We start from the raw sequence: 143251 nt of genomic DNA on the forward strand, positions 1-143251 counted from the left end.
GCTGATAAAAAAAAAAGGTTCTAAGGGATTTGAATTCGCTTACATAGAAATGGTATTTTTTTAATTGTTTTTTTGTGAGTATTTTTTAATTCTTAAACCGTGTTAACTTTTAAATTACTATTTCAAGACAATCTGTACAAAAAAAAACTATTTCAACACAATAAATTTCAATCCGCAAGATTGAAATTCAATGTATCTAGGATGCAAAAATAAAATAACTTTATTTAGCATAAAGAATGGCTTGTTTACTTCTTAAGTCATCATTAATTTATTTAAGTGGGTGGGGCTAACACAGTGACCATTAATCATATATCATTTAACTAATAAATCATTATTTAAATTTCTGGAATATTATGGTGCTTATTTGACAAAATAAAAAAGAAAAGGAAAGGAAGCATGGGTCTTTTAAAATTTAGCGACCATTTCATTTATTATGTTGGTGTTTTAAAATTATTTGAAATTAAAAAGATCTAAATAGATTATATATATATATATATATATATATACCTTTTTTTTTAAAAGAGGTACTCCTAAAATTACACGGAGATGATTTTGCTAGCATATTACTTCTAAAATAAATAAATACACATTAACAAAACAAATGATTGTGGAAGCTGTTAAGCCTAACGTACATTCACTTATTTCTTAGATAGAATATGTTAACCAAATATAACTATGATTGACCTTAAAATACATTTGAGTGTAATTTGTTCACTCACTCTTTCTCAAAATAAGTAGGTGCATATTAGCAAATAATTATATATACATATATTTTTTAATGTTGACTTTTTATATAAAAATTTTAAAAATAAAGCCTACTTATATTTAAAAATGCATAAACAATGTATGTTAATAAGTTTTTTTAAAACTGAAAATGTCAATGAGTTATGCCATAAAAAATTTTCTTATTCAAAATATAAAAAAATTTAAAATTCTAAACATATAATTATATTTATTTTTGGTATATATATATATATATATTCGACTCAATTAATTGGACGTTATTTGAACATTGAACATGATATCTCGATAGTAATTGTAGATAACAGTAGCAGTAGAAAAAATAGGTAGTTAAAATTGGAGTTTGCTGCTACATTATCACATTATGCCATTACGGTGCTTGTGTGTCAGCGTGTAAACAAGGTTTAGTTGGAATAACATCTTTGTGTATGTAATAATAGCATTACATTCTTACTCTTACCTAATTTTAATCATTTCAATTCCAATCTAGTCAAAAACTTGGACCGCTTTATACTACGCCCTCCTCCCTACTTATCCTGCGCATATTTCGCCGTTTTCTCGCCGAGATCTTCAACTACCTCTCCCGCATTCTCGCTTCCTCAACTGCACAACATTCCTATTCAATTCCAGGTACTCTTCAATGTCTCTTACCTTTTTTTTTTTTTTATATTCTTAATTTCACTATTATTTTCTAATTTTGAGGTCTTTTTTAGTGTATGAACATTTTTTTTTTTTTTTTGCAAAACGTGATATGGACATGTAATAGTTTGTTTTGTTTTAGACTGATCCGTAACTGTTGGCTTCGACATCAGTAGCAATTTTACTTTGATTGACGGAAATTCATTCGTTCCGATTGATTTGCCAATTAAATTCTGTGTGTGAGGGAAAGTTGATGCTGTGTTGTAAAATTTTCATGCACTAATCGTAGAAATGAAATGGAGGAGGTTCAATTACTGGTTCAAGATCAAATTATGGTGAATTAATAATATGAATCAATGTAATTGGACAAAAATTTCACAAATACACTATTTCCTTCATTCTTTATTTCTTTTGAATTGTTCAATTTTGCGATTGCATGCTGCCATGATGTATCTTCTTTTTAGCAACGAAAATCTACATGAAGGTAGATTTTTTTTTCTTTTTTAATTTTAAATTTAGACTTTATATTTGAGTTTAGTATGTTAGCTATTAACTAGTATGAACTGATGGAGTGGTGAATCATTATCAGAGGAAAGAATCATGAGTTGTTTCAGCTGTTGTGAAGAAGATGACTACCAGAAGGCTTCTGAAAGTGGAGGACAGCATGTAGTAAAAAACTCAACAGGTAATTGGGTTTATATTAGCTTGAGGAATTCCCCAGGGATAATATACAGTAGTCATAACTCATAACTAACAAGACAACACCAGATCAATCATGCATCTTTTAGTGACATTACCATCTGAGTTGATTGAATCATTAGTATGGGATTTAGTTGTCTAGATGCTCTGTTATGATACTTCATTTTGTTAATTTGTATGTTATATTACCTGAAATCAAATTTGATTTAATTAACGTGATAAATTGTATCATGCAGGAAATCATGGAAATGGTCGTGCATCCGAAACTGCAAAGCAGGGCACTCAAGCTGTGAAAATTCAGCCCATTGAAGTTCCTGAATTACCAGTGGATGAACTCAAAGAAATTACGGATGGCTTTGGAGAAAGTTCTTTGATTGGAGAGGGATCCTATGGAAGAGTATATTATGGTGTTCTGAAAAGTAGGCAGGCTGCGGCAATCAAGAAATTAGATGCCAGTAAACAGCCTGATGATGAATTTTTAGCCCAGGTATGTGTCAACCTATGCATACTGTCTAGTCATGGAGGTTGTTCAGATCCAATAGACAATAAATCACTTGGTTTATGAACTTTCAGGTTTCAATGGTTTCACGGCTGAAGCATGACAATTTTGTTCAATTGCTTGGTTATTGCATTGATGGAAACTCCCGAGTTCTTGCTTATGAGTTTGCATCTAATGGGTCTCTTCATGATATTTTACATGGTATGTGTGGTTTTGCTTCACGAAACTATTCACACCTATGAACATTTGTTGAATTCTTTTCCTATGTTAGAGGAATTGAGAATATTTTGGATTTTGATGTTAGTTTTATTTTTTGATGCTGTGACTAGCAATAGTACCACTTGACGGATATATTTCTTTTATTCATTTTTTTTATTATATATTGTTATGATTTTATCATTGTCATTTACATGCAGGCAGAAAAGGTGTTAAAGGAGCACAGCCTGGTCCTGTTCTAACATGGACTCAGAGAGTTAAAATTGCTGTAGGGGCTGCCAAAGGGCTTGAGTACCTGCACGAGAGGGCTGATCCCCACATTATCCACCGGGACATCAAGTCAAGCAATGTACTAATCTTTGATGACGATGTTGCTAAAATTGCAGATTTTGATTTGTCAAATCAGGCTCCTGACATGGCAGCACGTCTCCATTCCACCCGTGTCCTTGGAACCTTTGGTTATCATGCACCAGAGTAAGATGTGGATATCAGATTCTCAAGAGATATTGTATGACATGCCCTATTTTAGCCATATTGGTTAACTTATCATAGACTTCTTGATTTTGAGCATAATAGGTGAAGATTTATTGAAAAAGTAATAGGAAGTTTTCCTTCTTCCCTAGTTGACTAGAAGGCATTACCAATTCCCATAAATTCTTTTTTGCGTGTGTTTCTTTATTAGTTTTAACTAATGATCAATTTGGAAAAATAAAACTATTCTTGTATATTTAGTTAGTGTCCTGGCAAATACCTTTTTTATATAAGTAAAGATTTATTGAGATAAAGAAGGCAGAACAAGTACAAGATGTACAACTTCTGTAAACAGTAAAGATATGTTACAGACTTTGTTACAAACCTTCTAAACAGCACATGGATGTCAAAGATACAAACAACCAAAAAGCCCCTTAAATGTCAAAGATAAACTACAAATTTGACTAATATCCAATGACCTGTCTAATCTCGTGGATGCAGATATGCAATGACTGGCCAATTGAATGCTAAGAGTGATGTATACAGCTTTGGTGTTGTCCTTCTAGAACTTTTGACTGGAAGGAAGCCTGTTGATCATACACTACCACGTGGGCAGCAGAGCCTGGTTACTTGGGTAAATACAAGCCTCATTATTGCAAAATAATTTGTTGTTGTAAAAAAGGAGAAAATTTAAAATGTAGGCCAGCTAGCTTATCCCGGTAACTGATGTGTTATAGGCTACACCAAGACTCAGTGAGGATAAAGTCAGACAGTGTGTAGATGCAAGACTAGGAGGAGAGTACCTGCCCAAAGCTGTTGCTAAGGTATTCACTATGTTTTGGTATATTTTCTAACTTTATTTTTTTGTTATTAAGCCATTTGCCTTGCCGAGGTGTTTTGTGTGGACTCGTTTGAAACAGGGCCTATGAATTAACAAACTAATCAAAATTACCTTACATTAGATACCTGCAGAATTCTTATATCTTGTGTAGTTAGTAAATGCTATGCATGAGATCAAAACTTGAATCTAAAACTTTGTTATATCATTTCCTTTGGGAGAAATTTTATTGAGTAATTTAATTAGTTGGACAATTGGAAGGCAATGGCTTTCTCTGTAGTTTTGCTCTCAGTTTTTGAACTTGAGAGCCATTAACAGATATCATAACATGAGAGCAGAAAAATACTTAAATATAGTAGTAGTATTCACTTTTTAGTCCCAGGATAACTGCCCTTGGAAAAATTGATTAATTACTTAACTAAGAACAATATTAATGTATAACAGCAAGATATTTCTTATTTATTACAGATGGCCGCTGTTGCTGCCCTGTGCGTGCAATACGAAGCTGATTTCAGACCAAACATGAGCATCGTAGTTAAAGCTCTTCAACCTTTGTTGAACGCAAGACACGGGCCTGCTGGTGAAACTCCAAACTAATCTCTGTCTATATGTATCAACGAGTATGTGCATAAGTCTAAGTCTGCACGCGAGATATAAGAAAGTGACTGCTTCAGAAGCGGATGGAAAATTGCTTGAACATGTTTATATTATTGTTGTGTAATTACAAACTTGTGTAGGACCTATTAGCAATTAAGAAGACTTTGTGTATCAGTTTTGTGAACGGTTAAAATTCATTTAACTGTAATTAGGCAATGGTATTTTTCACGCTTTACCATAGTTTAGTTTTGATTAAGTGTTATAAATACACATTCTAATAAGTCAATTCATATATGTGCAAATACGTGCGAAATTCTTTCCCTATTTTGCATTCAATCTCTCTAAAAAGCATAACTATCAAATTCACAAAATCTATTGTTATTCGCTTTCTTTCCTCTCTCAAGATCTCACGTTCAAGTGATCAATTGAATTCCAACATATATATCCCATTGTTTACATTGCATTCATTTTGTTCATAATCCATAAGTTGAGATTTTCTTGCTTTTATTTTTCTTTCGTTATTTGTATGCTTTATTATTTTCCTTCTTTCTATGTTCCTTCTGTTGATATTGTTGTTATCTTACGTGATTTTTTTGGGGAAAACGGCAAAAAAAAAGAATGAGAAAATGTTAGGAACATACTACTCTTGTAAATAAGGATTATAAGGTTGATTTAATGATAAAGAAAGAATGAAGGAAAAGAGAGATTGTGGATTTGAATTTTCCACAAGCAAAAAAAAAAAAACCTAACAATTAGTAACTAGCCTTTGCCCCCCAAAAAAATATTACTCTTATAAATACACTCATTATTTTTAGTTGGAATGTTATTGAAAATCATGAAATTTTGTTGTCTCACTCCTCTTTTAACAAGTTCCATTCATGATTATAAATTGTTATTTTGACTAATAATGTGAGATACTACAAGTAAGGTCCTCTCACTTTTTCCTTGCCAATCCAGTAACACCTGTTTCATCAATGAAAATGATACAGGGGATTTGCTTTTCTCACCCCAAAAATTCTATTCACACCCCTACCTTTTCAGATTCCATAAAAAAGGTATTATCAGAAATAAAAAATTCAGCACGTGGGGGTGAAAATAGCAATTGATGGATGAGACTAGCAACTCCTAAGGATACTACAAGCAGTCAAGTAGTCCACATAAAACAATAAAAGCCGAAAGACCATTCACGATCAGAAATAAATAGAGGAATAGTAATTATTGAAATTTTAAAACGAGGTATAGGATGGCCAAGAGACAAAAACCAGTGTCGAATATAATAAATAAATAAAATACATATATCAGTATTATGCATTAAGCGTGCATGAATTGGGACACCTCACATAGTCTTATATAGCAAAACCTCGTGTGTAAATATGCACATCTGTGATCTGTTGTCATTGCAAAAATTGGAGCAAGTGGAAGCCTCCTTATTCACATAATACCTTTTTAATAAAGGTGTGAGAAAAAAGAGTGAGAATGATAAGTATTTAAGTCAGTCCTCACGAAGTTCTTTAGTGGATTGTAGGAAGATTCATTTCCAAAAATTTGAAACTTTGTTTTAATTTTTGTTTTTTAAAATTAGTATATTTATTGATTAACATTAATATATTTACTTTTATACTATAAATTAGAATACATGTTCTAAAGAGTGAAATTCATTTGTTTTATCTTTTTTAAAAATGCATTCTGCACGCTATTTCAAAATTGGTCAAAATTTCTATCTTAATTACCAATTATCACAAACTAGCACCCTTTTAATCCTTTTCCTTTTATTTTTATTTCAAATTAAAATTCTAATATTTTTTAAATAAATTTAAATAATTAAAAAATAATTTTATATTACACTTTAAATTAGTTCTTTTTTAATCTATAGCCCAACATATTTCTTTATTATAAATCTTAATAATATGAAAATATTCTTGTAAATATTTGATATAAATAAATACTATTTATCTTAAAGGAATTTTCTGAGAGAAACAAATATCACATTGTTCTACCCTCTTAGGTTAAAAATATACAGTTTGATTTATTTACTTTAACAATTTTATTGTTGCAAAAAAAAAAAATCATGTTAAACTAAATTATTTTCCCCTCCCCTAATGGATGTGTCTTACACTGACCTCTCTTATGTTCTCACATAAAATAAATTATACTTTTTTTAAGAGATACGAGTATAACATTGATACTCTCCTTCTTATATTAAAATGTATAATTTACTCTATTTAATTTACTTTCATCAATAAGTATTCTTTATAAACTTCAAGAATACATTTTTTAATTAAAATATATAATAAATTATGTAAATTTTACTTTTTTAATGATATATTTTTAATATATATATATATATATATATCGATTTATTGAAAAAATTATATATATATATATATACATATATTATCCTCAAGTTTATCAATTTAAATAATTATATTATATTTAATAATGTATAAAAAATATTATATTAATATGATAATTAATACTATATAAAAAATCTGTTAATTTATATATTTATACATAAAGTTAAATGTAATATGCACCGGGAAAGAGTGTACATTTTAACACGAGGAAATAAAGAATATTAAACTAGAGAGTGTAAAGGATATTTTAATAATAATTTTATTAATGAAAAGTTAACAAAATGTTAATGAAAGATTCAAAAATATAGTAAAGTGTCATGCACTCTAATTTGTCAGGAAAGCAAAGTATAAATTTTAACATAAAAGAGAAGAATACGGTAAAATAAACGATAGAAAAAAAATAATTTAATATTTGAGAGGGATGAAAAAAAAAACATTTTACAAAGACATAACTCAAATTTTATAGTGATTTTAAATTAAAAATACATAAATAATTGTAGGAATTAAAATAAAATTATTAAACAAGTATTTAAACCTTGAAACATTTTTTATGGAAGTCTTTCCTTTTAAAGTGAAGGACAAAATCTCGGATTTATCGCTTCTAGCTCCCTGTGTTGCAATTTCGGTCGCTTTGCTCTGATTCTGATTTCATGTGTTCCAATGTCTCTCTGGCTTGCATACGCCATTCTTATTTTCAGATCAGCATAGCCTAGCCGGTAAAATCTCTCTCTCCCTCTCTCTCTAATTAATGTTTCGTTTTACGATTTTTTTTCGATTTCTTCTTGACATTCCCAACTATGAATCTCAGGGAATTTAGTATTCTCCGAGTTATTCTTAAATTTTTTAACAATGACTCTGTGTCGTGTGAATTCAGTATTACACCGTTGAATCAAAACTGCGTCGGAAGATTCTTAACTTTCCACGCACACAACGAATCCAACAGTACTCTCGTTCTATTTCTACAATGTGTATATAGGTCGTGTGAATGTTGGTCGGTGCAACAACCACTTGGATGCTTTGCTCTCAAGCACACGTTAGCTCCAAATATATATTAATATTAAGAATCTATGCGGAGTGTATTTTTTCTGATTTTAGTAAAGCACTTTAGTGCTTGTTTTGTTCTTTCTTAATCAATTTCATTTTTAACTAAGAAATTGTGTTTATTGATAGTGAGCTGCCTATAAGTAATTTTCATATTTAATTTGAAAGGGAAAGCTCTAATTGAGATCTGAGTTGATTATTCTTGGGAATACTTGTTAATCGTTTCAAGTGTGCATGACAACGAGAGAATTTTTCTTTATAGTGTCCTTTCTTTCTCATTTCAATCCATTACTTTTATTTCATTTCCTGTTATACTAATCTGGGTCTTTGAAGAGCAATGACTGTGCCAATGAAGTTAATTGCTCAACAATAATAATGAACAGAGATAACTAGCTATATTATGCTTATGTCTAAAAATCTTTCGTATGCTGGATTGCATTGAGTTTTGCAGGTTAGATATGGCAGTCACTATGGCACTAATGACCAGGCAGCATCTGCTGACCTACATCTACCTTCTAGTTTACATTTCACTTTCATCAGGGGTTATTCTGTACAACAAGGCAAGGCACAGATATGCCAACAAATTCTATAGTATCTGTTTTGTGATTAGCCTTAAACTGTAATATATTTTGCTCAATCTCTTTCCTTTTATTGGCTTTGGTTTATTGCAGTGGGTCCTCTCCACATTGTATTTTAATTTTCCATTTCCGATAACACTCACTATGATCCATATGGCTTTTTCTGGTGGGGTGGCCTTTTTCCTTATCCGTGTTTTGAAGGTACGAGTTTGTTGGAGTTCCTAATGTCATTAGTTTTAGACTAGCTTTTTCTTTATCTTTTTCTTTGCCTTCTCTAATCAATTTATTATTCTGTTCACTTCTTACTGCTATTCTCTTTAATAATATACATTAGATTTTTCTTGAAAATATCACTTAATTAATCAGATGATATCTTTTCCCCATTTTCAATTGATGCAGGTTGTGTCGCCGATTAAAATGACCCTCCATATGTAAGAATTCTACATAGACATCCTGTTTCGCATTTCATTCAATATTTCTGGCTTCACACAAAGTGTCTTATTTGCAGATATGCAACTTGTGTGGTCCCTATAAGTGCCTTCTTTGCAGCTAGTCTGTGGTAAGCAACTGAGTTCATTGATGTAAAGTTGTAATTTGAGCAAAGCCATTAGTTAGTTCACTAAATTGTAATGCATGTGACTATGCCTTAAATACTCACCCATATTCAATTTCTATGATTGTAAAATTAAACTGGTGTCAGTTCTAAATTTCCCTGTCATTTTAGCACAGTTGATGATTGACTGTTTCTGTCTCTGTCCCCGTCTCTCTCAATTGCCTGATCAGGGTTTGGGTGATCATATATTTCCTCCTACCCTTACTGGAAGCCTTTTTTCAACTCTATGGGATGCTGATGTTGATTTTGACCTGTATGTTTATAATGCCACTGAAGATTTAACTATCCTTTTATGAGAGATGTATGATGCTATGATATATATGTTATTCATTATGTAGACAACCTGACAATATCATGCATTTAGTAGGAGATTAGCTGACACAACTCATGATTTCACAACATTTTCTGAGCTTAACAAATTGTTTTAAAAGCATTGATTCTATATATCATTTAGATTTGGTTTTAATGCAATGGATGTCTTTCATATTGGTATCATAGTTGATTTATATAAAATCAAATATTGAGGTAAAGTTGTATTAATAAAGATTACTCTATTACATAGCCTTTAAATAAAAGTTCTATTTGTTACTTTAAAAACTATCAAACTGCTTCTCAGTCTCATTACATGACTGTATTGTATATATTCGTTAAATTACTCTATTGTCTATTTAGGTTTGGGAATACTGCTTATTTGTACATTTCTGTGGCCTTCATCCAGATGCTTAAAGCCCTGAGTAAGTTAACTTTTGTGTATCATCTTTCCATCTGACATTTTTTTTTGCAAAAGGACTTCCTTAATGAATGGTTGTCCCTTTCCTTTAATTTACAGTGCCAGTGGCAACATTTCTTGTGGCTGTTACTTGTGGAACTGAGAAATTAAGGTGTGATGTATTCTGGAACATGGTGCTGGTCAGTGTTGGAGTTGTCATTTCCTCCTATGGGGAAATTCATTTTAATGTGCTCGGTACAGTTTATCAGGTCACAGGAATAGTTGCTGAAGCTTTGAGACTGGTTTTAACTCAAGTTCTTCTTCAAAAGAAGGGCCTGACACTAAACCCTATTACTAGCTTGTATTACATAGCACCCTGCAGGTAGATCTGTTCTTTAGTATTTGAAAACCCATATAGTTCTGATTATACTGGTGGGAGGGTAAAAAGCACTTGAAACCTTTGTTCATCTCTCTGGGATGCTGATGTTGATTTTGACCTGTATGTTTATAATGCCACTGAGTACTGTGGGTTTTGCATCCCTCACTGTATATGATTGACTTTTTGCTATTGTTTGAATTAGCTTATTTTGTGTTCAGAAAAGCTTATAGTCAAAATGTCACATGTATACATCAGGCATGCCCTTCTAAAAGATTTTACTATGTCTGCATATTTTTCATCATGCATGTTAGGCCCTGGGTAACAGAATACACATGGTATAATAGGCGAGACAAAGGATCGTGGATAAAATGTTTTAGCTGCACCTGTAACAGAATACACATGGTACAGAATACTTTTTTTTGGCTCTCTTTGATTAATTTGGTGCTTAATCTTATGAATCAATGGAAGGCCTGTGTTTAGCATTGTGATTCACCTGTAAATGATTGCTCTGCTGCTTTCTGCTTGGGTCTTTTTGGTGTATACTGCCCTCACTTCGACTCAAGTAGGGGAATGGGGCTGTGGGTGGCACATTTTTGGGATATCTGTGTATTGAAAAAGTCGCAGTTCATTAAAGTTCAAGTTTACATTTTTGTTTTATCTGCTTTAATATTGACCATTTACACACTACTGTATGCAGCTTTGCATTTCTTTTTATCCCATGGTATATCCTTGAGAAGCCTGAGATGGAAGATCCACATATGCAGTTTAACTTCTGGGTATTTTTCTCGAATGCTCTTTGTGCTTTCGCGTTGAATCTTTCCACCTTCCTAGTGATTGGCAGAACTGGGGCAGTAACTATTCGCGTGGCTGGAGTTTTGAAAGACTGGTTACTTATCACTCTTTCAACCATCATATTTCCTGAATCAAAGATTACAGGGCTTAATATTATTGGCTATGCTATTGGTATATGTTTCTTCGTTGAAAAGACATTATAGCATTTCAATTCCATTCTCATGGACTTATTCTAAATGTCTCTTAATTTGAATATTTTTGAATGGGCAGCTTTAGGCGGTGTTGTTATTTACAACTACCTTAAGGTCAGGGATGTTTGCACATCTCAGCTTCAAAGTATCCGAGATGAATCCGCAAAGGTCAGCCTTTTAAGTAATTTTTGCTGTTTTGTAGTTTGATCAGTATTCTTGCATTGTTTGTCGTTGGCCTATTCTAGAGTTAGATTCGTTGAATTGTGATTCCATTTTATACTTTATTTCACGAATAAGCATTCCCATCTTTGTTAGCAGCAAAAAGCGTAGAATGGTGATTCCATTCCATGACCATTTCTTCCCAGGGAAGTGGAATTGGTGATTCCATGCTCCATGAAATGATATTTATTTATTTTATTTAATATACCTTCATTTTTTTTATAGAACGATAACTATTATCCGTTTTATTTAATTTCTACATTTTAATTTTATCTCCAACCTATCCTTCGTGTCCTATAAATAATTTTGAATACTTATCTCATGTAAAATTTTATTGAATAGTAATTATGTAAATATGTAAAAGAGTTTATACTTATAGAACATAAAAAAACATTGTGAAACTCGATTATCATTCGAAGTATCATAAAAAAGTATTTGCAGTATTTTATCCAAACATTGTACACGTGTTAATTTTTTCCTAAAAAATAAAGCAGTATTTGTTCTTTTTTAACATCAATTTGATATTAAGCTTTACAAAAGTTGATAACAGACATTTTGCGTGAGAAAAAGTTGCTTCGTACTTTTTATCATGAAGGGATTTATATAATTCAGATCAAGTTTGATTTCATTACGCATTAGTTTTAAGGAGGCATATTTATTGGTTCAACTTTTGTTCTTTTGCCTTTTTCAATAAATATAGGAGCTGCAGACGGAGAAAAAAGCAGATGATGCCATGGACAACAAAGAGGAGACTTCATGGAATGATTCAGTTTCTGAAACTCATTTAGATGAAGAAGCACCTTTAATCTCTTCGCGGATATCTCATTTTGGAGTTGGAAGAAAGCCAGCTTAGTGGCAATCTAGCTTAGAGTCTATAAAGAACATCTCATATTGGAAGAAAGCCAGCTTAGCAGCAGCCTAGCTTTTAGAGACAAAGAGCTTGCAGGAACCAAATCAAAGTATCTGTCTTGACCTTTCTTCCCAAAAGGAACACACAAACGCCTCCTTCCAAAAGAAGAGGGATAAAGCAAGGAGAAAAAAAAAACAGAGCGGAGGAAACATGCATATTCTTTTGGTAGAGTTGATTAGTTTCATGTTTAAAGTATATCCAGTAGTAAATCGATTCATTTTTTAGTTGCCATTTACTAGTGTAGTGTAGCCAAAATGGAAACGCAGATTGACTACTGTTAATTGAAGTTTAGTTACAATTTGAAAATGATATGGTTCAACAACTGCTGCTGTGCCTCCTCATTTTCCCCGTGCCCTGCCTGCATGTTAAAATGAAAACTTTTTTCCATTTCATCCAATTTTAGGGAGATTGGTTATTCTTAAAATTAATGTGGTCATTAAATTGGGAGAATGATTATTCCTTGTAATTCATATAGGAGGAAATAATTTCTTGACGTATTCTTTCATTTAACCAATTTGTAGTAAGGAAAGTTTAAAAAGAAAAATAGGAAAAAGACGCCAAAATCAGAAAAGCATGGCACACCCCAAAGATTAAAATCCATGTGGTTTTTGTTTTCTTTTATTCTTGGGAAGAGACCCTTACTGATCAAACAGTCAAACAGCGTTTGACTTTTTATTGTTATGTTTGCTCGATCTCAATTTAAAATCATTAATGCAATATTTATTTTTAAAAGAACTTTTAGGAAATGCTGATGTATTTTTATCCTGGACATTCTCAACTAGCACAAGCATGAGTTTGTCTTGCAAGCTGCTATAAGTTTGAATTAATTAATAAAAGAAAGAAAAAAAGAAAGGAAAAACTAAGCAAGGATCCAAATGTCGAGTGCTAACTAATGCTTTATAAAAACTCATTAAAAAAAAGAAAAGAAAAGAAAAATTGTGATTCTTAAAATTACTAAATGAACATGCTTTTTGCAATTTTTTTACCTAACCAATCAAAATAATATAATCCAGCTAATTCTTAAAGAGAGATTAATTATTCAAATCATCTTAAATAATTTAATTAATGCTCTCGTTGACTATTTGAAAGTCATTAAATGCATTCTTCTATAAAATTAACTCCAAGTTAATATTCTTATTATTTTTTTGGGAAAAAAATTTAACTAATGGTTCAAGAAGATTCAATTTCTCATACTAATACCATGATTTTGGACTAACACTCATTGGTCAGTGATATTGAGTTTGATTCTCTTGCATTCAAGTTTTATAAATTAAAAAATATATGATTAAAAGAAAAAAAATTATTAAAGATTTTGTGACAAATATTATTCATCAACAAAGTTTATAGATATTTTATACCAATGCTTTAATAAAAAAAATATATTCCAATTTTAAGGTGTGCAACTATAAATATTTATCATTTAAGATTTATCTATGTATTAGATGTATAATAAATAACATATGTATTTTCATCTAATCACGTAATTTTGTAACAAATATCTTAAAAAATGAAAACTAACGGATGTATTTTTTTAAAAAAATAAAAAGTAAATTCTCATATACATATATATAGTTTTTTACATTAAATTAGAGTAATTTTCTTTAGAATATTTCTCAGCATTGACGAAATTATTAGTTATTTTTTATTTTTTAAAATTAGAAAATTTCTATATGGACATATACTGTAAGTTGTAACCGATTGGATTCCATAAGGAAGAGGTTCGTAAAGTGGTAGTGAGTCTGCTTGGTTCTCCAAGAAAATAAAGGCAATGGTGAGGTGATGGGTGGCCATGCAGCCACAACTTACTCGGCGGCCAAGATTTCGGTGTGGTGGGACATTGACAACTGTCGTGTTCCCAAAGGCCACAACGCCAATTCCATCGCTCAGAACATAACCTCCGCCCTCGTCGGCATCAACTACGCCGGCCCCCTCTCCATCTCCGCCTATGGTGACACCAACCGCATCCCTCCCCCCGTCCAACACGCCCTCTCCAGCACCGGCGTTTCCCTCAACCACATCCCCACCGGTAACATACACATTTTCACACTCTCTCTCCAAAATACCACTATTCATTTCTTTTTCTGTTTCTTTCAGGTGCGAATGATGCTAGCGACATGAAGATTCTTGTGGACATGCTGCTATGGGCCGTAGACAATCCCGCCCCCGCTAACTACTTGCTCATATCCGGCGACACCAACTTCTCCAACGCCCTTCACCAACTCAGTTTGCGAAAGTACAACATTCTCCTCGCCCACCCGCCGCACGTTTCTCCCTCCCTCGCCGCCGCCGCCAAAGTCGTCTGGCTCTGGACAACCCTCTCCGCCGGCGGCCCGCCCCTCTCCGACTCCACCTCCAACTCCTGTAAACCCCCCACTCCCGCCCCTCTCCTTCAACCTTTTCAATTCAAACCCAAACCTAAATACATTAGAAAAATTACCACAATAACCCCAATCGAGACCAAGAACAATGATGCAGAACCACTACCGCCACCACCACAACCGCTAAGAAAGTTCTTTATCGGAGCACCTCATGAATTCTTTACTAGTAAATGTAACGAACCCGTAAACCTAATCCCAACCCCGACTAGTTCTAAGGAGATTAATCAAATTTTAATTCCTCGTCGTGATTCACACCAAAAAAAGCTAAATGAAATTCCTCGTGTTATGAATGCTACTACTCATCAAGATAATTCTGAGTACAATGTGGAGAATCTAATTGATGTTATTATGAGAACCCTAAACTTGCTCAAGGTTGAAATGATTCTGCCCTCTGAAGCAAATATAACTGATTGCATTCGTTATGGGGACCCCAAGTATCAGACAATTGATGTCAGGATGGTCTTGGATGCTGCCATACAGCAAGGTAGGCTAGCCAAACGAGTCTGTGGGCCCATGCATTTGTATCTTGCTAGAAATGACACGCTCTGGAACTGTGTCAACCATATGGGTGGTCATCCTTGTGATTTTCCGCAAGAAACATGGGATAGAGTCAAGCAGTTCCTCACTTCATCATCTGGGAGATCGTTGATGTTGACATCTCGTTGCAGGTATACATATGTCTTTGTTAGTTTGGTGGTTCTTAAGGGTTAGTTTGTTTAATTTGAGAAAATGTTGTATGTTTTCGATCTGTTTACTGTTTTTGAAGATTTGTGGACGGAAACAGAGAAAACAAAAGAATTGTTGCTTTCACGGATTGAAAAGATTTTGTAATTAAATAAAAGTGTTTTCTCAAACTAAACGCCCCGACTTCTTGAAGCCTTATTACTGATGTATTGACCTTTTCTTTTTAACTAGATTTGAAGCATCTGTGACTCTAAAGAAATCATGTCTTCGAGAGGTTGTATTAGGGGATGTGCTTAAAATTCTAGAGATGATGATCACAGTCAAGAAATGGATTATACATCATCATAGTGGGTGGCAGCCAATTACCATTAGGCTTAAGGAGAGTATATTAAGTAGCTCAGTTGACATAGCTAAATCATGAACGGTGTCAAGCTGTATTCTCTCTGCAATCTCTGTTGCTCACGGTTTTGCGGAGTCTGTTGTCTTATGCTTTTCATGAATCTGATAAATGAGGTGCTTGCATTTGGTCAGTGGTGGGAAAGTAGCAGCCTCTCTTTTGGCAAGTAAGATCAAAATGAGGTGCTTTTTGGGAAAAACCCTAAGACACAGACAGCTTTTAAACTTGTACTGATTGTAAGTATGCAACCAGTTGGGTCGAATTATACTTTTTTTTTGTTGGGGTAGACAGACATAGAGTTTGTCTTAGATTTGTGTAGAATTGATTTTGAAAGAATTGAGAATGAAAAAATTGATTTCCTTTTGGGACATTATACTTTACATAGAAAAATTTATATTGTTTGGATGATTGTGTGTTTGGGTGAACCTTTGCAAGCTTGATATTGTTTAAAATTGAGTTTGAAGAGAAGTGATTTATATTTTTAAAAAATATTTCAAAAACAAGTTTGTGGTTGAACTTGGTATAAAATTTTAACCTGCAAAAATTACATGTTTTTCAATTTCAATCAAGCATGCTTTTGGGAGTAGGAAAATACGTGTTGATGCAAGGTGGTGGCAAAATATATGGTGTGAAAAAAGTTATTTGGAGGAAAAGCAACTTTACCCACTCCCCAAATTTTCACTTCTCTCAATCGGAGTTTTAAATCTCTTCCAAATAGGAGTTGAATCAGATATACAGTGTTATGTTAATATTTCATTTCTTTTGTTTTGTAGTATGAAGATGGTCACTTTTAAAATAAGTATATAATTTGGTTTTTGAAAAATATTACTTATATTGCTTTGTTTGAAAATTTGTGTATACAAATTGATCTCGATAGAAATGTACTTGTGAATAGGGGTGGGAATAGGTTAGGCCAGTCTACAGGGGTCTACGACTTGACCTATATAAAGTCGTCTGGTCTGAACTGACCTATTTAATAAGAAGATTAGGCTCGGATTTTTTTAAAAACCTATTAAATTAAATAGATCAGATTTAATCTTATTAAGAAGCCTTATAAATCTGATAGGTCGGCCTATATATATATATATATACTTATATTATTTTTGTGGGTAACTTCAAACTTTAAGCTCCATAACAAAAATCGTATCATTTTCACTTCAAGCTTTGATAGAGGTAAAACTTCAAAACCTTGTCATTTTTTCTTTCATCTTCTTATTTCTTCAACAATTTTCATTATGATTCTCGATTTAGGCATGTTCATGTTGGTTTTTTGTTACTTGGTGGTATATGATTTCTATTAATACTTTTTTGCATGTCATTATAACTATTATATTTAGTTTTTTCATAAGAGAGGCAATGTAGTTTTGGGACATCAACATGCAAACCCTGATGTTGAGGATTCTATTTGGATGTGTGCCTTCCAATATGCAAATCTTGATTTTCATAAGGTTACTCGTAGGGTTACAATGACTCATGCGTTCATGGGTGAGGTTCTCTTTTGTTTTGAATTATTTTACTAAATGAACATACTTTTTGCAATTTTTTTACCTAACCAATCAAAATAATATAATCCAGCTAATTCTTAAAGAGAGATTAATTATTCAAATCATCTTAAATAATTTAATTAATGCTCTCATTGACTATTTGAAAGTCATTAAATGCATTCTTCTATAAAATTAACTCCAAGTTAATATTCTTATAATTTTTTTGGGAAAAAATTTAATTAATGGTTCAAGAAGATTCAATTTCTCATACTAATACCATGATTTTGGACTAACACTCATTGGTCAGTGATATTGAATTTGATTCTCTTGAGTTCAAGTTTTATAAATTAAAAAATATATGATTAAGAGAAAAAAAATTATTAAAGATTTTGTGACAAATATTATTCATCAACAAAGCTTATAGATATTTTATACCAATGCTTTAATGGAAAAAATATATTCCAATTTTAAGGTGTGCAACTATAAATATTTATCATTTAAGATTTATCTATGTATTAGATGTATAATAAATAACATATGTATTTTCATCTAATCACGTAATTTTGTAACAAATATCTTAAAAAATTAAAACTAACGGATGTTTTTTTAAAAATAAAAAGTAAATTCTCATATACATATATTTAGTTTTTTACATTAAATTAGAGTAATTTTCTTTAGAATATTTCTCAGCATTGACGAAATTATTAGTTATTTTTTATTTTTTAAAATTAGAAAATTTCTATATCGATATATACACATGTATTAATTTTATACAAATTTAAATAAAGAATATTTACATTTTAAAAAACCCGTAAGTTGTAACCCGATTGGATTCTATAAGGAGGAGGTGAGATGACAGTAATCGTAAACTGGTAGTCAGTTTGCGTGGTTCTCCAAGAAAATAAAGGCAATGGTGAGGTGATGGGTGGTCATGCAACCGCAACTTACCCGGCGGCCAAGATTTCGGTGTGGAGGTACATTGACAACTGTCGTGTTCCCAAAGTCCACAACGCCAATTTCATCGCTCAGAACATAACCTAATATAAAAGAACAAGCAAAATAATTAAATGAAATAAGGCAAATTTTGAATTTATTTATGCGAAAAGAAGACACCAATTCTATAAATTTAACTCAGCACTCTCTCTTTCCTTCGTATGATATTTTAGCAAAAAAATTATTCCAAATTAGTTATAATTTTACAAAATCGATAAAACATTAAATATTTTTTTTCATGAAATACCCTTAATGTGGGAGTAGTTATTACTAGGTAATTAATTAAAGAGATTTAAAATGTATTAAAAATTACATAATATTTTTAAAAAAATTCAAGATATTAATATATTTTTTAATACATGTGTGAAAACCTCAAATGTCATAATATAATATGGAACTGAGAAAGTATTAAAATTGTGATATTGTAAATGTTTGAAAACAAAGGAAAAAAATGTTTATTAAGTGTTATTAGATTCTGTGAACAAAAAAAAAAAAGTGCGACTAGATATATGGTATAAAAGTATCTATCTATCTATTCAACGATAGGAGAAAAGAAACAAACTAGATATATGGTATAAAAGTATCTATCTATCTATTCAAGCTGCAAGCTGCAAGCTGCATGGCATCCCTTCAAAGAATTAGCTTGTATTGAAATCGAGATGGAATAAGTTTACAGTCTATGATAATCACATGACTTTTATTGGTTCCATTTCACTTACCTTTCTATGCATGACATAACATTCTTCACCATATCACTTATCTTTCTATATATGGTATAACATTCTTCACAAATTACAACAAAGATATCACTTTAAGGAAACAAATATCAATTTACTGGATAGCTCGAGGATAAATCAAGGAAGAAATGGATTGTGTGAAGGGTATTCATCCTTTTGCTTTTTGTAAGCCCTGCGAGACAGTAGTAGAAAGGATGTCGTTAACTCATTATGTGAACGAACAAATACTTATTTATTCGTAATATACGAAAAATGAAAAGAATCAGCCACAAGATTGACTGTTAGCCACCTAGAAGCATTAAATCCTCCAAGCGCAAGTGTTCCCAGAATGATTAGAAGGAATGGGACTTTAATCATAGCATGATTTTTTCTTCCTCCATGAGCCCTTGGGAATCCAGTTCTCACAACGTGTGAATATTGATCAACTGAACAAGAATTATGCCAAGTTTAGTTAAGGAAAAGGAAAACAGAAGGGTTGGTTTTAAATGACACAAGGAAGATACGGAATACAAATTTACCTGAACTTGAAGCTCCTCCTCTCCCACCTGTGTAAAACGAAATTTATTGAGTACAAGGGGGTGGCAATCTAACATTTTTTCTCCACCAAAAATCATATAATATGGCAATCTAAAACAGATTAAATGGCCATCATCTTCATTCACGACACAGTTTTACTGTAATAGTCTAACACCATGTGATGTCTAGTCAGCTACCAATATCATCACCATTCACAACTAGACTAGAGTTGTAAAATTGCTCCTATCATCCGAATTCTTGTGATGATACAGTCGAGGAAATAAAAAAAAATTAAATGAACAGCTCACCAGTTTAAACTTAGACTCAGCGAGAGGCTTTTCATGAGAAGGAAATAGATCAGGGTGAGATTCCCACACCTTCTTTTTGTAAGCTGATTTTACCTAAACAAAAAGTAAAAATCAGAATAGGCACAAGCAGAAAACGACAAAGTGTGAGAGTTTAATTCTGTTTTATAAGTGTCTAGCCCAAGTGTAAAGGGTTGTTGCTTTGTTTTGCTTGTATAAAAGGACATACATACATCTTAATAAAGTGAATTATTTTCATTCTATAGGTGTGCAATTCTGTGCTTAAAACAGTGAGTGATATTGTTAGCGGTAACAAACTTAAGCCTGAATGTTCTACAATAATCGTAATCTCACTATAATAACCGCACTCCCACTACGATAATCGCTACAATAACCACCACAATAACTACCTCTAGAATAACAACTACCCCTACGGCAACTACTTCTAGAATAACAACTACCCCTATGGCAAGTTTACATGGCAGAGCATCTTCTTCCTAACAGATACACGAGTGAATATGAGAGAGAGTGAATTGCATCTCTTACAATTGAGTGACGAACAGTGTGTATTCCAACACAAAGTACCAGTTCATCGTCTAAGTTCAGTACTTTAGAATAAAAACTTTTTTTTTAATATTATTAATGTTAAGTAATCAACTTAAAGAAAACCCAGTAGGAATTGAGGAAATAAAGCTAAGTGGTAATAATAAAAAATGGGTGAGGCTCAAAAACTGAAATTGAGTTTGTTAAGGGAGTGAATTTTGATTTGGCAATCGCGATAGAAAGAATTAAAAACCCTAGACATTAGGAATGAGAAAATGAAAAGACCTGGGATGGAGTTGGACGAGAATTGGGAGGGAAACCGAGCAAGATTTTGGCTTCATCGGCATCCATTTGTGAAGAGTTGGGAGTGACAGAGCAACATTTAGCCTCAAGTTTTGAATTTGATTGCAGAGTGCAGAGGCAATCAGAGTAACTTCGAGCACATCTCGTAATAATCGTTTTGTTCCCGCTACCCAAAAACTTTTCCGAGTAATACAATAATAATTTAACGGATTGAATGAAAAATAATTATTTTTTTTATAAATTTTTTAATTTTTTTATAAATGTTAACCAGTGTTTTAAAAGATAAAAGTAGAAATATTTTTTTAAAATGTATAAAATATATAAAATTATATTGTTCATATTTTTTTTTAATTTTTTTTAATTTTTTAACTAATATTGTTAAGGCATCAATTAACAGGACCCTATTTGTAACAATTTTGTGTGCGAGAGATATGAATTGAATTTGTGCAACATCGATAAAATAAAAAAGTTATGTAGTTATTTGACATTGTTGTTCTAAAAAGAAATTAACATGTAAATTCAGTCTACAGTAAATTTAGTGACAAAGTACGTAGTATAAATTAACTTTGAATCTTGTTAAAAAAAACTTTGAATAATCATGTTTAATTAAGCATATGTTAGTGCAAAATGGTTACAGTATACTAAGGCGTGCTCTAGTCTCATTGTATGTTCCTTTCAGTACAACACAAAAGTCATTCTGCGTGAAAATTCAAGAATCTGTGAAAGTCAAGTTCCTGAATCCGTTACCTTATATTTCCTTTTTTTTCCTTTTACCCTATACTGCATGAGGAGATGAAAAGATCAGAACATTATATAGCAATTATTAAAGGGTCATAAGTACATATTTTATTATCCAGAGAGTTGTTGGCATTCTATAATTAAGTTCCTTAATCAAGATTTGGAGTTTATTCCCAATTCAAAAGCTGAGTCTTATTCGGAAATTCTATTTTACTTTAAAATGAACTGATTTGATGTAAAGGAGATTAGTTGAATGGTAAATAAAAAGCTATAGATATCTCGTGGTTAGGAAAAAAACACATATTTCATTACCTTTTTGGTCTTTTATTTTGATGCAATATCAATATTGGCATGTATATATGTACAGCTTGGTTCTCAAATAATTTTAGTAACATGTTGATCATTGTTCTTATCCTTTTCTCTGTGACAAATTTCGAGTTATTAATTGAATAATGTATTATTAATTTGACCTTATTGATAAAAATTCATAAGATAATTAATATGCAACTAATTTTACTTTATTATTTTATATTATTGGACAACAATATTAAAAAATTATATTAAAGTATATTAATAAAGATGGTATTCGTAGCATCTCAATTTTCCTAAACTAATTTAAAAAAGATTGTTATTTGTAAATAAATAGAGTTTTAGAAAAAAATGATGAGGTTTTATAATTAAATAAATAGGGGAAAATAAATTTATTAATTAAAATAATGGTTTGAGAGAAAATAAAAATGATATTTTATTATTCATGGGACAGAGAATAAAATAGTTTCTTTTTTTATAAAATAATAAAAATAAATAAATAGAATAAATAATAGATCGTGAACACCCCTAACTATAAATAGAAAAATGCTAGGTCGTGACTCCTCAGCCACCTCTTCCAATTCTCAATTTCTTTTTCCCTTCTCAACCTATCTTTTTTTGCAGACCTCAGAAAAATGATGATCTCAGACTCATTCACCGTTAGATTGCCGTAAAATTTAAGCACCAGGTTCGCAACCCAATTTTGAGCATTCTAACCGTTGGGAATTTCAAAATCATGTCTGAGATTAGAGGAATACCCTTCGCATTGTAGCATTTTATTTTTTCACAGAAACCCAAAACCGTCTCGGTAAAACTACGATTTCAGATTCTTTAACCATTGAATTGTAGTAAAATTTGGATATGTTGTTTGAAATTCAATTGCGCAGACTTTCACCATGGGATTTGTGAGATAATATTCGTGGAGGGATACAAAGGAATCGCATGAAGATAGTGCAAATGGAGGCTTCAATCCCTTCTCATTCTCTCTAACGTTTGGGAACCCTATCAGAGCAACCAGAGGAATCTCAGGAACTTGTTAGAGATGTCTCTATCGCTTTCGGAAGACACGTGAGTCTGCTTAGAGGCAAGGTATGAGTTATTCACAATTGGGGGTTAGTGAGAACATGTGTAGGGATCTTTAGAGGATTAAATTGAGGTTTTATTTTGGGATATTTATTAAATTAAAATTTTTCCTTTATGATTATAAATAAAATATTAATGTTCTGATGAGAATTGCTTGATAAATTATGCTCTTGATATTTGTATATTTTGACCTATGATTTTGAAATACTTGTGTAATATTAATTGAGGAGTTTTAGTCCTCAGGTTGTGATAATTTTTTGTATAAATTGTTATATTGAGGATATGAAATGATGATTCAAATTGTGAGTATGTGGTGAATTGAACATGTGATGAATGGTGAAATACATGTATATTGAGATGTGTATTGTGTTGTGAGCTATGAATGATACAATCACACAACTGCAAGACCCTTTAAGGGCGATGAATTTTACGCAACGAGTATTGTGATGGGATCCATTGTGGGAATCCGACGAGTTTAATCACAAGCGCGACGAGTTAAAATGATTTTGAAAATAATTGAGTAGTTGTGTGTATTGCATAGTTCATAGGTAAAGTCAATATGATTCATGAGGTGTGATAACATGCTATTTTGAGATTATACCATTGTAATTGAGATCGAGTGTATGTGATAAACTGAGTATGCACGTGATTGAGATGTTGTGTGCATTGAGTTGTAAACTGTGAATTGCACAATCACACGACTATAAGACTCTTTAAGGGCGACGAATTAATGCTAATATTCTTTAAGGGCGATGAGTTAATGCTAAGATCCTTAAAGGGCGACGAGTTAAAAATATTTGAGAATAATTGAGGAGTCGTGTGTTTTGTACAGTTTATAGATAGAGTTTGTGTGCTAAAATGTTTTCTGGATTGAACCTGAATCAGGAGGGAGAGACCCTGCCAGACTCTTCGGAGTGTAGGCCTTGGGGGTCACCCGGTTTGAGTGCTCCTTTAAGCCTATGTTGATCCCATATGGTTGAAGCATTCTCGCAAAATACTGTGACCCTGACTGGTCTCCCTATGATATTACCTAGTGAGAGTGACTTGACTTGCTAGTGTGTGGTTTGTCTTGTCATGTACTTCTAGGCGCCCGACGAGATTTTTCACTGACATGGTACCACATTGCATATAGCATTGAGTCTTAGTGTATCTGCTGCATAACGCTTGTGTATTGTTCTATATTGATTGATTTGATATTGTGTTTTGACTATTGAGTATGCAAATGTTGTAAAAATGAATGAGACGTGTGATAAAATAACGTGAATTATGCTCAAGTGAATTGTATTTTGTTATATAATATTTATACCTATATGTTGTCTTATTTTTTCTCTATTAGTTAGGAATGTGACAACTCACTCTCTCTGTTGTTTGTGTTTAGATCCTGTGATGATCTTGAACTTTGTGTTCGGGGGAGCAGATGACTAGGTGAGTTATCTTAAGGAACCTTGTGCTGAATGACGTCGAGACACAATATGTGACATTAGGGTATAAGTTGCTATATTAATTGTTTGAAGTCTTGGATAACCTTGTTTTGAGTCGAAATAATTTATTAATTATTTGAACAAGTTTTATTATGATGTTAGAAAGGTGAATGTGAACCTTCTATCCTCTTGAAAGACTTGTATTTAAATGTGTTTTAATTTTTTTTTAATTAAGTTTGATTTCTTATTTCTTTTATTAGTAGTACATATATGTATGGGGTAGAGGCTGTCACAGTACCCAGACTAAAAAAAATTCTAACCAACTTGTTATTGTAAAGGAAAATGTTTCTTCTACATCCATATGCTAATATACACCGATAGAAAGAAAATATATATAATAGAGAAAAGTGATAAATGTAATAGAAAATTGATTTAACAAGAAGGGTGAGAAAATAAATTACGAGTGTCAATAAGAATTTTAAAATTGAGGTGTCTAAATATTACTACTCTATCTAAAATACCTTCAGAATAAATAAGCAAGAAATTAAATTAAGTTAATTTTACTACAAGATATTTCAATACATACATAATTATCTCTTAAAACATCTTCCCACTTAAATTAGAATGGTCAAATCTGTGATAAGGAAGCTTGAATACAATTTTCTCATTCAATTTGTTAGGTTACTTTCTCATATTTACTACATCAGTATTCCGATGATATATGAAACATTGAAACCTCACAAAATTTACCATTCCCACAAGTGTTACTGGTCATAATGATTACACTTTTTTTTTTCATTTTGCATTACTAGTCATAATTTAACATTAAAACCATGCTGTAAAAAAATGATAAAACCCTCCTAAACAACTAAAATATGATACAATTGTGTTTAAATTTTCTCGTGTATATATAGTATATCAAACTGTAACTGTGCTTACAAAAAAAAAAAAAAAACCGAATGGCACAAAGTGTAAATTAAACACACGTATAAATGATATAAAAAAAAAAAAAGAACACATGCACGTATAAATTATTTTGCTAGCAAATATAGTATCAAGGTAAACCGTTCTCAGAATAAAAGGCAGATATAGCAAGAGCAAACATGAAGAGAAGTATCCATAATAATCCAACATTGTATTGCATATATAGCATAACATAATAATACAAATAAGATATTATCGATTATGATCCAGTAACCACAAGCTAATTAAGTGATCCAACGGTTACGAAGCCACGCCAGAATCCTCTGAATGGTTTACCTAGAAAATATATAGCACGAGAGTTGAGGATGATCGAAGAAATGTTCTCCTTCAACTAGTATTTTCATAGGCACCACAGAAGCAGTGATTAAAATAGAAATACCGTTCCAACGCATTACTAAAGTTGAGAAGGCAAAGACACCTAAGAATTGGCAAAAATAAAGACTTTGATGAATTGATTGGTGGAGAAACCTCGAAGAAGCACTATATAAAGCCAGCTGAGGCCATGGACACTTCACCGGCATCTCCAAAGCATCCCCCCCAAGCTACAAGCACCCAAAGGGGAGGAATAATAATAAGCCTAACTTCTAAGGCCAAAAAAAAAAAAAAAATAGCAAATATGTCAGGAAAGATCATTATCTCGGCTGTTTCTCTCATCCTGGTGGTGGGTGTGGCAATCGGCGTGGTGGTCGCCGTGAACAAGAAGGGCGAGGATCCTGCAGTTGAATCCCACCAAAAATACGTAGGGGTCATATGCCAAAACACCGATGAGAAAAAGCTCTGCCATGACACCCTGAGCTCCGTGAAGGGCATGGACAGCGCTGACCCCAAGGCCTACATCGCCACCGCTGTGAAAGCCACCATGGACAGCGTGACCAGGGCCTTCAACATGAGCGACAGGCTCACCACAGAGTACGGTGGCAGCGATAACGGAACCAAGATGGCCCTTGACGACTGCAAGGACCTCTTGCAATCAGCCATCGAGAGCCTCCAGCTCAGCACTGACATGGTTCACAACAACAACGTCCAGGCCGTGCATAACCAACAGGCTGATTTCAAGAACTGGCTCAGCGCTGTCATCTCTTACCAACAGGCCTGCACGGAGGGTTTTGACGATGCCAAAGACGGTGAGAAGAAGATCAAGGAGCAGTTGCAGACCCAGACCTTGGACAATGTTCAGAAACTCACTGGCATCACCCTTGACATTGTGAGTTCTTTGTCCCACATCCTCGAGCAGTTCGGCTTAAAGTTTAATCTTAAACCCGCATCTCGTCGTCTTCTCAGCGAGGATGGGTTCCCCACTTGGTTCTCTGCTGGTGATCGCAAGCTCTTGGCTCGTGGATGGAGAGCACGTATCAAGCCCAATGTTGTGGTTGCCAAGGATGGCTCTGGTCAGTTCAATACCGTTGCTCAGGCTATTGCTTCATACCCTAAGAATAACCAGGGTAGGTACATTATCTACGTTAAGGCCGGTGTCTATGACGAGTACATCACCGTTCCCAAGACTGCAGTCAACATTCTCATGTACGGTGATGGCCCTGCTAAGACCATCATCACCGGTCGCAAGAACTACGTCGAAGGTGTCAAGACCATGCAAACTGCCACTTTCGGTAATTTATTTAATTCATTCCACGTACCCTTATCTCATATATATGAATGAATGAATTGATTTATTTTGCATGCATGCTGCAGCCAACACTGCCGAAGGCTTCATTGCCAAGGCAATGACATTCCAGAACACAGCCGGTGCTGAGGGCCACCAAGCCGTTGCATTCAGGAACCAAGGAGACAGATCAGCTCTGGTTGGTTGCCACATTTTGGGGTACCAAGACACCTTGTACGTCCAGACCAACAGGCAATTCTACCGCAACTGCGTGATCTCTGGCACAGTGGACTTCATCTTTGGCACCTCCCCCACCGTGATCCAGCACTCAGTGATCATCGTGAGGAAGCCCTTGGACAACCAGTTCAACACGATCACCGCCGACGGAACATCCATGAAGAACATGGATACAGGAATCGTGATCCAGGGTTGCAACATCATCCCAGAAGCCGAACTCTTCCCTACAAGATTCCAGGTGAAGTCATACCTTGGAAGGCCATGGAAGCAATTCTCAAGGACAATTGTGATGGAATCCACCGTGGGTGACTTCCTTCACCCGGAAGGATGGTGCCCATGGGCCGGTGAACACTTCGAAGACACCCTGTACTATGCTGAATACAACAACGATGGACCTGGTGCCAACGTTAACGGAAGGATCAAGTGGAAGGGTTACCGCGGTCTCATTAGCCAGCAAGAAGCTGCTCAGTTCACCCCTGCCCAATTCCTCCAGGCTGGTTCCAACGGTGGAACTGACTGGTTGAAGGCTCTCCATGTTCCTCATGCACTTAACTTCTTGAAAGCTTGAAATTAAACCAAATATCTATCAATGCTCACATTATTAATTGAGTGTTAGCGTTTGTCATGTTGAGGGTCATAGTCCGTGTGACAATTTGTTATTCTTTGCATTTATCTTTGGAGGTCTCCGGATAATATTTTTAATAAAAATTAGATAATTTATTTCGATTAACTAACATATTCTTTCATTTCCTATCATCACACAATTTTGGTGCCTGCCCAAGAAAATTTATTATTATTATTATTATAGACTTGGCTTTAATGCTAATCATAATTGCTTCTCAACACTACTTAATTAATTGGTTATTCCTAAATAAATAATTCTTCAAACGATAATATATTAGTTCATTTTCATCGAATTAAAAGTGTAACTAATATTGATTTAATTATTTAAAATATTGAAATAGAAAGTAATTATCTGGGAGAAACTCTTAGGTAAGCTCAAATCTAACATATCATTCTTAATAACAACAAATAAAAATTTTACAACTAATAAATAAAAATTAGAATATCAAGTACAATAAAATTAAATTTAATATTAGTTCTTTTTTTCTATAATCTTCTTCCTAATTTTTGTTAATTTGAATAGAGTTGAAATATATACAAGATTGTAATTCGAATATAGAAAATATAATTTTAATTTAAAAATAATATATTTTAGTGGTGTAAAAAACTATAATATTTTATTTTAAATAATAAATTTTTAATGCAAATAAAACAGGTTGGTTTTAAGTAATTGTAAAACTTTGTTGCTGTTGAGTTTATAATTTTAATTAAGATTGATAATAAATATCACTGTAATATTGATATTCAGTATATTTTAAAAAAGAAATACATATTGAGTTTGATTCAATATATAATAGTTTAAAATTAAAATCAAACTCTAATTATAATTATAATAATGAATAATTTTTATAAGGAAAAATTACATTAAAATATTTAAAAATTTAAAAATTTATTATATCATTTCAAATCTTATAAATCCATTAAAATAAAAACTATAAAATCATAATAATAATTTTTTTAAAAGAATCTCAAAATTCATTATATTGTCTTTCAAAATTCACAAGAATTTTTTATACATGATAATCTTTTAAAATCAAAATACAATACATTTTCTTATGAGATTTTTTGTAGGGTCAAAAAAAGCGGAAAGTGCCCCCAGTATAATACAAATAAACCATAGGAGTAGTCATTATAATTTACTAAAAAAATGGTACACTCTTAATAAGACTTTCCTATACTTTTTATTTATATTTACTACATAGTAATATTACTTAAATTTCGAATCCTCTTATACCTCCTGGTTTTTTATTTTATTTTTTGATAAATTATACCTCCTGGAATAAAAAAAGGAAAATATGATGAATGAAATAATAATTGCCCCGTCTTTTTTTATTGTGAATGAAATAAAATGATGAAATTAGACAATTTTATCCATTAGTAAACAAGAACTAAGGCATAACCCTTCAAAGGGGCCCAAAGGCCATGCCCGGTGGAAGGAAGAGCAGGAAGCTGGGCCCAATGGGCTTTTGTAGCGGGTCGACTACTGACGATCACGAATCACCACAGTTTTCAGTTTCACGACCTCACTGTCTCTGCTGAAACGTGAAAGCAAAACAGAGAAGAGGAGCTGCGGAACTCTTCACTTCATCTCAGCGAGACAGATAGAAAAAGCATTAACGATGAGATTTCACGGTAACTTTATTATTTGCCGTTATCTTTCTCGGTTGCGAAATCAATTCAATTCAAACTTCGAATTCCCACTCCCGAATTTCCGGCATCGAGCTCCATTCTTCCTCCGTTCTTACTCTGCCGGTAATTCTTCGTTCAATCTGTTTGTATATTCATATTTCATCATTCATTTAATTATTTTAATTTCAACGTTATATTCGTTGATTAATATGGATTGTTCAGCGCAAACGTTATTATTGGTTTGATACGACGTTGTTTTGCTCTGAATGCCACTTTAAGTAGTGTAACTATTGTTGTTAACAGAAGTGCCAGCTCAACTGTCTCCGGAGCTCTTAAACATAATGGAGCAAAGACTCTCCGCTATTGAGTACAGGACTTCTTGTCTTAACAATTTTCTAAATCAGGTAATGTAGTTTCTATTTTTTTTTTCTTCAAAATTTCTCTCTCATTCTCTTAAATGTTTTGTTCATTGGTTTTAATGGAACTTCTTATTTGTTTGAGAATTCATTGCATTTTGGTCCTATATTATGGTTAATGTGCAACTGCAATTGTAGTCATCCAATAATATTTTTCTTAAAATTAGTCTCCTTTATTTTTTATTTTTTTTACTACAATCTAGTCTTTTGAAGAGGAAGAAATTTTTTTGATGGTTTGATTGATGGTTTTAAGGTAGAGAAAAACCATTAGAAGGATTTGATTATATAACAATTAAAGGATTAAATCTGAGCAGAAATTTGTTTAGGGATCATAATCATGCATTAGCCTTAATAGGACCAAAATAAACCTAAGCTTAATCTTATAATTTAATTGTGATTGAGTTGATTATCTTATGATTAATTTCTGTTGCTGATTGAAGACAGCCAGAAGCATCACCATCAGAGTATGCAAGAGCTAACAAGGAGCTGCGGAAGCTAAGTGGCTCTGTGGACCTTATTAAGGAATTGAGGGCCAAACAGAAGGTAATGAGTTGGTGCAAGTTTACCTTAGAAAACAACTTTCCTAAAATTGCAAGTGGTGTTACAGGCTTTTGTTTCGTTGTTCCTTCTGTGATAATATTTTACCACATAGCCTTTAGGCAGCATACTATCTATCTATTTGCATTACTCGAGTGTTTTATTTACCATGCTTTTCTGGTTTAAAGAAATAAGGAAAAGGGGGAGGATAAGTTAGTATTTTTTTTTTTTTTTTTTGGGGGGGGGGGGGTGTGGGATTATATTATCTAATGTTACCTTTTTACTATCTGCAGGAAATTGATGGCTTGAAGTCACTAATGGCTGAATGTTCTGAGGATAAAGACATGCTTAATATGGCTACTGAGGAAATGGGTCAGGCAGTGGAAGAAGAAAGAAAACTGCAAAATTTGCTGCTGAAGTCATTACTTCCTAAGGATGATGCTGATGAAAGGGATTGCATTTTAGAGGTGCGAGCAGGTAAAATGTTACTGATGATAATGGATATCTATTACTAATGTTCATCAAACAAAATGCTTCAATGAATGTTTGCTAAATTGTCTTAGGTCTTGTCCATCACTTTACTATTATACCTGCTTGCTTTTGTCTCTACGCTTTTCTTTCATCCCCATTTTCATTTTGTTATACCATTTTTGACCAGGCACTGGTGGGGAGGAGGCTTCCTTGTTTGCAATGGATATCTTTAGAATGTAAGGTTACATTTATGTCACTGTAATTTGATCAGAGTCAGGAACTCTTGTTAGTTTTCTAAAAGGGATCTTGTCTGACATGATGTAGGTATGAGAAGTATGCTCTCGAGAAAGGCTGGAAGTTTGAAGTAGTAGATATAGCTCAATCTGATCATAAAGGATACAAGGTACATATTTCATATATTAATGCGCACTAAATATGACCTGATTTTCAGTGCTTTACCACTTTAAGTGTTTTGAAATATTGATTGCGGTCCACCATGCATTGGAACCTTCTGTTAGCAAGAATTGAATTTCATCTTGCAACTGATGTACTTTGGACTATTCTTTCTCAGGAGGCTAGTGCTGCAATTGCAGGAGACGGTGTTTTCAGGAAACTAAAATTTGAGAGTGGAATTCATAGGGTCCAGGTTTTAGTCACCACCTCTCAGATATATATGTCTACAACTAAATCTACTTTTGGTAATCACTAACATTCTTTTTTAACAGCGAGTTCCTGTGACAGAAAAGTCAGGACGGATTCATACCAGTGCTGTTTCTGTTGCAATCCTTCCTCAGGCTGATGAGGTAATTAGCAATCACCCCTTATGAATCAATGGCCTGTGATCAGAATCTTGAATGCTTGTTGTTTTTAAGAATATAAAAAAGTGTGTTCAACTGTTGGTTACTCTAAAATAATTATAAAGGAAGTCTAACAGACAGATGTGTTCCTACTTTTTCTCTTGCTGGTGTCTCATAAATATTATGCATGTGCCCATATGCAGGTGGATGTTCAATTGAAGAATGAAGACTTAAGAATCGATACCTATAGATCTGGTGGTTCAGGTGGTCAGCATGCAAATACAACCAACAGTGCTGTTAGAGTAACCCACATTCCAACAGGGATTATGATTACTATACAAGATGAGCGTTCTCAACATATGGTTAGTGATCCAAAATTTTGGCATGATTCACATTTAATATATTTTTTTTGGAAATGTGCATTTTTGTTTTATTTAGTACACACTCTCCTTTTTTTTGTATTTATAAAGTGATTCAATTAACTCGAAAATGCTCTCTGTGAGCTGAAGTTAATAATTGTGCTACAATTCCTCTTATTGACGTGTAATTTAACTGTTCCTGAATAAATTTTATTACCTATACTTAAGAAATTAATTTTTGAGGCAATATGTTTTGGTGTGTAAAAACTTGGTAATTTCTTGTCGTAGTTGTGCTTTTCATCTGAGATGGATGAAGCCATCAGCATATTTCCAATTAATTGAATTGCATGCTACATTTGTTTTCTCAGTTGAGGCAGGCAGCTTAAATTTGGAGTACGCTTTGTGTTTGTTGTTAATGTGTTCATTTAGAAAAGCATGCCTGTGGTAGAGTCGCATTTTGGTCTGAAAACTTTCTGTCTGAGTACGTGGATTTGTGAACTTGTAGAAGAAGCAGAAGAAATCATTATGAAAGTTCTTCCCCCCCCATATTAGGTTTCTTTCCTTTAAACGTTTTTTGTTTCAGTGATTAATATATTTATTGTAAGGGCCACTCTTAGGTATTTGATGAGGGAGGCTTGGTTGATTATGATCTGCGATAAATTCACTGTTTTATTTCCTCTGTTCTACATTTTTCTTTTTACATTCTATCTCTGCCTTCTCATTTCTGCTTAGAACAAGGCCAAAGCTCTCAAGGTACTGTGTGCAAAACTATATGAAATGGAAAGGCTCAGACTTCGGAGTAGCCGATCAAAGCTTCGATTAGAGCAGGTAGAAGAGATTTCTTAGTAAACTCCTTTGAATTGCCATACCTTTTTTCTTTCTGCATTGACTTGGTATTTGTCAAACTGTACAGATTGGTAGTGGGGATAGATCTGAACGCATCAGAACATACAATTTTCCTCAGGGCCGTGTAACTGATCATAGAGTTGGTATCACTTATCACTCGGTAGATGATGTGATGCAAGGTGAAAATCTTGATGTCTTCATTGATGCTCTTCTATTGCAAGAAGAAATGGATGCAATGGCAACTTTTAGTTCGTCTCAGTAAAACCAGTGGATTCAATTCAGCTTTTCCTGATTATTAATAATGTCTTATTGGTGTAATTTACTTCTGAAAAGATTAAAAGTTTCATATTTTGCTTCTGGTGCAAGGCAGAGGAAGAAGTCGAGATAACATATCACCGAGTGATGTGTGTATGATTAAGTTATGATTAGCATGTTTACTTGTATTTCAATATTATGGCAAAAGCCTGTCCTTGATATTACTTGCACATAAATCGATAAAAGAAGTCTTTAACTTATTGTATCAATAACGTTGGTTTGATATTAATGTGTCTGCGTACATTACTCAAACTTCAACAGTTAAACTTCCTGCAGCAGTAAATGAGAAATCAATTTCCCTCCTTAAAAAAGTTACTTCAAAGGCTAAAATTTGGACTAATAGAAGACGTTAAAACGGTTTGGTTTATTATGATTAGAATTAATTAATTGTCACCACTGCAATAGGGAAATTTCAAATACATTTCCGGATTTCAGTCTACAAGATGTTGATAATAATAGATTTAATTACTCATTTAGTTTATATAATTTTTAAATTTATTTCTTTTAGTCTTTATAGGAATCTGTTAGAAATTAAAATATAAATTTTAGGGACTAAAAAATTATTTATTAATTATAGAGACTAAAATAGATAAATTTAAAAATTATAATGACTAAAAAAGTAATTAAACTGTGAGCACATATATAACCTAAAAAAATCTGAAAAAAAGCAAAAAATTAAAATAAATGGTTAGATTAAATTTACACATATCTCTAAAAATATAATAATGGAATAGGCCACAGGACCTATAGTAGGGTTCAGCACTGTAAATAATAGTATTCAAAAGAAAATATCCCTTTTAACCATTAAATAAAAAGAAAAGTAGAATTAGCTTTAGGATCAAAAAGAAAATTTATTATTTAGAAGGATTATATCAATACTAGTAAAATTATGTTTGGAGGGTTATTTCTTAGTTAAATTTTTTTTTTCTAAATATTTCTTAGTTAAGCTTTTTCATCTAATAGTTACAATCACTAAACTTCAATATAACTTTATTATTGAAAATTGAATACAACAAATTTGATTCTAAATTTTTGCCTTCCAGATCTCAGTCCTTCTACTCACAACAACACTTGAAAGTGACCCAATTATATTTGGCGAGGCATCCAATCGCGTCGAATCTTTCATAAAGACAAAGCATTATTCAATCGTAATTCCTTTTCTTGCAAGGTAGACTATTGAAATTTGCATGAAAAAAATAAATTAATAAATGATTGATAGATAGCTTGCGATTATTCCCTGCCGTTCATCTTCCATGTTGCACCCATAAAATATAAAAATAAAATGCATGTACGTTTCAAAATGACATGCTCTAGCTCCACATGACATCGATTGGGTAGATATTTTGGTACAATTAATTGCTAGATTTGGGACCCTATAAAAAAATAGAGATCCCAACTTGGGCAAGAAATGGATAACGAGTTACTTTATTTAATCCATTGTTTATCATATGTTTCCTGTTTCGGTGCCATAGGATCCACTTTTCATTATCACAAGTATACATCATAAATCTGCCGAAAACGTAGATCGACAATATTTGTATAATGCAAAGACTTTTTTGTTTGGGTACAGAAAGGCCCTTTTAAATACACGAATGATAACTATTTGGCACAACATTGCAAACATCTAACTCTCCATAAACATCATAAGGGGGTGTTAGATTTTGTCTAGAGTACATATACCATGAAATCACCTAATGTGAATGAATTACCAGGAAATCCTCAATTTCCTCAAAGTACCCTGAAGGGATCCATGGAAGATTTTGCTAAGAGTTTGAGTGGATGGAGTTGGGAGGAGAACAAATTGTTTGAGCTAGCTTTGGCAGTGGTGGATGAGCAACACCCTGAACGATGGGAAGTGGTTGCAGCCATGGTTGGAGGAGAAAAAAGTGCTGGAGATGTTCAAGAACATTATGTGATCCTTCTGGAGGATTTACTCGTTATAGAATCTGGAAAATTGGACCATACACTTGGAGAAGTTGTGCCTTTTGTCCTTGTTGAGTGTAAAGATTCCATATGCTTGTCCGACAATGATACAAGCATGTAACTTTCTTTTATTTGGTGGAACATAATATTTTTAGAATGGAAGCAAGAGATATCTATTATGAACTTGCTTGGTCTCATGTTTCTGTTAATCAAGCTGTTTGCTGTATTATGTTCATTCCAGCTTGGTCATTCAATTGGAGCAACTTGGCTCATGGTAATTCATTTATATGCTTCTCTTTTTTCCCTCTCTTGTTCTTTTTTCTGTTTGGTTGAGAAGTTTCACACCAACACCTTGGGCTTTCTGTGGACTGTGGGGGCAGGTTTCGTTTTGTAGCTGTTGTTTTGGTTCTTCATTATTTTTATGGGGCAACCAGGTTGATTCTTGGTGATTTTCTTTTTTTTTTTTTTTCCATTTCATTGTTGGATTCAATTGATTAAAGTCCCTTGCTGTTAGCTACTGTCTTTTGATGCTTGAATTATGCCAAAGCACAAAGGTTCTGCTAGAGAATCATATCCATTTTAAGTTGCAATCACATGGCCACTCGGTGATGATTAGGAATTCAAACAACAAGGATAAGGCAATCGTTAGAAGGAGTCACCAGGCCAGCTTTAAATTGAGACAAAATTAGAAAAAAAAATTAATTAGTTCATCTCATACCACATCAAATCGTGAATTCAAACGAGCTGATTAAATGTTTGATAAATACATTATTACAATTTGTCACCCTTTTACTATTTCTAACATTTTAAGTTTTCAACAAATGATGGCCAGCAACATACTACTAGTATACAGTACAAAGGACTAAATGAAATGCCTGATTTGATTTCAGTGTCCATCTTTATATACATAAATTTTATGTGCATTGGAATCTAAAATGTCACATAGCTTGCAGGAACCTTGGTTGATAATTCTTGCTTCACACACCGTTGTCAGAAGGCTTCTGAACCGCATATTGAAGTGTGGCAAAATCTGTATCCTGTCCATCATAAAAGTTATATTGTGACTAGAATCGTGCTTGTGGAATGAGTTTCACATGACAGAAGCAATTATTAACCTTAAATTAAACAGACATAAAATAGTGACACAACTGCGGAGACAATTGTGCATGGTCAAGCAGAGCTGAAGCAATCAGAGCCAATCTAATAGGGCTGTTGTAAGATTTAAAAAAACATTGCGTCAAATAGAGCAGTAACACCTAGAGCAAATCTAATTGCGTAGCAGATAAAATGTTCATTTGAACCCTTTAACACATTTGGATAACAGATTAGAGAAGCACATTCCATAAATAACAAATAAATAAATAAATAGAGAGGGAAATGGAGTTGGAATAGGAAAGAGACAGAGCCAGGGAAGAGGCAGTGCATGAGCGTAGCCACAACAGATCTCTCTCTCTCTCTCTCCTTTCATTCTCACTTTACCATTTTCTGTTGATAGCTCCATTCGTGCCCTGCCTGTTCCCAGCCTTTGTCCTGTCTCTTCCTGTTAACTCCCTCACCCTTTGGATGGATTAACTTACCTCAATCCTTATCAACATTATTAACCACCTTTGCCCAGAAAATGTCCCTTCTAAGTTCTAACAAGGTTCCCTCAATTCTCAAATATTACCCTCTCAAAACTGGGCTTTCAGATCACTCTTGAGCATAGGTTTCATTCAGTCCCTCTCTATATATAATAATAATAATTGTACCACAAGGAGGAATGAATGGTTTGTAGTACAAGCATGTACTAACAAATTTCAGTTCAACGCTCCTCTGTACTACTTCATATTATTGGTAGTACACTAATACTAATACCATTGCTAAGTGAAAAAGAACCTTCTGGGTATGTGTCCTAGTACCTTTCACCAAGTGGTACTGAAAGATACAAGATGTCTCCACTCTTCCACTATGCTTTTCTTCTCGTAGGAGGCGCTGAAATTCAAATTAAAAAAACTAATAATTTAACTTTTATATGTATTGCAATGTAATTTTTTTTACAATATTAATTAATCAAAAATCACAATAGATATAACTTTTTTAAGTAACTATTATAAAAGTGATTATCATACATGATAGTGACAGTGGCATTATCATTACATATACTGTTTTCTCTTAAAAATATATGTATGAAAATCTTTTGTGTTTATGGAAATAGATGAAAACCTAATTTGGTTGTGATGGAAAACAGGTTAAGGTAAAATTTGAGGCGCAAAAAGTCAAATGGATGAATGAATATAATGACAATTGATCTAATAATCATGTGACGCTGAAAGCAACGGTTATTCTTTCAGAAGAAGTGCAACTAGCACCATCAAAATCCAAATTTTACTGCAATTTCACCAAAGAAATTAAACTACCGAACATGATCCGTCTTGCTCGAGTTTTTGGTGTGATTGCCCGTGACGTGAAGGAGCCGCAACTATAGAAATATTCCTAGTCAGGATAATATAAGGAGAGAACAGGTAATTGCTATTTATCCATGTAATAATGTACATGTCCCACGAAAAGAACTCCTAATTCAATTTTCATGGTTATGGTCATAATCAATATCATTACCTTATTCATAGAAAATATCATTAACTTTGGATAGTGATATATAACCATACATACAAAAAGAGAAGCTGGTATATATGCCAAGCTAAAATGGAGCGAGTATGGTCTATTTGCCTCATTGCGAGCAAACCAACAAAGGATCATGCCAGATCCCATGTAGTGTTGAGGATTACATTCACATGAGTAAGGTGAGAAACACATGGTGGGTCCTTCCAACTTCTGAAATTTTGCATCTCGACACAATCCAAAAAGGATTCTGATGTGCTCAAGGATTGCTTAACAGGGAGTCCTTCGCGGGCCGTGAGGAGTGGAACCAGTGAACCTCAACATGCATGTTTCAGTTCATAGAGAAGGGACTAACCAATGAGATATTTACAAATTATTCAGATTTAAATTTGTATTTGTTCACGTAATATATTGCTTTTTTAGTATTAGTCTTTATAATTTTTTTTTTAGTTTAAAAAACACTTTTAATACTTTATATTTTCATTTAAATTCAATTTAATCCTTTATTTTTTTAAAAAAAAATAATTTGATCATTTATCTTTTAAATTTGATTTAATTTAGTCATTCCAAAACAATGAATGTTTTTAATTTTAAATCGTTTTTGGATTGATTTAAGAGGTAAAATTTAGAACCCAACAAACAAAAAAGGAGCATAAGTATGGTGAAAGTGCCTTGAAATTGAATCCATGAGCAATAAAAAAAATAATATTAAATTCTTATTTAATTGTTCATCAATCAAACTCATTTTTCACAAGAGTTTGCATCATGTCCAAAAAATTTGGGTTTTATAGTTTTTATGTAAATAAATTCAATGTGACAAGTTTTACATATGAAACAATAAAAAAAGATTTAAAATCGTATCCCAAAATTAAAAATGATCATTGTTTTGAAGGATCAAATTGAAAAGATAAATGATCAAATCAAAATTTTTAACATAAAGGGACTAAAAATCATTATTCTCATACATGAAATATTTCAAAGACAAAGAATAATTTTCCTGATTTTAATTTTCTTGCATTGTATGCTCATCAAACTAGTATTTGTATGTTATTTTTCTATCTATCTCAAGCTATAGACACCTCTTGTGTGTTCAAATATCTTTTTCCTTAATATATATTTCAAGTCCTCACAAATGGGTGACATTCTAACAGGTTGAAACAGATGAAGCATACCGAAATTTGAACAGAGTTAAGCATAAAATTTAAGGTTCTATGGATAATAATATCAGTTGTCCCCGTTCCCAAACTCTGAATTATGTTGTCTTAGGCTAGTGTTATGGTCGTTCGTTCTATTATGTACTGTGTGGCTGATGCAGAATTGTATAGTCCGTAGTACCCAACTGTCAAGTGTATTTTCTTAGAACAGTACAAGTATAATTGGTTGCATTTCAAATTCTTTGGCATTTTGAAGATATGGCGTTTCAAGCGGGTAAAGTAATTATACAGGGTATCTCAATTATTGTTCAACGAAATGTTCCGTTTGGATACTTAAAGTAACAATTTAAGAATTCTTTAGAATTTTAATCTTTGTTAAAATTGGGAATTTGAAATTTCACACTTCGTTTAATCTAAAATTTATTGTTTAGATGTCTTTTATATAAAGAATTTAAAATTTTGAAATTTTAAAACAAAATTTTAAACATCGAAAGACGTGGAATTTTAATTTCCTTTTCTAAAATGTAAGAAATTAAAATTCTCGAACCTTTCAAAAAGTTTGTGTATTTTTTATATATAACCTGCATCCTCTTTTTCACCTGAAAAGTTCCGAAAATCTCGTTCACTCGTAACTCTTCCCTTATGCCCATGATCCTCTTCTTCAAAAAATACCGTCTGAGCTTGTGGAGCGTCGATCGAATGTGGATGTAGGGGGACACGTAGAACTGCACCCGCAGGGAGCATCCGTCGCTTCCTATCACACGGTGAAAGTGTTTGTCGGCACGGAGGGCCTGGATCATACCTTGCGTCATTGACTAAATGTTGTGGTCAGGTATAGTGGTGTACACCCTTCATGTCTCAGTTTCCCTATGACTTCCCATGCCGCATCAATATTCTTCTCTTTGAAAGCACATTAATCATATTTTATCTTCTCTTTGCATTTATTTTTTTTCACCCTTACAATTTTAATTTTTTTTATCTAAACATAAAATTTTAAAAATAAAAAAATTTCAATTAAAGTATTTGAAATTCTTAGAATTTTAAATTCCTGCGTCCAAACACGCTTTAAAAAACATGAAATTTCTAAAATTTCTCATTTGTGAACAGAAGAGTGTGTCTGGAACTCATTGATACCTATCTGTGTATTTTATTTTCTATCCCTTCCAATCCCTCATTCGTTGTTGTTTTACTCCGGTGAACCTTACTCATCGAAATCCCAACCCACTAACAATCATCTCTGTTGCAGCCCAAACCAGTCGACAATCATTTGCACACTCTCCTCCATGGAATCCAAATCACTAGTAGAAAGAGTTGAACCAAATCACTGACAAAGAGAGAAGATTACCAGCGAACCTTAAAACAAATGAATGAATATTTGAAATATGGAAAATAGGCTACTAGAACCCAATATGTGATTTTATGGTGAATTGAACTAAGAAATACAGAAGAAACATGGTTTTATACATGACTGGTAGTGCTAAAAATAAGGAAGCAAACTCCTAGACTTTGGCTAAATTTAAATGACAAATGATTCTCCTAGTATGTTTGCAACAACAATTTGAATTGCATAAATCAAGGGATACTAACAAAATTAAAGATTGAACCATAGACACATCAAATGCTTAACCTTCGCTATTGTGGCATGCATTATTTGTCACACCCCCTTTAATGCATGCTCCTTTTTCATAATTTCAAGTTGTTCTTAGAACTTCTCAAACAATGGTTTCACCAATGCCTTTGTAAAAATATCAGCCAGATGCTTCTTTGTATGAATCTTCTTCAAATCAATCTCCTTATTCAACACCTTTTCTCTAACAAAGTGGTGATGCACTTCTATATGTTTGGTGCATCTGTGAAATACTGGATTTGATGATAATTTAATAGCATTTTTTCATTATCACAAAAGAGCTCCATTGTGTAATCCACTTTTTGTAAAACTAAGCTCTTTATCCAAATGATTTCCTGTGCTGCAAGAGTGGTTGCCACGTATTCTACTTTCGTGCTTGAAAGAGAAATAATAGCTTGTTTTTCTCTTGGAGAAGAGTTTTTCAAGCGTCTCCCATACCTTTGGTGTGTCAAGATCTCTATGTGATCAATTAATTCCTTGCTAACAGTCGTTCTCAGAGCAAACAACGCTTTCCCGCATTTTACCTTCCACTTTCGTTGAGCCTCCGTCCTATTCGGTGTATCTGGTGGCATTTCAGTATCATTTCCCACCATGAGATCCCATAAATCTTGCCCCGGGAGAAAAGCTTCCATGCACAATCACCAGCAGTTGTAGTTCGATCCTACAAGTTTCTCAACACCAAACTGCATATTTGATTTGTTTCCTCCAGCTTGCGAATCCATGAAAACCAGTTCAGTTTGCCTTCAATTCTTAGAGCCAAAAACTGAAAAAGAAAAAAGCCCAGATCAGAGTCCAAGCTCTAGATACCATAAAACAAACTCTTTTGGCATTCTGAAATTCTCTATCCAAACACATATAAAGCAACGGGAATTCATTCATTTTCATTGTCAATAAAACAAGAGATGCGTTGCGTGAATAGATTGTTGTTGCGGACGCCATGTTCCCGCCCCCGCAACATGTGTACGGTTACATCAGCAAAGCTTAATTTCATGATCAACGCTTGCATACAAGACAACAACATAAACAATGCTCGCAAACTGTTTGACGAAAACCCCTCGTCCCGCAACCTCGTATCCTGGAACATGATGATGACCGGTTACGTTAAACACCATCAAATTGAATATGCCCAGCACCTGTTCGATCAAATGTCCTTCAAAGACACGGTTTCCTGGAATATCATGCTCTCTGGTTTTCACAGAATCACAAACTCTGATGGGTTGTATCATTGTTTCTTGCAGATGGAAGAGCTGGTGTGGCCCCCGATGACTATACCGTCTCCACGGTACTCAGAGCGGTTATAAGCACTGAGTTGGATGTTTTGGTCCCCCCCAGCTTCACACTCGAGCGCTGCATTTGGCACTTAACTTGAGTGTGTTTGTTGGGTCTTCGTTGATCAGAGCTTATGCCAGCTTAAGAGACGAGGAGGCTTTTAAGCGAGCGTTTGATGATATATTGGCGAAAGATGTCACGTCTTGGAATGCTTTGGTTTCTGGTTATATGGAAGTGGGAAGTATGGATGATGCTCAAACAACCTTTGATATGATGCCTGAGAGAAACATAATTTCCTGGACTACTTTGGTGAATGGTTATATCAGGAACAAGAGGATAAACAAAGCAAGGTCTGTTTTTAACAAAATGAGTGAGAGGAATGTGGTGTCTTGGACGGCAATGATTAGTGGGTATGTGCAAAATAAGAGATTTACGGATGCGCTGAAGCTTTTTCTTCTGATGTTTAATTCGGGAACTCGTCCCAATCATTTCACATTTTCAAGTGTGTTAGATGCATGTGCTGGTTATTCCTCTCTTTTGATGGGAATGCAGGTGCACCTGTATTTTATCAAGTCTGGCATACCAGAGGATGTCATCTCATTAACCTCGCTTGTGGATATGTATGCAAAATGTGGGGATATGGATGCAGCATTTTGTGTTTTTGAGTCCATTCCGAATAAGAATTTGGTGTCATGGAATTCAATATTTGGTGGCTGTGCAAGGCACGGGCTAGCTACCCGAGTGCTGGAGGAGTTTGATAGGATGAAAAAAGCAGGTGTTATACCAGATGAAGTTACTTTTGTAAATGTGTTGTCAGCGTGTGTGCATGCTGGTCTTGTTGAAGAAGGTGAAAAGCACTTTACTTCTATGTTGACCAAGTATGGAATCCAAGCAGAGATGGAGCACTATACTTGCATGGTGGACCTCTATGGAAGAGCAGGGCGATTTGATGAAGCTTTAAAATCAATCAGGAATATGCCATTTGAGCCTGCGTGGTGTTGTGGGGTGCGTTGCTTGCAGCTTGTGACCTGCATTCAAATTTAGAAATTGGAGAGTATGCTGCAGAGAGGATCCCCAAACTGGAGAGCAATCGTCCTGTTTCTTACTCAATTCTTTCAAAGATCCAAGTTGAGAAAGGAATATGGAGCGGTATAAATGAATTGAGGGACATGATGAAGTACGGTGGAATAATTAAATTATAAATTTATTTATTCACTCTTTTATTTATTTATTATTCTTTTAGAAATATATAAAAGTCATTAAACATGAATATAATATTGCTCTTTTTATTTCTCCCATTTAATCAGCTTCATCATCACCCTAGAAGTTAAATGATATATAAAAGACTAAAATAAAATTTGGACCAATTCTACGATCTATATGATGGATGTCTCACCATTAGTTTTCATAGTTGCTGCAGTATCCATCCTTTATATGACAATTTTTGGTTAGATTCATTAATCAGTTGTGACACTAAAATCAAATTGTAATTTAAGCACTTCAAATATTGTATGAAAGAATACTTTTCTTGGTATTATTCAAGAGACTTGGCAGCGTTTGTCAACTACTCACCATTGAGCCCACTTAGTCAACATTTGAAACCACGACATTCGCTAATCGCTGCTACTGCTTCCGATGTCAAGGCTTGTGCATGCTGCATTTGCTTTGATTGCTTAATATATTGCCATGTTCAGTTCCTCGTCTTGTTCCACGAGGACGACCACATCTCCACCACTCAGAATAACTAGTACTAGTATTGTCTTTCCTGTTTTTCAGCCATGAAAATGATAGAACGACGGTCAAATTAAATAGGTCATTAAAAACAGTTATTTAAGATGGGAAAACCTTGTGTGTCTGTTAATTTTCCAGGAGACAAAGATATATATATATATATATATATATACACACACGTAAGATTAAAGCATCATTACAACTACTTAATTTAAGCTTGTTTGCATAGTTACAACTAATTACATAATAAATACAGACTTCAATTCTTATTGTGTTCCTAAAAAAAATTCAACTGCTTTCTAATTTCCTGAAATATCCTAATAAATATAGATGAAGTTTTACGTAAAAACTGGATTTAGATCAAATTTTATCATCCCCAGGCCAGTATGTTTTAGATAAAACATTGAACTGATTTTGGGTCCAGCAAACCTAAAATATATAAATTATACCAAACATTTTGTCTTTGCAAAGTACTGCAGAGGCATTAGCACCAAAAAATTGAACGAGCACTGCAAAACACACAATTGCACAAATGTCAAATAAGAAAATAAATCATTTGACCTATTTAGTTGTTGTTTTTCACGTGCATGCACGTTCACTTTTATTCACTGACACAACAAAAAGCCAAAACCAGTTTGTCGTTTGGTGAATTTACAAATTCCCAATGTGTACAACTGATTAGAGTGGGCCTTCACTCTTCAACCTTGGGCTATGCAAGCTAGTACCTCAGGAGCAGGGTGCAGTGATACATTTTAATCATCTCACCAATTTTATTTTTTTTATTACTATTTTTATAATATCATAAATTTTATTATATTTATATATATATTTTTTAAGTTGAGTTTGATTATGAAAAATAAAATTAAAAAAAAATTATTAAAAAATATTTAAATTAAAATAGTACATAAAAATGTGAAACGCATAATTTTTTTTGAAAATTTCCTCTTTTCTTTTAGTGTATAACTACGAGACAATAAAAATTGAACCTAAATTTTTTGTGCAAGTCAACTCTAGTGGATGAAAAACCAATAGCTTGATTCTATTTACTACTCATCTTTCGGTATAACTAATTGACCAATTATGTTTGAATAGAAACATGAGTTCCGATTAACGGGAGCCAATGATGACGAAACGCAAATAAGAATTTAAATTTTAACACAAAAAGAAATCTGATAGTAATTATCATTATGCCAAAATCAATTAAAAAATAAAAAAGAGATATATTTGAGCTCATTATAGAGGTTAAAAGTTCCTCAAGGTTAAGTCGAAAGAGACTGCACATAAATACACGTAACATGACTATTCACGTGGTGATAAAATGGGTGGCCAGCACCAAAGCAAGCTTCGTCTCAGCTGTTTTCTCATGACGATCTTTTTCTTGTGTCCCCGGGCATACTAACTTGTAGAGTTCATGATGTTTAATTTACACGTCAACTTAGAAACAAATAATTCTAGAATTTCACGTTTTCCACTATGATCCACGTGAATTTCTCCTTTTAAATTTCATATAATTCAAACTGATTAATTTTAAAGTGTTTATCATTTATTTTAAATTTATATAAACTTCAATTGTAAAGATTAAACTTAATAACTTATACGGTTCCTCTCAAAAAAAAAAAAAACTTATACTGGAATCAACCAACCAACCACATTATAAGAGACTATTTCAATATATTATGTTTTATATAATTAAAAATTCCAAGTTATTGTGAGCCAAATTCTTTTAACTATAAATCAATACATAAACAAATAGTAGGTTAAAATGTTTTAATTACTGCAGCACAATACCGAATTTTTCCCATGTATGTAACCAGTTGAACGGCGAGACAAAATGAAATAATGCCTCTATCCTCCTCTATAATCGATGTAATTTCTGTACAAAATATTGCTCCAAATAATTCAATTACTATCACCCCTAAGAAAAAAAAATAGTATTTATCAACAATTTTTGCAGGGGAGGATTATCTTCCCTGGTTCTTCCTTTTGCAAAAAAAAAAAAAATGCTTTGCCACTTGCAAGCTTCTGTACTGAAACAATTATGTATCCTACTCTGTCATAAACTCCCCCCCAATAGATTAGGTAGTGTTATCTTCCCACAGTTAGAGGGGTCTAGCTTCCTGAATTGATCACAAATTTGCAAAACATCTTTTTCCTGTATTTTACCCATCTCTTTCAGCTTGAAGATTACATACTCTGACTTGCTGAAAACAAAAGCAAGTAGGGATGAAGAGTAATGGCAGATGGAAATTGCTAGTAAGAACAGTATCTAACAAAATTATCCTTTAAAATAATCAAATAATTCATTGATGACTCGCACTCTCTGCCCCTACCTGTACACTCCGCATGGTGCATGAAACATCCAGACACGGTTAATATTATCTTTATGTAGAAAGTGACATTTTCCACAAGAGATGACAGTCCACCAAAGTAAACAAGTATAGAAAAAATAAATAAATCCCCTCCAATCTATAATGCTGAATCAAACAACTTATAATTGTGTCCGCACATTACCACTATTTTTTAATTAACAATATTTTAATGCACCTCCAGATTTCAGGAATCATAACATATGCACTCCATAACCAACACATGATGTAAGCTATTGTAATTGAGGGGCATGGTATTTTATTAGAATATCCTAATTATGGAATCCAAGGTATTAGGAGCTATTTTCCTACTGATTAGATACCCAGAATTGCAATCAGGCCCCAATTGGTTACTTCGCCTAATACTCAACAATCAGGCCCCAGATGCAGACACACAATTGTGGTTGTGAAGCGGCGACAGTGAGTAAAAAAATCTTGATATTGTGGCCGCAATTTTGGTTGCTGACTGCTGCTTCTTTTTTTTAAAATTGGTAACAAGGTTTTAAAAATTGATCCATAATGGCAATTTCAGTTGCAATATCAAAGTTTTTAGACTTTTTTGTAAGTGCATAGTAACTCCAATTGTTGGCCGCATTTATATGTAATTTCTTACAATGTTAAAGATGGTGATGAAACTGCAATCTCAACCACAACCGCAATTTAAAACATAACAAAAGCAATAAAACATTGGAGCTAAAGTGATGATGCTATTGATACCTGATGAAACCAGTGTTGTTGATATCAGCAGCAAGCAAATCCTCAACTGTAATTTCCCTATGCAAAACCTTCTTAGCCATTCTCCGATGCCTTCTATCGATTCTAGCCTCAGCCAAATAGAGAAAAGCCCGAGCCACCATGAGAGTAGAAAATAGCAACCAAATAGCTGCAAATAACCGACCAGGAAGAGTCTTAAAAGCTCGGTCCCCATACCCAACCGTTGTGACAGACATAACCGACAAGTAAATAGAATCAACCCAATCCAACCCTTCAACAAAGTACAAAACCAAACCCCCAATCCCAATACACAGCACCACAACCCCAAGCGCCAAACCAACCTTCAACCTGATCCTCATCCTCCCCTTCGCCACGTCAACGATGTAATTCCTAGCAGAAAAACCTTCCCTTTGATCACTCGCACCCATTTGTAGCCCCGTGAGGATCATGTTCTCTTGCAAATCCAGAACGAAGTTAACAAGCCCGCTGAGGAGTATGTCTATGAACCCAAACCCCACCAAGACAAAAGCGCAAGCAAAGATTTTGGTGAATGGGGTTAACGGCGCTATGTCTCCGTAACCTATGGTGCACATGGTGACTATGCAAAAGTAAAGGGCGTCGACGACGGGGTGTGTTTCGATGCCGGAAAAACGGTCCCTGTTGAAGGAGTATATGGCGACTCCTATGGAGAGGTACATGGCGAGTAACCAAATGCCTTGTCGTATAATGGAACTGGTTTGAGGTTTGGGGAGTTGGGGTGTCTTAGGTTTGAGGTCTCGCATGGTCACCATCGCAGGTGCTGTCTTGCAGCGACTCAGTTTTTTCTTCTTGGGAGGTTGTTGTTGTTCGGATTGAATCTCCTGGGCGGCGACGTCACGCGCGCGTGTGGTGGTGGTGACGTCGTTGAAGGACTTGGAAGAAGGAAGAAGAAAATCGGTGATGGGTTGGGAAGTGGTAGTAGTGAGAAGAAATGGCTCGTCTTCCATAGCAGAAAACAAAAGAAGTTAAGACAACATAAAGAAGAAGGGATGAGTTTTCATAATTGTATCGTTCAGCCACCAAACACAGTCATCACTTGGACGGGGGCCCATGCCACGTCGCCTGGTGGTTGGCTTATTTCAAGCATGAGACCAGACTGTCCTTTTTTATATTCCTTTCGGGATTAATACTAACAAGTCATTTACTCATTCTATAAAAGTTAACAACTAAATTAATTTATTACTGTATTCCATTTCCAAACTTTAGTACTATTTTCATTTTTAAGGCTTTTTTTTTCAAATAAACGTTGATTATTGTATTTTATCTAAGGGGGTTAAGTGTGTGTCTATGTGACAATTGAGTTTACTAGGGTAGATTATCTCTAAAAACTAATTTGATAAATGAATCTGATGGTGAAAATCTAATTCAACTTATTTTAAAAATAAAATATCTAATTGAACTTAAATAAGATTAGATACTTCGGTTGATTGATTTAACTTGTAAGTTAATCGGATTTTATGAGTTTGTAAGTCAACTCACAAATTATTTATTGTTAGTTTTTTTATCAATAAATGAAAACTTTTTATTGAAATTAAGAAATAATTTTTTTATTGATAAATATTGGTTATTAGTTTTGTTAATTGAAGAGATTTAATTCACATAATCTTGTTTGAAAAATGTTAGTTATCCTTGTAGCTCTTAGAATTTAAATATTTGAATAATTCATGCATCTTTGTTATAATTATGTTGGATGTACAGCAATTTGCATGGTATAACAACACCCTTAATTTGACAAGTTAATCTAGTTCGATCTATTCTATGTATATTATTATTGTAGATCAGACTAAATGGATCATATTGACTCGTATAAATACCTACAAATTAATACTTGCACTTTCCAACCAAAGTATACTTGCACCTTCCAACCAAAAAGAAACACATGTTTTAATATAAGACTAGTGCTATTCAGTATCCTAAAAATACTTGATTAAAAAGGAAAAAAATGAGAAATTTTCATTTAAGATTATCATTAATATATTCTTACAGTAATTTTTAATGCATTTTCAACGTAAGTTTTAGTTAAAAAAATTATCCTTAATTTAGGGATAATGCTCCTTTTATTGTTTTTTTTATTTGATCTAAGGGGTGGAAGTTGGAGCGGTGATATTTTAGATATGTAATTAAGAATCAAACTCTGCTGCCTGTGAGTGCATGACCATGGCTTATATGGATTTAGAAGGGACATGTTTTATTTTACCCCTGCATTTTTTATTTATCGTTTTTTTTATTTATTTATGAGGGGTACAAAGATTGAAGAACTACAAAATACTCTTCTTCTTTTTTTAAATGAAGCCATAATATGGCCCAATCAGCAATATCATAAAGCCCCGGAAAAAAGACGAAAAGAACCAGTTTCAACTGGGATTGTCTTTATATTTTTGTCATTCGGCCTTCTTTGATTTTGGTTTCTGGGCCAAGTTTTTTCGTCGAATGTTTTCCTTTAAAAAATTTGTCCAGCTGCTCCGGCATAAGAAAAAAGTAACTAAAAATGTGTTAATTCACCGCAAAAATAAAAAGGTAACAACAAATACATTTGTAATTAATATTTTTTATAACTAAAAATGTGTTAATTCAACAAGTTTTTCCACACCAGATCGAGAGTATAAAGAAGTATAAAAATGAGTGGTATATATCAAATGAATATTTTCCTCGTAAGATCCACCAAAAACCAAACTCAAGGGAAAGATAGAAAAAAGAGTAAATAAAAAAATTTAAAAAACTCCATCTATCAACTTATTACATTTTTACTTCTTTTCATTTTTTTTTCTTTTTCAACGCACTTATAAGATTAAAATTTCTCATATATCCAAAATAATGATCAGTTAGGATTTTTCAATCTCCTGATTTTTTTTACAATCACCATACTAAAGTTTAACATTAAAATTATTGTGATAGTTAACGAACATGATAAGTGTTTGTATAATTTGATAGATAATCTCTTATGAATCGATTTTTAAAGGAATTTTTTGGATATCTGATGAAACTTTTACGTTGCTGGTAATATTTAGAATATTTAACTCTATGCTGAGATCTTGAAGTATCTCTGAGTGTTTTAATTCTTTTAATTAATTATAAAATTAATATTTAGTTTGAGATTTATTTGACATATTTAAATTTCTTTCATCCATTATTAATGATATTTTTTTCGTAAAGAATTAAACCCAGATTCTCTTTATAAATGAAACGTGTGTCTTGCCATACCAAAAGTTTTGTTATATTATTATTTTTCGGTTAAATTAATTAAATCAAGCTATTATTTTTGTTTTCATCCTTAAGCATTTTTCACCGCCTAAACAAGGGAAGGAGTTTGCAACGGGTCATTGCGGACACTGAATATTCAAACATTACACCTTTTAAAGTTACAAATTAATTACATTTGTTTAAAAAAAAAAAGTTACAACTTACAACTATTGATTAAATGGTAACTAGCAAAAATCATTTCACTACCTCGGGAGAGTTGCATGGCTGCAGCGCCGGATGAAAGCAACGTAATTTTATTCTTACATATTAAGTTATAATATTTAATTGTATTACTTTGCTATATTTTCATTGTTTTGTATTGTTTATAAAAGGCCACGACCGTAACAGTTTGCTGTGTGAATTTAAGTGAATGAAATTAAGCAATTGAGGTTCAAGTCCTTCCTCCAAGTGTCTGCGTGAATGTGTCAAATTCTTCCTTCTCTCTCGTTATTTTTGTCTTCCGCTGCGTGCCTTTCGAGAGAGATACATAATTAAAAAATAAAAGCAACCCGAAGATTTCAATACATAAATATTGCCACTCTTCAAAATATAAAACGATAAATTATGACAGTTAGCGGAACATTTTTTTCTACACCAAACAAAGTTTAAACTTAAAGCCAGGCGCCAAGGAGATCAAAAGATAAAATATGAAAAGAATCATATTTATAAATAAATCCTATTCACAAATCACAATCCATCATCATATATATGCATGAGATATACAGATTCATAATTTCTTATACCAAGCCCTTTTTCTTGTGATTCAGTGTCATTATGGCAATGTCAGTGATAAGAACAAAACGAGGCCTAGTTAAGCCAGCAGAGGAGACTCCCTTGACCACAGTACTAGACCTATCAGCCATCGATAGATTACCCGTTTTAAGATGCAATGCGAGAACCTTGCACGTGTTCAAACACGGCCCTGAAGCAACAAGGGTCATAAGAGAGGCCTTGTCCAAAGCACTGGTTCCATATTACCCTCTTGCCGGAAGACTCAAAGAATCCAAACCAGTTGAGGCATCTTCTGATTGCACCCTTCGCTCTGTCAATTTCTTTGATGATGTTCACTCTATTCCATATGATCATCTTCTTCCTGATGCTATTCCCGAGAGCCAATGCATCCACCCCCTCGTGCAAATTCAGGTATCATGTTACAAATTTCATGAACATAAATAGCTGAAGTTTAAAAATTTTCCATTCCATAAACATAGTGCTTACAAGCATAACCGACCAATCAAATGTTTAAAAATAATCATACTTAACTATTTTAATACATTTTTTTCATTAGTAATTTAGTACTATATATTGTAGCCCCATTAGAAAAAATGATAAAATATAAAATAATTGAATATGAAGAAACATTGATGTAAACCCTGATTGAGAAAAAAATAATTACATTGAAAGAAAACCAATAAACACAATGAAAAGAGTAGATCATATAGTTTCTAATCCTCCTCTAACTAATAGGGAATAAGGGAGACCAAGAAGGAGCATGAGAGAAGTTGTTAAGAGAATTGTTAATGCAATTAGTATTGTTATCATCGAGTGTACATGTGAGTCAATTAAATATGGAATATTGATTTTCCTCTCAGGTGACAGAATTTGGTTGCGGGGGTTCTGTGATAGGCCTCATATTCTGCCACTGCATCTGCGATGGTCTTGGTGCCGCAGAGTTTCTAAATCCAATGGGGGAACAATCAAGGGGTCTGAGAGTCTTGGGTAATCAGCACTCTTTGAAACAAAATTATTTATATCCATAAAAGACATAAAAGACTATGAGAATAGAATAAAGATTACATAAAAAAAATAACAACTAATCCAGTGACTTGATACATCTTGTCTATGTCTAAAAAATCATCTCAAAAAGTATTTCATCATCATCAAAATAATTATAAAATTATAACAAGAATACCTTACTCAATAATTACAAAAAATGATAACATTTTTATAAAGATATTTTTTTCGAATAAAATACCTTTGTTTTACAATTTTTCTTTTCTCATACTCTCTCTTTATATGTGTCTTTTTCACTAATTATCTTCTTTATTTACAATAAAAATTATCATCAACAATAATAAATAACTTTTCTTGAAAGTTGAAACAAAAATAATATTCATTCAAATAAATTTTATTTAATAAAATATAATCTTTTACTTTTTATTTAACCTTAATGATAAAAATTCAATTTTTATTATATATTAAATATATCTTATCTTTTTATTTGAAACTCTACCTTAAGAAACCTAGCATTGAGCCAGTGTGACACAGAGACTTGTTTCCATCTCCTCAAACAATCACACCCCAAGAAACTGCATTATTGTCACCTCAAATGCCAAACTATAAACTAGAGCGTGCTAAAATAGACATGCCCATGGATCAAATCAACCGTGTGAAGCAAGAATTTGAATAAGCAACATTGGATTCATTTGCTCAGCCTTTGAGATTCTAGCCGCAACATGTTGGACAAGCCGAACAAAGGCCATTGATCAATTCGAGCCCAATACTGAATTGAAGTTAGTTTTCTTTGCAAGTCGTGATCTCTTGAACCCTCCTCTGCCGAATTGTTTCTTCCCAGTTGTGACACCCTCTACCCCTCACATATATATTAATAAAGGAATAAAAATTCAAATATTAATTAAAAGTATTTTTAAAACATTTTTAAATACAAGCTTTTCAAATGGGTAAAAGGCTCACATTCACTTCCTTCTACATCATATTCAAACTTGTCCAAATAAATAATAAAGTCATCTCGACTCAAAGAAAATCATATAAGTCTCATACAATTAATATAGAACCTATATCCTAATGTCACATCCTATCAGAGCGTGGTGTTCCCGTGTCCTCTAGCATGAGGTTCTTCATAGTCATCCACCTATTCATCTGCTTCCCCGAACACAAAGTTCAAGATCATCACAGGATCCAAACACAAACAGCAAACCGGGAGTGAGTTATCACATTGCTAACTACTAGAGAGAAACAACACAACATATAGTAGCCAAATACAATTTACTTAGCATATCTCACATTATTTTATCACTTTGTCATTCATCAATCACACCTTTCAATCATCAATCATTATACACAGGAATCACACACTCCAATCAAGACATAATAACACATCAATTTCATAATAAACAATTAGCAAGCGTATGTGACAGTTATGCTAAGACTCAAGCCTATATGCAATGTGGTACCATGTCAGTGAAAAACCATCCTGGGGCGCTTAAGAGTACATAACAAGACACACCACACAATGGATTTGTGAGGTCACTCTCACTAAGTAAGATCATAGGGAGACCAGTCAGGGTCACGATGTTTTGCGAGAATGCTCCAACCATATGAGATCAGCATAGGCTTAAAGGAGCACTCAAACCCGGTGACCCCCAAGGCCTACACTCCGAAGAGTCTGTCAGGGCTTCTCCCTCCTGATTCAGGTCCAACCCCTAAAATAAATTTTTTTTTTTACATGCAGACACTGCTCATGAATTATACAATACTCACGACCTTACACTCGTGTCTTAAACACGTTCAACACAATTGCGCTACGATTTAACACTGGTTCCTAAATAGGAAACCTACATTTTCTCTTTAACACTGCGCATCAACGCTTTTCTCAAGATAACACTGGTCGGGTTATTGTACAATTCATAGCTTACAACACAAGTAATTTCACATCAAGTGTTAACTACACACTTATCCACAACTAAAACTCATTCACAATTTCACTTCTCATAGTGTGACAATTCACCATCACATGTTTACACGTATCTCCCAAATTAGCACATGTTCAACTTTACACTTATACTCAATCTCAATAACAATATTATAATCTCAAAGCAACATGTTATTCTACAATTCATCACATACTCACAATTTGAATCATCATTTCATATCCTCAATATCACAATTTATATAAAAGACCATCACAACATGAGGACTAAAACCCCTCAAATAATATTACACAATTATATCAAAATCATAGGTCGAAACATACAAATATCAAGAGCACAATTTATCAAGAAATCTTCATTAGGACATCAATATTTTAGTTATAATCATAAAGGAAAAATTGTAATTTAACAAACATCCCAAAATAAAACCCCAATTTAATCCTCTAAGGATCCCTACACATGTTTTCACTAATCCCCAATTGTGAATAACCCATCCCTTACCTCTAAGCGGGCTCACGTGCCTTCAGCCAGCGATAGCAACATCTCTAGCGGTTCCCAGAAATTCTTTCAATTATTCATCTGACAGCTCCGATAGAATTCCCAAACGTCAGAGAGACGGAGAAGAGATTGAAACCTCCACTTGTATTGTCTTCATACGATTCCTTTTTCTCCCTCCACGAATACTATCTCGCAAATCCCAACGGTAGAAGCGTGCGGAATTGAATTTCGAACAACATATCCAAATTTCACAATAATCCAACGGTTAACGAAACCGGGATCGTAGTTTTACCAAGACAGCTCTGGGTTTCTGCGGGAAAGAAAAAGGTTACAATGCGAAGGGTGTTTCTCTCAGTTCAGACATGATATCAAAATTCCCAACGGTGAGAATGCTCGGAGTTGTGTTGCGAAAATGATACTCAAATTTCACGACGATCCAACGGTGAACAGGTTCGAGATCGTCGTTTTTCTAAAACTGGTTTGGTGGGCTGCGGAAAAAAGAAAGGGTTTTGAGAGGAGAATAGGAAAAACAAAAATGAGGCCAAAAAGAGGCAGCTGACTTAACATAACTATTTATACCTAGGGTACTCAGCCTATTATTTGCTCTATATTTATTTATTTATTTTTTACTAAAAAACTTTTTAAATTTATTTACGAAAAATTGGGATGTTACACCAGTGACAATCACAGCTTCGTGTGAGTCACTTAGAAATGCAACAATTGTTGGCGTGGTGAAGCTCATACAAGAAGCAAGCATTTGAAAAACAGGATATGATCCAGCATCATACCAGTGGCCTTCCGAATAAAGGGCTTCGTTTGATGACGTGGCGCGTGGAGGAGGCACATCGCCTTCCTTTCCTTCATCACAACCAGGAACTGATCATGTAATAAGCGGAAGAATGAAAGATTCTACTTTGCCCTCTTTTATGAACAACCTCAAATTGCTGTTTCCTGTTGCTTTTAATCTGTCATCTTATCATTTGAAATAAATTCTAAATTCTGCCAAGTTTGCTGGAATTTGGAAATTCTATCTATGCATTGCATTTGCTTTCACATTTAGCTTATGGGAATGGGAAGTGTTAGTAAAATACACTGTGATATTAAAGATTATAGGCTTAAATTATTTCAGATTTTTTTTTGGTAAATGATTAATTTTTATTTTGGCTTTTTAATAATAAAAAATTATTATATTAAATCTCTAATATATTAAATTTTGTTTTGAATGTTTATTGTCTCATTTGATGTTCAACAAATTATAGGAATCAATCATATCATATAGGAATCACCAAGTCACTTTAGTAGAAAACTAATTAGATTTCACATCATATAGGAATCACCAAGTCACTTTAGTAGAAAACTAATTAGATTATATCTTTATATTATTTTTCAAATGCATTTAGGATATACTAGCGTTAGCTAAGCTTTACTCAATTGAATTTCATGTTGGGGGCCGAAAGGTAGATTTTTCCTTATATTGAAACCCGAACGAAGTACATTTTTTTTTTCCGTGTATGAATAGCCTAAAACAAAAATTAAAATATATTAAGTGTAGGGATTTTTTTTTAATATATAGGAATCAAAAACAGTCTTAAGAACTTTATAATAATTCGAACACTCCTGTTCAATCAAATTGAACTGATCCCTTGACATTAAATTTTTTAATTTAACCTCACCAACTGAATAAAATTTAATACTATTATTTTTAGTCAGTAAATTATATATTTATACTATTATAATTTTGACAAATGATAAAAACTGATTTATAAACATTTCATTCTCTTGTAGAAATCAAAATATAAGATTTTTTTTTGTACAAGGAATAAAATAATAAATTATGTAAGGAATAAATTATCAATTAACTTTAATTATATTTTTTTGTTTTATTGAATAAATGATGAATATAATGATATAATAAGACTCATATTTACACAATAAAATATATATTTAAAAAGTGGGACAAAAATTTCACGTAATTTATATTTATTAAATAGTAGTAATTTTTTTAATAAATTTATCATAAAGTAATTGCACAGTGGAACATAATATTCCAATATTCGGGGACAAACCTTTTGTGATATGCACAGTTCATCAAAAAGCTCCTTTTTTGGCTCAAAAGAAAGAGCAATAACGAAATAATCAAGTGTCTTTCAGAAAAAGAAAAAAGCGAAATAATCAAGTGAATGAGATGTCGCTTTTCTGTAACATCGAATTGAAGGAGATTAAAAATAAAAATGTTATTTTACATGTTTTACGTGGGTAATGTTTAATGTTTATTACCAGTTTAATGTGTTTATGGTCATTGTTATTTAGTCAACTTTATATAATTATCCAAGTTGGTAACTTGAATGTGATTGAATATGAAGTCCATGATTTAAATGTGATTGAAAATAATTGAATATCTTAAAAAAAATAGATAATCTTATAATCTACATAATAGTTCTTGTATTTTGAGTCAATCATGAAAGTGAAACAATAGGCACTGTGCTATTTTCGTTATCTCTCTATCATTTTTTCATCTAACCTTGGCAATAATTGGAGTAGAACCCTGCTGGGGAGGCGCAAACGAATGTGAATTTTACGATCCACGTCTTTTTGTTAGTATGTCCTCTTCCAACAAAATTACTTCCAATGAAAAGTAATGGTCTCTCCAATCTTCACACATTGAAAGAATGAATTTATGAGTATGTACACATGATTTACGTGCTTTTTGGAGGGTAAACTGATTCACGTGGTTTCAAATTATTGAATACCATTGTTGAGAATGAAATTTAAATTGAAAAAAAAAATGAAAGAACATAATGTTTTAAATTGTTATTTCTAAAAGTCAATTGATCTTTTCTCTCTTTTAAATTTCTCTTCAATTAAACAAAAAGAAGATTGTTATCCGTAATTTTTCTCTTTTATATTGTTCAATCTTTTATAGGATCCACTTGGAATGATCGTAAGCTTTTAATCTTTGGTTTTCAAACTTAAATTTGGAAACAAAATTTGTTTGAAAAAAATATATATTGAAATGATTTTTAAATCTTTAATTCATTTTTAGAAGAGATTAAAGACTATGCATTAAAAATGTAATAAATTTTATACCGCCATTCAATCATAACTTATGGTATATGATAAATTCGTTGATTTTTAAAATAATTATCTTAAATTAATTCAAAAATGATGATTTGTGATTAAATGATGATATAAAATTATTTTATATCATTAATGCATAAATATAAATCTCTTTATAGAAACAAAAAAAAATTCCTACTTTAGTTTTATGTTTTCAGAAGTTATCTTGTGCATTTCCACATTTTCTCCCACATATTTCCACTTCTTAAATATAAAAAAGAAAACCTTTAAATTAGTCCTTAAATTTTACCAAATACATCAATTTTGGGGTAAAGTGCTGAATTAATATTTAATATTTTATAAATTACTTAAATAATTTTTATTTTAGACAACACTTACGAGAGAGAACAATAATTCAAGAACAAAATTTGAGGTTTATTCAAAATAAGTATTGCATTTACCTTGAATTTCGCCATATATACTTTCTTCTTCTTTTTAACTTTACATCTAACCAATACTGGTAGTATAATTTTTTTACACTATTATATAATAACTAATTTTCATATATTTAATAATTATTAATGTTTTTTCAGAACCCATTTGTATGTAAATTTTCTTAACAAATACTCTTCATATAAAATTTGTTTATCATAAAAAAAGAAGAAATATTATATTGATATAGAAAAAAACATGAAACATTTATTATTAGTAGTAGTATTTGGTAAAAGACAACAATTTTAAATGTCACGATATCTGTTATTTCTTGATGAAGGAGAAATTATGATTGGTCAAACTTGAAGTTAAAGATCATAAAATTCACGGATTGGATTAAATGTTTTATTCTTTTTTTCTTCGGCAGCACAAATGAATTGATACTAGAATAGCATAGCAATTAATTTCATCAGGAAGAGATATATATCCACGAATGAAAACTTTATTTTTATCAAGACCGCCAACTCAAGTGACGACGTTAATTATTTGTTATTATTAACTTTTTAATGTTAACTATTCCCTCACCGTCTTAGACTTCACTTCTAACAAAACAATATTTTGAAGAAGAAAAATGTAAAAAGGTTATAGAGAGTTAGGTCATTTTGAAACTGAACTGATTTTCTCTAATTTGAAAAGAAAATTTCATGACATTTGAGTATGTACGCAACTGAATAGAAAAGAATAATACAAATTAATTTAATAACTTTCTCAATATTTTTCTAAAATCGAACAAAAGTATATAAAAAGACAAACAAACTATCCTGAAAATTAGCAGCGTCCATGGAAAGTAGATGCTTGCACAACAAGCCATGACTATGAGCACAGTGATATCATATTCATATACTTTGTGCATATTTTTGTATCAATATAATTTCTTGTGTGCATGTATTTTATATGGGCTAGCTTCTAATCAGTATATACCCACGGTATAATACAGAACTGCAGGAACAATAGCATAGTTATTTACTTTCAGCATTTCATATTAGGGGTACCATTTTCAATCTTTTTCAATGAGAAAAGACAATTATCTTTTTTATATTTGTCTATTGTTTCCATTTTGCATTCTCCTAGGTTGACTGAATGAATAAATATCTCTCAACCACTTTTTTCTGGCTTCTAGTACACACAGGTTTGTTGTTGCTCATGTTAACAATCGTGTTGATGTCATGACATGCAATGTTGCTGGTATTTAAATTCTGTCACTAACAGATTATCTTTTTTCAAGTCTCTAACCTTTCAGGGTATCATTTTCTTCCTTCGGAATTAAGATTAATTACAGTTTAATTTTCATATATACTGATATTCTATATCATCAATTAATTAAAAATAATCTTACATATAATTTTTTGGTAATTATTTCAATAACCAATTATTATACATATATAACAGTTTATTAATATTAGATAATGGTATAAAAAAAATATACAGTGAGTGTATTCTATTTAAATTATTCTCCTTGTTATTATTTTAAGAATGATATTTATTACTGAGGTTTGATATGAAATGAAGAGAATGGCTCAACTAACTATCATTAAACAATGCTTAACCTGAGTTTTATCCGGTGATAACTGATAAGTCGTTTCTTTTTCTTTTGTATTCCTTTGTTTTCTTTATTACATGTGGTGGTTGGTCAGAAAATGATATTCTTTTCTTTGCCTGGATTATTCAATCTAGCGCATGTTCCTGTTTCTACGAAAAATCAGTACGTACCTTCAACGAGTAATGTAGTTGACTAGAGTTTAATATGATATTATGAACACACCACGTTTTTTTCTTTAAAAAAATTGACGTGTTTTAATATTCTATGGGATAAGCCCATTGCAATTTTTCACAGTGATGGTCGTGAACGAATCATCTATAGCTTCAGGGCACTTTCGGAAAACACTCGTTGCAATTTTTCTATTTGCTTTTAGTTGCTCTACGTTTCTAAGTGTTTATAGTTTCACATTAAATAAAAGTTCGCTAATTCTATTATTAAATATCAACTTGGTGATGGGTCCCGGAGCTTGATTTGTCAAGCTTTAAAAGGACTTATACCGCAAGAGAATTTGATCAAGGAAAATCTTTTCACTGAGCTTTAGCTCGAAGTCTCAAACCTCACTGTGTTTCTGCATCTTTTTATTACTAATTTCTGAGTTTATTGTTGCCCTTGGAGGTCTAATATAGGACCCTTTTGGGGTGGCTAAACTTTCTGAATTGTTGTTAATCTCGTGTAAGTGTATCACAACTTTGTTCCATAGGTGAAGAGTATAGAAGACACTGATGATGTCTGATATGATGAGGCATGAGAATGGCCTGCAAGATGAAGAGCTTAAACATGATGAGAGGACAGAACAAGAGAGCAGCACAAAGGTGGAAAAGAGAGAAAAGAGACAACAAAAAGAAAAGGTTGAAACAGTTCCTTATCATAAGCTGTTCTTATTTGCTGACTCCACTGACATCATTTTGATGGTTGTTGGCACCATTGGGGCCATTGGAAATGGTCTTGGGATGCCTCTCATGACATTGCTGTTCGGGGAACTGATTGATAGCTTTGGCAATAACCAATTTGGCTCCGACGTTGTCAAACAAGTTTCCAAGGTATAATAATAATCAGAGAATTAAGTAGTGTGATGTACATTGTACAACACTTCTTACTATTTTAAATGAGCTTAGTAAAGGTAAATAAACTTGGCTTTGTTTCATGAAATTTATGAGAAGTAAAAGAGTCCCGAAATAACATCAATTATTGCAATTTAAAGACATACATATGAAATAACTTTATTGTTCAGATGTCATGACTTGGTGGTTACTTGTCAAAATTGCAGGTCTGTCTGAAATTTGTATACTTAGGAATAGGCACCGGTTTAGCTGCTTTCCTCCGTAAGTATATTCTGCAATTAAGATAATTTCAGCTTTTCGTTACATAAATATCTTGCAAGAATTTTTTTGACACACGAAATAGACATTGATCTGGAAAAACAATTTTCACTTTTCAGAAGTGACTTGCTGGACGGTCACAGGAGAAAGACAGGCTGCAAGAATAAGGGGCTTGTATTTGAAAACTATACTAAGACAGGATATTGCTTTCTTTGATAAGGAAACTAACACCGGAGAAGTGATAGGGAGGATGTCAGGTGACACTCTTCTCATACAAGATGCCATGGGTGAGAAGGTACTAGTACTACTACTATATGTGGCCACAATTGCACTAAATATTTTATTACAAATTTTGTTGTTACAGTGTCCATTTACTCAACTCTTTCTTGCTTAAATAGGTTGGGAGATTTCTGCAGCTAGTAGCAACATTCTTTGGGGGCTTTGTGATAGCATTTATCAAAGGATGGCTTCTAACTGTTGTCATGTTATCCGTTGTTCCACTTGTTGCTGCTGCAGGGGCTACTATGGCCTTTATCATAGGAATGATGGCAACTCGAGGTCAAAGCGCATATGCAAAAGCTTCACATGTAGTTGAAGAGACAATAGGTTCAATAAGAACTGTACGTAGTTAAGTCTCAAGTTTTTCTATGAAATTCTGTAACTTGTCAGTATGTATGTCATGATGCTTCTCCCTGGCAGTGCTATGATATTTTCTTTCATTGTGTATTTTTCCAGGTTGCATCCTTTACGGGAGAAAAGCAAGCAGTGTCTAGTTACAAGAAATTTCTTGCAGATGCTTATCAATCAGGAGTTCATGAAGGTTTCGTTGGTGGAATGGGTCTTGGCGTAGTTATGTTAGTTATGTTCTGTGGATATGCTTTGTCTGTATGGTTTGGTGCAAAGATGATAATGGAAAAAGGATATAGTGCGGGTGCAGTGGTCAATGTGTTTGTTGCTGTGTTAAATGCTTCCATGTAAGTAGATTCAAGTTTATATATTATATCAGCTAATGAAATAGATTAAAAACAAAACACAACCACACACAGAAAGAGATATAATAAATGAATAATACTTCAACTCATACGGCTATATCTGTATTAGGTCTCTTGGCCAGGCATCTCCTTCCATTAGTGCTTTTGCTGCAGGTCAAGCAGCAGCTTATAAAATGTTTCAGACAATTGAGAGAAAGCCAGAGATAGATGCTTATGACCCAAACGGAAAAATATTAGAGGATATTCACGGTGAAATTCATTTAAGGGATGTTTATTTCAGTTATCCAGCCAGACCTGAGGAGTTGATATTCAATGGATTCTCTCTTCATATACCTAGTGGCACTACTGCAGCTTTAGTAGGACAAAGTGGAAGTGGGAAGTCAACAGTTATCAGTTTAATTGAAAGATTCTATGATCCACAGGCAGGTGAAGTTCTTATTGATGGAACTAATGTAAAAGAGTTTCAGCTAAGATGGATCAGAGGAAAAATTGGCCTTGTCAGCCAGGAGCCAGTGTTGTTTGCATCTAGCATTAAGGATAATATTGCTTATGGAAAAGAGGGAGCGATGGTTGAAGAGATAAGAGCTGCAGCAGAACTTGCAAATGCTGCTAAATTCATTGACAAACTGCCACAGGTTCTGGTGTCTAGTCATTTTCTACTATTTCAAAGTTATTTTTTATCTGTGATCTTGCAACTTGATAAGTAACCTCAACCTTTTAACCTTCTGCATTCAGGGATTGGACACAATGGTTGGTGAGCATGGAACTCAACTATCAGGTGGACAGAAGCAGCGCATTGCCATTGCAAGAGCAATACTGAAAGATCCAAGAATTCTACTTCTAGATGAAGCAACAAGTGCACTTGATGCAGAGTCAGAAAGAATAGTACAAGAAGCTCTAGACAGGATCATGGTCAACAGAACTACTGTTATTGTTGCACATCGTCTGAGCACAGTGAGAAATGCCGATATGATCGCGGTAATTCATAGAGGGAAAATGGTTGAGAAAGGTACGAAACACGTATAGCCAAGTCTTGGGTTCTTTCATTGAGATGTCAACCGTTGATCATAATATGTGTATTTTACACTTTCTCATGCTAAAATCATTGACCCCAACTTTCTGTCTTTCTGAAACTCTATTTTTTAATATATTTTATTATCACCATGAAACAATTTAGTAACTACTTGAGGGAAGCTTAACTATAATTATATAAGAAAAATAAGGCATCCTTTGTTATCAAGACGGATCCTAGAACATAACCAGGCTGCAGATAGAGACTGGAATTCAAAGTTATCACACTTTTTGTTTCTATATATCTCACTATAACTTGTGTTTATTAATCAGGAACACACGTAGAATTAACCAAGGATCCTGAGGGTGCTTACTCTCAACTTATACATCTGCAAGAGGGAAACAAGGAATCAGAAGAAACAAGAGACAATCAAAACAAGAGGGAACTTTCCTCAGAATCCTTTACAAAGTTGAGTCAAAGGCAGTCACTTCGAAGATCAGGATCATCTATGGGGAACAGTAGCCGCCACTCTTTTTCAGTTTCATTTGGTTTACCTATAGGAGTTAACATCCCTGATCCTGAACTTGAATACTCACAGCCTCAAGAAAAATCACCAGAAGTTCCACTCCGGCGCCTTGCTTCCCTCAACAAGCCAGAGATTCCGGTGCTTCTGATTGGATGTGTAGCTGCCATAGCAAATGGTACCATATTTCCAATATTTGGCGTGCTGCTCTCCAGTGTTATCAAAACATTTTTTAAACCATTTCCTGAGATGAAAAAGGATTCCAAGTTTTGGGCACTCATGTTTGTGACCCTTGGATTTGGATCTTTACTGGCAATTCCAGCCCGAAGTTACTTTTTCGCTATGGCTGGCAGTAAGTTAATCCGACGTATCAGGCTCATTTGTTTTGAGAAGGTGATCAACATGGAGGTTGGTTGGTTTGATGAGCCTGAACACTCGAGTGGTGCAATTGGTGCAAGGCTCTCAGCAGATGCTGCATCCGTGCGTGCCCTTGTTGGTGATGCTTTAGGTCTATTGGTTCAAAACATAGCAACAGCATTGGCAGGTTTGATTATTGCTTTCGTTGCGAGCTGGCAATTGGCATTTATTCTTCTTGTCTTGGTTCCCCTCATTGGAATAAATGGTTACATTCAAATGAAATTCATGAAGGGATCCAATGCAGATGCAAAGGTGAGCTTTTTCTTCATAGCTATACAATGCTACTTAGGTAACTGCATTATTTAGATTTTGCAACAGATTCTGAGTATTGTGATATAAATTGATGCAGATGATGTATGAGGAAGCAAGCCAAGTTGCTAATGATGCAGTTGGAAGCATAAGAACAGTAGCTTCTTTCTGTGCTGAGGAGAAAGTTATGGAACTATACAGGAAGAAATGCGAAGGTCCCATGCAAGCGGGGATACGACAAGGCTTGATAAGTGGAACAGGATTTGGAGTTTCATTTTTCTTGCTCTTCAGTGTCTATGCAACCAATTTCTATGCTGGAGCCAGATTTGTGGAAGCTGGCAAGGCATCATTCACAGATGTTTTTAGGGTACTAATAACTCTTTCATACTAGTCCAACATTAGTTCTCAACTTGTGTTTAAAGTGAGGAAGCATTACATTTTCTTCTAAAATGTTCTGCAGGTTTTCTTTGCTTTAACTATGGCATCTATTGGAATTTCCCAATCAAGCTCCCTTGCTCCTGATTCTAACAAAGCCAAGATAGCCACTGCTTCCATATTCAGTATAATTGATGGGAAATCGAAGATAGATCCAAGTGATGAGTTTGGTGACACGGTGGATAGTGTAAAAGGAGAAATACAGATTCGACATGTAAGTTTTAAGTATCCATCTAGACCAGATATACAAATTTTTCGAGACTTAAGCTTGACTATCCATTCAGGCAAGGTAAAGCTAAAAGGTTTTATTTATTTGTTGTCATTTTAAACTCAATTTTGCCTCACCAAGCATTTGAAGATGCATACTGCAGTTAATGGTTCCAACTTCCAATCATATTTTGATGTTCCAGACGGTGGCCCTTGTTGGTGAAAGTGGGAGTGGGAAATCCACAGTGATTGCCTTGTTACAGAGATTTTATGATCCTGATTCTGGTCAAATTACACTTGATGGGATAGAAATTCAGAATTTAAAACTCAAGTGGTTGAGGCAGCAGATGGGACTTGTAAGCCAAGAGCCAGTCTTGTTCAATGCCACCATTCGTGCCAATATTGCATATGGAAAGAAAGGTAATGAAACTGAAGCAGAAATCATAACTGCAGCAAAACTAGCCAATGCACATGGGTTTATTTGTGGTTTACAACAGGTAAAAACTAATACCAGTCAACCACTGCTATGCATTTTTTCAGCCGCATTATGTATTTGCGATAGTTTCATTTCAAGTACTGTCTTCTTCAGTGAACTGTTCACATAGACACATGTGAATAACATTTAACAAGTTTTGTCTTTTTCCTATTATAGGGTTATGATACAGTAGTGGGAGAAAGGGGAATCCAACTATCTGGTGGGCAGAAACAAAGGGTGGCCATTGCACGTGCAATAATTAAAAGTCCAAAGATATTGCTACTGGATGAGGCCACAAGTGCACTAGATGCTGAGTCAGAGAGAGTTGTTCAAGATGCCTTAGACAAAGTGATGGTGAGCAGGACCACTGTGGTTGTGGCTCATCGTTTATCTACAATAAAAAATGCAGATGTGATTGCAGTGGTAAAAAATGGAGTAATAGTCGAGAAAGGGAGGCATGAGACACTCATTAACATCAAGGATGGATTTTATGCTTCATTGGTCCAACTTCATACAAGTGCTACAACAGCATGATAATTCTCAAAAAGAAAAAAAAAATACAACAGCATTATAGTATCTCAGTGTATTTCTTTTCTTTTTTTTCCAGGAAAAGTTTTCCACTCTACTCTTGTGAAGTTCAATAAAAGGGAAATACTTCATCCTTGCTCCCATTTTCATAGAAGAAAATCATTCCTCTTTCTTTCTTAGTTGTGTAAATGAGCAAGAATCAATAGATGACCAAGGAGTGAAAACGACAAAATTGTACATAAACATAACATCTTGTGGGAGGTAATGCATGAAAAAGAAGTGTATTATCAATGTGGTAACTGGCCTACCAAATGTGTTTAAATTGCTTGATTATTAAATTTTAATTAACTATTTTTCAAATACAAAATTTGTCTAAGGTCTGAAAAATTCTAGACACAGTCCTGGAATAGAAACTGTTTCACCAGGAAAAAAATTAAAGAGAGAATAGAAACTGAAAATAACAAGATTAGCCTAATGACAAGTAACTGGTTTTTAAAAGCTTTCTTCGTTTTAGATTCTGAAGCTTCTTCCAAAATCAAGTTTGGACTGTATGAATCATTTTTAAGTACGTATCACGAGTATGCTTGACAGGTGAAATTTATTATATAAGCTTTTGTGGCAAACAAGCTTATTTCACATGTTTATAATTTATAACCTACTTTGGTTACTTGGTTAGTTTATAGCCTACATGACAGTTAAATAAATTCGGGCAGTTATGTTCGTATCTTAATTTAGCTTAACTCAAAACTATTTGACCCGTGAGTGAGTTAGCCTATAATGGGGTTTACCATCGGCAACCTTATGGGGCATTCCCAATCCTAGGATGGGAGATTTTAGATATGTCAATCTGGACGGAGAAGTCTGATCTCTTGAATTTCATGACTAAAAATAATTTCGAGTATATTTTTACTTAGGTTAAATTACTTATTTGATTTTTATAGTTTCATGACTTTTATTTTTTTAGTCTTATAGTTTGAAAGTGATCTTTTTAATCTTATAGTTTACATTTTAATTATAGGGATTAAAAAAACACTTTTAAACTATATGGATTAAAAAAGAATTAAAATGTAAATTATAGAAACTAAAAAGAGCACTTTCAAACTATAGGAACTAAAAGATAAAAATCATGAAATTATAGGAACTAAATGACTAATTTAATCTTCTTTATATAAGAACTTGTTAGGTTCTACTTTTACATTAGGCATAATTTATTTTTATTTTTTACGGTAAGGCATAACGTTGTTTTTCTTTTGTTCTTTGCCTTCAACTATAATTTTGTATATTACCCTAAAAAAAAACAATTTCGTATATCTGCTGCAGTTAAATATCATCGTTTCATTAAGTTTTGGATCTATCTACATTTTACCGCGTCCTTTCTGCAATCACAAATAAAATCCTTTTGAAATTGTTTCTTTCGACATATTTGCTACCCAGATGAATGCCTTTGCTTCGCTAAGATATGAAGGCACTTTCTATTTTATTCCATAGGTTTAGAAACATCCTACCCCCCCCCCCCCCCCCCCCCCCCCTCTCTTTTCTTCTTTATTATTAAAATACTCGATAAAAAAATATTCATTTCATTTTTTATTTAAGATAATTAATATTAAAAATACTATTATAATAAATTTCAAATTGTTTTATTTGTATTATCTATTGTATGGTAACTTTCGCATTTCACTTGTATTATACCTTAATGGCTTAATGTGTATATCAAACACACTCTTATAAGTTACTAATATTGAATGTTAGACAATACTGCAATAGACAAGAGTAACAATCATCCTAAGTTTTTTCCTAAATTTAACTCATTATGAATCAGGATAAACCATTATTTCTTCTCTTCTCTCATTTGCAAACTCTTTAGACGAATCTCACATGTGTGGAGATTCATTCTATTAGAATGTTTAATTTTCTAAGAAAAGTCCACGGGTTTTAAGCTTTTATGAATGTATAAGGCTATAATTTTTTATTTCAAAAGATATAATTTATACTATATTCTAATGATTGTTCAATTTTCCATGCCACGAAAAAAGGAACGCAGCAGATAAGTAATTCAGAGGTGATTACAATACCTTATGGCTTTTGGTGCTACCTAGACGTGGTGGTTACCGCCGTCCTGAATATATGCATGAGGGATATAAAAAGGAAAATAAAGGCCACATGCAAAAAATTAAAAAAAATCACGAAACCTCTTATATATATATATATATATATATATATATATATATATAAAATTACAAGTCATCGTCACTTTCGTCACTGTACGAAACAAGGCCAGTTAGGGCAACTTGGGACTTATCAGCTTCGCCATTCAATGCCTGTACTGGCTCCAAAGACTTACTCCTATCATTCACAGGAGTGTTTCCTGCTTTTGAAATTTCCTCAGCATTTCCTTGATTCACCTTGGTTTTTTTAGCTTGAGGCTTGACTTTTATAATCAAGCCTAATGGGCGAGAGGCTGGATTCTTCTTTCCAGCAGACTTTTGTTCCTGCACGAGAAAAACAGGGTGGTGAAAAAAGCATGAATTAGCAATAGCTGCAACACCCATGATGTCTTATTTAAAACTACATGCATTGTTAACACCCCTTCAAAGATTGCCAAATGAAGGATTACATATTATGGCTTCTGAAGATTTCAGATGATCCAAAACAGTAAAAGTAAAAAAATAAGAGTAAATTATAGTTATACCTGTTTTTCTCAACTTGTATTCGACACTCTTCTTTTTTTTACATTACTTTTACCCCATTCTTTTAACGTCAATTGAAATATACGAGCAGAGAAAATTATCCTAACATCTTTGTTAAACACTCAATAACAAATTAAGAAAGACAATAACAGTTTTTACTTTGATATTTGACTCATACTTCATTTTTGTTAAAATGTAAGAAGATGCAGCTTTTGATTGAGTCATTGAGACATTATATCAAACACCTAGTCATCAAAAATAAATATTTCAAAGAAAGCACTTAAAAACACAAATGCAGAAGCAAAACACTAAAATTTGAAGCAAATGAGCATATTCAATCAATAAGCATTATTGGGAACATGTTCAACAAAAACACAACAAACAAACGTTGGATTCACGTCCAACAAAAAGTTTTTTGAACTAAAAAAAAAAAGAAAGGGTATTAATACATGCGTACCAATAAGGTGGATTCACGTCCAACAAAAAGTTGGGTTAACATCCAATTAAAGAAAAAAGAAAAATAACGAAGAATGTTAAAATATTTTCAAGTTGAAAATGATGTCATGCCTTTATAAAGTTAAGAGGAAGAAGATGAACTATTTTAGATATAAATTTTCATTAAAAATCATGTGACTAGCATGTACTTATTTTTGTTAAATTATTAAATGATGTTTAGGAAAGAGGGGATGTGGGTATAATGTGAACTAAAGAATTAAGGGATTTTCTGTAGGGTAAAAAAAGAAGGATGTCGAATGCAATTTGAAAAAAACACGGGAAATGCGAGTATAATTTACTCAAAAAATAAACAAAGTCCTACTATAATTGTGTAGTTTTAGTCCACTGACAACTTTTTGAGCAAATACAACCGATCATATTTTTTTAATTGTTACAATTAAGTCCCTCCATCAATATCATTTTCTTTCTTTTTAAAACACTCATTAGTTTTTTTACACAAATGTTTCAGAAGTTGAATTAATTAAATTAAACTTTCGCTCAAAACTCATCAACCAAAATTCAGTTGGAAAAATAAAAGATCCTAAACTTACCTCCTCTTCAAACCCCAATCACACATTTTACTAATTTTTTTTTTAATTTTATCAAATTTCCAATAAATTTCTAACTATTAAGATTATTTCATATTATCCATTATAAGAAAGTTGAGGAGAATTAAATTTATTTAATTTTAAAAATAGAGGGGCTTGATTTGCTCACACAAATAAAAACTTAAGAAACCAAAATTGTACAAAGTCTAAATTAGAGGGACCACAAGTGAAATTAAACAAATAAGTAATATCATTGAGCAGTCTAGGGAGGATAAGAGGTTCTAATCTAGTTATATGAGCTATTATTTTTGAAAACCACCAAAAATAATAGCTCATATAAACTTTAAATTTCAGAAAACAGAACTACAGGAAGGACAATAAATATAGACACATGTTGGTATGAATGTCAAATAGATGACAGAGGCCATCCCCTTCTGAGTAGCCTACCATTCAAAGATCTGATTCATCATAAATAGACCCATTGGCCTATCATGTAAAGATCTTATTGTAGGAATCAAGAAATCAGCTGCAACATTATTGTGTGGAAATGTAAACATTATTAAGTCAAACCCTTGAAAAAATGGTAGCAACACATAAAAGTCACCAACCAACCTGGACGACAGGTAAAGGGGGGTTTTCCTTAACTTCATGCACGACATTGGACTGTGCTTCCACCGCTGCCTGAAATCAACATACAAGATCAATATAGTTAGAAAATTCGTTGACCAAATAATGGACACATAATGATAAATACACTTCAGCAGTGGCGAGTCCAACATACTCCAAGTGAAAATCAATTAAAAAGTACAAGGAACTTGCATTTTTTATTTAAATAAAACAATTTTCTCATACAGTAACTGTTATGACTTAACTTGAAAGCTTTGGATTTGTAGGGCTTCCTCATCTGCCACTTGTCGTTCATATTCCCTTCTTGTCTGAAAGGTGGATAAAAATAATACTAGAAAGAAGAGCAAGCACTTGAATAAACTTCGCATCAACAATTTGTTCAAGCATTTATTTTGTTCTCTATAATGTTAAATGTCAACTAATTGTTTCCAAATGATCTAAAATAGCTGTCTTGCCAGTAGTCCGTACAACCATTGAAGCAAAGGACACATCTAAAATCCTATGCTTTACACTTTCAGGATCCATCTATGAAAATTTCATGAAACAAGATGTTGTCAAAAGAGAACCAGAACTCACTGTTTCATAATTATCAAGAAACTCGGTCTCATCTTCATCTAAAGCTTTAGGTGGTCCTGTGAATGTGATAATTAGAGGGGTCAAAATTCAATGCAGAATAACAACAAAAGACAACCATGTAGAAAAGTGTGAGGAAAATAGCTGTCTGAACGTCAGTCAAACAACTAGCACAAACTATGCCTATCTCAAAAGGGCAAACACCAAGTAAACATGAAAGAATTAACAGGTTAAACCTTACAAGCTGCCTTGGCAGTTGCCATTGCCAAACACTATCACATTCAATTACTGTAAAACAAAAAAACTAAAAAAACAAGAAGTTTCACTGTACTCCTAAGTACTAAGGTGAAGGCAAAATGATGGTTGAATACTCACTGTGCTTGAATCTTTCATTAAATTCCGCATCTTTTTTGTCCTTATTCTCCTTTAGAATCTGCACTCGAAAGCTTCTTCAGTAAGTAATTCCCTTAAAATCAATTCGTGAGGATTACAATGCAAATTTTGCGATACAAGAAAATGAGAAAACAAACCTCGTAGAGAGGTCTATCCCTCTGGGCAGTGCCGTCTTCAACACGTTCACCTCTTGTTTTTTTAGCTTCTACCAACTACTCCAACAATAAATAAAACAATCACGCAAAGAAAAAAAAAACAATGAAATGGTAACGAAACCCTAATTTATTATGCACAATTGGGTGGATTCGAGAATGAAGTGCGAGTTTGAGACTGAGAGAGTTAGTTAGTTTACTTGGTCTTCGGAGACGAAGTTCATAATCCTGATAGGACGATCCGAATCTTCATCCATGGCTTCAAGTTTTGCGAAACTTCAATTCCGAAAAGAGAAAGTAGCAGAACAAGGATGGTGAAGAAGCTTTTTTTAACTATAAGTTATAAAAACTAAAAATAAATTAATAATCATAATATTATTTTTATAAAATTATTATTTATTTCATCTATTTATTATTTTTTTATTTATATAAAATAATACGATAATTATAATAATACGAAAGAATAAAAACTATTCCACTAAGGAAACGTTTGTTATAAGTTTTGAAAGAACAAAAAATATATATTTGTCAACATTTCTATTTACACGAAGAGAGGTGAAAAAATGATATTTTCATCGAATCTGAAATTTATTGTATGATAAACATGAAACTTCCTTTTTTGTTTATATTCATTTAAATTATTTCTAAAAGTATTAAAATATAATCAAACATAATTCTTTTAAAATATCCAAAAATGGTATTCTTATTTTATATTCTTGAAATAGAATTATTGGGAATATAAAAAAAATTATGAAAAAAAAACACTCTCTAGGATACTCCATGATAAAAAAAATATGTTTTATTGATTTTATAAAACGACGAATAATTTGAAAATTTTCTTTCTTTTAAAATACTAATATCATATAAAATGGAAGGAAGGCAGTATTTATTAAATTTAATGCATGTAATAAGTATAATACATTATTAAATGAAAGGAATTTATTACATAATTTAATGTATTCATTGCACATACTATATAATTAATTTTTGTAATATAATTAAATATTATATTTATGACATATAATATATTCAATAAATTTTATACATGTAATAAGTATAATATATTATTAAATGAAAAGCATTTATTACATAATTTAATATATTCATTGCACATAATATATATTTAAATATAATAATACTATTAAATATTATATATGTGAAATATAATATGTTTATTAAACTTAAAGCATGTAATAAATATAATATATTATTAATTGAAAGGTATTTAATACATAATTTAATATATTCATTTCAAATAGTATATAGTTAAATTTATTAATAATATTAAACATTATATTTATGAAATATAATGAATTTATTAAATTTAATACGTGTAGTAATATAATATATTATTGTACGAAAAGTGTTTATTAAATAATTTAGTACCTATATACAATAATACATATTTAAAAAAATACTTTTATTTTCATAAAAACATATCTTAAAATACTCCAAATTTATTATATATTTGAAAAATACTTACATTTAAATACTATTGTTCATATTATAATAATTGTCTTAAAAAATATTTTAACAATATTTTTTGTTTGACTGATAATGTGAAATTTGTATACTTACCATGCATAAACACTAATTTCAAATTAAAAATTATGATGTGAGTATTAAATTTTGAATCTCTTTTGAGGGTAATTCAAAATGTAGATGCTAAACATAGGGAAAAAAAGTAATATTCTTTCTTTTAATACTTATTCAATTGTGAAAAAAATCCCTTCAAATAAAAATTTTAATAAGGAAAATAATGAATACCTTTTATATTTTAATATATTAAATTTATTAATTTTTATTCAACAAAATTCCTATTAAAGTGTCAATTAAAAATAAAATAAAATCAACATGTTTGAAAAAGATGCATTACAGATCCAAAATTAACAATTTCGTTGACTAATAATGTATTATTTTTACACTTACCATACATAAACACTAATTTTAAATATTATTTTGAAGAAAAAAAAAACATTGGAGTTGATTGTGATGGTCCCCACACAATGCGTGGAACAAAAAATAATACTTAATCATGCATCAAACGACACTAAATATTACGCATTGTTGGTCATATGACAACTTAGTTCTAAAGAACAGTATTCTTGTTTTCTTAGTCGTGTTCTTTTTCTTTATCATTTCTACCATTTAATCTTCTCGTCTTGTTCTCCTTTGAACAATCGTTGGGTACATCCATGGTGAACAAAACTAGTAACTCTACCTCCAAACACCAAGTTTGTATCTTTTTATTTACTCCTTTAGTCTCTTGCTATCTTCATTTTCTTTCTTTTAGATGTTTTATTTTGTTCTATGCTTCTTTTTTTTAAAATTTTCTCGTTTCATTTCTTTGGAACCGTATCACGATGATAGTTCAAAATTAAACTTAAATGATATTGTATCATCTTGTATTTAATTGGATACTAAATTCTAAAACTAAACAACTTTGTTCATATGTGTGTGCGCTAATAATACAAATGACATTTGAGTTCAGAAATTTTGTTGTGTTTGGTTGTTGATAATTTCATAATAAACAATACATAGTTACTCTGCTTCAAGCAAGGATTAAACTTTGCATTTGTTACCTATTTTTAGCGCAACCAGACATGATATCACAGAGAAAGATGTTATCTTATTTTATTTTTATGTAAAAATATATGGATTTTTGGAACAATATGCATAAGGTTTTATTGTATGATATAATATTGACAGAAACAACATGGAGAAGCAGAAAAAGATACTGTTGGAAGAACCTTGAAGATCAAGATTAAACAGTTGACAGATCAAATCAATGTCAAGAGAGGAAAATCGGTTAAAGTAAGGCCTTGTTTCTTTGATATTTTCAAAAATATATTTTTTAAAAATTTATTTGTGAGCATACTTAAAAGTATTTATCTCTCGAGAACATTTATATTTTCTAAAAGTTTGTCTTTGGAACACCTAAATAATACACTCTCAACAAATATGAAAAATATGATAAAAACACTTCTCAATTGTTTTTCATTTTTAAAACACTTATTTTAAAAAAATATTTTTAAATTTAAAAGACTTAATTTGGTTATTGAGGAGTGTGAATTTGTTTCACAAAACAATTTTAAAAAAGTAAAAAGAGAATAAACATGTCTTCCGTTTACAATTAGGTGGCTTAATTCTTGAAACTGATTCTTTGTTTTTTTTATCATTTGCATTGTTAAATTGATTTTGTGAAATTATGGCATTGGTTCTTCTTAATTTTTCTATGGGAAATTAGTCAATGCCCAAAATTGAAAACAAATAGTGAAAAATAAAACATGTTGCATTTTGCTTACAGCCCAATGTGAGGTTGAGAAAATTGACAAATCTAAAACCATATCAAAGTGGGGTAATTTTATCCCATTTATAATATTTAAATATCTAACTTTTAATAAATAATGATTTTTAAAAAAATATTTACTTTTTTACATATAAAACTAAAATTATATTATAATGATAATGATAATTAAAAGTCCTCAAATTATATAATAATGACACCCACCATGACATATATAATATGTTTAGTGCATGAAAGTTACATTTATTGTAAAAAATGCCATTATTAATTCTCACTAACCCTTGTTAATAGCATATAAGAAACACATAAAACGACTAATATGGAATACAAGTCACTCAATCTATTTGATTCAGTAAAAAAAAATATCATTGTCCAAGTTAATTAGATCAACCAGTTATAAGCACACATATTGTATTGACCACATACATTCACATATAAAGCCTGAGGGGGGAGGAAACAAAATTCATTCTTTATTGTGAAAGACTTTTTTTTGTACACATTGTTAGTTAGCTTGCAATTAATTTCAATAGTGTTTTCACAGGAAAAAGTTGAAAGACATTGGAATAATCTCAAGTCTTTGTTTTCAATGGTCGAGTTAGAAATATCAAGGAGGGAGTCTTTGCAGACTAAGGAAAAAGTCAATATGCTTTCTTCAAGAATTGGCAAGCCTTTATCTAAGTTTAATGGTTTCCCTAAAGATATGATAGAGAAGGACCGCATCAACAATGCGGACTTATCATTGACAAAAACCATTAGGATTCCAAAAAAGGAAAAAATACCACCATATACATCTTGGGTATATGTGGTCAGGTATGCTTATTTTCAAGTTTCAAAAACTATTTTTTTGTCCAGATAAATGTCTCATATATGTAATGTTTTTTTTGTCATTAAGGAAAATTACTTGTTTCTTGAATTGTATTTTCTTTTTAAATAGAAACTCTCATGTTAAATACTATTGGTAAATCCATGTGCATATTGTGTTTACATGTTTTATGATTTTTTCAATTTTTTTCACTTTGAACAGAAATGAAAGAATGGCCAAAGATCAAACAGTTCTTGGAAAATACCAAATGTATTATGATAAAAATAGAGGTGAAATGATGATATGTAGTGATAGTGAAGAAGAGATGGTAAATCCCAAGGATGTTAAACACGACTTCACTGAGGCTGAAGACCAAATTCTATGGTAAATTAAAATGGATATGTTATACTTGCATGTAGTATGTTTATTTGTTTAGGAAGAAAAATGAAATTACAATAAAAGCTAGAGATCCTATTTGCAAGTTTTGCAAGATAGAAGTCTTAATGATCTTTTTATGGTTTTCCCTTCTTAGGAAATAGGAAATAAGATATTTATCATCATCGCAAATGATATTTAAATTTAATATCAATTTTAAACAAATTGGGTATAATTTTTCTATATTATTCAAATGTTTGAAGCTTATTTATTCTAAAATTATTATCTTAACTCTCAAAAATACTAGGACCACACTTGCGGAATATGGATCTACTGAGGAGATATTTAGTATTGTTAAAGAGATTGTTAAGACAACTGATTCACAAATTCAGGTAATTTAAAATAATTTATGGAAATTATTATATTCTTGAACAACTATTTTTATGTATGAGATATGTTTTTCCATCAAAATATGCAGGAGAGGTATGAAATACTCAACAAAAAAAATATGAGGAGTCCAAGTCAGAATTTTGAAGATTGTCATTGTAGAGGATGTCAAAATCATCTTGGGATATGTTTGGAAGAAAACTTGAATGTTATTTTAGAACCTTTTGATAATTTTTTTTGTCGCCGATGTTTGGTACATACTAAAACATTATCCTTTTAGCATTCTTGCTATTGCCTTGATGTTGAATATCATATTTAATATTTTATGTCTATTTATGTTTTTATATTTTCCTCAAACAGATCTTTGATTGTTCTGTGCATGGCATTTATCAACCTTTAATATATCATGTAAGTAATAGTTATATGTGTTCTTTTCAATTTAAGCTATGTTCTCAACTCCTCAATAAGTCAAATTGATGATTTACTTCACAGAGTGAAAAACAATCAATTTGGTCTGAACTTGAAGGTGACAAGAAACCATGCAGCAAGCAGTGTTACATTATGGTATTCTTCTTTTCTTAAATTTATCTAAAATTTTAAGTATTTTATGTATTTTCATGTTAAGCCAGGGAAGAAATAGAATTTTTACTTGTTCTCATTTTTTTTCTATTGGTATTTTATTTGAAACATTTGTATTGTCCTATAGGGTTTAGTATGTTATGAAAAATGATAGTACCTTCGTCATTAATGTTTTGTTAACTTGTGTTGCCATAAATTATTCAATAATAAATGTTTTTCATCTTATTTAAGATGACTATATTATTGGACACATATACAAAAGCTACACTTCATCTATGTTTATTATATTGTTGAATTGGTCTCCATTTCATTTTCTTGCAGTTAAAAGATGTTAATATTTTGTCAAAAAATACATCTCAAAGGTATTTTCGAGATAAAATAATTACACCAATGGAAGAGGACCCGACATTACCTCATGACGAGCCTCAAGATTCTTCTAAAAGGTTGAGAACCCCAAATGATATAATCACTGAAATTGACCTTCGTTGCATGGAACTCAATTTGGATGCTAATGATGAAGAAAACCACACAACATATGGTGCATCTTTGAAAAGTCTTAACGAACATTCTTCAGGGAAATCAACAGTTTTTTATAACTATAGCCACGATGAGCAAGGCAAAGGAGTTATGGATGGAGAAAAAGATCTCACAAATGAGATAGAATTTAACCAATTGTCCATTTCAAGGGAAGTGCAAGCTTATGAGATGACAAATGAGTCAAATTGGAGACCTCTAGAGAGAGATTTGTATTTGAAGGGGGTAGAAATGTTTGGAAAAAATAGGTAAGGAGCTTCTACCACTTAAAAACACTTGGATTATGTTAAGTAATTAGGTTGTTATTATTTATATTACAAACATTTTAGTGTTTTGATAAAAAAAAAATAGTGATTATAAAGAGAGAAGTAAATAATGAGAATTGAAGATTTCAAACTTACTAAATTAAATTTTTATTTATGATAAATAAATTATATTTTGATACAATGCTGTTTTTAATCACTAATATTTTCTTTAAAACCATTAAATTGTAATTAAAAAATAGAAAGAAAGGATGTAAGATATAGAGGTTAAAAAATCAAATATATTCTTGTTAAACTTTTAAAATTCTTGTAATTGAAACTTGCTAAACTTTCAATTGTGATTTTTTTTTTTTAAAAAAAATCTCATGTGGTGTTACTCACGCTTTGCAGTTGCCTTATAGCCTTTAACTTACTTCATGGTTTGAAGACTTGCATAGAAGTAACTAAATACATGTCTGCTTGTGACGAGACAATAACCCATGGATCCATACCAAGTTCAACCGTGGACAAAAAGGAAAAGATCAATGCAGAGTTCACAGTGAGAATTACAAACATTTATTTTCTTATCTTGTTTATGTTTTCTTTCATTGTCTTGATCATTTTGTTTAGAAAGGTAAGAGGAGTGGTTTGATAATGATGAAAAGTTTTCTTCCACACATACTATACAACATAAATTATGATGCAATTTACTGAAAAAATAAATTTAAATAGAGAATATTAATATTTTATAAAATTTTTTGCTCAATAGTAGGATAAATATCAATTTCAATAGTTGATAAAATTTAAATTCTTATTATTATTGATTAGAGCCTTTTTAAATTTTACATTTTGAGTTTCCCAGTATGGAAGTTTTTTTTTTGTTTTTTGTCAAACATGCATTGTGTTTCACTTTTGAGTTAATGTGCATGTGTATGATCTATGCATAATTGGACTTTTATTAGTTAAGGATTCGTGTATAGTAATTATCTTAATGAACTTTTAAATCAATTAAAGGAAAAATATAATTTTTGAACATTCAATTTTTGGCACTTGAATATAGCTTTCTGATTGTTTGCTATTTAGAAAGCTTCAAACTACGTTGATTTTGAAAGTGAGACAATATTTTGCTATAGGACCAAGAAATGGCTTCAAGATCACGGTCGCAACGAAAAAAGGGCAAACCAAGAAAGTTTAATTATTCTCGAAAATCTGCTGGCCTTCCACCTAGATGGAGAAAAATTGCTTATGGGCAAAATCAATATAATAAGCAATATACTCCTTGTGGGTGTCAGGGAATGTGTGGAAAGGAATGTCCTTGTCTTCTTCATGGAACTTGCTGTGAAAAATATTGTGGGTATGTGAATTCTCATTTAATTATGTGCCTCTAAGTCTTTATTATAATGAGATAGACAATAATTTATGGGATATTTTATATTTCTTATGGCCATTTGTTTATCTATTTGTATTACTTTGTTAACAGTTTTTGTGGGGTATCTAACTTAAAGATTCAAGTATAATGAGGGTGATATGGATATATTGTCAATTATAGTTTTCCTAAATATTGCCAAATCCATGTTGGGAGACAAAAAAATGTATTATCAACATAAACTGTGACAAATTAGTTTTTTTATTTTTATTTGTAACTCCAGGTGTTCAAAGCTTTGCAACAACCGATTTAGAGGATGTCGTTGTGCTAAGAGTCAATGCAGAAGTCGACAATGCCCATGTTTTGCAGCCAACCGCGAATGTGACCCAGATGTTTGTCGAAATTGTTGGGTTAGGTAATGTCATTATTTGTATTTATTTTTTTGTATAGTTGAAATTGATTTTATGTAGCCTATTTTTTTTTCTTATAATACATTTTCTAAATTTTACTTCACCGTGTAAAAAAAGTTATACTTGAGGTAAATGTTTTGGTCCTAATAATTTAGTAGCATATGCTCATCCATATTTGTATATCTTACCCTTTATAATTGTCAATTTAGATCAATGTATTGGTTTAAGAAGATATTCACTTGTTTAAATAATACTCCGTCCGGTCCTATATATTGGTCACATTCTAGAAAGAATATTTGGTCCTATTTATAAGTCACCAACTAACTTATTAATAATGATTTTTGAATTCTGTCCTTTATACTATTCTCAACACTTCATTATTAGGGAAGAGAAATATTGAGATTGAAGGTTACTATTAGTCCATATCCATTGATAGAGATAGTAGAGTAATGAGTGAATATTAATAATGGCATGGAAGAGAGAGAATGTGAGATGATAATTTAGGCTAAACATTTAATTAGTTATTATGAAATTAGTTAGATGTGTAATTATGTTAGGGTATAATTGGAACTTGTTTTATTTTCAGACATATTTAATGGCTTAACTTCCCTTCCTTGATCTTGATGATTTGGTTGGAAGTGACCAATATATAAGACGAGGAAGTATATGCTAAAAACACTATATTTATATTAACCATTGCAGCTTTACGTGAATGAAACTAACAAATATTTTTCAATATTTTAAATATGACTTTTTGTATACAGTTGTGGCGATGGTTCATTAGGGGAGCCACCTCGATGTGGAGATGGAAAATGTGGAAATATGAATCTTCTTCTAGGGCTAAAAGAGAGGGTCAGTAAAAACTCATTTGATTCTTTTTTTTTCATTTTTCATTTATATTTTTTTCTAAAACAATTCCACATCATTCAACATAAATTTCTCACCTAAAATCTATTAAATTCTGAAAAATGATTTCAAAATAATTATTTTAATTGCACCACCTCCCACCAATTGTTTGATTAATCTTGTTTAGTTTCATTATTTTAAAAAGTAAAAATAATTTTTGAAAATAGAAATCAAACACACCCTTATTATTTTGCTCTTTAAATTATGTGTATTTCATTCGTGAACAAATGAGTATCTTACGTTGTTTTCCTTATACTTGTCAGATTCTTTTGGCAAAGTCAGATGTTATAGGATGGGGAGCTTTCGCAAAGGTTGATATGCTTGTAACTATTTATTTTAGATAATGTGATTGTGTATTCTCCTAACGAAATGATAATACATTTCAGAACCCGATTAACAAGAATGTGTGCCTAGGAGAATACACGGGTGAACTGATCACTCCTAAAGAAGCAGAAAAACGTGGAAAATTATATGATCGCATAAACACTTCATTCCTTTTCAACCTTAATGATCGGGTAAGTGTCTCAAATCAATTACATCTTTTTTTAACCCTTATTTTAATGCTTCTCACATGGACTTAAGCATCTAACTTCTAATAACCCTATTTCCATTAGTAAGATTAGCAAAAATTTTATTTGAGTTGAGTCTGTTTGTCCTCAGTTATCATTTGTGCCTATTCCTAGTCATTTTTAGGAAGCCTTTGAGGATTCTAAGTGGAAATATGCTATTGTCAAGATACCTAACGATAAAATAGGATATAAATGGTTTTTTTTTCCAATTAAGTACAAGTTAGATTGAACAATTAAAAGGTACAGGACTATATTGTTTGATAAGAGATATACTTAAATGAATGGAATTGATTACTGAGATGCCTTTATTCTTGTGACCAAAATGAATACTATTAAAGTCATATTATCTCTTATAGTGAGTTTGGGTTGGTGTGAAAAATGTCTTCATGCATTGTGATTTGTTGGGAGATGTGTATATAGATCATCCTCTAAGATTTGCACCAAAAAGAGGTAAAGTATGTAAATTGAATACAACTTTATATGGATTGAATTAGTCGCTGAGAGAATGATTTGGGAGATTTACCCATTCTATGAAGAAGTGTGAGTTTAAGCAAGTCATGGTAGGTCACACCATGTTTTATATAAGGATTGATACTAATATTACCCTTCTTATTATTTTATTGATGATGACTAACGTACTCCTTAGTGTTGAAGTACCATAATTAAAGCACAAACTTATCATTTCTTTACTAAAGTATACATTAGATTTCTCGATTGAAACATACAACTATACTTGTTAACTTATGGATGTTCCCATTAAGATAAATCATGGCGTGAGTGTTTATTTAGACTAAACTCTAATAAATAAATAAAGATATTAAAATGAGATGATCATGTTATCCCTAGTGGTCCATTTTATTAAGTATTGCCCAAGTTGGGCATGTGTTGATGTATGTGCACCACCTTGAAGGGGAGAGTTAATGCGCACAACTTGTAGATGCTACTGTTCCTAATTTGGTTTATTTATGTTTTATGATTTTGTTAGGAATTATTGAATTGGAATCAAAGTATCAATTGTTTGTTTGATTGTAAAGTTGACTTTCCTAGAATAAGCATGTGTACTATGTAAAAATACCCTCTGAGATATATGGAATATATGTCAATTCAACTAGTTTCTAATTTTGCCATCTCTCAATTTGCAAAATTATTAATTATTTTGTTATATTTTTGTTAGCCTAAATCAATTTACATTTCCCCTTATATTTTTTTTCTTGGCAAGTATGTTATACTATTAGTTGAAATTAAGGATTTTAAGTTCTTTTCACGCACATCTCTCATCACCCTACTATATGGTTTTTTCATAGTGGGTTATTGATTCTTGTCGCTTGGGAGACAAGTTAAAATTTGCAAACCATTCATCAAAACCCAACTGCTATGCAAAGGTCAGTCCAAATCTTACCCTTTGATGTGCTGAATTTCATCATGGATTTGTCAAAATTATTAGACTATTGCATCGATTGTATAGGTGATGCTTGTTGGAGGAGAACATCGAGTTGGCATATTTTCCAAGGAAAACATTGAAGCAGGTGAAGAGATTTTCTATGATTATTGGTATGATCTAGATTGTGCTCCACAATGGGCTCTTCCACCTGATGAGGTTTCTAAGAAAGATGAATCGATTGTTTCTCAAGGCAGGGCAAAGAAAAACCAATCTCATTGTTGAGTCTTAGCTAAGGAACTAGGGTTTATGATTGATGATATCTTTTCTCAAAAAATGAAAATTTGACATCCTATGGAGAATAGCCAAAAGCATATGCCATAAGAATGCATTTAGCCTAAAAATTGTGAACCAAAGTATGAGTTTGTTGTCGTTGTTGTAATCATGTTTATTTTTCTATTTACTTAATGCTAATTTTGGAAATTTTCATTAATGTCATTAATCAAATTGTAAGAAATGTACAAAAAAATCATGTTGAAAGAAGAAATGTGTAATTTCAATCTCCTAATGTGAAATATTATAACTTTTTTTTATCGATGAAAGGTTGAGAGCCTTGTGTTAACGATCATAGCCCTACTTTGATTCAATAAGTAATATTGGACTCAAATCAATTCCTTGGGCGGGCTGCTTTACTTGATAGGTTTATAAGGTCAAGAAAACTCAACAGATTGTTAGATGATAATTTGAAGAAAGGCTATGGATAACAAGTATAATAATGCAGTAGATACATGAGAAGCAAAGCAAAAAAAAAAAAAAACAATAAAAGTCAAAGTAATGGAAAACAACGAAAGAAAGAAAATCAACAAACTTTTTTTTTTCTTGTTGGAACTTTATACGTTTTCTCCTCTAGATGCTTGGTTATCTAAGAGGACATATGTGTAGGCTTTTTGAATGAGTTTCTGGTACAAAGTTTTCCACCCTTTAATCTTAGGTGGTGCTACTATTAGTAGACCAAGTTATGAGAGAATGACACATATACATCAATTACTAAACTATTAACTAATGTTATTAATTCCTTATTTTATTTGATACTCCCCTGATGTTGAGGTCACTAAGACTCAAACTAGAAGAAAGGTCCCCAAGGAGCATAACTTAAGCACACATTATTACTGTGCTTTGATTAAACCTTTAGGCTTTGGCTTAATGTTCTTCGTATTTGAGCCTTTCTTTGGGCCTTATTTGTCCTTATGCTACATTCTTGAAATGACTCAAGGACTTTCTCCAAAGCATCATCACCTTCCTTTCCACCTTTGTTGTTTGGTACTAAATTTTGATTAAGCACAAAGACTTTGTATGCTTGATTGGATGGTCTAGCTTATGCCTTTAATCTTCTTTCATTGATGCATGGGACATTTTACACTATCATTTGTTTCTTATGAAAATAATCAAAGGTAGTAAATTATATATATATATATATATATATATATATATTTATTTATTTATAAATAAAAAATATAAACTATATTGAGTATAAAAGTAATATGAAAAAAGAAATAAATTGGATAAATAAAATAGTTATGAATAATTACATGTAGACACTTCAACATCATTTAAAAGGATATATAAAACATTTGAATATTGCTGGTACAATCTTCTATTTTTATCTTCCTTGTAGAAGGATAGAACATTTGAATATTCTTAGGTAAACTTTAAGCATTCTTAATTTTCATGGACTCATCCTTAAGCTTATTATTAATTATTAATAAGGTATCAGTCTTCATGGACTCATCCTTTAGTAGGATGCACTCAAACAAACAAATTGTTTATTCACGTTCTTTGTATTTGAGATAAATATTAACCTAGTTAGGACGAATATCATAACATGATCATATTTTTTTATTAATAGATATTCTTATATTTTATTTTATGTCATTAAAACATGAGATTTTAAATTGTGTTTGACGTAAAATATTTTAAATGAAAGAAAGAGATGGGAAAAGAATGAGATAAAAAAGAGATAATAGAAAAAAGTGAGTATAAGTTAAAGATTTTCTTATATCTTGTTAATTAGTAGTAATATATCTTAATTTTATTGTGATAGTAATTTTTATGATGTATTTGGCAGAGAAAAGAAAAAATAATATTGATGAGATATTTTATATATTTTTTTAAATTTACATCTTTTATATTATATTTTAATTAAAAAAAATCTTCTAGATATATTTTCTAAATCAAACATACCCTTAATTCTTTTCGCACGTGTTTCCGTGATTCGTAGCGGTGAGGTAGCAACTTAGTTAAAGTGTGCGGACATTGGAGGCCACGTGAGTAAGTCATTGTGTCGCAGGTAGCGAGTAGCAACGTGCCAGCAAGGAAAAGAACACGTAAGATGAAAAACCGAGGTTTCACTTTCACTGCGTGGCGCGCCGTTGTTTTTTTTTTTTTTTTTTTCTTTTTCTTCTTGTTTCTCGCGTGTGAAAATCTCAAACCCCACCTCCCCAATCCAAAATCCAATTACGAAGAAGGGGACATGACACTATAACACAACAAGAACAGCATTTTTCCCTAATCCCACTCGCGGGACTCGGAATTAACAACTAGAGTGCCCAAAAGTCAACAATTTCGATTCTTGCCCCGTTCATCATCATTACTTCTTCTTCATTCATTCCTTCAACCTTTTCTCGTCTCTCTATCAGGTACGCAAAATCTCCACACTTTCTTTCTTCATACCAAATCTTGATCTCCATTCCAAACCCTAACTCGTTTCTTGAATTTGGGATCTAATTGTCTCTCTTCAGAGGGGATCTATGACCAACTGATGATGGATGGTGGCTGGGTATTCACCTGAATTTGTTCATTCGTGATACCCTTTGATTGAGTATCCGAGCAGGTTAGGAAGAATTTAGTTGGGGAATTATAATTTTTCTGTGAGTGGAATAAGAATCTTGATTAGGGTCTGTTTGTTTTCTTGGAAGTCTTGATTTTTTTTCACTTGAATTGTGGCTTTAGTACATTACATTTTGTGAAGTTTGCTTCTTGATATTGGGTTTGTGACTTAAGTGTTTTCTTGTTAGTGGCCTCCTTGTTTTTCAATGGCTAACCCAACACAACCTAATGTTGGGTTCACCCCTGAGAGAGAGAGTTCAAACCCTGAGAAGAGTCCAATTCCGCCCCCTCCAAGTTTTGTAGCCTCATCACCCGGTTTTCCTCCACCAAAATTGCATTTACAGCAAGATCAAGCCTCTTCCCGTTCCGTTAAAACCCCAAACGTTTTATCACCAGCCAATGGGGTTACCACTGGCAGTCCTGTTCCTCACTTGAGCACCCCTCCTGGACCACCTGTTTTTACTTCGCCGGTCCGTCCAGCTGCTGTTCCTTTTCGCACATCACCTGCATTGCCTCAGCCACTTGCATTTTCTCCAGGCTCTTCTTTGCCAACATCATCATCGCCGCTGCAATTTTCAAATGGAACATTTGAGTCACAGCACCAAGTTTCTGATAGTATAGAGGACCATGTTCCCTTGGGAGAGTCATCCTTTGTTCTTTTTTCAGCTCATAAGGTATAATATGTATATTCTGGTTTCTTTCATTCATAATCAAGGCATGGAATTTTACATTGAATTACCATTCATTATGCTTAATTTTTTTAAAAAAATATATTGACTTTTCCCTTCTATTTGCTAAGTAGGTATTGAAACAGAAGAAACAAGCTAATGTACCCAGTTTGGGTTTTGGGGCATTGGTCTCTCCTGGGAGGGAGGTTTCAGTGGGCCCTCAGGTAATACAGCGTGATCCTCATCGCTGCCAAAGCTGTGGTGCTTATGCAAATATATATTGCAACATATTGCTTGGATCAGGCCAGTGGCAGTGTGTTATATGTCGGAAACTGAATGGAAGTGAGGGGGAGTACATTGCGCATAGCAAGGAAGATCTTCACAGATTTCCGGAATTATCTTCACCTATGTTTGACTATGTTCAAACTGGGAACAAGAGACCTGGTTTTGTTCCAGTTTCTGATTCTAGAATGTCTGCCCCAATTGTTCTTGTTATAGATGAATGTTTAGATGAACCACACCTACACCATCTACAGAGTTCTTTGCATGCTTTTGTTGATTCTCTCCCGCCAACAACGAGATTAGGAATTATACTATATGGTCGTACTGTATCAGTGTATGATCTTTCTGAAGAGGCTATGGCATCTGCTGACGTGCTTCCTGGGGACAAATCACCAAGTCAAGAATCTTTGAAAGCATTGATTTATGGTACTGGTATATACTTGTCACCAATGCATGCTTCGCTGGCTGTTGCACATTCCATATTTTCATCATTGAGGGCATATAAGTTGAATGTACCAGAAGCTTCTCGTGATCGGTGCCTAGGAACTGCTGTTGAGGTTGCTCTTGCTATAATTCAGGGCCCATCTGCTGATCTGTCCCGGGGGTTGGTCAAAAGGTCAGGGGGAAATAGTAGAATTATTGTCTGTGCTGGCGGACCGAACACTTATGGGCCTGGATCTGTTCCTCATTCTTTTAGTCACCCTAATTATCCTTACATGGAAAAGACAGGAATTAAATGGATGGAGAATCTTGGTCATGAGGCTCATCGACACAATACTATAATTGATATTTTATGTGCTGGAACATGCCCTGTAAGAGTTCCTATCTTACATCCTCTTGCAAAAACATCAGGTGGAGTTTTGGTTCTGCATGATGATTTTGGGGAAGCCTTTGGTGTTAATTTGCAAAGGGCATCTGCCAGATCAGCAGGCTCTCATGGTTTGTTAGAATTGCGCACGTCAGATGATATTCTCATTACTCAAGTTGTTGGTCCTGGGGAAGGTTCACGTGTAGATACCCATGAAACATTTAAAAATGACACTGCTCTTTATATTCAAATGCTAAGTGTTGAGGAAACACAAAGTTTCTCTCTCTCCATGGAAACCGAAGGAGATATCAAAAGTGATTTTGTCTTTTTCCAATTTGCAATTCAGTATTCAAATGTGTATCAAGCTGATGTGTCGAGGGTCATTACTGTTAGACTGGCAACGGTAGATAGTATTTCTGCGTATCTTGAGAGTGTTCAGGATGAAGTGGCCGCTGTACTCATTGCTAAAAGAACCCTGTTACGAGCAAAAAACCATTCTGATGCAATTGATATGCGAGCAACAGTAGATGAAAGAATCAAGGACATTGCTCTAAAATTTGGCTCCCAATTACCTAAATCAAAACTTCATAGCTTCCCAAAGGAGCTTTCTCTCCTACCAGAGCTCCTTTTCCATCTCAGGAGAGGACCACTATTGGGAAGTATTATTGGCCATGAAGATGAGAGGTCTGTGCTGAGGAACTTGTTTCTGAATGCATCCTTTGATCTATCACTCAGAATGGTAGCTCCTCGTTGTCTAATGCACAGGGAGGGGGGAACTTTTGAGGAGCTACCGGCGTATGATCTTGCTATGCAGTCTGATGCTGCTGTTGTACTCGACCATGGCACTGATGTCTTCATTTGGTTGGTATGTCTCCTATTACCTGTTCTAGCATGACATATGCTTAGTTGGAGATGTGGACCATTTACTTATAATCTCTAATCTATCTTTTTTATGTTTGTAGTGGGGGTGGGATGGTACTTACCTCAATTAATTTATTTTTACTGCACTTGCTCTCCTGCCAAAAGTTTGTTCATGTTGTTTTCAATTAGTTTCCTGCTTTGTATAATCAATGAAAACAAAAGGATAAATTTCTTGATAATGGATTGTGTTGTGAAATTTAGAAACCAAATTGAGTCTGGTCATAGTTGTTAATGATGTGCAATAGTGGGTGGTGTAATTGCTATGAGCCCTGGGCAGTAGCACATCGATGTTTTGTCCCTTGTTTTTCCTAATTTTTTTGTCTTCCTTTCTCCTTTTCTGTCTTGTTTGTCTCCAGCCTTTTCTGCTACCAGGCCAGTGGCTGCTGCCGGTGCTAAAAGCAGCTGTGGCTGGTGGTCAGACGGCTAGCCAAGGGGTGTGACAATTAGCAAACCCATACTAAGGAAAAATAAACTGTGTTTTTTATTTTTAGTCTCTTGACTTAGATGGGGCATAACAGTTTTTTGTGCTCAGGGGCATTGCTCCCTCATATTTAAGGTTTGAGTTATTTGTACTGAAATAGTGGGGGAGCTTTCTTGTAGCCATGGAGGTAATTGAGGGCTGGGGTCTGTAATTTTTCGTTATTGGATTCCAGGATGGGTTGTTGTTGAAAACACCTTTTATATTTAAGGTCTGTTTACAAATGTTTATTTAAAATTTTGTCTAAATTACACATTTGGTCTTTAGTTTTACCAAAATTTAATTTTGGTCTCCCCAATTTCAATGGTAACAAATGCCAACCACATAGTTTTCATATATTTGTAATTAAGCCTTCTACAAATTTTGTTGATATACATTTGTTGGCATGGCAAAACATTTTTGCTTATGTGGTGTCAAATTTGATGATGAGAGACCCTTTTTTGCTGTCTTTACTGACATGGAGAATTAGAGATGGGTGTCCTAGGGTACTGAACTTGCTCACTTGCATTTGAGGACTATAAATAAAGCAGCACTAGAGCAGACCCTTTTTTTTTGTCATGTCTCCGGATTCTTTCCCTGTTTAGAATTTCATTTTCTTGTTATTTTGCATTCTCCTGAGATGTGTTTCTGAGCTTTTCTAATATTGATGGGTGGAACCTAGGGTGCTGAACTTGCAGCTGATGAAGGAAGAAGTGCTGCTGCTCTAGCTGCATGTAGGACATTGGCTGAAGAGCTGACTGAGTACCGATTTCCAGCACCTCGAATCCTTGCATTTAAGGTTAATTTTCTTTACTATTAACGTCACATCAAGTTTCATCTTCTGCTTATAAGATAAAATATAACAGACAGTTTACATTTGAAACAGGAGGGTAGCTCCCAGGCTCGATACTTTGTCTCTCGTCTCATTCCAGCTCACAAGGATCCTCCTTATGAGCAGGTAAACAGCCCTAGTAGCACTTTATTCTTAATTGTGAGACTCACATGTTGTTTGGACAGGCTATATCTCTACTTTGGTAATGATTTCTTCACCTCAGAAGGGATAGTCTCATTTGAATGATGCAATTTTTGCAGGAGGCAAGATTTCCACAACTGAGGTCGTTGACATCAGAACAACGAACAAAGCTGAAAGCCAGTTTTGTTCACTTCGATGATCCTAGTTTCTGTGAATGGATGCGAAGTTTGAAAGTGGTGCCACCACAACCAAGTTGATGATGGAGACCATCTAAAGGGTCTTAGGCGCTGCATGTTCCAACTCGTTCGTTATTCTTTGTTAAGTTGGTGAAGTCAAGTTTGCTTGCATGATTTGGGGAACACAATGAGATAGACTTTTGCCTCATAGCCTCCTCCCATTCATTTTGTTCACTTCCAAAAGATTTTTAGGTGCAAAAAAAAGTTTTTTTTTTATATTTTTTTTGGGGGGCGGTGGGGGCGGGGGTAAGGAATGACTGTGACAAAGAAAATTTTCACAATTTACGGTTAAGATGTTACCGTAGAGCAATAAAAGGATTTCTCGTTATTTATATTTATACCACTTGTTGGTTGCCAAGTGTTTTTATTCAATCTCTTTCTTTAGTCTCTCATAGTCTCATTCCTAGTGCCTGATTGTTTTCCATTTTGTGCACTTGATTTTAATTTTAACTATCGAACATGAGTGAGATGCCTTTTAACTATTGAACATGATTGAGATGCGTGTTAGAATTAGTTTTAATTACAAGTTTTATATTGAAATGTGAGTCTGCTTGTGGAGAACTGATTTTGGAAACTGATAAGATGGGTACTTGTAGCATGTTGGGAAATTCATTGTAAATGAAAGAATGACGTTTGGGACGTGAAAGTTATAGTGCATGTTTGGTTTTCCATTTTTATCCATTGAACATGTGTTCATCTCAGTCAAATATGGGTTATGTTGTTGAACGAGATATTTAGGTAATTCAATTTACGTGATTTTGCTTAAGATATGAGTATATTTTTTGGTGTTAATCCAAATAGCTTATGGATCCGACAAAATCAATTTTAAGGGAATTTCTTTACTGGTTTTCAATTTTTTTTTTCCTGTTTTACCTATCCATTCAAAACTGCGTGCGTCTCATGCAAAGGAAGAGTAGAGTAAAAATGCACTCATACATATAATAGAAAGAGTATGAACGACCCATTGCGGAGGACTTGAGGAGTCTTGCGAAGAACTTGATCTTAGAATAAAACTCAAAAAGTTGTGGGAGGAAAACTCGTAAGGATAAATGTTCACCTAAACTACTGTTTTGGTCTATATCATCTTACTTTTTTTTGTAGTAAAAATACTTTTATAGGAATTAGTTTTAGTTTATTTTAATATATCACAAATTCATTTTCATAATCTAATCTTATGGAAAGTAGTTTTCACAATCCAACATTATTAATTTCATTGTAATTTTTAAAAATCTAGTTTTTAAATAATAATAATAATCTATATATCAATATCAATAATAATCTTTAAGAGATGTATTTTATTCTACAAGCTACTATTTTAATTATTAATTTTATTATAAAAACTTGTTATAAACCTACGTATTTATTTAAAATTAATAATTAAGATATCAATATAATAATAAATAAGAATACACAAGAAATATACAAATAAGTGAAACCTATTTTAGTAATTACATACTTAAAATCAATTTTAATTCAAAGTATCTAAATAACATTCTCCTGGAAAATTAATTTTCTGGTATCCAATCCAAACACCTACATAATCATTAGTTTATGAAAATCACATCGGATATGGAAAATTACATCCGAATCATGAAATCAAACATGTAATTAGTCCCTTAGATGTTGTTCAGAAAATTGATTTGGTTTATAAATAGCTTTTTGATTGAAAATTTATAAAATAAGTATGAGGTTGTTTGTTGTGTAATGATAGGCAGGTGATACAATAAAAAACAAAAGTTTTATTTCATTAGGTGACATCAAGGATGGACCATGGACACCTGTGATTCAATTGAAGATCAATTATTATTAACTATAACATCCTTCTTATCAGTTTCTTTAAATGTTTTTTCATGTCTTCCTCTCATTAATTAAGAAGAGTTTTGCTAATGAGTGTTTTAAGAATATTGCTTATAGATGGTTTTAATTTGAAAATTATTATAAAAACATATATTTTTATTTTCAAAACAAAAGCAATATATTGTCCTGTATTGATATTTTGGAAACTTGTTTTTCAAAACTAAAAGCGACGTTTTAATTTTCTTTCTTTCTAATCTTCCTTTACCTTTTCGCAAGTCTGCTGTCTTTGCCAATTCACTTCGAGTACTATTTTTTCTCTTCTTAGATTTCTGTTGCCCCTTCAACCCTTTTAAAGTTGCTCTCCATTGATTGGTTCTGTATTAGCCTTTGTGTCCATATAATGAGTGCCTCAACACTACAAACAACGAATTCCTTTGAGTGCTACCTACTTACTACTTTGACCTCATAGATTTTTAAAAATCTTCATGAGTCCGACATAATTGGTCCTTGTCCTGACATTTTTCTCATTAAATCGGTTCCATGACTTTCACAAGAACCTTTAGGCAAGAGGATCAAATTTTGCGGTCGGAGCGAGGGAATTGCCTTATTACTTCCTCCAAGCTCTTAGTTTATAATAATTGATTAAGAATTTTTTAAAAAATTAAAATAAATATTGTATCAATCTTGAAAGTTTTAATAAACATTAATTTGATATTAGTGGTCTTAAATTTTTTTCGTCAAACAAGTATAATCAAAGAAATATTAACAAAAGAAATCAGTTAATGTTTTATTAGAAATATTAAATATTTTAAAAATTAATTTATTTTACACTTATGTAATGTTTACATAATATTAGTAATTGTTGTCATTTTTGAAAGAAAATAATTTTTTTAAAATTAACTTGAGATAAATTATATTACAAAGATATTGGTTAAATAAATTCTTATTGAACGAGATGTTTAAATTGTTTAATTATTAAATTTTAATGAATAATTTTTTAAATAAATTGTTTAATTATTAAATTTTAATGAATATTTTTTTAAATACAAAATTTGCTTAAGCCTAAAAAATTATAGACATGGCTCTGGGTCAGAGTTTGAAACTTAAAAGCTATAATTAATTATATTCCTTTAGAATCGGAAAATCAAATCAGGAAATTTTTATACAATGGTTCAATTGGTTCATATTTTTTTAGTCTTAGGATCAAGATAAAATAAAAATCTATTGAAGATGCCTTTTCTTCTTTTGTTGAAGACCTGAAAGAAGTAAATACAAATGGTTTAATTACACATTTTCTAGGAATTGACTCGCTGAAATCCCATGTATTAGTTTAAAAGAAATGCCAACAACACAATTTTGACATATTCACACATTTTTATTATTAACCAAAAATTATTTAAAATTACAAAATTATGTAAGTTTCATTCTTATTTAATGAGCCTTATTATTCCCCTAAAAAATGAGCCTAATTATTAATTCCTTACAAAACGGGTTTCAAAAAACCATCCTTACAAAACTGCCACCAATGACCAATGTGTTCAAGAATGACAAGAAACTAGTCATAAAAACATTATCTTTAGAGATTTTTTTTTCATTACTATTATTATTATTATTATTATTATTATTATTATTATTATTATTATTATTATTATTATTATTATTATAACGCAAAATATTATCAAAGGTAAGGTAAAATACAATCAGATCCCACTGATAGGTATTTTTTCTATGATTAAATCTAAATTCTAAGAATATAAAATTGAAATAATATCGGATAATTTTCTGCATTTATACATTCATAGTTGTTACCATAGATACTTTGAATAATTTCTTGCATTGATTTCATATATTATGCAATTGGAAAGTGGCTTTGTTATTATTTTATGTCAAACAGCCAGCAATTTTTTTTTTTGGGGGTTATTCTAAGTTAATCCAAACATAATTTTTAAGATATGAAACATGAAACATTCAACTATTAAGTTTAAAATTATTTTTGGCATTGATTTCCCCCCTCATTCTGCTATATATATATATATATTTCAACAGTGTGATGTTGAGATTTTTTTAATGAGAAATAAGTAATATAATTATTTAATAACAAAAATAAAATAAAATAAAATGAAGAAATTATAGAAGGCAAAAATTTACTCCACCTCACTCGTTCAATAAAAAGTAATAGAGTAAGTTACACTTACATTTGAGTGAGTAACCCAAGGAAGCTCTTCTCAAAAAAGAAAACGAAGGAAGCTGCACAGTGGAGTAAAAAAAAAACTGTGTAAGAAATTAGAAAGGGCGAACGGCGCACTTTATCTGAAAGCAAAAACCCTAGGGTCAACCGTGACGCCACAATCGCTCTTGCGCGTTTCAATCGCCTTCGACTTCTTTGCAACGGGTAACACACACACACACACACACACACACCCCTTGCATTTCAATCCCTACCTACATGCTTCTCTGCTTCAATTCCTAATCGGTAAAAATTCACTTTTGGCCATGGCAGGATCAGGTGCTCGTCCTTCACGATGGCGGGAACTGAAGCAAAAAAAACTGAATCCAAAAAACCTGCCGCTAAGCAATCCGGTAATTCGCATTACTCGTTTTCGTGCATGTTCGTTTGCGTTTCGTGTTTGTGCATGTTCGTTCTTCTAACGGCGACCGAACGAAGCCTTGCAGGTGGGAAGAAGAAGGAGGTGAAGAAGGAGACTGGCTTAGGTCTCACGCATCGGAAGGCGGAGAACTTCGGAGAGTGGTATTCCGAGGTATTATGAGCCGTTTAGTGGTTTATGCTTGCCTTTTTTACCTGATCTGTGTTCGGTCAAAGTTGCTCGTTCGTCCTGATCTGATCTTGTTTCACTATGTGACAATTTTGAGTACGGTGTGTGTTTTGGTTGACTTTGGGTTTGGATTAATCTGGCAGGTTGTTGTTAATGCCGAAATGATTGAATACTATGATATTTCCGGTTGCTATATTCTGAGGCCTTGGTCAATGGCAATATGGGAGATCATGCAAGTGAGTTTCTTAATTTGTGTTTTGCTTTAGATAAATGAATGAGTGGATGCTTTTGTGTATAGTGTACTTGTTTTACACTCAAGTTTTACTCAATGTATGGGTGTTAGATTGCAAGAACATTAATACAGAATTGCAGATTTATTTCTTTTAAATAATTTCATAGGTCAGAGTTGCTTTAATTTCAAAAACAACGTGCAGGAGTTTTTCGATCCAGAAATAAAGAAAATGAAAATCAAGAACTGCTACTTCCCATTGTTTGTGTCTCCTGGAGTTCTGCAAAAGGAGAAGGACCACGTTGAGGGTTTTGCTCCTGAGGTGAGAGTTTGTGAATCTGTCAGGCCATGTAATGTTGACTGTTCAATAAGTTAGTTTAAGTTTTTTTTTTTTTTTTTAACTTAGGAATATTCTCCCGGAATATCATGTATAGACTGGTATGGTTGTAAAGATTTGGAGATTATTGCATGCTCAAATCAATTATTTATTCAATGGTCTAGGGCTTTCTTGATCAGGGACATGCTATGCTGGATTGTAATGTACGAAAAAAATAGTTTAGCAACGTTTGTTTCATTTAGCCAATGGCAGTTTTATGTGATGGAATGGTTATTTTTTATGATTTGCAGTTTCTTTCCAGAAGGATATTTTAACATTAGTACTTGTCTGATTGTCTTACTTTTCCATCAGGTTGCTTGGGTGACAAAGTCTGGGGAATCTGAATTAGAAATTCCTATTGCTATTCGTCCTACTAGTGAAACTGTCATGTATCCCTACTACTCTAAGTGGATAAGGGGACATCGTGACTTGCCTTTGAAACTTAATCAGTGGTGCAATGTTGTCAGATGGGAGTTCAGCAACCCCACTCCATTCATCAGGTAGTGAGTAGTTTTTTTTTTCACCATGTTTTCCTTTGGCCATGTTATATAAGGATTAGTTGGCTAGTGTTTATACAATGAACAATTTCAAACTTATATAAGAGGCTTCGAATTATGGAATATTCAGCCTTTGTATGTATATCTCTTGCATTATGCCTTAAAATTCTGTATGTTTTATTTATGATTGGATGTTCCTCCAGTGATGATTTTGGCAATAGGTCATAGAGAAGCTGGCTTGTATTTTTTTTTTAACCTTAAATTTTCAAGAAATAATAATTGTTACATTTTAAACATCTTATTGTTAATATAAAGAGGGTGAGCCTTGGCCTTGTGACGGAGAGGTCATGCATTCATCATGTCTCAGTAACAGCCTCTCTGCTTGCAGGGGTAAGGCTATCTATATCTACCCCTGCCCCCTGTGACTATACCAGGTGGGAGCCTTATGCACTAGGTTTCCCTTAAATATCTAATTATTAATATGGTTTTGGATACTGTTGCTTTCATGTAAAATAGTTTATATTCTGGAACTTTGTCCTAGTCCATTGTGTGGTGCTTATAGAAGTTTGATTGCAGGAGTCGTGAGTTTCTTTGGCAAGAAGGGCACACTGCTTTTGCTTCAAAGGAGGAAGCAGATGCAGAGGTATTACATCAAATAGTTATTTTAGGAATTTGTCTTTTTGTCTCAGTTCAGTTGTATAAGCTGCCTTGATTTCATCATCTTCTGTCTTTGCATGCTTAATAAAGAATTGTTAAGGCCCTTCTCTCATTTTGTGCTTTATGAACAATTCTTATTTTTAAAGGAAAAATATAAAATGTGTTACTGTCTTCCCTTTCTTCTTGGGGTTCTGTAGTACTTAAGTTAGTTATGATCTTCCCTTTCGCTTCAAGCACACACTATCTGCATGTTACTTTGTATTTTCCTTCCACCCAAGCAGACTGATGTCCCATCTTTTGGAAATTTGTTTTAAAAATATTCTAAACTATTACTGCTTCAGGTTCTTGAGATTCTGGAATTATATAGGCGTATATACGAAGAGTATTTGGCAGTTCCTGTCATAAAGGGTAAGAAAAGTGAGCTTGAGAAGTTTGCTGGTGGACTCTACACTACTAGTGTTGAGGTATATGTTTGAAATTATTGCATAAACACTGTTATGCTATTTTAATGGTGTAAGCTGCTTATAAAATTTTGATGTTCAATTTTGCTAGGCATTTATTCCAAACACTGGTCGTGGTATACAAGGTGCAACTTCTCATTGTTTGGGCCAAAATTTTGCTAAAATGTTTGAGATAAACTTTGAAAATGAAAAGGGAGAGAGAGCAATGGTCTGGCAGAATTCATGGGCCTATAGTACTCGAACTGTAAGCTTTGATTTCTTGAATATACATTCATTGGAGGATTCCTCTACATCATATTGCATTTATATTTCTGTTTTTTTTAACAGATCGGTGTCATGGTGATGGTTCATGGTGATGACAAGGGATTGGTACTACCTCCTAAAGTAGCATCAGTACAAGTCATTGTGATTCCTGTGCCTTACAAAGATGCCGATACTCAAGGAATCTTTGATGCCTGTTCTGCAACTGTGAATACATTGAATGAAGCAGGTATTCGCGCTGAGTCAGATTCTAGAGATAATTATTCTCCTGGATGGAAGTATTCTAATTGGGAAATGAAAGGTGTTCCTCTAAGAATTGAAATTGGGCCAAAGGATTTAGCAAATAAGCAGGTCATTAACTTTGTCCTAGTGTTGCATCAATTCTCGTATTTGTCATTTTGCTTCCACACTGTTAGTTTTTCAGTGAACATCAAATAAATCTCTTTGGATTTTGCATAGGTTCGTGCTGTTCGACGTGATAATGGAGCAAAGATAGACATTGCTAGTGCTGATTTGGTTGTGGAAATAAAAAAGTTGCTTGATACTATTCAACAGAACCTGTTTGATGTTGCAAAACAAAAACGAGATGAATGCATTCAGATCATACACACTTGGGATGAATTTGTGCAAGCTTTGAACCAAAGAAAAATGATCTTTGCTCCTTGGTGTGACGAGGAGGTATTTTCGTTCAAATATAATGTTCCTGATGTCTTGATATGTTTTGATTTTTAAGGCACTTGTTTGAGTATTATACTATTGTCACTCTTTGAATGAGATCAATTGTTATTTATTTAGCTGGATGCATTTTTTATGTCACATAGCTGTACGTAAGAATATATCAAAACTATTTGTTATATGTTGGTACTCTAATACTTTCTATTTCAAAACTTCAGTCTGTTGGCTCCTTGTATAGAAGGTCTTTTGTAATTTGTCATTGCCAGGTTAATAAAATACAATGCATTTGACTGGGCCAAGCCTTAATGTGTCTACATTTTATAATTTCCTTCTAGCTTGCACTTCATTAAGAAATGCCATAAAATCCAAATAGAACTGAATTGGTTTTGTTATCAATTATTTCCTCTTGAAAACAAGGTGTTGATTTGATATTTTAGAAACTCCATCGTGTAATGTATATTTTTTTATCATGGGACATTACATAGTTGTATTACGTGTAATAGTTTTTGGTCTATAATGCTTTAGGAGGTGGAGGCTGATGTCAAAGCCAGGACAAAGGGTGAGATGGGAGCAGCTAAGACTCTTTGCAGCCCCTTTGATCAGCCAGAACTCCCAGAAGGTATAATCCTTTTGCATATTTAGGTGATATTATTTTATTATGCAACAGAGCTTTAAAATCTATATGCAGCCTTTGCTTCTTGCTATCTACTAATGTTTTCCCCCTTTAACGAATAACATAATTAATATTGGTGTTGCTTATTGGTTGTGGTTGGTTTACAGGCACCAAGTGCTTTGCATCAGGAAAGCCCGCAACAAAGTGGACATACTGGGGCAGAAGTTACTAGACTACTGGCTGTTGATTGTGGTATTTTCTGGATTTAATTTGGTATTTAATGATGCCTTGTACGAATTTGTGGATCACACAAACATTAGTTTTCTTTTCTTGGGAATCTTTTTCAACTGATAGTTTTACTTTGATTTTTATATGGTGCAATATTTATTTTGGATTAAATTAAAAGATGAGTATCATACATTTGTTGTCCAATTATTGTTGGGAGCGTATTGGACTCTTGGTTGTGATGATCCAAATATTTAGCATAAAATTACACTCAATTGAACACGACATCATTTACTGCAGGCTTAGATGGATCGGGGATTACGAAATGGAAGGGAAAATTGATTGTACAATCAATATAATATAATACGGACTTAAGCAGGAAGAAAGTCTAGCGAATGTTGAGCTTTTAAATGAATTTTATCAACACTTCTATACTAAAAAACAATATTTACAATACATGCATGTGAATGTGTATTAATTCCTTACTATCCAGTAGTGTCTTAAGAATCATTATTATATCTTCCTAGAATGCCTTACAGAATGATTAGAACTTTGTTGTGATTCATCTAATTGGATTATTAGGTTTTATAAAGTGCTGAGCTGGAAATTTGTTTTTTTATGCTCAATTCTTAAAATGAATGCTTTTAAAAAGTTACCAAATGCAGATTTATATTTTAGGTTCGTATATTTTCGTGCGTTTGATTTTGTACCGTGTGAGATTGCTAGGTTTTGGGTTGGATTCATCACAATGTGGATATGCTCCACTATTTTTTTCCATTTAATATTGTAGTCAAGTAGTATCAATGACAGCAAACTTCCATAGAAAATGTACAAACTTCCAACGAATGTCAGTTCATTGTTGGTCTAAGCACGTTTTATTCTTAATAATTGGTTGAAGAGTTAACATAATGGATTTGATCCGAGTCATTTAAACTCGATTTATTTTATTTATATGTTGTGGGTTATATTATTATCTTACCAACCTGTATGAGGATAGAATGAATTGAGCCACAGGGGAAGTTTGTTTAGTGTTATAATTTTACATTCTTGGTAATCAAATTTTCGAGAATATTATATCTAAAAATATTATTTCTATAGATATGTGGTATTTAGTAATTTTAGAAAAAATAAAAATTAATTAAAATTCAAAAGTAAAAGTTAAAAAAGAAATGTAGAATATGGTAGGAATATATCACAATAACTTTCATTTTCAAAGGAATTTGATATTCACCCCCTCATGAGAATAGAAATTTTCTCCATTGGATTTTTTCTTCCAAATTTTCAATCTCAAGTTTCCAACCTTAACTCATTTTTTATTGCTTTATATTATTTTTCAATATTTACTTTTTTTTTATTACATCTCGTTTGTTTAAAATTAAAAAAAATGTTTCTAAAAAATGTTTTTCAATAAAGTGTTTTTTTTTCTAGTAGATGGGGTTTGTTTCTTTAAACAAAAAAGTAAAAAAATATTTATTTAAAAAAATATTTTTTAACAAACGAATCTTTTATCTTATTTCAGTTTATATTTTCTTTGTCAACAACTCAACATTATTTAGGAGGTTGACCAGCCTATCAGTCACAAAATAGACTAGGCATGTCTTTTTAACCCAATTTTGAAAAAAACGAGCCTATCATCCCTATTGGTTTTTTTTTGGGTGGGTGATGATGATGCAAGTCAAACCTGCTTTGCCAACATTAAATTTAACTAATTTTTTTGGTCCATTAAAATTAACTAATTCTAAAGTAGCGGTTGTGTGTGAATGTTTCGGATATACTTGCCTACACGGAGTCTTACCTTATCTCACATCTTCGTTGCCAATGGTATCAATCAGATGCAAAAAGACTACCTGCTGATCGCGTAGCTGACCCAATGGCAGGGAGAATGAAACAAATTACAAAGAAAAGTAGGATACTTGTGAAAAGTCTAACATCAAACACCACATAAATTTGATGAACCAAATATTATTTGAAAGAAATAAATATAGGGACCTGTTCTAAAAATTTAGTAAGGCCAATTTGCTCATATGTGTTCAACTAATCTTAAAGAATAATGATTACTTGACCATAAATCAATGTCATTTACTTAGCTATCACCATCAATCACACAAATTCTATAAGTCATAAGTATGAAGGGTACCTGCCCTTCTCTATGATGAAGGAACCACTTAACATTATATCCGTGTCACCTATATATACTCCATGACAACCCTTGCCAGACACATTCATACATTAATATTGTTACTCAACCAACTTCCGACTTTTAAGCGTTACAGTCTTTGTAGGTATGTCTTCCTCTACTTTGATGCGTGAAGAAGACTCCCATCAAGACAAAAGAAGCTCCGACATAGTACTGTATTATAGTTGTATCTATAGAAGTTTGTTTAAAGTAAGACCCGTGATTTGATTTCACAAAGGGTAACAGGCCCATGCCATGAGATTACAATTTGATTTCGCAACATAAGTTCTTTAAGGATGTATGTTATTAGGGGTTCTATTTTTAGTTATGCGAATGAAAAAGATTTTATTAACAGATACAAAGTGTATTTCGATATGTTTATGTCTTGAAAGGAATTAGATTCTGGTAGAAAATATTTTTGGTGCATATAAACAATTTAATGTCTATGAATTGATTTCAATTATAAATTATGGTTTAAACTATCTTAAGATAAATATTTTAAAAGTTAATAAATTTATCATATATGATAAATTATAATTGAACAATTATATAAAACTTTTTATATTATCAGTATATAACTCCTTTTCTCAACATTTAATAAGTTTATTTTTGAAAAAACATAAACGGGTTAAACGAGTGGGTTGACAATCCTGCAAATGAAACCAGTTAAATTCGGGTGAATAAATAGGTTAAGCCTTATGGACCCACATTTATATGAGCTAATTCTTACTGTGTTCATGTTTGCACAGAATGCAGATTAAACAGCACAAATCCCAACCTATATACCTTACTCTACTGAACAAAACTAATGAATCTAGTAATTTCAACGCAAGAAGAACAAGTTCATCTAATTTCGATGAACCCTCTTTATTATTTCTATCGTTTATCAATTTATAAAGGGTGCTGCTAATAGTATTTTTAGAAGATTGATGGATTAAGAAATTAAAAAAATAAATTATTTATTATAGAAATTATAAAAATAAACATAAAAAATTAAAAAATTCATGAGCAGTATAATTCTATATATTCTAATAAAAAAATATATTTTTAATTTTTTAACTAATGTTTTAAAATACCAATTAATACTTATCATTTATAAATCCAAATTTAGCAGATGTTTTGTCAGCCATCTGGGGTTACAGTCAGAAGCTGCAAGTACAGCCTGCATAACGTAGGATATAGCTAGTGTCTCTTCAGGACTGAATAAAATACCAGAAGAAAGCATTTATTACTTCTGTTATCAGAGCGGTACATAGTTGGTTGCATTATATGCGAAATAAATGCGCTCATTTTGATGTGTTCCTAACCAGGTCCTTGGTCACTGAGGAAAAATTAATGTAATTTAACCAATGTAAGAAAGAAATAAGTTATAAGCTAGGCTGCCATAAAAATTATAAGTACTGGTATTTGCAGTATTCAACAAAAACAAAAAGAAATTGCAGCATGTGTTGTGGTGTTTCTCCTTTTCAATTTTGAATGGTGGTTAATTCCACGGGTGCAGCAAAATGTACAGTTGTTCCTTAAATTTTTTAATGGTTTAATATAATGTTTTCTGAATAAAATATGTATACATTAGTACAAGATTTCTTTTACATAAGCTGGAAGAATGTGAGGAATTGTATAGGTGGTCCATCAAATTGTCAAGTCTTATGCGCGAGAGAGCATTCATATATGCTGATGCACGATAGGGCATTATCATGAAGAGGCATTGATTGCATTATGTTGTGCATCCGAGGGTAAATATGAGCGATATTTATATGAATAGATCACTACTAAAACTACTAAAACACATAAGTGATGATATCATATTTTAATTTATAATTTTAAGTCATAAGTTTATGAATCTTATTCTCATTTTGTTTAACTTTTTTTATTTTTATTTGATGTAGAATTTCATCTTATACTTGTATTTATGGATCACGCGTAAATCACATAAGTGATAATATCATATTTTAATCTATAATTTTAAGTCATAGATTTATGAATCTTATTATCATTTTACTTAACTTTTTTATTTAATGTGGGACCTCGTACTTTTATTTCAATAATCCCGTCTTTAGTGTGAGTATCTTTCACATTAGTTTTTTTCTTAAGCGGAAGTAATTTTTATTAGTATTTTACTGTTATCATTATAGTTCATATGTTCTAGATATTTACACCGCCGTTTCACTCACAATTAGGAAGACTTTCAAAATGAGAGATCTTCAGGTTTTTGGATCAACTGTCAATCCATCTTATTTGTCCGAGCAAGTCACAAAGTCAAACCATCGGATATTGTTGTGAATCCGAGGGGATAAACCCTAAGGAGACTTATACCAATGGACTGAACTATGGACTCTAATACCAATTGTTGTGAATTCGAGGAGGTAAACATTGAGAAGGTTTACATCAATGAGTTGTCGAACAAATTATATTAGTGAATCTGATACCACACTTTAACCAAAAACCTTAAGATTCAAGTTTATGAATTTTATTATCACTTATATGATGCTTTCAATTTTTCCATTTCGATCCTATGCGAGACTTTACCTCACACTTTTACTCTAAGAGATTCTCCAACACATTATTTGTTACACTTAGAAGATATAAGAGCAAATATAGGTTCAGAAAATTTGCTAGGTTTCCATCGTGTTTGTTGGGCATTGAGATCATTGCCTTAGTTAGGAATATTAAAAAGTATACATAGTTGGTTTTTTTAGTAAGGGGAGAGAAGGGCATACTTGCTTCACTACGTATTTATGTCTGAATTTTATCTGTTGGTTGTTATTGTCTTTTGGTCTTTACATTAAAGAAAAACAAGGACTGTAATTTCAATGTTCTGTCGTGCTTCATGATATGGTTGAGTATATTTATCTTTTTTTTGAGTGTGGATATTTATTTTCGCACCTGAATTTGCATTGAGCTCATCCTCACCCGATAGGTGTGTCAGTAAAACATGCTGAAATTAAAGGTATGGGTCCAACAGAAGTAGGCTTCCATTTTTGCCAAATCATTGTATCTCAACATTTAACCATTTTCTAATTTCCATCCTCGCAGTTAATAATTCAACTACTAACAGTAAAAAAATAAAAACAAATTCTACTACTAAATCTAGTGCCATGCTCAATTTTTTTAGATTAAAAATATGGATGGCATGCTTGTTGCCATGCTTATGAAGGATGCTTGGAAGTTGACAATTAGGCCCTCTCTGATTTATGAGTCTCCATGGTTAGGTCCAAGTACAAATGTGACTCAAATAATAAGAATTATCAAGCAAAGGAAAAATGCCTCAAACTTTTGGATTGACATGTAAAGTTTAGAATCATTTGGACAACCTTATTTGGCTGCAGGTTGGGAAAGGAAATAACATAAAGTTCTGGAAGGACACTTGAATTCTCAGTATATGGCCCCTGCTAGGCCCCTGCTAAACATAGCGACTGAAATTATTCCCAAAGAGCAACTTGACATGCTAAACAAATAGGATAAGAGCAATTCTCCCTCCATCAAACTCATTGGATCGGTGATGGTTTTCTAGCTAGCTTGGACTCATTCTAATGATGGCCATTTTGAGACACATTCCTTATCAAATAGCTCTCTTTTTTTCATGCCATTTGAAAATGACAAGGTCCCTAGTGCCTGCCTAAAGACTTCAATAGCCAAAGATATTCTTCCTAATTTGTTTAAAGCCAAAAGACATACAACCCAAGACAACACTTACACACTTTGTGCCATATTCTAGTGGAGAGTAGCATACATGTGCCTAGAGAGAATCAGAGATAGCAGCTTAGCAAAACAAGGTTGGGTTTGTATGCATGCACTTCAGTTTACTGAACCCTCTCTCTTTTTCCAATGGATGAAATATCATTGGCTTTATGCCAATATTAACAGAATCCAGCCCTGGAGCACTTTTTTTTGGAGCCATGCTAGATTATATATGGAACCAAAGAAACAAGCGTGTTTGAGCAAAAGGGTCCCACGATCTATGAAGCTTACTAGTTTTGAATTCATGCTTAAGAAAGCCGAATCGTCGAAATTTGTGCTCACCAACCTCAAAATTTACATCAGTATACATAATTAATTCGTCAACAGGCATGCTAATCAATGGTTAACCCCCCCTAAATGGATAAAATTAAACTCAAATGGTTCACTTCATACTTATCACCAAACCTCAGCTTGTGGTGGAGTTCTAAGGGACCACATGGGAGCATTCATGTTGAAGCCAACTCTCATGTTTTGAAGCCAAATGTGTGTGTTTCTTAGAAAAACAAAACTCTCAGGTTGTCATCATTCATTTGCTTTTCTATAGGACGTGATAGGTTACTGAAGTTTTAATTTGTACAGTATCAAACAATTTGTGAGATACTATATAATTATATAAATATTTCTGCTGTCTTTCTATTTAAGAACTCAAATTTGAAGAGAGGTCGATGATTTATCATCACCCTTAATTATTATAATCCTAAGGCTAATTCACGTTCTCTAATGATTTCAAGATATCTAATCATCTATGTTGCGCGAAAACCCACGCATTTGATTTCAGGCATGTTCGGAATGTGTCGGGTGCTGGTTTATTCTGTCATTAATTAGGCAAACAACACATGAAATGTGTACCTCATTAAAATCTTAAGTCACAAATTACACAAAGCATAAACACTATACTAAGGTTAATGGTGCTGCATAAAGCATGTTCAGTATTACTTTTCTTTGCATAATACATATATAACCACAGCAAGCTTTGTACGGAAAGGTTCATGTAAAGGATATAAAATATACCAAATTATGTGACCGTGCTTTATAGCTCCTTTTATTAATTATGTCTTGCTATCAGATTAATAGCGTAACTTTTACATAATTAAACGAGTAAAAAATAACCTTAAATCAAGATATGATGTTGTGGTTAAGGGGCTGCTTTTAACTTTACATTCATTGACTGAGTTCAAACTTTAGCCAGCAAATTAGAGAATTCACTCTCCAAATATTCCTAAATCCATCATACTAGTAATTTATATATACCATAAACAAATCACACAATGTATCCGTAATTTACATTATTTAAAGAAGTTAATTATTACAAACAATTACTTAAAAGATTCTTTTCCACATGAAGGGAGGGGATCGGGATTTGGTGCGTTATCCTCCAATAGAATTGGAATAGATATTATTTTTGGTTTTGTCAAATATGCATACATTTTATAAATTAATGAGACTCTAGCTTTGAAATGCTATCTACGTTTTATTAATTATATTGTTTAAGCATAACTACCAATTATAAAGCTAGAATCAACAACAACAAAAACCTAATGCACAAGTTGGCATTATAATAATTGCTCTGGAATTATTGCCCTCTAACGTGACAAAGAAACTATTTTAGTCAACTACGAAGAAAATACTTTTAAAGTAGTATATATATATATATATATATATATATATATATATATATATATATATATATATATATATATATATATATAATGAGAAGTGTATTTAATTCACTGAAAATAAGATCCAAAAGACTAAAACAATACTTTATTGCCCTGGAGTTCGAGGTGTTCCTTTCAGGACTCGAGCTCTAGTTAGTGAAAACTATATTTTCAGTTTTATACTTTTACATGGAATATTATATATTTGTCTATTCTTTCAATTTCATCCATATTTATGCATAATGCTTTGCTGTGTGGAATAAAATCATATCAATTTAGTTACGGTTTGGGTTATCGGGCATAGGATACCTGACTTTGGAAACCTTAACTTTTCACATGCCAGAGGGTGAAACTTAGACCTTTGTGTCTCTGATATTGTCTGTTCTAGGACCCTGTCCCCCTTTTTCTAGACACATATATTTTTTAATAAATTGATCAAAATCTATCATTCGTTGAAGAAATAGTTCACTGTAAAATATGTATTTTTTTCCTATTAAGATAGTTTATTTGGTGGTTGAAGAGGGGCGGGGTTAGTTGTTTCCTTGTGTGAAGCTCAAAACTGTAACACAATTTTTTTTATTTTTTTTTAAAGGACTAGATGCGATGCATGGGTTTGGATTTGTTTGTTCGGGATGGAAAAATGACGAAACTCATTTTATTTGATTTTTTCATTTTCCTGTTGGCCAATAAACGACGAGCTTCATTTCGGTCCAATCACGCCACAAAGCCGAATTTTATTACTAATTTTTTTTATTCAAAAATATTTTTTTTTATACTTTTTTTACTATGTTAACATAAATTAAAAAAAATACATATTTATATGCTTGTGTATAATGAGTGAATGATCAAAAAAGAAGAGAAAAAACTAAAATGCCATAAATAATGTTATGTAATAGAAAATAAAAACTAAAAGGAAAGAGAGATAAAAATATGAATTTAATTATAGTATATCAATGGTTTAAGTCATTCAATCCAATATTATTATATATGATAAGTTTTTTAAATTTTATAATAATTTTTAATTTACATTTAATACAATATCAAAGAACATCTACCAAGAAAAGTAACAAAATTCACTTGGCTAACCTTTAAAATTTGAGAAAAAAACAGTCTTTAACTATTGATTGAAGGGTGAAAAAAATGTTCTCTTAATTTTAAATATAATAGAAGATAATTTATAACATTGATATTGTCCCCACAAATCTACTCTTAGGTTCACTTTTATCATCAATATTAAACATTTTTAATATTTGTTTAATGTGCATTTTACACATTATCTCAACAATTAAGCAAAAAAAAATTCTCCCAACTATTGCAAACTACTTTTTTTTTCATATCTATATACTTGAACTTCTTAATTGTCTATCCTCAAATTTACTCCCTTATATCTTTATTTATAAATTAAATTTCAATAATTTTCAAAAGAAACGATAAATAACTAAAAACAATTTCACATTGCAAATTAAATTGTTCATCATACTTCCAAATTTTATTTTTACATTTAAGTTTATTTATTTATTATAAATTTAAATTGTAATTAATTTACAATTAAAAATTATTTATTTATATTTAAATTTTAATTACATAAAATATTATTTTCAATGCAAAATTAAAATACTAATTTATAAAATAGTAAATAAATATTGTCTCCACAACTTACAATTTCTGGATCTCCTATTGGCTTCAAGAGATTAGTTTCTGATTTTTAATTGAGAAATATTTTGTGTTAAAAAAACTCTAAACATATTATACAACGTAAAAATAAATACAAATTTTTATTGCAGTAAAAAAATAAGATTTTTTTTATTGATTATACGCATTATAAAATGATGAATTAGAAAGTGACAGAGAAACAGAAGCATGGTGGTTATCCTAAATTAAAATTACTACAGTCACTCTTGAATGAGTGGAGATACCTAGGAAATCCCAGCTGTACGACGAGGATTCAGCAAATCAGCCAGCCTTGCGAATGTGAACTTATTACCATTATTGTTATTAGTTTGGTGAGACTAATTTGTATTATTATGTTACAAGCTTGTGGTTCCCTCACATTGACAAGACCATCACTTCCCCATACTCACCCGTTTTGCTTTTCATGGCTAATTTTTGTCCCCTCTCAATCACCATTCATTTCTATTCTGTTCTTTGTCACATAATCACACACATACAATTAAATTAACGACTTCTTTTGTTTTTAATTCTTTGGTTATGACTGTGTTTAACGTGGAGGAAGAAAGATTTATTTAACTAGTAGTGAATTTATGTGTTTGATTTTTCTTGCATATTTAATTTTTTTTATCAATAATAATCACACATAAAGAGCAGAAATAAATCTCAAATTCACGAAATCATGAGATATCCATAATCTCAGACATAGGAAAAAATTAACGACTTTTAAAACTTATTATTATTATTACTATTATGTTGACTGGTGGTATAAGAAAAACATTAACATAGAATGGAACAATGATTAGTAGTATGAAGCGGCTAAAGTTAAAAGTTAAAACAACATAGTATGATTGATTGATTAAGAATCTTCTTGACTTGATGGAGTTTACGAAATTAGGGGGTTGGGATCCAAGTAAACTAAGTAGTAAGTAGTAAGAATTGTGACTTGTCAGTGAGTGAAATTAAACAGTAAAGTGTAGGTAGCTAGCTAGCTAGAAGCTACATGCAAAGCTAAACTAAATTATGAGGAAAGCTACCGTTACCTTAGCAGTTGGCGTTGTCTGAAGTTGTCTGTGTATTGCAAGTCACTGTCTCCGCTTTAGCAATAGAAACCAGTCCTGTGCTTAAGCCTTAACGAGTTCATCACCAGTCCCATCTTCAAAATCATTTGAGTTTCTCTTTCTTTCTGTTTTGATTTTGAAGAAAGAAGCATATGGGAGGGAGGGGGGGGCCTACACTGCTTATTGTTTGGAGGGCAGTAACAGTCCCTGTCAATGATTTTTACTTGGGTTGGGCGGTGAATGAGAATGACCCACCCAATCAATATCACACTTGCTTATTGCTGCTGCTGCTGCTGCTGCTGGGGTGGGGATTTTAATCAATGAACCATACCTCCTCCTCCTCCTCCTCCTCCTCTTCTTCTTCTTCTTTACCCTTTCTTTTCTCTCAGGGTCTTTTTCATCACTAGCAAAACTTGAACTTGGAATTCGAATTGCCTCAAAAAGGGAAACTTGGATCTCAGTCATATGAGGATACCTTCAACTGTGAGTTCTCTTTCATGAATCATTACTGCTTTCTCTCTCATTTTCTGCATTCTCCCTTGGAGTACTCCCATTCTCAAGCTTAGTAGTGGATGATGCAGTAAGATCTACAACCAAAATTAGATGAAGAATAGCACTTGTTGGATCATACACTGTTCACCTTGTTTTGTAATTTGGGTCACTAATTCTTAAACAAGTGACACTAGGTGTGGTGATTGGTTTTTCACTTTTGCTTGTTCTTTTTGTGTTTCATTTAAGCCTCTTCTTGCACTGTTAACTGTGTGGAGAAAATGTAGCTGATGGATGATCTGCGGAGATTTTCAATTCCTCAATGTTGAATCGTGTGCTGCTCTTTCTAGATCCTACCTGAATTTCGCTATTTTTTTGCTCTTCTTTGAAGAAGCATGTGAACTGCTGTTGTTCATGGCTTGATAAAATTGATAATTTGGGAAAAAATTGATCACATTCTCTCTGGCAGCACATGGTAACTGATGCTGAAATTTTCTCTTGCAGCTCGTGGAAGTGCTTCTGGTACTTGCATTGTTCTGTTGTAGCCTATGGACAGTGTGGAGCAGCACCACTCTTTGCCAACAGACGAACGAGGAAGTTCGACCTCACAGTGTCAGCATCACCGAATTTGGTGCAGTTGGCGATGGGGTCACTCTCAACACAAAAGCATTTCAGAATGCCATCTTCTACCTGAATTCCTTTGCAGACAAAGGTGGAGCAAAGCTTTTTGTTCCGGCAGGCCGGTGGTTGACTGGTAGTTTTGATCTCATCAGCCATCTAACTTTGTCGTTGGACAAGGATGCAGTAATTCTGGGATCAACGGTATGCCACTCTTTGTAAATATTGTAGGACAAGAGTGGAAGTTTAATATAGTTGTTAGCTGGCTTTTCTGCAGTTTTTCCAAAGTAGAAGATTACTCTTAGCACAGTTTTCTTATTCTTACTAGGCAGTGGTCTATTTTAGTTAATCAATTGCCATAAAATGCAAGGATTGTATTTTAACTTCTAAATTTGGTTAACTTGGGTTTGAATTTTATGCACTGGGATTAAGTCCTACAATTTTTTTGATAGTCTAATGAGCTCAGACATTGCAGTTTCAATTATGATATGCATATACTACTTGTTACAGAACCCTGAAGATTGGCCAGTTGTTGATCCTCTACCGTCGTATGGGAGAGGAAGAGAGTTGCCAGGTGGAAGGCATAAGAGCCTCATTTATGGACATAATTTGACTGATGTTATCATAACAGGTCAGTAACATTCAACAAAATTATCATTTTCTCAATACATATTGGTATATTGAAGCTATTAATGTTTCAATGAAGGTAATAATGGAACTATCGATGGTCAAGGGAGTATCTGGTGGAACAGGTTTTGGAACAGAAGTCTGGATTATACACGTCCCCATTTGGTAGAATTGATGAATTCAACAGGGGTTCTCATTTCAAATTTAACCTTCTTGAATTCTCCATTTTGGACAATCCATCCTGTATATTGCAGGTTTGTCCCCCACTGAAAGATTGAGTTTATATATTATTCCTTGTTTTCCGTAGTTCAAGTACTTCCATTGCCTTTTTAAAACTGTGCAATAGAGGAGCTTTCATGAGTAGGGGGAGATTTGAGACTGTTTTTATGGATGAACAGCCAAGTTACAGTTCAGAATGTCAGGATCCTTGCTCCTCATGATTCGCCAAACACAGATGGGATTGATCCAGGTGAACTTTCTCCCTTTATGTCATAATGTCATACCATACTAGTATTGTGTAATTGACAATTACCAAATATTTTACTTTAACACAAAATAAAAATAAAAAACACTGTTTTGTGTTGTTTTGGACTTTTGGTGCGGTATCAAGCCTTTTTTTCATAAAGTGTTTTAAAGAAAAAAAATCATTTGGGCTAAATGAAGACAGAATATCTAAATTTATACAATCGTGCATCATGGCAAAGGTAATTTCCTAGCTTTAGAGCAATGTACCTCTTAAACAGTGTTAACATCCTCATAATTAAGATTTATTAGAGTCTCTCACAAATTCTTTTACAATGTGTCCAGATTCTTCTGACAATGTATGCATTGAAGACTGTTATATAAGCACTGGTGATGATCTGATTGCCATCAAGAGCGGGTGGGATGAGTATGGCATTGCATATGGTCGCCCAAGCACAAACATTATCATCCACAGGCTAGTTGGTAGAACTCAAACAAGTGGGATTGCTATTGGAAGTGAGATGTCTGGTGGTGTATCTGAAGTTCATGCAGAAGATATTCAATTCTATGATTCATATAATGCAATCAGAATAAAGACTTCTCCTGGCAGGGGTGGTTACGTTAGAAACATCTATGTCTCTAACGTGACCTTGGCTAATGTAGATATTGCTATTACGTTCACTGGTTTATATGGGGAGCATCCAGATGATGCTTATAACCCAAATGCTCTACCTGTAATAGAAAAGATTACAATCAAGGATGTGGTAGGAGAAAATATCAAAACTGCAGGTCTTATAGAGGGTATAGAAGGTGACAATTTTGTCAACATTTGCCTATCAAACATCATCCTTAATGTGACCTCAAACTATCCATGGAACTGCTCCTACGTTAAAGGATATTCTGACTTGGTCCAACCAGAAGCTTGTGAGCCTCTCAAGGAGAGAATATTCCCTGGTCATTGTTCAGATTGTTACTATTTGACAAATCAAATTCAGAGTTCCAATAGTCAAAATAGAGGTGCTTGGTTTATGTCTTGGTAAATTGTGGAGTTTAAATAGCATTATTATGCTACCAAAGCTCACTTTATAGTTGAAATTTGATTGGTGCATTTTTTCAGCAGGACAAACTTCAGGTGACATAAGAGGTTGAGTGGAGTTGCCCCATCTGCAGAAAGAGACCGAGAAATGATTGCTTTTTGTAACTTGTGTGCAGTAACAAAATAATTGAGTGATTTATCAGAAATAGGAAGTTGGATGATTTCATGTCTTGCTTTTTCTAGCTAAATATGGCTTTGGAAAGGAAAATTGCAAAGTTGTGTTTCTGTTGATTCTAAGGGAAAGAGTGAGTTTGGCTGTTGATAGAGGTGAGATATGGCTACACTGACATAATTCCCTCTTGCCAAAAATGTTATCGGACACAGGAGATTTTGCAGTAGTACGAGGCAGGTGCTTGTTGGCTTTACACCCCTTTTCATTGAATAAGGAATCCAATAAATAAACTTCCTAGATAGGTGGAATTCACTCAATTACATACATGCCTCTTCTTTTACGCTCACTACATGAATAGAGTTACTATTTTGCTGGGTTGTTTTCATTTCTCTTTTAGGCTGGTACATACTAGTAGAGGGCTAATAATCTCAGGATTATACCTGAAAAGAATAATAGAACATCAAGGTGCAGATGTAATCGAGAAAGAGAAATGTTTCCTCTCGAAAATGAAGAAAAAACATGATAATAATTAGATGAAACCTATGCCTATCGGCTATCAGCCTATGGTAGGGGCACAAAGCTCAAAACTCACAAGTTATAGCCAGTGATTGAAATGCTAAGGAAATTAATATCATGATTGCCTTAATAAGAATAGTAAAAAAATTGACATGGTTAGACTCAAGTTTTTGTTTTTGTTTTGCTTTTGTGTTGAACTATTTTTGATTGAGAGTTAAAAGACTACTAATTTTGCAAGATATTATTAAAGGGAGTGATCTTTCCGATCATATTAGAAATAGATGTTTAAATACACCGATTAGGATTAACAGTATACATAGAAATAGAATTTTGTTTTTATAAATTTATTGCCATATAAGGAATACCACTTGGTTCATTAAGAAAAAGTGTCCTTCTTGGGCTTGAAATCCTTCAAAAACAGTGATCCCGGGCTGAAGAATTCCTTTTACCCAAAATAATAATAATACTCCAATATTGATGCAGTCTAATCTAATACAGACTGCAAACTCGTCATGAAGCTCCCTCTCTCAAGCTCTGTTTCTATTCCTTTTTTTTTTACATTGCACCTTTTCTGATCCTTTTTAATTTACATGGCACCTTGTAGTTGCAGACATGGTTGCAGTTTCGTTAAATTTCATGATATTGTGAAAAATTACAAATAAATCGTGGCTACAATTGTGATAGTAGACACTCCAAAAGCCTTGATGTTGTAGCCAAAAATCTCAGTCATAGACCGTTTTTTAAAACCTCAGACCATGTAAATAGTATAGCATTTGCATTCCCTCTTTCGATGATGAGTTGTCCTTTGGAAAAGATTCAAATTCAAGTAATGACTGTTAGGTAGTTGGAACACAATTTTTTCTCAGTTAGTCTTAAGAGACTTTACTACTGGTGATTGGTGAGCAAAAACAGGACGAAAATGATTACAAGAAAGAACATGTATGTTGGATAGTTCTTTTTCCCAACACAATTATTCCACCAATTAATTGATAGTTTACATTCCAAATACTGGTTTGTTAAGGACAGAAAATCAGGTAATGAAAGAGAAAACAAAAATGCTTTAAAAATATGTCATGTACTATGGTTAACCGACAAGTTTGTTTTTGGTGATATAACTTTTTCTATTTATTAACTGTTGACATTAATATTAACCTTAACCACAACATCATATCTTGATTTAAGGTTATTTTAATTTTACTACTTATGAAAAATCGATACACTTACCAACGAATTAATATATTCTCTCATCGTATTTTTTAAATATATTAATTTTTAATAAAACAAGACAGTATTAATACATTATTCCTCTGTTGTCAAATTATTTGATTTTTTTAAACCCAACACATCTAATTGATATCTTTGAATAATTTTTTAATAACATAATCTCTCAATTATTTTATGTGCTACTCGTGGGGTACATTCCGGCTAAAAAAAAATGGTCTAATGCTGACCTAATCCTTCTTTTAATGATCTTTTTGGTTCAGGCTGGCTGAATCCTTCAACAAAGTGAATGCAGCTGCAGGTCCTTCACTCCTTCACTGCTTATTGATTATTCTACTTCTTTACCCTTTTTATTGCTTATAAAAATAGCACAATAATCTCTACGGGCCTGGACCCTTTCCAACACTCAGCTTGAAATATTCATGTGGGTAATTGCTTTATGCACATCGTTTTTGCTTGGTGCACTTCGAAAACTTTTACTATCCCCGTCTTAGTCTTCTCCCCTCTCTCACTCTCTTCTTCTCCCCATCTTCCTCTCCACCTCATCGCACCTTCTCGCCGTTGTCACTAATCCCTTCTCTCGCACCTCTGTGTTGCCGCTACATCCTCCTCCTCCACCTTTAGATTCGAAATTCAGAGTTATCGTTTCATAAATATTCATTTTGCACTTGTAAAGCTGACATTGTTTAATTACTTCAAATTAATATCGGCTTCGGACAACTATTCCGAGATATATGCACCTATGAATCTCAAAGTTCACCGTCATTGAAAATCAACAAAATAGCAGTAGGACCACAACTTGCAAGTTTATATTGAGATTTTTATTGGGAGATTTGAAGTTAATTAAAGAATCAGTCCAACCGAGATCCCACCACAACTTGCAAGTTATTCAGATTTTTTTTTTTTTTAAATCAGCAAAGGCAAATTATATATATTACCAGAGGTACCCTGAGAACAAAATACAAGCCCAACATCCAGCAACTTGATTAATCTATATTCAGATTGACGAGTTAATATATTGAGTTTAATTTTGACAGTGTATTTTTTTTTTTTACATAATCACATGATTATAAATCATACCTTAAATATAGTTTTTAAAATAATAATTATAAAATAAAAATTATATGGAAATACTAGTTTACTAGTACAGTAGGATATTGCTAACCTCCACCGCTTATTTATTTTGCTTAGTCAATAGTCACAATGAAATAATAATGCATACAGGAATACTGTGGGAAAGAGCTAGGGTCTAATTGCGGTCTCCAGATCCAATATCTCGGATTTCTACTCCTAATTTTAATAATGTACTTCTAGTACTGTTAGTTGTTTCCATTCGGCTTCCTGATTCACTATTGTCACAGTTTTATCATGTTATCAGACCCACGCATGAATGCAGGATATGCTTTCGGGATCTTCAAAATTTGCACAAATCTTTGACTGAATGAAAGTGCATGTTTCCTATGGTTTTCAAAGGCATAGAATAAAAATTAAAGGGTCCGACTAATTAGTGTTTTAACCTTACGATATTTAAAAAATATATATATATATAAAATATTTATTATGTAAATTATAAAAAAATACAAAAATTTTCTGTGCAGTGTAATTTTATATTTTCCAATAAAAGATTATTTTAAATTTCTTAACTAGTGGTTAGCATTTGCCATAAAAATGTATTGTTGTTTAAAAAATATAAAACAATTCACAGTATTCATTTAAAGGTCGATGAGTATTATTTAGGAATAATACATTGAAAAATTTAGAGAGAGAATGTTATGGTTTCCAATAATTATATTTCGCTTCAGTTAAATTAGTCAAATGTCATATTTGCTGACTTTAAATTAGAAAATAAAATTATATTTTCATAAATTAAAGTGCATTCTTATCCTCAAATTAATTAATATTTATATTAAAATATTAATTAGTTTAATGTTATGCGTGCAATGGTTTTGAAGATCCTCTTTCTCTTTCGTTGGCGATGCTAAACTAGGAGAATTCCATGATACTATTAATTATAAGAGTTGATAGATTGAATTAAAAATATTTATCTGTCACAGATACAAAAAGTAAATATAATATTAGTAATCCTTACACTTTACTATATCATATAATACTGTCGACAGACGGTGTTAATTATATGTGCGTGTTAAGAAATAAATTAATTTAAAGAAATAATTTTTAAGGAATTGAGAACCAAATAATAACTTTTTAAATTTTTTATCTATCTATAAATAATAAATTAAAAAAAATCACATGGTGGGAATTAAATTACAAATCTGTGACGTATATAACCTAAGTTATATCCAGACTATTATTTCTACAAACTTTCAAAAGTTTGTACCAAAAGGATCAACTTACTTACATGCATGCTCCTGCAGGTCGAAGGTAAGGTTCAAACGATTTGTTTATAGAGTCATGCATTCAGAATCAGAGGTGACTCTTAATCTGTTTTACATATAAGAAAATAAAAAAACAGTAAATTAAGCGCGAGCATGCCTAATCTTCTCTTTTAATTTGTGTATATACATAGAGAAATTAAGTATATAGTTTCTCAAAATTCAGCTAGTTGGTGGAGAAAGTAGTGCATGATTGAGGAAGCTGCGGTGAACCTGGAATAGCACCACTTCCACTGTTGTTGTTGTTACCGTCATTGCCTCCTCTTGGTACTCCAATGATTGATGAGATTGCTGCTGCCAAAGCTGCAGTGAAGTTCGGATCAGAAGCAATGGCTGCACTCACCGTTTCGACCATCGACGAAGGTTGTCGTTGAAGAAGGGGCATTAATGCTTGCGGTGGAAGCAGCTTCTGTTGGAAGAACAAGGGGTGCCCTAGAAGGTGGGGACCACCAGATGCTGCCGCATGCAGTGGCAGAGGGAACGTGGCGCCGCCATGGCCTGGTGGTACTCGGTGCAGCTGCATGGCGGCGTTGTTGGGGTTTTGGGTCAAGTCGAGAGTGATGGTTGGGAATGGAGCTGAAGCTGATAGGGTTGCCATTGAAGCATAGGGAATTGTAGAAGAGTAATATCCTGCAGAGTTTGTTAGCGATTCCTTGCTTGCTGCTGAACCTGATAGCAGCATGGCTGCAGCTGCTGATGTAGTATTTGCCATGGCGGTGGCGGCTGGCGGCAGAGGGTGGTTGTGATTGCCTTCGTAGCTTGTTATCAACACTGTTTTGTCATCTGCACTTCTTTGAACCTGTGTTGAAAACATGCATAGGACTATATATTTTTACCAATGTACACACAAAGGAATATAACATGTGGCTTCTTTTGATTTCTTAAAAATTATGATATTGGATTTGAGAAATATTTTTGTTTTACATTTGGTTTGAATAATGATATATTAAAGGCATGTATTAGAATAAAGTATATATAGTTTTTTATGCTTAGAATAAAGTACAGTTACTTACCTGTTTGCGGACTGGGCATCCTACAGCCATAGTGCAGCGATAGTAAGCACGAGGGCAAGGGTTACCCTTGGCCATTTTTTGTCCATATTTCCTCCACTGACATCCATCGCTAATCTGAAAGGGCCACAGCACAAAACGTTAATTGTTCATTCAATTAATTTCTACATGTATGCATCCATTTGCTACCCGGGCATTAAACTAGTTGAATTAAGAAAACTGCATGTTATACTTTCATTTTGAGACATATTAATACTATTATAATGTTTTTTTAAACTATTGTATTCACCCCTTCCAAAATAATAGTTATTTTGGATTGTTTTAAAAAAAATTAAATAAATATATATATGTTTATAAGATTGATTTGATGATAAAAAAAAAATGAATGATTATAAATTTTTCAAATCTTCCCTCATTAAAAAAATTAATGATTAACGATTAATATTTGTTAATAAAAAATATTTAATATCTTAAAATTAATAAAAGATATTTACAGTTTTTTAATAAATAAAAGTTCAATATCGAAATAAATAATATATATATTGAAATTGTAAAAGTTGTTATTTAATCCCAACAATGTTATATTAATGATAATTTGTGCTGATCGGTTGGTAAGAGTGTGCGTGCTTTTAATTTGTGGGAATAAAAAAAATATAATTTTTTTATAATAATTCGCTTAACCAATATATGTTTATTAATTGTTTGCACTCTCAAAGTAAAATGTAATTAGAATTTAGAATTGCTGGATCTTTGTTAATTAATTAACTAGCTCAAATTGAGTATGCAAAATTAAGTGGTACAGTGTATATAAAATGAGATGAATACTAATTACCATGGGAGCTTCTGATCTAGCACGTACGGAAACCCTGGCTTTTCTGAGAGGAATCTGATCTGCAGCAAGTTGTTCTGCAGTAGTTTTGGGTTGTTCTTCTAACTTGGATGAGCCCCAGCTCTGTGAAGAGGACCGGTCAAGAACATCTTCTGCAGCATCAGGACAAGCCTGCTTTCCAAGATTCAATAGTTTAGTCAATTGAGGGTCATCATGATCATGTGTCTTTGACATTACCTCCGCGTTGTTTGAACGAGAAACCGATACATCTTGATCAGTCTTTTCATCCGAAACCGATGCATCATTGACCACGTCTAACTTTCTGCTTGTTCCTGGGTCCACAATTTTTGTTTCCATATTCTGTTCCACAAGTATCAGTTCAGTAATATGGAAATAGATTTTAACTGTTGCTACAAGTACGTGTGTGCATGAATTTTGACAGTTAAAGTACTTTGGATTTTAACTGTCGGTACAAGTAAGTGTGTGTGCACATGAATTTTGCAAAATGAGTTTTTTGCAGTTATATCCGTCCGGAGTGTAAGAATTTTTCTTTTTTTTCCACATGCGAGGGCCAAGCCGATAGAAATGTTAACTTACTTTCACACCACATATATCATAGAATCTTTTTAATGTATCATAGAACATAATAAAATATTCATATTATCTTGTTCTCTAAAAAAAATAAAAATTTGAAGGAAAATTATTTTTATTCAAACATTTCCTTTCCTTTTTGATTTGTCTATTTTCATTTTTTATTTTAAATACCGTGAATAATCATATAAAATTTATGTTTGTTTTTTTATATTTATATTATATTATTTATATTTTGATTTTTTTACAATTTATTACTAGTATAGTAATTAATTTCCTAAACCTATGAACTCCTCCAACTAAATTTAATAGTTTTTTTTATCTTATTATTAATCAAGAATTTCGTATATAACTAGAAGGACTCTCAAATTAAAAATATTATTAATTTGCTAAGAATTAATCGAATTGAGGTATAGCATCATTTTATCTGCAAGTACTTGTTACTATTAATTGTCGCTTAGTTGAAGTGGGTATTTGATGGGGTCTGAACAATTAAGGTGCTTTTAAAGAAGAAAAAAAATAATGAGATTTGTTAAGGGTTATTTTCATGACATTAATTAAATACACTAAAAAAGTAGAAAATATTAGAAATAAAAAAAGTTAAATATTTAATATATTTTAGAATATTTAATTAAATATATTAGACACGGCACTTTGTACTGTTTGGAAAAAAACACAACTTATATCATAATTTATTTGAAAGAATATATATTTTTTATACATGACAAGTAGAATAAGTTTTGAAAAAACGAAATTGCACGCTTACTAATTTAAGTGAAGCACGCTACCCTTGATTCTTCACCGAACTAGAATACATATAAAAAAAAGAAAAGAAAATAGCACACACAACAAACAAATCATTTCATAATACTTGAAAAACAAAAACGAATTTTTAATCAACACATTGAAAATATGCTTAACATAGGTTCTTATCGTGAGGATGAAAAGATTGATCATTTCAAGGCATATAACTAAAAGTTGGAAATTAATTTATACAAAGTCACCTGAGGAAGGTTTTGCAAGGCGATGAACAACTGAGCCTGTAGTTGGGTATAGCTTTTGGTAATATGGTCCAGCACATTTCTTAACTTGTTATTCTCTTCTTGTAGTCTCAGCAATTCACTTTCAAGAGAACTCAACTGAGAACAAAACAAAAATTAAAAATGAATAAATAAATAAATAGCATACATATAATTACAGACCTTGATTTACGGGTATCCAGTCCTAACAACTCCTACGGTATCATACAAACCTCAGTTTCAGGATTTTCACCATTTTCAGCTTTTGTCACTCCAGCGCTTGCACAAGTTAAATTGAGTCCAGTCTACAAACATCAAAATATTTTTTTAAAAAAAAAATCAGTTGCATTAAGTACACAGTGATGCAGAATTTGGCAAATCCATATCTGAAACCTCACGTTTACACGGTGATCAATGACGCGTGTTGGTGATCCATGGCGATCATGAGTGTCATGTTGATCATCACGATTCTGATAGTGATCATCATTGGTATCACGGCTACTAGTGTTATTTTTATGATCACGAGGCGATGAAGTTGAGAAGAAATCCATTTCTTTGATAGAAGGAGGATCTATGTGATCGAGGAAGTGGGCGGAGCTTAAGAAGGTGAATTCACGGTGGTGGTGTCGGTTGTCCATGTATGTATTTGGTGAGATGGAGATGCAGAGAGAGAAGAGGAAGAAGAAATAAATTGGTATAGTTAGCGTTGGCATTCAACGCAATGGGTTTAAATGTGGTATTGCATTTGCACCCCTCTCCCTCCTTGGACCTTGAGCTAGGGGTCCCACAATAAATTTTAAATGGACAAAAACTAACCTTCTTATGCTGAGAGCGAGCTGGGATTCAGATTAACTCAGGTGGGACCAGCCGTTTTTTCGCCATAATTGACGTCACCATTAAGCCTTGCATATATAAACAGAGTAAAAACATGTTCAAAAGTAGTTATGTAAAAGCATACTGTGTTTATGTGATTTGCTAAAAGTTGAATTAATTTTATGTTCAGTTCGTTAGGAAATTGACTTAAAAAAATATATAATATAAAAAAATTGATTGAAGGAGATTTTTTTTGGGTTATATTAAGGGGTCAATTTTTTAAGAGATGCCAATTATTAACTTGAAGCACGAAAAAATTGATAAAATTAAATTATATTTAATGAATAGAGAGTTTTTTTTATATATTAATATAGAGTATTTGCTATACTACTAACAATTACTATTAGCTATTTATAACTGAACACGGTAGTTGAAAACAATATTGTTAAAACTATTTTACTTTTATCAGTCAAAAATCGATCCTGTTATTATTACCAAATGGAAAGGAAAAATATTTAATAAATTAATTGTTTTTAATGAATATGAATTAATTTAAAAAATATATTATAATTAAGAACGGACGAAAAATAGGAAAGAAAACGCTGAAAAGTTAACATAGATTTTTATGGGGATTTGGGAACGGCGTTAAGAATAACGGGGTTAGGGATCGGTCGGGCAATCCATCCACGTGGGGTAGTCCCATAAGGTCAACCCAGTTGACGGCACGGCTCTCACTATTGGACGGTAGTTGGAATGAGTGGGGCCCACAGGATTGGAAAACCTAATCCCACTGACTTTGAAAGCAACGACGACGTCATTGGGATCAACCGTCCATCTCAATCGAGGTTTATTGAAGACCCAACCTTGCATTCCTTCCTCGTTTTTTTAGGACAGTCTTGTATTCCTTTCTCAATTTAAAGGACGCATTTTTACTTGTAGTTTTAAAGTATTTTTTTTTAATTACATTTAGAGTTTCACTTTTGCAATACTGTATTTTCATTTATTAAAGGAGAAAACTGTATATTTTAATATAAAAGAGTGTAAAGGATATTTTAATTATAATTTTTTAAATGGAAAATTTTAAAATAGAATAAATATAATATACTTGCATCGATCTATCGAGGAAAGGAAATAAACATTTTTAACATAAGAAAAAGAAGAATGCAATACTTACATCATCTGAAGGAACAATGATAATAGATGTAAGAATATTTTGATGATGATCGATCGATTAAACAAATGAAAACTTGTAACTCAAATTTGTCAAGAAAGATGAGTGTATATTTTAACATAAAAGAAGAAGGCAGTGTAAAACTCACTCATCTAAAATTAGGATAGTATGATTTTCCTTTTATGATAAGCTAAATAAAATTTACATGAAATTTATATAAAGTATTTCATATTATTGTCATCAACTTCTCAAATTATATAATGACACGTCAAAATCTTTAATGCTTTTTTTTTTTCCGTTCAATATGACAGATGTTTTGTTTAATAGATGCAGATCTTGTAAATAGAGGCAAAAACCACCGTATGCCTGCTGCTCGACGAGGATCACATTTATACATTAAAATATAAAATAGTCTCAGTTTAATTTTGGTCAATGACTTAATGGTTCTGGAATCTGGATGTGCCACTTGATTTGATATGAATATCTGTGTGGCTTTCTTTGGACTTTCTTCTCCTCGTGGAGTAGTAAATAATCGTATAGAAAAACCAAGTATGTTCAACGATGGCAGAGAATGGCCAAATGTATTGTCATTACCTCACATAATTAATAAATTAAACCATATTTCTCTTTCCATGTGAATAAGATGTGCAAGCTTTATGAATATCTTCAAGTCAATGCCAGGTTACATAAATTTCCATTAAATTCCTCTTTCTTTGTAGATAACTTTGACAAAGTTGGCTCTCCATAGACTGGAAGTGTACAACTTGTTATCATGCACGTCGTGGTTCCCAGCTAGCAGGTTCATCAATTTTCTTTCTAGGAATATGCATTTAGTGTTACAGCTATAAGTTGAAGCAGTACTGGTATTTTATGGGTCTGCATGCCTATAAATTAATATAATTTCCTTGTATCTGCTGATTAAATAAATAAATAAAAATTGAAAACTGAAGCTGAAAAAACGTACACCTGTTTTTTTTTTTCTTGCAAGAGTTATTTGACCGTGAAGTTATCTTTTTTATTTGAGAGATAAGGAAACAAATCTTGATTAAAAATTAAAAAGTTTGATCTTTAATTTTCTTATTACAAAGTTTGAGTATACAAGAAGCAGAGAGAAATTAGGGATTGAGTGTGATGTTACAAGAAGCAGAGAGAAATTAGGCCATACAATTAATACAAGGAGCATTTGGGTCTACCAACAAACGGTGGGTAGAAACAAAAATAATCCATTCCAACATGTAAATCAAAAGAGAGTATATATATGGAAAAAGCTGCAAGGATGGAGAGAAAATTATTATCCAAGGAAGGGGAGGAATTCTTGTTAATTAAATGCAGTGTCCCTTGCTACTCCAACTTACATGATGGGGTGTTTTAGACTTTCCAAATCTTTCGGATATGGGATGAATCAACTTATGTCCAAATTTTGGTGGGGTCAGAATCTTGAAAATACATATCGTAAAAAGCCTTCACTCCATCATTTGCAGTTTAATTAATTACCTTGCTCCTTTGGAAAGGTAAAAGATTGCTGGGGTTGGAGATTTGAAGCAAAGGGAGCTTTCACTGTTATATTTGCTTTATTTTTTGGGTATATAAACGGTTGAATTTCAGAGTGAAAACTCTCACATTAAATAAAAATAAATAACTTGAATAACATATAAGTAAAGAAGATCTATAAATTTAATGCTTTAAAATTTTGGATTAAAATGTAATGTCATGTTCATTTGTGTGATATACTTGTGACTTATTATTAATGAAAATCTCTCCGATGTTCGACTTAGACAAGTATAATAAAATTTAAAGTGGATCTAGCTCGTGAATTTTGAAACAAAAAGTTTTCACGGTTAAATCTGTTTTAAAAGATGAAAGAATAGAATTATTAACTACTATCATCTAATAGTTTCTTTAGAACACCATTTTTCTATAGTCTCAATCATTTTTCATATATTTTTCAATTAACATGAAAGAACTAATAACTATTACTTATATATTATATAGAGATTAGTATGGATGATAGTCTTGAAAGACCCAAAACACTTAATAATTTTTAGTAAAGTTGAATGTGTGGACAGTGGACACAGCTCTATCATCGAATGGCAAAGTAGGAATTGGGTGTCTTTAATTTCTTGTAACATGGGGGAAATAATTAATAATGTTTTTGGAAGTATTATAACAGTGCTAACTTATTGGCAAGTACACCAAATTATTTCAACTAGTAAAGTATTTGGAAGTTCAAGTGTCAAATTCACATGGACTTTATTTGTACTTAGATTGATACAAATCCAATCTACAAGCAATAAATAAGGAATTTAAAATAAAAGATAAAGATTTAAATTAAAAAATGATAAAGATAAAAAAGTAAAAAATAAAATAGATGATAAATTTTACTGTAAAAGATAAGAAAAATAAAAGATAAAGACGATGATAAAAAGATAAATTCAGAATGTGATAATGTTGGGATCTAGCATGTCTTATTTGTCTAAGATGTATCATTTTAGATTTTTTCTATCAATTAGGTTAATTTTTCCTACCCGCATTTATTAAAGTACTTGTTTCTAATATCTCACGATGACAAACATATCCTACCTATCTATTTTCCAAATGTTTTTGCAAAGATTCAATAGATAAAATGCATGAAATTCTAATTCTAGATGTTTGCTTTGATGCATGAGCATGATGCAATCACTCTATGTCTAACAATAATTTTATTAAGATACCCCTTCCTTTGAGTTCTATTAGAAATTACCCTTTGTCGAGCGACTAATCCCTAAAACTGATGCATATAAGACCTTCCTTGTATTTCTACTAAGGATTACCCTCTGTCGAGCAATTAGCCCCTAAAGATGATGCAAGGATAAATGATACATGAAGTTAAAATAAGAAAGGATGATAGGAATGAAAACACTTGTTTGCATTGATAGAGATGAAACATACAATACATCTTTTGGCTTTTTTAGTTTGTTAGACCTTAACTAATGAGATTTAACCTTTTATTGTCATGAGAGATTTTATATTTTAGGGATTGATGTGGATAGAAGAAGATGGATGAATAAAGGAGGAAAATGAAATAATGAACATAGAAAGAGAGTTTCCCCTATTATAGATACTCAGACTTAGGATGTATTCATCAGAGAGCTCTGAGTCTTCGGAGTGGTGTCTTTTTCATTTGTTTCTTACTCCTTTTATAGACCTAAGATAGCTTACTTTTCACGCTGACTTCATGGGCTGAGCGCTGATTTTCGCATTGAGCGCACCTTTGAGTTTCCTCGTGGGTCTTCTTTGCGTTAAGCCTAAGCTTTCCTGCTTAGCAAGGATGCACACTAAGCGGACTATCCAATTCTTCCAATTTTTTCTTCAAGGTTTTCTTTTTCAATTTTTCTCTAAAGCACTTAAAATGTTTTTCTTTTAACTTCTGCTAATTAAAAATTACAAAAATATTATTTTTATTATTATTTCATTAAAAATAACAATAAAATATAAAAATTAGAATCATTCTTAACCAAAATTAACTCAATTTTTTTTAATTATCAAACAAACACATTGAAAACACTTGCAAAAGGTGCACATTGAAAGTGATCCTCAAGCTAGCTGTAACAGTCAGCAATGCTTCAAAAGAACATTCAAAACCTCTTTTCTCATATTGGCATCACTATTATTGATGACATATTGGAGCTTGGTAAGACTTTCCAAGAATTTGGTTTTAGTTTGAGTCCTAGAGATCGATGCCAATTATTGTTCATTGTTCTCGTATCATGCTCGACGCTGCCGTGACAACAAAAACATGGACCATATATCTTTGGCATTTTCTCGAGTCTTCACTCTTCAATATACTTCTTTATTGATAAAAAAATTAATAATTACTATGCAACCTCTATGTTTGAATTTTGATTACTCAGATAAGATTTAATAGTCAAAATTTACTTAGTTTACTCTCAAATAAAAGTGGTCTTGTATTTGTTCAGTAAGCTAAAATTGAAAACGGTTTCTTTTAGTATTAATATATATATATGATAGTGAGAGTTTTTCCTTCCCGGTATCGAGAGGCAAAAAAGGGTTAATAAATTATAGTTAATTAGGGTCGGCGACTGTAGGAAACAAATACCAAGGCGAAGTCAAAATAAACAAACGCAACACTTCAATTAATGGATGACTGATGCAAAACAAGTTGCACCCACACGCATACACAAATACAGTGATAATAAATGTGTTTGAGAAATAAATTTATTTCATCAGTTTATACTAACTTGTAAGTCACTTATGTATAAAAAAAGAGAGCTTGTAAGACGATACTTTAATTAATTTTTAATTTGTAAGTTTGTAATTATTTTTTTATTATTTTAATACATCTATTTTTGGATATTTTAAAATAATATTATTTATTTTATATTATGCTATTTATTTTATTTTTAATCCTTAAAATTTAATAAGATTTAAATTAATAAAAATTATAATTATAATTTCCTAAAAACATATTTTTTTTCTACTAAATAAAAAAAAATATAAAAAACTGTACCCTTTGAAACATGGCACGATTGGCCTTATTTTCGAAAGTCACTTCATGAACAAGGCATTTTTGGCTTTAAAGGTTGTGTATCCTCTTGGATGCACACAGTCAACCTCATCTCGACAAGCCAGTCCATGCACAAAACATTTATGGCTTTTAACGATTGTGTATATGTTTGAAATAAAGTTTGTGAACTTAAGTTTCAGTCAAACTTGTCAACAAATATATTGAATTTTCAAAAGTAACATAAGTTTAGTTTTTATAGAATTTAGTTTTTAGACAAATTTTTCATATATAAAAGTATTCTTAAAAATAACCAAATATGTCACTAAAATAAATTTACTTTTCAAATTGAGAAACGAAAATTAAACATAGCCTGTAAATCTAAATGCATCTTTTCATCTCATTTTATATTTATCAATTCCTGTAATGTAACAATTACTTCATTATTAAATAATTCTAATTTAATAAATTGGTTTATAAAATTTCAATCTAATAAGTACACGGAAACCTTTAAGTTAATTTTCAGTTAGCTTTACCAAATGTAAGTGAAAAACAATAAAAAGACAAAAAGAGGAAAGGAGTAGTTCTATTGTATGATTTTCTGGGAAGGGATAAATAACATAGCCGCAAATATAGGGCTGATATCCCCACCCAATACTCCCACTTTAATTACCCGCACGTCCAATCCAAAAGCGTCGAAGTCCAAAGCCAAACTTCACGTGTATGTGGGTAGCTGCTATTTCCTTCCTTGTTAATTCACGCTTCCATTATTATAATAGAGCAATAGACTCTTAATCTCTTGTTATTAAGCATTAGGTTTAGCACTAGCACCGCAAATAATTCAAGACAGTGTTTCTCTGTTAGTTGGCTTTTCTTTTCCTTGTACCTTAAGAATTTGGCTCCTCCAAATTAATAAATAATTTGGCATCTCAAAAGAAATATTTTATATACAAAGCTTGATCTGAATTCTCTAAGGGATAGATTTATCTATATACATATAAAACTCGGCTTCTCTATCGGCTTCATCCAATAGAAACAAAACCTTTTAACTTGAATTTGTACGTTTAAGGGATTTAATTTGATGCTATAAATTGACAGATTTGTTTTTTTATTTTATTTATTTATTAAATAAAAATAAATTAATTATATACATATATGTGTATTGTAATATCATCACTTATTTCATTATTAGTTGAAATTAATTCCTCACTTTCCTGAGCCAAATTAAGATCAATCCATATACAAACCTGATGTCAGCATACGCATGCATGGCGTGCATCTCTGAATGGGGACCAAAGATAAAAGAAAAGAAAAAGATCAACTAATTGAAAATGATCTTTCATCTCTTACGTTTGTCAACTAGTTTTGTTTTATTATTACCAATATTTTGTATTCAGAGCTTTCCTTCGTTTTACTGTTGCTTAAAATGTTTTGATTAATTTTTAAGGGTCTTGTTTCCTCCCCTACTCCACCGATCGTATTCTTTTTTAAACATAATAGCTTTCAGATAAAGTTACGAGGTTTGTGTCAAGTGTGTGCAAGCCTGCAAAGGGTTTTAGTAATCGATCATCAAGTACTTGCAGCAAGCCAAAAAATTAAGATTGAAAATAAATTTGAATATAATTTTATCTGAATCTTCATTTAATACATATATATGTTTTGCTAATATTATTTGTTGTATTTTGATACATACATACATATATATATATCAGTGCGCGAGATTAAAAAAAGCTAATTAATTAATAGGACAAAAAATATAGATAAGCAAAAATATATAGCGAGACGACACGTACGTAGGAGTAGTTGTAATCTGAATTCTTGCAAACTAGAACCATCTTCATGGTCATAAAAAACCGACAAAGAGATGCTTTTCATTATACTTAAAATATAAGTTTAATTAATCAATAAGTTTTATCATCTTCTGCCTTTTTATTTTTTTCTATCTTGTATCGCTCTACATAGCAAATAGCTAGGGTGGCGACTTTTTAACCTAAAAGTCACGGTTCGTTTTGGACCAACTTATATGGGTGTGATCATATATGGAATTAGCCAACCCATCTTAAGAATTTGGTAAAGGTAGCGACCTCATATCATATGTACCCCAACGAGAAGAGAAAGGGAAAGAAAGCTCAGAGGCTAGTCCCCATTTTCAACTATATATGCGCGTAGACTACTCTTTTCTTCTTCTTTTTTTTTCCTTCAAAAGTGACATCTTCTTCTTTGTTTTGAATACTCCATTGTCCGCTTGTTTTATTGTAAGCATTCACTAGAAGAAAATGAAGTGCTTGACTATATATTTATCAACGAGCTTACCCACCCTCTATTATGATCCTGCCTTCAATCTTCCACATATATACCTTACCTTGCAGATTTTTACAAGCCAATCATAGCCGACTATTTAAAATATGTCTACATAGTTCTTGTTTCAGATAATAATAATTACAATTGAGAATAACATGTTTTTGGCTGATAAGAAAAAACTGATATACTTAACGAATATATAATTAAACATGAAGCTCCTTCCATTGCTTTCTAGCTAATGGTAATTTTTGGTTATCTCAAACTATCATTTTTACTTGGTAAATGTTATTGATAGGCTAATTTATCAACACCTTTAACATTAAAGAACAAGTTCTCTCATTGATATTTTTTTCACACTAATAAATTTTACAATCAAACACAACCCATGAGGACCTTTTTCAAACTATAGCTAATACAGTACAGATCAATTTTTTTTATTGTTTTTCCCACAAACAAATATACTGGAGCTTAATAAAAATGTAACCGTATTAATAGTATTTATAATAAGATTGTAACTCTACAACGTTTTTTTGACACCTAAAAAAATCCGTTTTTTTTTTCCTCCGGTTCAAATATCATAATTAATTTTCTGATTTTGATCTCACTTTTTTTTAGTTAAAATTGTAATTTAGCTCTAAAATATATAAGTAAAGGACAATTCTTATCCCATGAGATAACTTTTGAAATTGACTTAGGTCCAAATCTACATATATTAGTAGGTTTTTCATTTGTTTTTTCTGTGTCTTGGGTTTGAATATCCAACTTACATTTTTAACAAATTAACATTGACCGATCAAATTGCATTAAGAAAAACTAAAGCTTGCTGGATGCAATCTGGGTTTCATGTATATAGATAGTATGGCTGGATAGAAAATCAATGCATCTTTTCTGCAAAGTCAAATGAATTCGATGAGTTTAAGATTTGTGGAGGTAGCTATGGAAAAGAATGAAGATATTCAAATACTCCTTCTTTTGCTAGAGTTTAAAAATTAAATCCTCGAGCTTGCTTATATGTCGCAAAACTATGGTAAGGCATCTAAGTTGAAGCATAGGCAGAATCCAGTAAAAGTAGATGTAAAACAAATGGTGATAGTAACACAGCAACAGCAGACCAACATCAACATGTGGATACAAGCAGGCCCAAGAGAGAGTGTAAGAAACCAGCTTACTTGCGGGATTTCATTTAGACGCCTTGCGGCCCCGTAGCTTTCGTCCCTGACCTTTGAAGGATTGCGGAACCTTCCAGAATCCGTTATAGGGTGCTGTTAGTTAGAAAGGGGGATTCAGTTAGAATTCAGTTAGCTTCGAGGACTATAAATGTAAATAAGAAATTGAGAAATGGGAATAAGAACACTTATCTCTTAGATTTTACTTCTTTTACATTCCTCTTGTAGTTTAGGACCGTATCAACTGGTCCGACCTGCCTCCCGTCCTCCGCCATGCAAGAGCACCACACACGCCAGGTTACCACCGATAAATTGGAAGAAGCGGTTAAAACCCTCTCCCAGGACAACTCATCTCTGAACAACAAAATCGATACCATTCACGCGTCCCTCACCGCCAAGATTGACGCACTTTTCGATCGTTTCGCCGCCATCGCCGTTAATTCCCCTCAGCCCCCACCGCCAACACCAGTACATTCTTCCTCTTCTTCCCACCGCCATCACATGAAATTGGAAGTGCCACGCTTCGACGGCCACGATCCTCTCGGGTGGATCTTCAAAATATCTCAATTTTTCGACTACCAGGGCATTCCAGAGAACGAACGGCTCACCGTCGCATCCTTCTACATGGAAGGACCCGCGTTATCCTGGTATCAGTGGATGTGTCGCAACGGGTTCTTTCCGTCCTGGCCAGCGATGCTACAGGCCCTGGAATCACGTTTCGCCCCTTCCTTCTACGACGATCCCCAGGGCGCATTGTTTAAACTCCAGCAAACCGGCACCGTCAGTGAATACTTAAAGGAATTTGAGCGCTTGGCAAATCGCACCATGGGATTACCCCCTTCGTGCCTGCTAAGCTGCTTCGTTTCCGGCTTGATTCCGGAACTCCGCCGGGAGGTCCAAGCACTGCGGCCGTTATCTCTTCCCCACGCCACGGAACTCGCGCGTCTACAGGAGGATAAGCTCTTAGACCGCCGTCGCGGCCAACGCTCGTCCTCCACACCCCTTCCACCCAAAACAGGGCATCCTCAACCCTCAAATTCCACCAGAGTACCAATCAAGCGTCTTACCTCTGAGGAACTCGCGGTCCGCCGCGAACAAGGGCTTTGCTACCACTGTGAGGAGAAGTGGTCCCACGGCCACCGCTGCAGACCTCGTCTCCACCTCTTCATTGCGGACGATGACCTCGAGCCTCCGGCGGATTTCAACACGAGCGACACCCCGAACCCCATCACTGCCGACCTCGAGATTACCCCCCAAATCAGTTTGAACGCAATGGAGGGCACTCCAGCCCCCCAAACGTTCCGACTCCTCGGCCAGCTGCGCCGTCATCAAGTGATCATCTTGATAGATGGTGGCTCGACTCATAACTTCATTCAATCCAGGCTCGCACGTTTCCTTGCCTTATCGACCACCCCAACAGCCACCCTTAGGGTTATGGTAGGCAACAGGAACACTCTAGAATGCAACACTCAGTCCCTTCAGGTACCCATTTCGATCCAGGACCACACCTTCACATTAGATTTATTTCACTTACCCTTATGTGGCGCAGACTTGGTCTTGGGCGTCCAATGGCTTAAGCAACTAGGCCCAATTACCACTGATTACCAGCACCTTACCATGACTTTTTCTCATCTGGGCCGCAACATTACCCTCCATGCTGATGCACCCCCATCCTTATCCCCTGCGTCAGCCCATCAACTAAAACGGCTAGCCCAGACTCAGAGCATCTCCGCTCTCTACCACATTTCCGCGTTACCAATAGACACCCCTTCCTCCACATGCACCGCCAAGCTCCCTGTCCCTGCGCCCTTACCTCCTCAAATAGTATCCATCCTTGAACGCTTTCCAGCAATTTTCGCAGAACCCTCAACCTTACCACCCTCCCGTAATATTCAACATCACATACACCTACTCCCTCACACCGCGCCCATCAACGTACGCCCTTATCGTTATCCCCATTTTCAGAAATCTGAAATCGAAAGACAAATTTCAGCAATGCTTACCACAGGGATAATCCAACCCAGCCATAGCCCCTTTTCTTCACCCATCCTGCTCGTGAAGAAGAAGGATGGCACATGGCGATGCTGCGTCGACTACCGGGCTCTTAACGCGGTGACCGTCAAAGATAGATTCCCCATGCCAACTATAGATGAACTACTGGATGATCTGGGCCGTGCTTCGTGGTTCTCAAAGTTGGATTTACGTCAAGGCTTTCATCAGATACGAATGGCCGAGGAAGATGCGCATAAAACGGCATTTCGAACACACCAGGGCCATTACGAGTTCCTCGTGATGCCCTTCGGCTTGTGTAATGCGCCTTCAACATTCCAAGTCGCCATGAACGATGCCCTTCAACCTTTTCTCCGCCGTTTCGTCGCCGTGTTCTTCGACGATATTTTAGTGTATAGCCCAGATTTATCGTCCCATGTGTCCCATTTGGAAGCTGTTCTATCAGTCCTTGCAGATCGTGAATTTCTATTGAAGCAATCCAAGTGTTCCTTTGTACAACGTGAACTTAATTACCTGGGGCACATAATTTCCTCTCAGGGTGTGGCCCCAGATCCCGACAAGATCGCAGCAATGCTCGAATGGCCTCTGCCCACGTGTTCCACCTCTCTCCGCGGGTTCTTGGGTTTGACGGGATTCTACCGTAAATTCCTCAAGGGCTACGCCGCAATTGCAGCACCCCTCAACTCTCTCCTTCGCAAGGACAAATTCGCGTGGTCCCCTGACGCGCACCAAGCTTTCCGGCAACTGCAACAAGCTATGACCGAAACTCCGGTGCTGGCCAATCCCAATTTCCTCATACCCTTTACGCTCGAGACGGACGCCTCCGGCACAGCCATGGGTGCGGTCCTTCTGCAAGAAGGTCACCCAATCGCATACTACAGCAAAGCCCTCTGTCCCAGGCTACAACGAGCTTCCGCCTACGTCCGGGAGCTCCACGCCATTACCTCCGCGGTGCGTAAATGGCGTCACTACTTGTTGGGGAATTCGTTCATAATCCTAACGGACCACAAGAGTTTGAAAGATCTCATGTCTCAAACAATCCAAACACCGGAGCAGCAGACGTACCTGTCTAAACTTCTGGGCTTTGATTACACCATCAAATACAAACCAGGCGCAGCCAATGTCGTCGCCGACGCACTCTCACGCATCAGTCCTGCCGAGGCCACGTGCCTTACTCTAACTGCTCCCCATTTCCTCTTTTTACAAAACCTGCGTCAAGCTCTATTACTGGACCCCCAACACGTGGCCCTCCTCCAAGATATTCGTGATCATCCTACGAATCATCCCGACATTACCACTCATCAAGACCTCCTTTTCCGACACGGCCGCGTTTGGATCCCCTTCGCAACCCCATTCACTCGGGTTCTATTAGAGGAGTTCCATTCGTCGCCCCTCGGGGGTCATACCGGAGTCACGAAGACCCTTCATCGGCTCCGTCAGAATTTCGATTGGCCCCACCTTAAGGATGACGTCCGTCGGTATGTGGCCCAATGCGCCACGTGTCAACAGACGAAGTATGACACGAAGAAGAGTGCAGGGCTTCTTCAACCTCTTCCCATCCCTTCTCAGGTCTGGGAAGACTTACCGCTGGACTTCGTGACAGGGCTTCCGTTATCCCAGGGGTACACTGTGATCTTGGTCGTTGTTGACCGATTTTCGAAAGCGGCCCATTTCGGCGCTCTTCCCACCCATCACACCGCTTACAAGGTGGCGGTTTTATTCCTGGACATGGTATGTCGGCACCACGGGTTTCCACGCAGTTTAGTGTCAGATAGAGATCCTATCTTCATCAGCAACTTCTGGCGCGAGCTTTTCTGGTTGAGCGGCACCAAGCTCCGGATGAGCACCGCCTACCACCCGCAGACGGACGGGCAAACGGAGGTGCTCAATCGTACCCTCGAGCAATACCTTCGTGCTTACGTTCATGATCAGCCATCACGATGGTATCGTTTCCTCTCACTCGCCGAATGGTCTTATAACACGACTCTGCATTCCAGCACCGGGATGACTCCGTTCGAGGCAGTCTACGGTAAACCCCTGCCTATGGTGGCCCACTATCTCCAAGGTCACTCCTCGAATGATGCTGTTGACTCGCTACTCACCACGCGCGTGCAAATCCACGCCCAATTGACCCGCCGTCTCCAATGGGCACAGGAACTCATGAAGACCGCCGCCGATAGACATCGCCGCGATTTATCCTTTGAGGTGGGTGACTGGGTATATGTCTGCCTCCAACCATACCGGCAGACGTCGATAGCCCCCAAATACTCCAAGTTAGCCAAACGGTTTTATGGCCCCTTTCAGATTTCGGCGCGCATTGGCCCAGTAGCCTATAAACTCGCGTTACCGGCATCCTCGCGCATCCACCCGGTCTTCCACGTGTCCCTCTTGAAGCTCCACCAAGGCCCCTCCCCAGCCTCACCAGGGACGCTCCCTGAGCTCTCCACAGACAACCATCCCATTGTTAATCCTTTCGCAATTCTAGATTGGAAATTAGACTCTTCGGTCACACCGCCAGTGAAGCGTGTGCTGGTCCAGTGGGATGATCTCCCTCCAGAGGAGGCATCTTGGGAATCTTGGGATGAGTTAAAAGTTCTTCACAACCTTGCGGACAAGGTCGTTTTCGACGAAGGGGGTGTTGATAGTAACACAGCAACAGCAGACCAACATCAACATGTGGATACAAGCAGGCCCAAGAGAGAGTGTAAGAAACCAGCTTACTTGCGGGATTTCATTTAGACGCCTTGCGGCCCCGTAGCTTTCGTCCCTGACCTTCGAAGGATTGCGGAACCTTCCAGAATCTGTTATAGGGTGCTGTTAGTTAGAAAGGGGGATTCAGTTAGAATTTAGTTAGCTTCGAGGACTATAAATGTAAATAAGAAATTGAGAAATGGGAATAAGAACACTTATCTCTTAGATTTTACTTCTTTTACATTCCTCTTGTAGTTTAGGACAGTATCAAATGGTTAGTTGGATGCTTTCTATGATTAACAATGATGGGCCTAGAAAAACAAGTCTTTTGAGATTGAATAAATTGGGCTTATTATAGAGGGGAAAGTTACCATCTACATAAAGAATAACCCAACAAGACAACTTGGAGAGTTATTTATTCTCGGGCATTTCAAATACTCGTTTTAGGTAAGTTCACCCCTATTGTTTTTTTTTTCTTAATTTTTTTAAATAGAAGGAATTGAACGGTAATTTTTCTCTTCTTTTCTTTTTTCTTAACCACTCAACCCAATTCACTCCAATTGTTTCCAAAATATTTTTTTTTACAAAAATATTCTTGACAAACACATTTATGCTGTAATCACTATGCAATATAAACTTGTTTTCATTGGGTTAGGGTATTGAATTCATCATAAACAGAAATAAATTTCTATTGTGTATTGTGATTTGTGACATACAGTGAAAACACGTTTCTTTTTCCATTTGGCATCTAGTTAGCATTTTTTTTTGTCGAAGCAAAATAAAGTTAGTAAAAAAGATAGACAACTGTTTAACTTTCAACCTTGTAGTGTTGAACCAGAAGCCGACGCTAATGTCGAATTTGCATCCGCTTTCACCGTTTAAAGGCCCACGCTAATACGCTATTTGTTTTAGTGTACAATTAATCACCATTATGTAATACCAACTAGTCCAATTGAATTAGTCAATGTCAACAATCAATTAAATTCACACAATATAGACAATTATATTCAAGAAACAAATCAATTTTATTAAAAGCAAATAATTAACAAAAAAGAAAACAAGAAATTAAAAATTTGAAGAAAACTGCACAATGAATCTACTGTGGTTCACTACATTTTTATTCCTGCTACGTGATAAGGAATCTTTTATTGAAGAAAACTAACAAAACACTAAAAGTTTTCCCTTGCTTTGCTTTAACGGGGCCATGTAGCAGCCACAACTCATAAATAATATTACAAAATAAATAATATTTTCTATCAAAATATAATTAATATTTTTTATTTTAAAAATAGGTAAAAACAAAAGTCATATCAGGTATGAAAATTATTTTCAAAATAAAAGGTTCGGATGAAAAACAATTACAAAATAAATAGAAAAAGTAAATATAAAAGTGTTTGAACAATTTTTCATAATAATAAAAAATTTGAAAAATAAATAATAAAATATACGCAATTTGGTAAAAGTTAAAAGGATAACCGAATAAAAAATAATGAGCATATTGTATAATATTAGAAAATAGATGGTTAAATGTAAATAAAAAAATCTTAAATGATATACAAAACCTTAAATTGTGATAACAAGAATTTAAAAAGGCATAAAGTATGTAAAATCATTTGTAAAAATAGTTATACTAGGGACAACAAATAGTATAAAAAATGTTTACAATAAAATCATTCAAAGTATAAAAAATAGTATCAAATAAGGTTGAGACTTGAGACAATGAATACAGGTATTATTTTTTTATGTGTGTAAATTAATATAGGCATATGCGTAATAAGGTTGTGACGATAGATATAGTAGGCATTGGTAAGCGTTGTAAGGTTGTTTTGGCTCCGTGGAGATTCTCATTCGCAGCGATTTGGTGAATCTGAATTCAAAGATAGAGGCACGATCGCACCATTGAACCACGACGCTAATAGGTACAGCGCTGCCAGAGAAAGCGTTGTGTACAAGAACTGAGTAAACAAGAAATTAACAATGTGATACAAACATAAATTATATATGTGCATACTTTTGGAGGCTCCAGACTCCAGTAATAATTGAAGCCTTGCTCCTTAGTTTTGCTATCTTTGCCTTGACTTGCTGAAGATGATACTGTGCATAATACACAAATTCAAATCCATTCATAATCATAAAAATATCAAACACAACAAGACATAGAAGATACACCTGAACCCACAATTGGACCATGAATTAAATAAGGTCAAAGAACCTTTCCTTTTATCTTCTTGTACTCTTGCATGCGATGTGGATACAATCAAGTTTCTTATTCGATCTCTGCAAAAAGATTAGAAGAATTAATTACATATGCACTAACAAAAAAATTTCCAAGTTAAAAAGACAAGTGTCATTGAATAATGAGTTATCTAGGAGAAGATAAACATACAACAAAAACTTGCATCAATCATCTTAATTAAGAAGATACAAAAATACTAAACTTAGAGTAAACAGGAATTAATGTGTTATAAACAGTAACTATAATCAATGATGGTTCAATATGCAAGCCAAATTATAATGCTATCTACTTTTTTTTATGCTTCAGAGAGTCCAAATTACAAACTATTAGGCCACTTTGAAATGATAGGAAGATCAACATTGTTTCACCTGATAGTTGTAGGTCTGTTTGGAGGTTTTAATCCAAAAAGAGAGAAATCATGTGGCATTGGTGCTGGCTCATTCTTGCCCGTATTATAAAGCATATTTTTTTCCTCTGTTATATAGAAAAACATTTTTTTTTGCAAGGGAGCACTTTTTTTATTTTTAGATTTTTTTTATTGTTTATCTTATTTCTTTTATTTTTATTGTTTTATTGATTGGAAGATAATAAAAATAACTTAAAATTTTTCTTTTGTTTCTCATAATATTACATTAAATAGGATGAATGATTTTTTTATTATTATATTTTTCTTACTCTGTTACAATATTGCTCTCTTTTCAAAATCTAAGGAAATATTGTATTGTCATAAATTCATATTTGATGAATGTATGTGCGTGTTTATTGGAGAAAATTGCAATAAAAAACACATGAGAATATTGAAACCTTGGAATATTAGATAGAGATTAGCATAAACTTTGCACATTTTATTTTGTAAATATTATTTTTATGCGAATTTCAATGTATTTTGAAGGAAATAATATCAAAATGGTTACAATCAACCTAAGCATAAAAACACTAAAATGGTGTCCCATATACAAGTAAAGAAAATCCAAGGTTTGGAAGCCCAGTATACCACGTAAGATTGAACATCAACGCAAGAATTAACATTAGAAGTAATGCATCAGGTGTAGGAGTACCAACATTCATTACCAGAAAAAATTTCTACACTTTTTGTTAAATCGACAGTACAATAATTATAATGCAGTTGTAATCTCAGTCCACAGATATGATCTAGCTCTGCCCCCGGGGCATGTAACATTACTCTATCTCCAGGCAGAAAACAGAGACTCGTATATTCATTTGCTCTCAACATAATAATAAAATTGAGGAAATTGAGTCGGCAAAGAGAAATTCTAACAGTTAGAATCTGAGTTCTGGAAAGAAAATAAAGCCGGTAGCCCAGAATGGGTGAGAACTAATATACAACACTATTCTTTTCCATTAATCTCCAAAGAAGAGCAGAGTGAGCTATGCATATACATCTATCTGTGCATACTTCACTAAGTAAATTAAGATTTTCTAAGTTTTCTAATCAGCGACAACAGTAGAGTCTCACTCTAGAGGACAAAACTTGAAATTAATCAGTGGTGGAAGGAAGAGGCAGTGTCATGTTCCTCACTTAACTAACACCCGAATGTGTCTACCCTTGTGATCTTCAACCTCTTTACCGTCGATAAGAACATCCTACATACACCATCAAAACAAATGCCACATTAATTCACAAAATGGAACATATAATATAATATATATAATGCTTTTGTTTCTCAGAGACAACAACAAGAAAAAAAAAAAAAGAGTCAATTCACTTACTCCCAAGGGACATCTCCAACCATGACCAAATCCCCTTCTTCATCTTCATAAGTTAGCACATGGCATCTCTCTGGTTGCACCCCATTCATCTCTGTTCCCCCTGTTAACACAACACAATATTCCATTGTCATTTTGCTGTGTTTCACTTCTTATTTAACGAATCCCATTCATAGTTTTTAATAGCAATAAAAAGTTAGTTATTCGACAAAAATGAGAGAGCGTGGCAATAATAGACTTACAAAGAATGGTAGTGTCAAACATGTGTTCAAGAGTCCTGACTAATTCATAGTAGCCTCCATGAGCTAGTATATTGAGCTTTCTTCCGATTGGAATCCCTTCCATGTACACCTTCACAAAGAAGCTGCTATGATCGTTGCTGCAATCATTCACTTCAGCAGAAGCAGCAGCTTGTGAATAATTATTGTTCACAAAAGGATGGTGTGGTTGTTGCCATTGGCCCCTAAATCATAAAATAAAAAACACACATAGCATAAGCCTTTAATCAATTAATTAAGGTTCGTGAGCATGCACAAGTATATAGAAACCTTGAAATAGAAGAAGCAACATGTTGAGTGGCAGAAATGCCGAGTCCAAGCCTGAGATCAGTAGGAAGTTGTTGAGTGAGAGAAGATGCGGTTGAAATGAGGAGGCGGCGGTTGGTAGTGCTGCTAATAGAGGAAGAGGAAGAACTAGCGGGTTTGCCCATTGTTGTTGTTGTGAGAATGAATGTAGCAAGATGATGATGATGATGATGTTGGCACACCAAGCCGCCACCTTAAGGCCTTTAAATAAACAAAGAAAGAGAGAGACATGATGGTTCTATTCGTAGAATCAACCACTTTCTCTTCTCCAAATTTTTTTCTTTTTTCCATGTAATTGCTACACCTCAATTGTCGTCATGGTAGCCGACAACTACACGTGTCAGTAACAAAACTCCAGCTTGGCATCTTTCCAGTGACCACGTGTTTATTCCATCCCTAATTTTCATTTGCTTCAACATGCGGATACTTCTTTTATATAACCACTATTGTTATTACATATTATAATATCGATTAGATTGGATGATCTTACGGGAATAATCTTCCAGAACACCCGTGTATCCTTTGTATTAGTCAAAATAAGAGTATTATAAACTATGAAACTCCCGTGTGTGTGTATATATATATATTAGTATGTAAGTTTTAGAATTATAAGAGAAATAGAATGAGAAAAAAGATATAATGCAAAATAAAAATATGTACCAAAAATTCAATTCTCAAATTTATATGTATAAAAGAATATCTTTGAGGAGAAATAAACTAATTAACAATGTAGTTATGTGTTTGGATAACCGTTGAATTTATATTTAACGGAGATTTTATGTTTTGAGACAAAAATGCAGAAGTAAGAAAGGGAAAACTTTTGGATGAAAGTTGGTTGCGTTTAATTAAACGTCTACGCAAGCATGTTTTAAATGAATTTCTCTATTTTGTATTTTGAGGAATCAGTGTGAGACTTTTTGTTGTAGGATATTATCTGACTATAAAAAATGTGATGTTATAAAAAATATTATTATATAAATAATATGTCTTCATGTAAAAATTGTACTAATGATAACTATGAAAATAGAGGCACTTTGAGTCTCTCTAAAAATTTTAAATAAAAAAAATAACAATTTAAAAGTAATAAGAAGTTAATGACAGTATGAATTAAAAGAAAAGTTTAAAATTTAAAAAGTGATTTAAAGAAAATTATTTAACGAAATGCGGATTTTAAATGGGTGATTCTTGTCATTGATAATTATACATTACAAGAGAATATAATAATCAGTATTTTTAAAATATTAATCACTCCAAAAGGCTAAAAATTAATGAGTGATTTAGTTAGTATTATTATTAAGATTGCTGTTAAGAAAAGGTTAGAAACAAGTGGTTGAGAAGGCATGTAGGAAAGAATATACTAATAGTTCTACTACTCAGAAAACGAGTTTGCAAGGAGTTGGAGGAAATGAATAGACTACAGACAATGGATGGGCAAAAATGGGTGGACAAGAGAACATCGATATCTGAAACTTTGTACATACATGCAATATCCATTAATGAATGTTCAATGGATATAATCATCGTGTTGCGCATGAGGGACCTTGATTGGAGAGACAAAAATATATAAAGGCATTGGAACTGGTGATGCTCCATAAACTGCTGTATGCTCAGAAAACATATTGATGTACTTCCTTGAAACGCTCTCTGAACAGCAGAAAACCCATCAACGACATCACAACATACTTATGAACATAAGTTGTGCGCATTTATTACCGCTACACTAAACCCAACTTAACACAACTGTCATCTCTTTTCCTTTTCAAGAGTTCAACTTAGACAATCTGCAAAGCTTGCTATCATTTGCTTTTATGGAAAAAAGTTGTAAGATCTTTTAACCAATTACAGTATGTCAGTCAAAAAATATTTATTTTACTTAGCTATTCAAACATTTCTATTTAATTTTTTAAAATGATTAAAATATTAATATTCTACTATTTAATTAATGTTTTAAAGTATTTCTTATTGTTATCCTTCTTTTGTTTTCAAGGTCAGAGCATGAATATATTTTTTCGGTAATTTCTTATGGTAGCAATATTTTCTGAGTATAGACTTTGTTTCTATTTTCATGAGTTTTGGTTTAGTCTTCTTATGGTTTTTGTCTTGTGTAATTTTCTCTTTTTAATAAATTTAGGTTTGATTTAGCATAAGAATTATAGGAAGTGTCGACCTAATTGTGGGATGTTGGTTTTATTTTAATGTTTTTCCTAATCTTTTTCTATAAAAAAAATACTTTAAATTTTTGTAGTAAATACTACTACCATTGTATTAATAGTGTGCATTAAATGAAAGCAGAGTCATAAATATCGAATAATACCACTTTTTTAAAATTGACTAATGCATCGAATTATTCACTTTTACTTTTGCTCGTGAAAGCAAAACCCTCGTAAATACCCCTTCCTTTTCCAAATTAGTGTGTTTTACAACATTTAGGTATGCTTGGCTTTCTTCTCTCACACTTTCGTTTATTTTTAAACTTATTGAATCCGTCATTTAGATAGCTTAATAATATTTTAAGTTTAAAGTTTATTTTTGCAATTAAGGATGTATTTGATTTTTAAAAAATAAAAATAAAAAAATGATTACATTAAAATAGAATAAAAAAATTCAAATTCCACTAAATATAATACAAAATTTCTTTAATATATTATTTATCTCCATTTAAAAAAAGCCTAAAGAAAATTCTACTATTGGTAACATCCTCAAACGGTAGATAGAACCATAAATTGGAGGGAGTAATAGGGGAGGGGCACAGAGACATTGTCGAAAAAAGATGTCCTCAATGGGAGGGAGCAACCGATAACAAGAAAGAATCGCAATTGTCGAACAACGTGACAAGTGTAAATCTACTAATGACTTTTTTGAAATGCTCAAATGATACCCGCTCCTGTCTCGGGGACAGAAAATCAACCTTATTATTTTTATTTTTATTTTGTTAACAAACACACACAAAGCAACCAAACCACACTTCTTTTCTCCCACATAGTATCATATTCTCCATTCAACACCTCGCCCCCACGTGTACGATTTCACGCGTTCAACGCAATTTTCGTCTCCCTCCTCACATGTTGATATTTTTCCATGTTGGTTCACAGGCATAAAGAGGGAACAAGAATTTCTATGTTTGGATCTAAAGAAACGGCGAATGCTAGCCCAAGAAGGAGGCTTGACAATTATAAATATTCGAACGGAAAATATTTAAAAACAACATTAATCAGTATCTTTGCTTCACCAAAGAAAATTAATCAGATTTTATTAAAAATTAAAAAAGTAGAAACAATATTTCTATGTTACTATAATAGTAATTCAAAAAAAATATTATTACAATAATATCACCAAACACGTGAATTTGAATTTGAAATTATTTTAGTTTAATTAAAATGTTTTAGATATTAAATACTTCTGGTACCACATTATAATATACATGTTTTTCAGCTGATAAATAAAACCTGTGTTCTAAATAAAAAAACTATTACTATAATAATTGAAAAGTTAGTATATTTTTTTATGATTTAATCCGTGTCTCTAAGACCCTCGTTAACAGAATGAAAAAGAAAAGTTAAAATGTTCCCCGCCACCCCAACCATAACTCCATAAGGTTGCTTTCATTAGCCATCAATTTGTCATTTGGTCTCCAACACCGAGTATTTGCGTTGAACCTTAGAAAAGCAGCGTGTAACCTACATTCCCCTTTTGTTCAATAGCAGGAGTAAATCGTCTGATTTTTCTAATACTTGGCGTCTCCGTCGTCTTTGTTAACCCCCTTTAGGCTTTAGTAATTGAGTTCATTAGCCAGTTCAGAGTCTCTCCGTACAAAGTCGAATAGATGAACAATAGCGGATGCGACACCTCTTTAAATTTCTACTTTTCTTTCTTGTGAAAATTCTCCCCAAAACTTGCAAACGCAGGAACGGTTGGTTGCTTTCCCATACAGTACTCATTCTCATTGATTCTTATTTTATCCTATCTTAACCACCTAACCAGTTTTAAGTATATACTGATTAATCGAATGACAACATACTCTTTGTTATAAGAGATTGATGTCTCATAATCATTCTTATCATGTATTGAAATGTTTATACAAGATTTTGATGTGTATTTCAGTCGAAATACCCAACCAAAATTTATTTTCATTATGTAATTAATTATATATACATGTTATTTGTAAGAAAAATATTTTTTTAAATAGTAATCAAATTTATTATGATACAAATTACTTATTTAAAATAAAATTGAATTAATTACACTTTGTTCTAGTATAGATCGTCTATAGGGCTTCAAAGACCTAACCAGAAGCATGTTTAAGTGTATGTGTGAAATTTGCCTTTTCCTTAGGTTAGATGCTATGTTATATCCTCCTCTAGCATGGTAGAAATACATCTCTAATATTGGATTTTGGGATGGTTTCCCATATCACAATCTAACTACTACTCTTTCTTTCTGTGTCTAATTATAAAAATAAAATCAAAATTTATTTCTTTTTAATTTCTAAATATATTAATTATTTTTTCATACATATTTTTATTTATTTAATCATTATTTCTCAACATTAATAAGAAATAAGTAAGTGGATGAATAGAAAATAAAAAGATAATTTTAGAATGATAATATAAATAATTGATAAATTTAATGTGATAATTAGACATACTAAAATCTTGACCAATGTTGACCCCTGGAAGACTCGGCGAGCAATCAAGTGGTGTGCGATTAGTCAGAAAAGCTACAAAAATTGGTTGGCATTCGACCAAGAGGGTACACAATGCAAGTTGCTTTTTCTAATAGTAATTGAATTAGTCATGAAACAAATTATCTTCTTTTTCTAATTATTCACCAAAAAATATCCTTTTTTAATTGTAATTAAATTAATTATGAATGAATCAAATTACCTTTTTAATAGTATCTTAGTTAATTGAATAAATCAAATTAATTACAACTAAGTCCGAGGGTAATTTTAAACTTTGTTATTTGTTATGAAACAAGGTAACTAAAAAGAATAATTTTTATTTTGTAACTTTTTTTAGACCACGAGTATTTTTTGCTAGAGACAATCCCGATTGAACTAGATAAGATTACTATAGGCAACAAAGCTCTCTCTAAGTATTTAACACAACAACATAGCCAATTCGAACTCGAGGAGACTCTAATTAAGTTAAAACAACTCCACATCAATTGATCCACATGCTTGGTGGTATTTTGTAATTAGTTTGATTACCTTTTTAATAGTATAGCAATTTTTTAAATTAAACAAATTATGTTTTTAAATAGTAACATAATTAATTGAATGAATCAAATTGATTACACAAATAGAATAATTTGATTAATTATTTAGTAATTGATTTGATTCATTCATAACTTTTTTTAATAATGTATAT

General features: G+C 32.9%; 15 protein-coding genes and 3 pseudogenes across 22 annotated transcripts; 13 read left to right on the forward strand and 5 right to left on the reverse strand.

Annotated features, from left to right (window-relative positions):
* The first annotated feature begins 1175 nt into the window (after positions 1-1175).
* Positions 1176-5022, forward strand: LOC114407464 (pto-interacting protein 1-like). The gene is made up of 8 exons (XM_028370569.1): positions 1176-1371; positions 1970-2065; positions 2316-2566; positions 2653-2779; positions 2995-3268; positions 3767-3899; positions 4003-4089; positions 4572-5022. Exons 2-8 carry the CDS (start codon positions 1981-1983, stop codon positions 4698-4700), a joined length of 1086 nt encoding a protein of 361 aa, XP_028226370.1. The 5' UTR covers positions 1176-1371; positions 1970-1980; the 3' UTR covers positions 4701-5022.
* Positions 5023-7631: 2609 nt separating this feature from the next.
* Positions 7632-12813, forward strand: LOC114407465 (probable sugar phosphate/phosphate translocator At3g17430). The gene is made up of 10 exons (XM_028370570.1): positions 7632-7770; positions 8548-8655; positions 8767-8874; positions 9073-9104; positions 9182-9232; positions 9959-10020; positions 10116-10377; positions 11072-11337; positions 11437-11525; positions 12277-12813. Exons 2-10 carry the CDS (start codon positions 8554-8556, stop codon positions 12427-12429), a joined length of 1125 nt encoding a protein of 374 aa, XP_028226371.1. The 5' UTR covers positions 7632-7770; positions 8548-8553; the 3' UTR covers positions 12430-12813.
* A 1363-nt stretch (positions 12814-14176) lies between these two features.
* LOC114407466 lies at positions 14177-16318 on the forward strand. Its single transcript, XM_028370571.1, has 3 exons — positions 14177-14512; positions 14581-15532; positions 15780-16318. The coding sequence occupies exons 1-3, from the start codon at positions 14266-14268 to the stop codon at positions 15967-15969; spliced, it is 1389 nt and encodes a 462-aa protein (XP_028226372.1). The 5' UTR covers positions 14177-14265; the 3' UTR covers positions 15970-16318.
* A 2724-nt stretch (positions 16319-19042) lies between these two features.
* Positions 19043-21002, reverse strand: LOC114407469. The gene is given in 5 exon segments (XM_028370573.1): positions 19043-19331; positions 19449-19584; positions 19678-19734; positions 19968-20076; positions 20809-21002. Coding segments are annotated over 5 exon segments (423 nt in total). The 5' UTR covers positions 20875-21002; the 3' UTR covers positions 19043-19276.
* Positions 21003-25877: 4875 nt separating this feature from the next.
* On the forward strand, positions 25878-27932 carry LOC114407467 (pectinesterase-like). The gene is made up of 2 exons (XM_028370572.1): positions 25878-26968; positions 27051-27932. The coding sequence occupies exons 1-2, from the start codon at positions 25978-25980 to the stop codon at positions 27764-27766; spliced, it is 1707 nt and encodes a 568-aa protein (XP_028226373.1). The 5' UTR covers positions 25878-25977; the 3' UTR covers positions 27767-27932.
* A 1374-nt stretch (positions 27933-29306) lies between these two features.
* LOC114407470 (peptide chain release factor 1) lies at positions 29307-33421 on the forward strand. The gene is made up of 11 exons (XM_028370574.1): positions 29307-29574; positions 29755-29855; positions 30312-30410; positions 30698-30881; positions 31063-31111; positions 31200-31278; positions 31447-31521; positions 31601-31678; positions 31876-32034; positions 32764-32859; positions 32945-33421. The coding sequence occupies exons 1-11, from the start codon at positions 29442-29444 to the stop codon at positions 33137-33139; spliced, it is 1248 nt and encodes a 415-aa protein (XP_028226375.1). The 5' UTR covers positions 29307-29441; the 3' UTR covers positions 33140-33421.
* Positions 33422-34645: 1224 nt separating this feature from the next.
* On the forward strand, positions 34646-36481 carry LOC114407471 (protein RADIALIS-like 3). Its single transcript, XM_028370575.1, has one exon. The coding sequence runs from the start codon at positions 34874-34876 to the stop codon at positions 35234-35236; it is 363 nt and encodes a 120-aa protein (XP_028226376.1). The 5' UTR covers positions 34646-34873; the 3' UTR covers positions 35237-36481.
* Positions 36482-40561: 4080 nt separating this feature from the next.
* On the forward strand, positions 40562-43089 carry LOC114407472 (annotated as a pseudogene).
* A 186-nt stretch (positions 43090-43275) lies between these two features.
* Positions 43276-47601, reverse strand: LOC114407473 (two-pore potassium channel 5-like). 2 transcript variants are annotated; one of them, XM_028370578.1, is made up of 2 exons: positions 46578-47601; positions 43276-43528 (listed from the first exon to the last, which is right to left on the reverse strand). In XM_028370578.1, exons 1-2 carry the CDS (start codon positions 47558-47560, stop codon positions 43402-43404), a joined length of 1110 nt encoding a protein of 369 aa, XP_028226379.1. In that variant the 5' UTR covers positions 47561-47601; the 3' UTR covers positions 43276-43401. The 2 variants fall into 2 exon arrangements, with proteins under 2 accessions (XP_028226379.1, XP_028226378.1); XM_028370577.1 differs by lacking the exon at positions 43276-43528 and adding an exon at positions 45302-45695 and having other exon boundaries at positions 46578-47598.
* A 3013-nt stretch (positions 47602-50614) lies between these two features.
* On the forward strand, positions 50615-55090 carry LOC114405567 (annotated as a pseudogene).
* Positions 55091-59594: 4504 nt separating this feature from the next.
* Positions 59595-65411, forward strand: LOC114407474 (annotated as a pseudogene).
* Positions 65412-67230: 1819 nt separating this feature from the next.
* LOC114407475 (PSME3-interacting protein-like) lies at positions 67231-71075 on the reverse strand. Its single transcript, XM_028370579.1, has 7 exons — positions 70944-71075; positions 70729-70803; positions 70574-70631; positions 70202-70257; positions 69871-69933; positions 69611-69679; positions 67231-67757 (listed from the first exon to the last, which is right to left on the reverse strand). The coding sequence occupies exons 1-7, from the start codon at positions 70998-71000 to the stop codon at positions 67503-67505; spliced, it is 633 nt and encodes a 210-aa protein (XP_028226380.1). The 5' UTR covers positions 71001-71075; the 3' UTR covers positions 67231-67502.
* Positions 71076-72847: 1772 nt separating this feature from the next.
* LOC114405321 (histone-lysine N-methyltransferase EZA1-like) lies at positions 72848-82122 on the forward strand. Its single transcript, XM_028367909.1, has 17 exons — positions 72848-72977; positions 73453-73557; positions 74592-74860; positions 75075-75236; positions 75535-75619; positions 75706-75867; positions 75975-76022; positions 76107-76178; positions 76515-76975; positions 77381-77528; positions 78103-78323; positions 78619-78750; positions 79510-79597; positions 79915-79962; positions 80038-80166; positions 81525-81602; positions 81686-82122. The coding sequence occupies exons 1-17, from the start codon at positions 72939-72941 to the stop codon at positions 81881-81883; spliced, it is 2445 nt and encodes an 814-aa protein (XP_028223710.1). The 5' UTR covers positions 72848-72938; the 3' UTR covers positions 81884-82122.
* A 1963-nt stretch (positions 82123-84085) lies between these two features.
* On the forward strand, positions 84086-89201 carry LOC114407476 (protein transport protein Sec23A-like). Of its 3 annotated transcripts, none has more exons than XM_028370581.1 (7): positions 84086-84294; positions 84397-84525; positions 84673-85158; positions 85287-87107; positions 88303-88419; positions 88507-88578; positions 88713-89201. In XM_028370581.1, the coding sequence occupies exons 3-7, from the start codon at positions 84691-84693 to the stop codon at positions 88848-88850; spliced, it is 2616 nt and encodes an 871-aa protein (XP_028226382.1). In that variant the 5' UTR covers positions 84086-84294; positions 84397-84525; positions 84673-84690; the 3' UTR covers positions 88851-89201. The 3 variants fall into 3 exon arrangements, with proteins under 3 accessions (XP_028226382.1, XP_028226381.1, XP_028226383.1); XM_028370580.1 differs by having other exon boundaries at positions 84087-84294; positions 84397-84488; XM_028370582.1 differs by lacking the exon at positions 84086-84294 and having other exon boundaries at positions 84301-84488.
* Positions 89202-92834: 3633 nt separating this feature from the next.
* LOC114407478 (proline--tRNA ligase, cytoplasmic-like) lies at positions 92835-97604 on the forward strand. The gene is made up of 13 exons (XM_028370583.1): positions 92835-93018; positions 93127-93206; positions 93300-93385; positions 93544-93636; positions 93835-93951; positions 94318-94505; positions 95079-95145; positions 95501-95623; positions 95712-95864; positions 95948-96232; positions 96341-96559; positions 97082-97175; positions 97337-97604. The coding sequence occupies exons 2-13, from the start codon at positions 93149-93151 to the stop codon at positions 97399-97401; spliced, it is 1548 nt and encodes a 515-aa protein (XP_028226384.1). The 5' UTR covers positions 92835-93018; positions 93127-93148; the 3' UTR covers positions 97402-97604.
* Positions 97605-107643: 10039 nt separating this feature from the next.
* LOC114407479 (probable polygalacturonase) lies at positions 107644-111451 on the forward strand. 4 transcript variants are annotated; one of them, XM_028370588.1, is made up of 7 exons: positions 107646-108181; positions 108692-109009; positions 109316-109436; positions 109512-109686; positions 109831-109901; positions 110240-110911; positions 111027-111451. In XM_028370588.1, exons 1-7 carry the CDS (start codon positions 108164-108166, stop codon positions 111041-111043), a joined length of 1392 nt encoding a protein of 463 aa, XP_028226389.1. In that variant the 5' UTR covers positions 107646-108163; the 3' UTR covers positions 111044-111451. The 4 variants fall into 4 exon arrangements, with proteins under 4 accessions (XP_028226388.1, XP_028226389.1, XP_028226386.1 ...); XM_028370585.1 differs by having other exon boundaries at positions 107649-108181; positions 111015-111451; XM_028370584.1 differs by having other exon boundaries at positions 107650-108181; positions 111012-111451.
* Positions 111452-115099: 3648 nt separating this feature from the next.
* LOC114407480 (probable WRKY transcription factor 47) lies at positions 115100-119453 on the reverse strand. 2 transcript variants are annotated; one of them, XM_028370590.1, is made up of 7 exons: positions 119080-119453; positions 118915-118986; positions 118667-118801; positions 117309-117431; positions 117075-117242; positions 116246-116359; positions 115100-116031 (listed from the first exon to the last, which is right to left on the reverse strand). In XM_028370590.1, the coding sequence occupies exons 1-7, from the start codon at positions 119392-119394 to the stop codon at positions 115399-115401; spliced, it is 1560 nt and encodes a 519-aa protein (XP_028226391.1). In that variant the 5' UTR covers positions 119395-119453; the 3' UTR covers positions 115100-115398. The 2 variants fall into 2 exon arrangements, with proteins under 2 accessions (XP_028226391.1, XP_028226390.1); XM_028370589.1 differs by having other exon boundaries at positions 117075-117431.
* A 17306-nt stretch (positions 119454-136759) lies between these two features.
* Positions 136760-138068, reverse strand: LOC114407481 (auxin-responsive protein IAA20-like). The gene is made up of 4 exons (XM_028370591.1): positions 137847-138068; positions 137541-137761; positions 137302-137401; positions 136760-137175 (listed from the first exon to the last, which is right to left on the reverse strand). The coding sequence occupies exons 1-4, from the start codon at positions 138005-138007 to the stop codon at positions 137115-137117; spliced, it is 543 nt and encodes a 180-aa protein (XP_028226392.1). The 5' UTR covers positions 138008-138068; the 3' UTR covers positions 136760-137114.
* Between the last annotated feature and the right edge of the window lie 5183 nt (positions 138069-143251).

Source organism: Glycine soja, chromosome 3 (genome assembly GCF_004193775.1).
Source record: "Glycine soja cultivar W05 chromosome 3, ASM419377v2, whole genome shotgun sequence".
Classification (NCBI taxonomy): domain Eukaryota; kingdom Viridiplantae; phylum Streptophyta; class Magnoliopsida; order Fabales; family Fabaceae; genus Glycine; species Glycine soja.

Coding starts and splice junctions, on each gene's coding strand:
- LOC114407464 (XM_028370569.1), top strand. CDS start 1,981: ATGAGTTGTTTCAGCTGTTGTGAAGAAGATGACTACCAGAAGGCTTCT. Junction 2,066..2,315: donor TGTAGTAAAAAACTCAACAG/GTAATTGGGTTT, acceptor TGTATCATGCAG/GAAATCATGGAAATGGTCGT. Junction 2,567..2,652: donor ATGATGAATTTTTAGCCCAG/GTATGTGTCAAC, acceptor ATGAACTTTCAG/GTTTCAATGGTTTCACGGCT.
- LOC114407465 (XM_028370570.1), top strand. CDS start 8,554: ATGGCAGTCACTATGGCACTAATGACCAGGCAGCATCTGCTGACCTAC. Junction 10,021..10,115: donor CCAGATGCTTAAAGCCCTGA/GTAAGTTAACTT, acceptor TTTAATTTACAG/TGCCAGTGGCAACATTTCTT. Junction 11,526..12,276: donor TCCGAGATGAATCCGCAAAG/GTCAGCCTTTTA, acceptor CAATAAATATAG/GAGCTGCAGACGGAGAAAAA.
- LOC114407466 (XM_028370571.1), top strand. CDS start 14,266: ATGGGTGGCCATGCAGCCACAACTTACTCGGCGGCCAAGATTTCGGTG. Junction 14,513..14,580: donor CCTCAACCACATCCCCACCG/GTAACATACACA, acceptor TGTTTCTTTCAG/GTGCGAATGATGCTAGCGAC. Junction 15,533..15,779: donor ATGTTGACATCTCGTTGCAG/GTATACATATGT, acceptor CTTTTTAACTAG/ATTTGAAGCATCTGTGACTC.
- LOC114407467 (XM_028370572.1), top strand. CDS start 25,978: ATGTCAGGAAAGATCATTATCTCGGCTGTTTCTCTCATCCTGGTGGTG. Junction 26,969..27,050: donor CATGCAAACTGCCACTTTCG/GTAATTTATTTA, acceptor TGCATGCTGCAG/CCAACACTGCCGAAGGCTTC.
- LOC114407470 (XM_028370574.1), top strand. CDS start 29,442: ATGAGATTTCACGGTAACTTTATTATTTGCCGTTATCTTTCTCGGTTG. Junction 31,279..31,446: donor CTGATCATAAAGGATACAAG/GTACATATTTCA, acceptor ATTCTTTCTCAG/GAGGCTAGTGCTGCAATTGC. Junction 31,679..31,875: donor TCCTTCCTCAGGCTGATGAG/GTAATTAGCAAT, acceptor GCCCATATGCAG/GTGGATGTTCAATTGAAGAA.
- LOC114407471 (XM_028370575.1), top strand. CDS start 34,874: ATGAAATCACCTAATGTGAATGAATTACCAGGAAATCCTCAATTTCCT.
- LOC114407473 (XM_028370577.1), bottom strand. CDS start 47,560: ATGGAAGACGAGCCATTTCTTCTCACTACTACCACTTCCCAACCCATC. Junction 45,696..46,577: donor AACAACACTGGTTTCATCAG/GTATCAATAGCA, acceptor TTTTGTTTTCAG/CAAGTCAGAGTATGTAATCT.
- LOC114407475 (XM_028370579.1), bottom strand. CDS start 71,000: ATGGATGAAGATTCGGATCGTCCTATCAGGATTATGAACTTCGTCTCC. Junction 70,632..70,728: donor GGGATAGACCTCTCTACGAG/GTTTGTTTTCTC, acceptor TTTCGAGTGCAG/ATTCTAAAGGAGAATAAGGA. Junction 69,680..69,870: donor TACAAATCCAAAGCTTTCAA/GTTAAGTCATAA, acceptor TGTTGATTTCAG/GCAGCGGTGGAAGCACAGTC.
- LOC114405321 (XM_028367909.1), top strand. CDS start 72,939: ATGGTGAACAAAACTAGTAACTCTACCTCCAAACACCAA. Junction 76,976..77,380: donor GAAATGTTTGGAAAAAATAG/GTAAGGAGCTTC, acceptor CACGCTTTGCAG/TTGCCTTATAGCCTTTAACT. Junction 78,324..78,618: donor TGCTGTGAAAAATATTGTGG/GTATGTGAATTC, acceptor TTGTAACTCCAG/GTGTTCAAAGCTTTGCAACA.
- LOC114407476 (XM_028370581.1), top strand. CDS start 84,691: ATGGCTAACCCAACACAACCTAATGTTGGGTTCACCCCTGAGAGAGAG. Junction 85,159..85,286: donor TTCTTTTTTCAGCTCATAAG/GTATAATATGTA, acceptor TTTGCTAAGTAG/GTATTGAAACAGAAGAAACA. Junction 88,579..88,712: donor AGGATCCTCCTTATGAGCAG/GTAAACAGCCCT, acceptor CAATTTTTGCAG/GAGGCAAGATTTCCACAACT.
- LOC114407478 (XM_028370583.1), top strand. CDS start 93,149: ATGGCGGGAACTGAAGCAAAAAAAACTGAATCCAAAAAACCTGCCGCT. Junction 94,506..95,078: donor AACCCCACTCCATTCATCAG/GTAGTGAGTAGT, acceptor GTTTGATTGCAG/GAGTCGTGAGTTTCTTTGGC. Junction 96,233..96,340: donor AGGATTTAGCAAATAAGCAG/GTCATTAACTTT, acceptor GATTTTGCATAG/GTTCGTGCTGTTCGACGTGA.
- LOC114407479 (XM_028370584.1), top strand. Junction 109,010..109,315: donor CAGTAATTCTGGGATCAACG/GTATGCCACTCT, acceptor TACTTGTTACAG/AACCCTGAAGATTGGCCAGT. Junction 109,902..110,239: donor CACAGATGGGATTGATCCAG/GTGAACTTTCTC, acceptor CAATGTGTCCAG/ATTCTTCTGACAATGTATGC.
- LOC114407480 (XM_028370589.1), bottom strand. CDS start 119,394: ATGCCAACGCTAACTATACCAATTTATTTCTTCTTCCTCTTCTCTCTC. Junction 118,802..118,914: donor GTGAAAATCCTGAAACTGAG/GTTTGTATGATA, acceptor TTTTGTTCTCAG/TTGAGTTCTCTTGAAAGTGA. Junction 116,360..117,074: donor CTAGATCAGAAGCTCCCATG/GTAATTAGTATT, acceptor TGGCCCTTTCAG/ATTAGCGATGGATGTCAGTG.
- LOC114407481 (XM_028370591.1), bottom strand. CDS start 138,007: ATGGGCAAACCCGCTAGTTCTTCCTCTTCCTCTATTAGCAGCACTACC. Junction 137,402..137,540: donor GTTTGACACTACCATTCTTT/GTAAGTCTATTA, acceptor TTGTGTTAACAG/GGGGAACAGAGATGAATGGG. Junction 137,176..137,301: donor GTTGGAGATGTCCCTTGGGA/GTAAGTGAATTG, acceptor TGGTGTATGTAG/GATGTTCTTATCGACGGTAA.